Below are 144179 nucleotides of genomic sequence, written 5' to 3'. Positions count from 1 at the left end.
TATGTCTAGGTGAACCTCCTTGGAGTCCCCGTGCACATTGTTGGGGGTCAAATCATGCCATGCGTCTTCCATGTCCACATCGGCGGGTAGGTCCCAGCTCGGCACAGTCCTAGTCAGCTTGACGTAGCCAGTGTCGCCGCCCATGTACCTTCGAGGGGTAGTAATAGTGAGCATGCACCCGTACATCGGCCTCGTGCCAATGTCAGCGTCAGCGGCGTCGCCCCTGACGCACACTACAGGGACGGGGCGACGGCCTGTGCGGGCCTCGCCGGTGCCCACGATCAAGAGGAAGACGTTGCCGTCCTCCTCCGAGACTAGTAGGCGGCAGTGATCCTCCAGCGACTCTGGCACGGTGAACAGGTAGCATGTCTCGTACTTGATGTTCTTCGCCGCGGGCCAGTAGTGATAGACGGCCGCCTGCATGAGGTGATGCACAAGGTCCGCCGGCAAGCCCCAAAACGGGAGCGGGACTCATAGCAGTAGATGAAGGGATCCTCGGAGGCATCGACCAGGCCGTCCATGAAAGGGGAGTGGCTGTAGAGGATGGTGCGCCAGTTGAATTTATGAGCAAGTTACTATGAGATTTAGTTTGAATAAGAACAAACTAAATCATGACGGCTATAACAGAGATTAAACTAATCATGTGGACTAGGATAGTAGATGAACAGATCGAATCTAGGACACAGACTAGAAACATGAATTCTACCACGATTTCGAACCAGAAGGACAAAAACACATACGGTGCAATGGGAGCAACATTGTTGGCGTTGAGGTTGTCGCCCATGTCGTTGAGGAAGAGGTTGCCGAGGTCGGGGATGAAGTCGTCGTCGGTGAAGTCGTCGCTCCCAGCAGTCGCGAGAGTGTGCTCCCCAAATTTCAACAGCACCCTCCGAATGGAGCGCATGAGGGAGTGGCTGTAGGGGACGTTGCGGCCGCCGAATGGAGCGCAGGAGTAGCCCACGAAGAAGTAGATGGTGCTCCTCCCTAGTCTCTACAATGCAAGAGACAAACCTTTATAACAATGAGCCCGTCCATTGCAACGGATCCAAAGTAGAATAATACATATTCACAAATTTGAAAGAAAACAGTTTAGTTTTGATATACATATCACTAAAATATCTTATGTTTCACTCCAAATATATTATTTGGGCTGTTTTGATGAAGTAAGGGAGGAATGTGGTTGGTTTCTAGATACTAAGGGGTTTTGTGTAAACTGGAGAAGCGAAGTGGGAATTGTTGCAAAAGGCCACAACTTACATCACAACCGTTAGATGCAGATCTAATGGTCAGAAATGGCGGATGGCAGACACACCATCATCACCAACTGAGTCTTTTATAGGAGTAGGAGTAGAGAAAAAATTGAGTTGGTGATGATGGTGTGCCTGCCATCTTATAATATAGACTGTCCGATCTATATCTGACGGATAGAAAGCAAACAATGACAATTTTACAAAAGATACCCGCACCTCTCTCCACATTTATAGATAAGGCCTTTCCTCGTTCATCCTTATCTCCCACAACCTCATTGCTGAGCAATTAAAAAGGGAAGTCTCTGGAACAATCTGGCATGGTGGCCGCTGCGGGCGCCGTCCATCCCCATGCCTTCGCCCAGTCCGACCACCAGTCACCACCACGCCCCACTCCTCCTCACCTTATCTATCATCTTTCTCGAGATATCATTTTTTCGATCAAATGGTCGACATACCATTTTCTGATAAAATTCTCAAGAAACCATTAGTTTTTACACATGGGATTACTCCTGCATGGGTCAATCACAACAGGTGTTTTGTAAAAAAATGCATCTTGATGTTCCGTGCAATGCACGGGCATCTTGCTAATTTTTCTGCATATAATTCCAAACACCACGTAGACACAGTCTTTGACCATTTTACAACTATGTTAGTATCATTGTTAGTGGTCAGCCGGTGCAAGTTATAGCCCTGGGTGTTTTAACCTTTTTTAGTAATGATATCTGGCGATTGTTCGCCACGAGCTCAATCCTGGCAAATCCCACGTAACCTTCAGATTTCCATCCGACGGTGGCCTATTTTTAAGCCATAGTATTTGACAAAAACGCCACCCTTACACACGTATTGTATCTGCGTCGCGGGCGTTTGCAACTGCCATGTCTCCTAGCGAATGTTTGCTGGTGATTGGAGTTAGAACTGATGGCGGTTCGTAGTCGTTCCATGCCCAGGCATTGAACTTTGTAACTATGTAGTAGGTACCGTAGGGAGTACCATCACTGTGATCACTCAAGCAAGTTGTCTGGCATCGATATGACCCTACGCTGCTGGTATGTGTCTCGTATGTCAAGCGGTGTACTGTAGTCATCATCACCTGTCCACTTCCCGCAACACATATTCGCTTCTCAATCTTTGTTCGCACATAATCTCATCCAATTTTCCATCCCCGCTAAGGCGTCTCCCCCTCGTTCGAAACCCAAGCACTAACAATGGCAGAACCGAGCAGCGTCCTCCGAAAGAGTGGCTGGAATTCCCTCCCCATAGAGGTAATCAAGCTCATTGTTTCACGTGTGGACAATCTCAGTACCATGCCGCTCGCCACATGCTCGTCGAGGCTGTGCCATTTACTCAAAGCCCTTAGGCCAGAGCTTTTTAAGACAGCTCCTTGCTTGTTGATGCCGCCTGATCTTCAAAAACGGCGTGTCACGCAGCATAACGATCATATGGTGGCGAGCATCAACCCCCTTTACTGTGATCCGATCCCCATCACCCTCAACTACATTAACGGTATGTACTATGTTGGCATGAACAAGTCTTGGATGGTGCTCGTCGACGGTCACGGCAGCTGGATGCTCGTGGAGGTCTACACCCGACGAATGATCCCCTTCCTTCGATTAAAACTACACTACTTTGGCACTGCGGCCAAGAATACTCGGAATCTTATAGTAGCCAACATGATACGAAGTTTGATTCGCTCAAGGATGTAATCTGCCAAGTGCCCACAAGATCTGTGAATTATAAAGACTTCAGGCTAATTTCGTTCTTCAACCGCGGTCTCGCCTATCTGATAGGTCACTTCGGTAAGTGGCTAAATCTGCACGTCCATCGCGGGATCATACATCCTCCAGGGTTCTCTGATGCCATTGAACACAAGGGCTTCATTTACGCTGTCGACTCCTTCTATGGCTGGACGTATTGCTGGCCTACTCCAGTCATCGCTACAAACGGCTATTACAGTCGTATGTTACTTTCCTATGATATCATGATGGCTTGCTTATATTACTGTCAACATTTACTGAAAAAATATTCCTGCTCATAACATGCTATTCTTAAGATTGACTACATTAAGAGCCCTTTCTCATTTCACTCCAATTTGATATGATGTTGTAGGCCACTTGGTGTCCCTACCCTTCCTAATCCCAGAACCTTTCAAAGAAAAGTGGCATGGCAGTTGCAGGTGGTTCCTGGCTCGATTAGACGACGGCGAACGATTGATGATCGTTCACACGTACCAGACGTGTTGTTTTGTGGAATACAATCACAATCATTGCAAGGTCTTTGAGCAAGATCCCAGCTTCTCCGGGCCTTCAGGATTTTTTGCCTCGAGGCTGGTAATTAGCCTTGGTACACGCTCTATGTTTCTCGGACTGAATTATCTGATTAACCAGCAGATAACCGACGGCAAGGATCATGATGGCAGTGAAGTTTCATTCATCAGGCAAAACAGTGTGTACACAGCATACCATGCGTCTCTGCATGCACCATACCCTGATATGAGCCGCCACACTCTGCAGCCCAAAGTAGGAGAGAGGGTCGCAAGTATTGCTACGTCTTGAGCTTGCGTTGGTTTTCCCCGAAGAGGAAGGGATGATGCAGCAGAGTAGCATAAGTATTTCCCTCAGTTTTTCAGAACCAAGGTATCAATCCAGTAGGAGCCCACGCTCAAGTCCCTCCTACCTGCACAAAGCGATAGCTACTCGCAACCAACGCGATTAGGGGTTGTCAATCCCTTCATGGTCACTTACGAGAGTGAGATCTGATAGATATAATATTTTTGGTATTTTTGGTATAAAGATGCAAAGTAAAAAGTAAAAGCAAAGTAAAAGGCAAAGCAAGATTAAAGTGATGGAGATTGATATGATGAGAATAGACCCGGGGGCCATAGGTTTCACTAGTGGCTTCTCTCAAGAGCATAAGTATTCTACGGTGGGTGAACAAATTACTGTTGAGCAATTGACAGAATTGAGCATAGTTATGAGAATATCTAGGCATGATCATGTATATAGGCATCACGTCCGTGAAAAGTAGATCGAAACGATTCTGCATCTACTACTATTACTCCACTCATCGACCGCTATCCAGCATGCATCTAGAGTATTAAGTTAAAAACAGAGTAACGCCTTAAGCAAGATGACATGATGTAGAGAGATAAATTCATGCAATATGAAATAAACCCCATCTTGTTATCCTCAATGGCAACGATGCAATACGTGCCTTGCTGCCCCTTCTGTCACTGGGTAAGGACACCGCAAGATCGAACCCAAAGCTAAGCACTTCTCCCATGGCAAGAACTACCAATCTAGTTGGCCAAACCAAACGATAATTCGAAGAGACTTGCAAAGATAACCAATCATACATAAAAGAATTCAGAGAAGATTCAAATATTATTCATAGATAGACTTGATCATAAACCAACAATTCATCGGTCTCAACAAACACACCGCAAAAAGAAGATTACATCAAATAGATCTCCACAAGAGAGGGGGAGAACTTTGTATTGAGATTCAAAGAGAGAGAAGAAGCCATCTAGCTACTAACTATGGACCCAAAGGTCTAAGGTAAACTACTCACACTTCATCGGAGGGGCTAGGATGATGTAGAAGCCCTCCGTGATGACGGCCCTCTTCCGGCGGAGCTCCGGAACAGGCTCCAAGATGGGATCTCGTGGATACAGAAAGTTGCGGTGGTGGAATTAGGTTTTTGGCTCCTGTTCTGATCGTTTGGGGGTACGTGTGTATATATAGGAGGAAGAAGTACGCCGGAGGAGCAACGAGGGGCTCATGAGGCAGGGGGGCGCGCCCTAGGGGGGCGCCCCCCACCCTCGTGACCGCCTCTTTTGTTCCTTGGAGCAGGGTCCAAGTCTCCTGGACCATATTCGATGAGAAAATCACGTTCCCGAAGATTTTATTCCGTTTGGACTCCGTTTGATATTTCGTTTCTTCGAAACACTGAAATAGGCAAAAAACAGCAATTCTGGGCTGGGCCTCCGGTTAATAGGTTAGTCCCAAAAATAATATAGAAGTGGAAAATAAAGCCCAATATAGTCCAAAACAGTAGATAATATAGCATGGAGCAATCAAAAATTATAGATACGTTGGACACATATCAGGCATCCCCAAGCTTAATTCCTGCTCGTCCTCGAGTAGGTAAATGATAAAAAGAGAATTTTTGATGCGGAGTGCTACTTGGCGTAATTTCAATGTAAATCTTCTTAATTGTGGTATGAATAATCAGATTAGAAAGATTCAAGACAAAAGTTTATATTGACATAAAAATAATAATACTTCAAGCATACTAATAAAGCAATTATGTCTTCTCAAAATAACATGGCCAAAGAAAGTTATCCCTACAAAATCATATAGTCTGGCTATGCTCCATCTTCGCCACAGAAAGTATTCAAATCATGCACAACCCCGATGACAAGCCAAGCAATTGTTTCATACTCTAACTTTTTCAAAACTTTTTCAATCTTCACGCAATACATGAGCGTGAGCCATGGATATAGCACTATAGGTGGAATAGAATGGTGGTTGTGGAGAAGACAAAAAGGAGAAGATGGTCTCATATCAACTAGGCGTATCAACGGGCTATGGAGATGCCCATCAATAGATATCAATGTGAGTGAGTAGGGATTGCCATGCAACGGATGCACTAGAGCTATAAATGTATGAAATCTCAAGAAAAGAAACTAGTGGGTGTGCATCCAACTTGCTTGCTCACGAAGACCTAGGGAAATTTTGAGGAATCCCATCATTGGAATATACAATCCAAGTTCTATAATGTAAAATTCCCACTAGTATATGAAAGTGACAACATATGAGACTCTCTATATGAAGAACATGGTGCTACTTTGAAGCACAATATATGAGACTCGCTATATCATGGTGCTACTTTGAAGCACAAGTGTGGAAAAAGGATAGTAGCATTGCCCCTTTTATTTATTTTCTTTTTTTGGCCTTCTTTTATTTCTTTGGCCTTTCTCTTTGTTTATATATTGGGACAATGCTCTATTGAATGATGATCATCACACTTTTATTTATTTACAACTCAATGATTACAACTCGATTCTAAAACAAAGTATGACTCTATATGGATGCCTCCGACGGTGTACCGGGATATGCAATGAATCAAGAGTGACAAGTATGAATAAATTATGAACGGTGGCTTTGCCACAAATACTATGTCAACTACATGATCATGCTAAGCAATATGACAATGATGAATGTGTCATGATGAACTAGGTGGTGGAAAGTTGCATGGCAATATATCTCGGAATGGCTATGGAAATGCCATAATAGGTATGTATGGTGGCTATTTTGAGGAAGGTATACGGTAGGTGTATGATACCGGCGAAAGGTGCGCGGTATTAGAGAGGCTAGCAAAGGTGGAAGGGTGAGAGTGCGTATAATCCATGGACTCAACATTAGTCATAAAGAACTCATATACTTATTGCAAAAATCTAGAAGTTATCAAAGCAAAGTATTACGTGCATGCTCCTAGGGGGATAGATTGGTAGGAAAAGACCATCGCTCGTCCCCGACCACCACTCATAAGGAAGGCAATCAATAAATAAATCATGCTCCGACTTCGTTACATAACGGTTCACCATACGTGCATGCTACGGGAATCACAAACTCTAACACAAGTATTATTTAAATTCACAACTACTCAACTAGCATGCCTTTAATATTATCACCTCCATATCTCAAAACAATTATCATGCTTCAATCTTTTCTTAGTATTCAACACAGTCAAAAGAAAGTTTCACAAATCTTGAATACCAAGCATATTATTATTAAGCAAATTACCATGCTATTAAGAGACTCTCAAAATAATTTAAGTGAAGCATGAGAGATCAATAGTTTCTTTAAAACGAATCACCACCGTTCTCTAAAAGATCTAAGTGAAGCACATAGAGAAAAATTATCTAGCTCAAAAGATATAAGTCAAGCACATAGAGCAAAACTACTTAGCTCAAAAGATATAAGTGAAGCACATAGAGTATTCTATCAAATTTTAATTCATGTATGGCTCTCTCAAAAGGTGTGTACATCAAGGATGATTGTGTCATACTAAGGCACAAATACACAAATAATACAAGAAGCTCAAAGCAAAACACATATCATGTTGGTGAATAAAAATATAGCTCCAAGTAAATTACCGATGGAAGTGGACGAAAGAGGGGATGCCTTCCGGGGCATCCCCAAGCTTTGAATTTTTGGTGTACTTGGATTATCTTGGGGGTGCCATGGGCATCCCCAAGCTTAGTCTCTTGCCACTCCTTGTTCCATGATCCATCAAAAGAATTCACCCAAAACTTGAAAACTTCACAACACAAAACTCAAAATAGAAAACTCGTGAGCTCCGTTAGCGAAAGAAAACAAAAGAGCACTTCAAGGTACTGTAATGAACTCATTATTTATTTATATTGGTGTTAAACCTAATGTATTCCAACTTCTCTATGGATTATAAACCATTTTACTAGCCATAGATTCATCAAAATAAGCAAACAACACACGAAAAACAGAATCTGTCAAAAACAGAACAGTCTATAGTAATCTGTAGCTAGAGAAAGATCTGGAACCCCAAAAATTCTAAAATAAGTTTCTGGACGTGATGCATTTATGTATTAACCATCCGCAAAAAGAATTAACTAAATATCACTCTTAAAATAAAAATGACAGCAGTTCTCGTGAGCGCTAAAGTTTCTGTTTTTTACAGCAAGTTCAACAAGACTTTCCCCAAGTCTTCCCAACGGTTCTACTTGGCACAAACACTAATTAAACACAAAAAACACAACCAAAACAGAGTCTAAATAATTTATTTATTACTAAGAAGGAGCAAAAATCAAGGAATAAAAATAAAATTGGGTTGCCTCCCAACAAGCGCTATCGTTTAACGCCCCTAGCTAGGCATAAAAGCGAGGATAGATCTAGGTATTGCCATCTTGATTCTTAATTCTTTTAGTGATGTTATGCTCGAATCTGGGAGGTTCCTTACGTTTCCCTTCATATTCAGAGATCTTGAGATCTAAAGAATCCAACCTCTTATTGCAAAGAGTAATTAACATATTCATGCGGTGAAGATTTCCGCTAACGCTCTTAAGAGGTTCAAGAGATTTTTGTAAAATCTTAGTTACTTCGCAAATTTTCTCGAAAACTTGCATTTCCTCTTGGGTATGATGGGGCCCCTTTTGTTGAGGTAAAGTTCCTACTATACCTTCCATAATTTCATGCGCGATACTGGGATCAATTTCAATAAAATTGCCTTTGGCAACACAATCCAAAAGTTGTCTATGAGATATATTAAGCCCAACATAAAAATTGCGAAGCAAAATTCTGAAATTTATTTCTAGGGTGCATTTACGATAAGATTCCATTATTCTAAACCAAGCATCCTTCAAGTTATCTCCTTGCTTTTGTTTGAAGTGAAGGACTTCAAACTCGGGAGACATAGGAGTAGAAAGAAGACTAGCCATGACGACAAGCAAACAAACTAGCACACAAGCAAACAAGAGGCAAATAGAGAGGGAGGATAGAGAGAGAGAGGGCGAATAAAACGGCAAGGGTGAATTGGGGGGAGAGGAAAACGAGAGGCAAATGGCAAATAATGTAATGCGAGAGATAGGGATTGTGATGGGTACTTGGTATGGTGACTTTTTGCATAGACTCCCCGGCAACGGCGCCAGAAATCCTTCTTGCTACGTCTTGAGCTTGTGTTGGTTTTCCCCGAAGAGGAAGGGATGATGCAGCAGAGTAGCATAAGTATTTCCCTCAGTTTTTGAGAACCAAGGTATCAATCCAGTAGGAGGCTGTAACGCCCTCGATGCGGCTATATCTCCCACGTGTCGAAGCACGACTTAGAGGCATAACCACATTGAAAGCAATGTTGCAAGTGAGGTAATCTTCACACAACCCATGTAATACATAAGGGAAAAAGATACATAGTTGGCTTACAATCGCCACTTCACACAATACATGAATAAAGCATTACATCAACCAGATACAATCAAGGTCCGACTACGGAACCAAAATAAAAGAAGAACCCCAAATGCGACAAAGGTCCCTGATCGACCCCAACTGGGCTCCACTACTGATCAACTAGAACGAAACAACACAAAGGACAAGATCTTCATCGAGCTCCTCCTTGAGCTTAGTTGTGTCAACTGCACGGACTCATTGGCACCTGCAAACTGGTTTTGGAAGTATCTGTGAGTCACGGGGACTCAGCAATCTCGCACCCTCGCGATCAAGACTATTTAAGCTTATGGGTAAGGTAAAGGTATGAGGTGGAGCTGGAGCAAGCGACTAGCATATATGGTGGCTAACATACGCAAAAGAGAGCGAGAAGAGAAGGCAAAAGCACGGTCGATGAACTATGATCAAGAAGTGATCCTAAAACAACCTACGTCAAGCATAACTCCAACAACCGTGTTCACTCTCCGGACTCCACCGGAAAGAGACCATCACGGTTACACACGCGGTTATTGTATTTTATTTAAGGTCAACTTCAGGTTTTCTACAACCAGACATTAACAAATTCCCATCTGCCCATAACCGCGGGCACGGCTTTCGAAAGTTCAAAACCCTGCAAGGGTGTCCCAACTTAGCCCATGACAAGCTCTCACGGTCAACAAAGGATATTCCTTCTAGCGGGAAGACCCGATCAGACTCGGAATCCTGGTTACAAGACATTTCAACAAGGTAAAACTAAACCAGCAACACCGCCCGAACGTGCCGACAAATCCCGATAGGAGCTGCAGATATCTCTTTCTCAGGGCACACTAAGATTGTCTTAGGTACGGGTAGGCCAGCCCCGAGTTGCCCCTGGTGGCCACCGGCAGCTGACAGGTTGGACCAACACTCAGAGGAGCACTGGCCCGGGGGGGTTAAAAATAAAGATGACCCTTGAGTCTGCAGAACCCAAGGGAAAGAAAAGGCTAGGTGGCAAATGGTAAAACCAAGGTTGGGCATTGCTGGAGGAGTTTTATTCAAGGCGAACTGTCAAGGGGTTCCCATTATCACCCAACCGTGTAAGGAACGCAAAATCCGGGAACATAACACCGATATGACAGAAACTAGGGCGGCAAGAGTGGACCAAAACACTAGGCATAAGGCCGAGCCTTCCACCCTTTACCAAGTATATAGATGCATTAATTAAATAAGATATATTGTGATATCCCAACAAGTAAACATGTTCCAACAAGGAACAACATCTCCATGTTCCAACAAGGAACAAACTTCAATCTTCACCTGCAACTAACAACGCTATAAGAGGGGCTGAGCAAAGCGGTAACATAGCCAAACAACGGTTTGCTAGGACAAGGTGGGTTAGAGGCTTGGTTCAACAATATGGGAGGCATGATAAGCAAGTGGTAGGTATCGCAGCATAGGCATAGCAAAAGAGCGAGCAACTAGCAAGCAAAGATAGACGTGATTTCGAGGGTATGGTCATCTTGCCTGAAATCCCGCAAGGAAGAAGAACGAGTCCATGAGGAAGACAAACGAACATAGACGAACGGGTGCTCACAAACGCGACGTTATCGAATCCAACCCGAAGAAGCAAACACCGGAAAGAAGCACACAACATAGTAAACAACCACCACATAGACATGGCATGATGCACAACCAAGTATGATGCATGTCCGGTTTAAAGAGGGCATGGCATGGCAAAATGCACAAACAAAACTACAAATTAAGTGGAGCTCAATATGCAACTCGTTGCATATTGACGGAACACCACATCACTTATTTAGTTCTCTCTCGTTTAGGTACCCAACAATATTAAATGTTGTTAAACATGGCAAGAGATGAGGCATAACAAAACTACACCATCTAAACAATTTAAATGGGGCCGGATATAACAAATAACGAATCCGGTAAATCCCCATATGCATTTAGCAATTTGGTGCAACAACAATTTAAACATTTTCGATGTTATTATCATGATGCGGATGGCATGTTCAAGTTTATATGCAAAATTTATGAAAAAGTTGGCATGATAAGATGTGAGGCATTTGTCATCGTGGCGGAAAGAAAGGGGTGCCACGACAACGATACCGAAAACAGTGCAACGGCAACGTCTCGGTTCCGGTAACTCGATTGAGATACCGAAGCGAAGGAGAAGTGTGCGGATGCATGCAAAAGATGGTGGGGCACTCCCGGATACCGGGTGTCCCATGAGTCGGCGATGGTGACAAGGCAAAAGAGGGGCAACGTGCACCGACAATTTGAGCACGGAGCAAGCACGAGCAACTCATACATCACACATGCATTCGTTCACGGACGTCGTCTCGAGGTTATACCTTCGAAGCGTGCGTTATCGGAGGGGTTCATGTTCGATGCGGTGTAGGGGAAGTAGACATTCTCAAGAGGTTCGGTAGTGGAAGTAGGGGTACATGACGACAGTAGAGGTACTCGTGATCTTGTCGGCGGTAGTCGTTCACGTTCTTAGTTGCACAATTTTCCGTAGATGTTCAGGATCATGGCGAGGGACTTGACGTCCATGGAGGCTTTGAGGGTCGACGGTAGTTGTTCTCGTATCATCGTGGAAGTAGTCGTACTCGGCGATAGTGGTACTTGGCGTTTCTTTCGGTACTTGTTCGAGCATCCAAAGTCTTCGGCGCTACGGTAGTCGTACACACATTCGAAGAGAAGCTCGGCGTATCCATGTACTTGGCGTTTTTCTTGCGTAGAGGTACTTTGCAGCTTCGACGACGGTCATACACGTTTTCGTAGATGCACTTGACTGATCCGAGGGATCTGAGTGTCGCGGTACTTGGCGATGTTCCCTGTTCAGTGGTCGTTGGACTTGGCGTCCCGGCCTGTAGTCGTTCGGGCATCGTGGAAGAAACTTGACGCTCCCGGGGTCTCGATCTCGACAAGAGAAGGCAGTGGGGTAACGTCCTTGCCGGAAGCAGCTTGTGCAGGGGAACCATGGCGAGGCTGAAGGTGAGGTTACAGTAGGCCTTGGGCGTGAACTCCGATGACGGGACGACGAGGAATGACGATATCCCGAACGGAGGAGGTCGGGGATGACGAGCTCGAAGCGGCGCTGGAGCATGGTGACATGGCGGTCGGATAAAGCAGGGAGGCGCGATGGAGGGACCGGCTGGTGGCGGAACTTGCCGGGCGACGGAGGCGCGGCACTGGTGAAGGGAGGCCATGGCAGATGGAGCGGGAGGCGTTGGACGCGGCCACACATGCGGTTCGCAAGGCACGCGGGAGCAGGAGGCGAGGCAAGGTGAAACAGAGGACAGGGAGGCCGGAGGAGCTGTCCTGGGGCGGCGGATATGCAGCGAGAAAGGCCGCGGCAACTGGAGGAGAAGGACGAGGGAATCGGGCTCGAGGCCATGGCGAAGAGGAGGCGAGCTCCTGGCGCTAGCTGCGGGGTGTTGTGCGGGTGTGTGTGTGCGCGGCGGCGCTGGCTAGGGAAAGACGCGGCCATGGCAGGGCGGCGCACGGGAGAATCACAAAAGGAGATGGGAGCAGAGGAAGATCGAGCAGGAGGTGGCTGCGCTGCGGGAGGGAAAGGGGAGATGGAATCGAGCGCAGGGCTCCTGGCGGCGCTGGGGAGATGCGAGGGATATGAGGGTCGGGCCAGGGAGAGGTTTAGGGTTAGGAAAGGAGTGGGGGTAGATGGGCCTGCTGGGCCTCGAGGAAGCAGGCCGGCCCGGCTGCTGGCTCCCTCTCCCTCTAAATTCTTTCCTTTATAAATTATTGTTTATATAAATAAACAACCAACAAAGGGGAAAATCCAGGGGGTTTTGGTTAGAGATATGAGATATATAACTATATATCTGGAACCCTGGATTTATGTAAGGTTTGAATAAATTGCTCAGGTATTTTTAGAAGGTAGAAAAATAATTAGAGTTTGAATTATTCTCAAACTTCAATCATTTTTTAACCTGACCAAAACAACTTCAAATGGGATGAAGTCTGACAGAGAGGGTGTAGGAAAGAGGCAAGATTTATAGGGAAAAGATGAACATTAATGGAGGAGGAATAAGGTCGCTTGCAAAGACATGAAAGAAGAAGGAAGTGAGAGGGAAGGAGAAGGTGATGAAGCAAGATTCATGCATGGAACATGCAACAACTTAATATGTATGAAAAAACACACAATGCACATGATGACATGATGAAATGCAACATGATGCAATGACGAATGCAAAGAACCAAACAAATCACACGATGAAACCCGAAATCCATGGAAGGTATCTGAAGCTCCGGTCTTGGGGCGTTACAACACTCCACCACTACGAGAGGATCTCCCCCCCAGATCTAGGATGGCACCGGAGGGAAAAAGAAGAGGAAGAGAAGAGGTAAAACTAAGTTGCTTCTTTGACCAACGAGTGAGACCGAAGAACCTTCAAAAGGTTGAGCAAAATTAAAGAAAGAAAGCAACGGAGAAGAACAAAGTTGAAAGCACTCCGTTAAGAAAGAGGAACAAGGAAGAATAAATTCGAACAGCACTCTGGTTGAGAAGGGATGCAAGACTTGATAAGGCGAAAAGACTTGAGCAGAATGGCACCACACTCCGGTTAAACAAGATAGAGAAGGAAAAAGAGTGATATAATTTGGACAGCACTTTGACTGTAAATGGAAGAAATTGAACATGATCTTGACAAGATGAGGGGATACTTGATGAAAACAACAATACGCTGCCTCTGGAACTATTGAAAGAATGGCACAATGGGTAAGAACGATTTCAGGCGGCACTCCGGTTGAGAAGGGAGGCAAAAAACTTGACAGGATGGGAAGAACTCGAAAAGCGGGCACGACACTCCGGTTAAAAGGATAAGGATGAAAAGAACACGATCCTGACAAAACAAGAAGATGGGTTGAAGAGAGCAACATCACAACACCTCCGGATGAAGGAATAAAAGGTAGATCGTCGGAACAAAAGGACGGAGAATAAAACACCATCTTCTAACTCAAATGAGCTTGAAAAGCATCTTGAAGAGAAAGGTCGAACGAAATTGTTGAAAAACCAACAACGAAAGAATAAACTTGAAATGGGCTTAAGAATACATCTCAAATTATGAGGAGTCAACCTGCCACTCACGGGAAAAAGAATTGGATTGATAAGGACAAGGAGACGAGAAACTATATCACCGGGAGGATAAATGAAGAACTTGGGTCATTTATGAGCACCATAAATAGCAACAATCCTTAGGGAAGGCTTTAGGTGAAACATGACACAAGATAGCTCCAACAAATTGGTTGATGGATTTAAAATACCTCATTCTTAACAACATGTGAATCATGGAACATGAACTCAAATTATCAAGAATGACATAATACCACCTCCGATGATACGCTAGAAAGAATTGCACTCCGGATTGCAAAATGAAGAAAACTTGAGCTCCTCTGAAAAGAAAGTTGATGAATGCTTCGAGAATGGATTAAGTCCTTTATGGACCACCATGTAGGGCCTTCATGAAGAACTCGGGTAAACAAAAGGATAACAAAAAGAAAGAGAAGTTGGAAACACAAGGTGAAACCTTGTAATGATTTAGATGGATCTCCGTGGTGATATAATTGCGAGAGGTAGGAACTCCGGGAAAAAGATAAGATGAACAATTGAGATCAAGAATTTTGATGAACCTCCGGAATAGGGAATTAATCATTTGGATGAAACAAGAATAAGAATTACATTATGCTTATCCTTCACCAATTAAATTGATGACAATCAACGGATTTGGCATACTACTTATTCTCGAAGAAAAGATTAAGATCGATGTCGCGCCAACTTGGGAAGGTATTGAACGAACCACCGGAAGGGTTGAAACAACGAATAAATTGATATGATAAAGAAGGAAGAGAAAACTCTTGAACGAGCCATCGTAAGAATTGGGAAACGAACGAAGTAAAAGGGAAGAATCACCGGTAAGAATTAGCAAATAACAAAGATGCTTGAGAGAATTTAGATCCATGAGAACGAAGAGATTACGAGCTGATTAGAGAATCCTTGATTTAAGCACCGGTATGATTTGGAGAATGAGAGCTAAAAGCTGAGAATGAATACTTCTGAGGTGATGGGCTCCGGATGATCAAACTGAAAAGACTCTTGAATTGCTCCGGATAGGTGAAAAGAATACTCACAATCAAAACAATTATGAGAGGATGGCGGTAAGCTAGCATCACGAATCTTGAAGAGAATGGAGCAAGATTGAGAGAAAAATCTTCTTCGGTCTTCGAATGTAGAGAAAGACGACGAGAAACACCACCATGAATTATTTAGACACTCCGGAATGAAGAATGGAAAGGTTGAGCCAACGATGAAAAGAAATGAAAGATCTTCGAGAAAGGCATTTGAGTGATGACAATTCATTCTTACGTCAAACTTTGAAATGAATTTGAGACTAACTCCGAGAGAATAAGAAGAGTCAGGTAAGATTCTGGGAAAAGACCTGTGGGTTAGGGCCCACTCAAAAGATACACCGTTGAAAAGATTACTTGAAAGAGAGATTGCACCATTTGAATTAAAAGGCTTAAATGATATAACATCCTCAAAAGAGTTTGAATGAAAGCAGAGTGGTAACATGAATCTTCGAAATATCTTGAGCACTCGGAACAATTCAATAGCGAGAAGTGAATGATTAAGAATTGCACCGGCATGAGAAAGCATTTGAAACAAGGAAAAAGGATATGATCAACACCAAATCTTAATTTGAATCCACCGGAGAAGAAAAGAATGAAGAATGATGAACTAGTAGAACATCTTCATGAGAAACACCGGGTAAAAACATGAAGGAAAAAGAATGGAGAGACTTCTCATGAATAAAAGGATACTTGATTAGGAAATCCGAGTCCTTGAGGAAAAAGGGTGGGTGGGCGGGAAAACAAAGGCAACTTGGAGATGGATGAAACAAACACCGTTGAGAAGAACTGATACTTGATCTTGCGGTTGTTGAAATGATCGGCTTCACTTGAAGAGAGACAAACCGGTTGAACAAGATTGGCATGACATTCTCGATTATCAAGAAGGATTAGTATTTGTATAGAAGTATGAGAACACCACTTAGGAAAGGTATGGAATCAACATTTGACTTCGAAGCAACTCGAATACCACAACTCAAAACAAAACAAAAGGATTGGCTTGCAGAATAAGCCGGAACAAACATATGATAGAGATTTCGTCCGAAGTTTTCGTGGTGGGGCCTACACGGGCTCGATCGTACAGCACCATCATGTACAAGGCAGTGCACATGACATACGAAGCATCCCCGAGTCGGCATAGCCAAGGACTCTTTAAGACACAACGAGACCACTGTAAAACCGACCGTGGATAGGCGGACCACTAGACGTCGAACCCCAATTTCATATCATACATCTGTCGGAAAGATATCCGAAGAGCTACTTGAATTCCCACTTATAAACTCCCGAAACTTTCCGGTTATGCAATTAGGTGTTGGGGATACAGGGGAAGCATAATATCTCACCCAAACTAACAAATCCTACATCCAGTTGTATCCATCCTTCAACACATAACCAAGAAACCTTCGGAAATCATCTACCTCAACCTGCGAAAAGCATCCGTTATACGAGTTATGGCAATACTCCCGAACTCCCGCCCCAATACTGGGTGGCGTCAAGGTTATCTCACCAACAACTACATAAAAAAGATTTTTGATGTCGGCGAAACTAAACTCAGGTATTCCAGAACTGCAACGATAAAATTGTGACGACAACACCTCAGAGCTCAACTCCCCGGGACACTGCCACAACCCCTAAATGTCAGGAGGCACCAAGAACAATGTTCTTGTCACAAGTCGATCGGAACGATTCCAAGATACCCGCGTGATCCAAAATTTTTTTAGTGAAATTTGAGAAGAGAAGAGACAAAACTCTACGTCAGGATGCCTTACCAGAGCAACGAAGGGACTGGGGAGTAAAAAGAATTCCTAAACTCTCCGATATATAATTCCTAAATGACTCAAAACATTTTTCTAGACTCAACAACGGCTGCTAAAAACGATCAAGCTGTGGGGGCTCCTAAGGTCGGGGAAGGCTCTGATACCAACTTGTAACGCCCTCGATGCGGCTATATCTCCCACGTGTCGAAGCACGACTTAGAGGCATAACCGCATTGAAAGCAATGTTGCAAGTGAGGTAATCTTCACACAACCCATGTAATACATAAGGGAAAAAGATACATAGTTGGCTTACAATCGCCACTTCACACAATACATGAATAAAGCATTACATCAACCAGATACAATCAAGGTCCGACTACGGAACCAAAATAAAAGAAGAACCCCAAATGCGACAAAGGTCCCTGATCAACCCCAACTGGGCTCCACTACTGATCAACTAGAACGAAACAACACAAAGGACAAGATCTTCATCGAGCTCCTCCTTGAGCTTAGTTGCGTCAACTGCACGGACTCATTGGCACCTGCAAACTGGTTTTGGAAGTATCTGTGAGTCACGGGGACTCAACAATCTCGCACCCTCGCGATCAAGACTATTTAAGCTTATGGGTAAGGTAAAGGGATGAGGTGGAGCTGCAGCAAGCGACTAGCATATATGGTGGCTAACATACGCAAAAGAGAGCGAGAAGAGAAGGCAAAAGCACGGTCGATGATCTATGATCAAGAAGTGATCCTAAAACAACCTACGTCAAGCATAACTCCAACAACCGTGTTCACTCTCCGGACTCCACCGGAAAGAGACCATCACGGTTACACACGCGGTTGATGTATTTTATTTAAGGTCAACTTCAGGTTTTCTACAACCGGACATTAACAAATTCCCATCTGCCCATAACCGCGGGCACGGCTTTCGAAAGTTCAAAACTCTGCAGGGGTGTCCCAACTTAGCCCATGACAAGCTCTCACGGTCAACGAAGGATATTCCTTCTAGCGGGAAGACCCGATCAGACTCGGAATCCTGGTTACAAGACATTTCGACAAGGTAAAACTAAACCAACAACACCGCCCGAATGTGCCGACAAATCCCGATAGGAGCTGCACATATCTCTTTCTCAGGGCACACTCAGATTGTCTTAGGTACGGGTAGGCCAGCCCAGAGTTGCCCCTGGTGGCCACCGGCAGCTGACAGGTTGGACCAACACTCAGAGGAGCATTGGCCCCGGGGGGTTAAAAATAAAGATGACCCTTGAGTCTGCAGAACCCAAGGGAAAGAAAAAGCTAGGTGGCAAATGGTAAAACCAAGGTTGGGCATTGCTGGAGGAGTTTTATTCAAGGCGAACTGTCAAAGGGTTCCCATTATCACCCAACCGCGTAAGGAACGCAAAATCTAGGAACATAACACTGATATGACAGAAACTAGGGCGGCAAGAGTGGAACAAAACACCAGGCATAAGGCCGAGCCTTCCACCCTTTACCAAGTATATAGATGCATTAATTAAATAAGATATATTGTGATATCCCAACAAGTAAACATGTTCCAACAAGGAACAACATCTCCATGTTCCAACAAGGAACAAACTTCAATCTTCACCTGCAACTAACAACGCTATAAGAGGGGCTGAGCAAAGCGGTAACATAGCCAAACAATGGTTTGCTAGGACAAGGTGGGTTATAGGCTTGGTTCAACAATATGGGAGGCATGATAAGCAAGTGGTAGGTATCGCAGCATAGGCATAGCAAAAGAGCGAGCAACTAGCAAGCAAAGATAGAAGTGATTTTGAGGGTATGGTCATCTTGACTGAAATCCCGCAAGGAAGAAGAACGAGTCCATGAGGAAGACAAACGAACATAGACGAACGGGTCCTCACAAACGTGACGTTATCGAATCCAACCCGAAGAAGCAAACACCGGAAAGAAGCACACAACATAGTAAACAACCACCACATAGACATGGCATGATGCACAACCAAGTATGATGCATGTCCAGTTTAAAAAGGGCATGTCATGGCAAAATGCACAAACAAAACTACAAGTTAAGTGGAGCTCAATATGCAACTCGTTGCATATTGACGGAACACCACATCAATTATTTAGTTCTCTCTCGTTTATGTACCCAACAATATTAAATGTTGTTAAACATGGCAAGAGATGAGGCATAACAAAACTACACCATCTAAACAATTTAAATGGGGCCGGATATAACAAATAACGGATCCGGTAAATCCCCATATGCATTTAGCAATTTGGTGCAACAACAATTTTAAACATTTTCGATGTTATTATCATGATGCGAATGGCATGTTCAAGTTTATATGCAAAATTTATGAAAAAGTTGGCATGATAAGATATGAGGCATTTGTTATCGTGGCGGAAAGAAAGGGGTGCCACGGCAACGATACCGAAAACGGTGCAACGGCAACGTCCCGGTTCCGGTAACTCGATTGAGATACCGAAGCGAAGGAGAAGTGTGCGGGTGTGTGCAAAAGATGGCGGGGTTCGGTAGTGGAAGTAGGGGTACATGACGACAGTAGAGGTACTCGTGATCTTGGCGGCGGTAGTCGTTCATGTTCTTAGTTGCACAATTTTCCGTAGATGTTTGGGATCACGGCGAGGGACTTGACGTCCACGGAGGCTTTGAGGGTCGACGGTAGTTGTTCTCGTATCATCGTGGAAGTAGTCGTACTCGGCGATAGTGATACTTGGCGTTTCGTTCAGTACTTGTTCGAGCATCCAAGGTCTTCGGCGCTACGATAGTCGTACACACATTCGGAGGGAAGCTTGGCGTATCCATGTACTTGGCGTTTTTCTTGCGTAGAGGTACTTTGCAGCTTCGACGACGGTCATACACGTTTTCGTAGATGCACTTGACTGATTCGAGGGATCTGAGTGTCGCGGTACTTGGCGATGTTCCCTGTTCAGTGGTCGTTGGACTTGGCGTCCCGGCCTGTAGTCGTTCGGGCATCGTGGAAGAAACTTGACGCTCCCGGGGTCTCCGTCTCGACAAGAGAAGGCAGCGGGGTAACGTCCTTGCCGGAAGCAGCTTGTGCAGGGGAACCATGGCGAGGCCGAAGGTGAGGTTGCAGCAGGCCTTGGGCGTGAACTCCGACGACAGGACAACGAGGAATGACGATATCCCGAACGGAGGAGGTCGGGGACGACGAGCTCGAAGCGGCGCTGGAGCATGGTGACATGGCGGTCGGACGAAGCAGGGAGGCGCGATGGAGGGATCGGCTGGTGGCGGAGCTCGCCGGGCGACGGAGGCATGGCACTGGCGAAGGGAGGCCATGGCAGATGGAGTGGGAGGCGTTGGACGCGGCCACACATGCGGTTCGCGAGGCACGCGGGAGCAGGAGGCGAGGCAAGGCGAAACAGAGGACGGGGAGGCCGGAGAAGCTGTCCTGGGGCGGCGGATATGCAGCGAGAAAGGCTGTGGCGACAGGAGGAGAAGGACGAGGGAATCGGGCTCGAGGCCATGGCGAAGAGGAGGCGAGCTCCTGGCGCTAGCTGCGGGGTGTTGTGCGGGTGTGTGTGTGTGCGCGGCGGCGCTGGCTGGGGGAAGACGCGGCCATGGCAGGGCGGCGCACGGGAGAATCGCAGCAAGGAGAAGGGAGCAGAGGAAGATCGAGCAGGAGGTGGCTGCGCTGCGGGAGGGAAAGTGGAGATGGAATCGAGCGCAGGGCTCCTGGCGGCGCTGGGGAGATGCGAGAGGGATGAGGGTCGGGCCAGGGAGAGGTTTAGGGTTAGGAAAGGAGTGGGGGTAGATGGGCCTGCTGGGCCTCGAGGAAGCAGGCCGGCCTGGCTGCTGGCTCCCTCTCCCTCTAAATTCTTTCCTTTATAAATTATTGTTTATATAAATAAACAACCAACAAAGGGGAAAATCCAGGGGTTTTTGGTTAGAGATATGAGATATATAACTATATATCTGGAACCATGGATTTATGTAAGGTTTGAATAAATTGCTCAGGCATTTTTAGAAGGTAGAAAAATAATTAGAGTTTGAATTATTCTCAAACTTCAATCATTTTTTAACCTGACCAAAACAACTTCAAATGGGATGAAGTCTGACAGAGAGGGTGTAGGAAAGAGGCAAGATTTATAGGGAAAAGATGAACATTAATGGAGGAGGAATAAGGTCGCTTGCAAAGACATGAAAGAAGAAGGAAGTGAGAGGGAAGGAGAAGGTGATGAAGCAAGATTCATGCATGGAACATGCAACAACTTAATATGTATGAAAAAACACACAATGCACATGATGACATGATGAAATGCAACATGATGCAATGACGAATGCAAAGAACCAAACAAATCACACGACGAAACCCGGAATCCATGGAAGGTATCTGAAGCTCCGGTCTTGGGGCGTTACAGAGCCCACGCTCAAGTCCCTCGTAGCTGCACAAAGCGATAGCTACTCACAACCAACGCGATTAGGGGTTGTCAATCCCTTCACGGTCACTTACGAGAGTGAGATCTGATAGATATAATATTTTTGGTATTTTTGGTATAAAGATGCAAAGTAAAAAGTAAAAGCAAAGTAAAAAAGCAAAGCAAGATTAAAGTGATGGAGATTGATATGATGAGAATAGACCCGGGGGGCATAGGTTTCACTAGTGGCTTCTCTCAAGAGCATAAGTATTCTACGGTGGGTGAACAAATTACTGTTGAGCAATTGATAGAATTGAGCATAGTTATGAGAATATCTAGTCATGATCATGTATATAGGCATCACGTCCGTGACAAGTAGATCGAAACGATTCTGCATCTACTACTCTTACTCCACTCATCGACCGCTATCCAGCATGCATCTAGAGTATTAAGTTAAAAACAGAGTAACGCCTTAAGCAAGATGACATGATGTAGAGAGATAAATTCATGCAATGTGAAATAAACCCCATCTTGTTATCTTCGATGGCAACGATGCAATACGTGCCTTGTTGCCCCTTCTGTCACTGGGTAAGGACACCGCAAGATCGAACCCAAAGCTAAGCACTTCTCCCATGGCAAGAACTAACAATCTAGTTGCCAAACCAAACGGATAATTCGAAGAGACTTGCAAAGATAACCAATCATACATAAAATAATTCAGAGAAGATTCAAATATTATTCATAGATAGATTTGATCATAAACCCACAATTCATCGGTCTCAACAAACACACTGCAAAAAGAAGATTACATCAAATAGATATCCACAAGAGAGGGGGAGAACTTTGTATTGAGATTCAAAGAGAGAGAAAAAGCCATCTAGCTGCTAACTATGGACCCGAAGGTCTGAGGTAAACTACTCACACTTCATCGGAGGGGCTAGGATGATGTAGAAGCCCTCCGTGATGACAGCCCTCTTCCGGCGGAGCTCCGGAACAGGCCCCAAGATGGGATCTCGTGGATACAGAAAGTTGCGACGGTGGAATTAGGTTTTTGGCTCCTGTTCTGATTGTTTGGGGGTACGTGTGTATATATAGGAGGAAGAAGTACGCCGGAGGAGCAACGAGGGGCCCACGAGGCAGGGGGTGCACCCTAGGGGGGGCGCCCCACCCTCGTGACCGCCTCTTTTGTTCCTTGGAGCAGGGTCCAAGTCTCCTAGATCACGTTCGGTGAGAAAATCACGTTCCCGAAGATTTTATTCCGTTTGGACTCTGTTTGATATTCCGTTTCTTCGAAACACTGAAATAGGCAAAAAACAGCAATTCTGGGCTGGGCCTCCGGTTAATAGGGTAGTCCCAAAAATAATATAAAAGTGGAAAATAAAGCCCAATATAGTCCAAAACAGTAGATAATATAGCATGGAGCAATCAAAAATTATAGATACATTGGAGACGTATCAAGTATCAGACTTCGACCTGCTGGCTGGAGTTTCCCCCGTCAGGCACCCATCTGGTTCAATCCGTCAGCCAATCTCTACAGCTTAGTCTCTACTCCTAATGACTAAGTTGGCAGGATTGCGTCCACGGTTTATTTTCGTCCGGTTTATTTCGTCTGGTTTATTTTTGTTTGGTTTAATTTGGTCTCTCCTTCCATCATCATATCCTCACGTTGATTTTTTTCACCCTCCCAATAAAAACTTTCTTAACATGTACAAACTTTCCCAATAAAAACTTTCTTAACATTTACAAACTTTCCTAACCAGACACCGTCACAAACGGGCAGGTACAGAAATCACATTACAAACATTAAAACCCTATTTGCATGAAAATCAATTCAAAATCCTAACTTTCCTAACGCATCGATTCTTACCTTTCCTATGTACCTCATTGGTGCCCCATCGATGCCCCCTCCCACCAAATGTAAGTTCTTTCATCCCCTCGCACGATCCCCTCGAACCACCGTCAAAGTAAGGAAACACCCAGCGCCTTTGTTCCAAATCATGCCATTTTAGTCAACGCCAAGCTGCTCATGGCCGGGGACGCCGTCGTCTTCATGCGCCGCGCCGACGGGGAGCTACTCGCCGGGCGCGCCCAGGTACCCCGCCGTCTCCCAGCAGGCGTCCGAGGGCGCCGAGCGCCGGCCACGCAACGCGCGCGCGGGTCCCGCCCGAGGAGGTGGACGAGGCCGTGCGGCTCGCGGCAGAGGGCACGCTCTTCACCGTCACCTACTACCCGTGCCAGGGCGCCGGGGAGTTCGTCGTGCCCAAGCAGGAGGTGGAGGACGCGCTGATCGGCGCCTGGGCACCCGGCGTGCAGGTGCGCATGAAGTTCCTCGACGCCGAGGAGCGCCGCTCCGAGTGGAACAACGGCGCCGTCAAGGCCGTCGAGTCGTCGACCCCTCCATCTGGCGCATGCTCGAGGTACATCTTGCGTCCATACATCCATCTCTCCAGTCAATCCATCCAATCATTGCGATAATTGTCTGGTTGATCGATGGAGTCCACCTCTGTTTGGTTCAGGCATGCTTGCTTCAATTTGTTTGCTCTGCCATTCAGTATGGAGTAGCCCTAGATGTTCACCATGCTAGCGACTCGCCCGTCAAACCGCAGAGATCCCTCGCATGGAGTAGCCCTAGATGTTCTAGGCCACCACCACCAATCCGGCGAGCCTACGCTGCGACCGTTCATGGCGCCTGGGGGCAATGAACTGGCATTGCGGTCATGGAGGGGAGGCTCAGGAGCAGGGCGACGCTGGCTGGTAGAGGAATTCGAAGGAGCCAGGCCGCCCTGGCGATCACCTTGACTGCTGCGTCGTGCACCAACTAACGGCAGTGTCCGCGGTGGTGAGGAAGCATACACGGCGAGGCTAATATAAGGTATACCTTGGAGGACGCAACCCCCTGTCGTCAACACGTCATGGCCCGAATCGCCTGGAGGCCGCAACCCCTGCCTGTGCTCCAGATTCACAGTGTGTCCTGACGAACGAGGCGGCAATCTTTGAATTGAATAATTGATCGTTCATCCCGTTCTACCGCTGATTCGCTCGGCGCCACCTCTGTGGTACTCTTGACTGCTTTCACATATCCCCACAAGGTATAGTACGTGGTATCTCACCCCATGTCATGTAATTGCATTCTGAAGCAATTAGTACATAGGAGTCAACCCATAGGACAAGGAGGACCCGGTTATAGATTTTTTTAAGGGAGGGTGTGCCGTGTACGGGAGCATATCTGTTAGTTTGTATCCTATGTTTAACAATTTCGGAAATTTTTGTAGTATAAAAATCTCAATAGTGAGGATACATTGCTGAACGTGATGTGATGTATATGATTTAGTTTATCATTAGTTGTTCTTCTTGCCACTACCCACTAAATTTCAGATCTGCCTTCAACTTCTAATGGTAAATATTCAATTAATTTTAGTCGGCTCAAAAGGCTTCAAGCTTCTTTGTCCATTATTTCCTGTTCAACTTTAAGAAACCTTTCAGTTTGTTTTGTTTCACTTACTTTACTATTCCTTCTTGATAAACTCACCAGGTACTGTATATCTCTCTCCCTGGTCACAGTGGGATGGCTAATAATTTCATGCACAACACCACAATAGCAGATATTCGAAGATTTGGAATTGTTTGGCTGTTTTCTTTCTATGAAAGATAAGCATGAATGCAGCGATGGCAAACCTAAACATCGTTGCCAATTTTCTCTTTCACAAAATAGGATGAATGTCACGGCAGCAGCTGCAAACTCCAAGAACGTTATTGTCATGGGGGGCACCAGTTTCAATTGTGTCTTCTTGCAAGCTCCTTGTCAATGAGAGGCACAAGGTCAGTCTGTACTCTGTAGATACATTTGTGATGCAGTGATTCTTCTCTTATGCTAACTAATACATTGATTATGTCCTATGATTCTCTAGGAGCACTAAGAAATTATATGTTTTCTTAAGGGTCACATCACACGAGGAAACTCTCACCCACAGCCATGAAATTTCCAATTGAATCAAATGCAAATTATACATAGTGCTCTTCCAAGCCACAGTTCAACCCCCACTTCTTGCCGCTCGCCTTCAGCCCCAGCAAGACGATTAAATATTTTACCTCAATCCATATATCAGATCTCGTGCTCAAGAAGACGATGGTGAAGAGCATGATAATGATCCAAATGTATGTTAACAATTGGTCCAGTTTAGAAATCTAAACAGGAAAGCTGAGGGGCCATTTAGTTTATACCCAGGCCCACCTCGCCAGAGATGGTGCGTGCAGATATTTTGGCGAACGATTCCCCTGCCCCTGTTTCGCCTGTCCGTGGACGCAGAATGAAAGCAGCGACCAGTTTTTTTTGGCATGACTCCTATAATTGGGTTTCAATCCAAACAGTACCCAGTCAATGCCGAACTTCTTACTCAATATGACTCCTCAGGTTTCATTTGTTGGGGAGGCAGACAGAAACAACGATAACTAATATTTTTTATTTTCACTCACAATAATATTGTCATCAGATACAATTGTTATCAGGTTAGTGTTTTGTGAGCTTTCATCATGTCCCTTTATGGAACTTTTAAATGTTGATTATCATTTATCACTGCTGCTACTTTATGCAGAGTATTGATGTTTGTACTGAAGGAAGTCCAAAAGTCTTATCAATGCAGGCAAGACACTTGATATGACAAATTTCAAGTGGAAACGAACAAATATTATGCTTGTTCATCGCTTGATGTCTACCCTGACTATTCTTTCATTTGAAACTCGCTAATAACAAGTTTTTACTCTGCTGTTAAAACTGATGTTGCTAATTCGGTTCATAAAATTATTGTCGTTATAATTTGGCGATGTAATACTTTGCCATAAGCCAATATCAAATTATGAAGCATTGCTATAACTTCCAACGTGGTGCTAGAGCATTATATATGAATGTACTTAGTTAAAGGCCATCCAAAGATACACATTTGCAAGGAAACTGCACAATGTCAATACGAATATGAAAGATAATTGGATAAATAACTTTGAAATCTGATCTTTTTCTGATGATAACACAACTTTCGCTGATTTCCATAATGAACAGAGAATAGAAAAAGTGTTGTTGCGGCCATGACTTGAATAACAAACCAAATTCACAAGGTCGGTACTGGACTATTGGTAATATATATTCTTTTGGCAGGGATTTAGAAATACTTCACATCTCTTTTTAGTGGATTTTGTGATAGGAGTGAGAGTTGAGAGTGAGCGGGTTGGAGGCTGTGGTTGATTTGTTCAGTTACAAATGTGAGCGGAATATTTTCCCTACTTAAGAAAAAGTGGCAAATTGGATAAGGCAGTCATATTTTTTTGATCAGGTCATACAATATATTTTTTAGGATAGAAGGGTAAATGCATTAGTTTGTTGTTTTAATAGTTAATAACAGACGCGGTGGCGTATTAGTTGCATCCCCAACAACAGCCATCATATTTTTGTTTTGTGGTAATGCATGACATTCAACTATATGTTACAACATGGCAATGCCTCATGAGACATCGAATTTGCCTTCTTGGCTTGGGGTCGTCATGGGCGGCGCACGCCTCCTCCGCCTTGATGGTCGTGGCGGATCGGCACGAACACGGGAGGAGGGGATCATGACGGAGAGCAAGCGGTTGGTGGGGGCACTCCTCCTTGGTGGTCCGTGGGGAAGTATGGTATGAAGGGAAGAGGGCGCCAGGACGAAAGTGAGGTGAGTCTCATCCGGTTATAAAGTAGAGGGCTCCAGCGAGAAATATTAGGCTATGGTGGGAAACTGAGCTGGAAGGAGAGAGGGTCCGACATGAGGGAAGGGTGCCTCATGGTGTGGGGTTTTGTGTTGTGTTGGGACCGCGTGTTGGAAATAACATGGCGGATAGTTCGGACAACGACATTGCTCCCCATATATGAGATGGATTTGGGGCAGCCTGTACTAAACCCGGGCAAACGTCGGGCCGGGCCGGGTTTCAGGCCGGGCTTGTAAAAGCCCGACCTTCATTTCTCAAGCCCGAGCCCAGCCCGAAGCCTGAAATACTCCCTGTTTTCAAGCCCAAGCCCGGCCCAAAATCAAGCCCGAAGCTCGAAAGCCCGGCCCGAATGCTGTTTTTTAGTACGCGCACGTGCAAGCCCGGCCCGAAGCCCGAAAGCCCGGCCTGAAATACAGAAAAATTGAAGCTCGAGCCCGGCCCGAATTATCTTTCGGGATGCAAAACAAAGCCCGAGCCTGGCCTGAATGTCAAGCCCGACCTGGCCCGGCCCGGGTTTTTCGGGCCGGGTCGTCGGGCCGGGCTGCCCATGCCCGGGTTTAGCCCGGACTGTCCAGTCGGTTGAGTTTTGAGACCGTTGGGCGCCCGTTTGAAGTCCAAACATGCCCGAACGTACGAGGAAGAAATGAGCTTCGACCATAGAGGTGATCTTAATCATTTATTTGATTCATTTATATACATTATAGCCCGTAGCAACGCACGGGCATTCTACTAGTAAATAGTAACGTCTAACTGAGCCAGTTAGTTAGATGCATACACTTGGTGTAGTAGGAACTTTATTTAGTTTGATGCATACACTTGTTCTTTTTTGGTAGCCCTTTTGTAATGATGGCTAATGTTTGGTTTGGAAGAGAGAACTGCGTATTTACTCTTCTGTCCTGCTTACTGCTTCTGTTGCACCCCCAGCCCTGGTTGTTGCTGCTGCTGTTTTCAATTTACAATCAGTAGTATATTTTATCTGTTGGTTGAATAAATGTGTTGTTAGAATGACAAACACAATGTTTTGGAAGTCGTTGCATGGTCTGATCCTTTAGTGCCCTGTACCATACGTAGCGCATACTATTTTTCGTATGGAACACATTTTCCACTTGTTGATAACATGCAACCCACTGATGAAGGCCCAATAGAGGAGCCCATAATTAACTGGAAGGGAGGCTCTCACATGAATCCGGCCCAGGTACATGCTCATGTTCCCCTAAACATAAATAAATAAATAAAGCTAAATGCTCATGCATCAGTTCTTTAAATTCACGATTTAACAAGAGGATATTTTTCTATGATAGTGTCGTTACATTCAGTCAATATTATTCTTAGGCAAAGATAGCGACCAGTCTTCTTTCTCCCACCATTTTCTTCGTACAACTAGCGGACCCATGCAAATCGTAGTCAACGTCGTAAATAGTTCCGGTACATTTTTATTTTTCAATAAGAATGTCCAACCCAGCCCAGCACATTGGCGACAACACTTTATCCTCCGCCTTGGTGTGCTCGCCGCGGCACCGCTGTCCGGCCGTGTCAACATAGTGAATTGGGAGAGGACTGTAGTTGTGAGTATGACAGTACGGACCCACCAGGTCCACTCCTGAACACAAGCAAGCGCCTCTTTTACTACTCAGATGCACCCCTCGTTTTTACTCTAATCCACCTTGCTGATATCTGGGACCCACATCATTTTCAATGTATAGTCAATTAACGACAAAATTGCACGACTTTTTTAGTAGTAATTCAGAGGAGCAGGCTATAGATTGGGTTGTGCGGTCTCTGCGGCCCGTCTAACAACATGACTAGCCCAACAGTTTTTTCTTTGGGAAAATAGGTAGCCCAATATTTCTTTTTGAAGAATACCCAAGCTAGGCATATTTGTTTTCTCTGACTTACTGGGCTGCAAATCATTCAAGATGAGGAGGGATGCATTCCGGCCTGGCCAAAGAGTATGTTCAGTGTCTGTTAAAAGTAATATCAAAGGGGTTGAAAATTCCAAAAAATATAGCAAATGGGTAATTAGTTTCTTTTTTGTTTTGTTCTTCACTGATATTTTATATTTCATTGGATTTAACATGACATAGTACTAATTTATTTTTAAATTTGTTTTAGTATGGCTACTAATTTTTGGATTAAGAATATTTTGTTCCCCAGCAAAAATTTGTTAATTTTCAAAAAAAATCACATATTTAGTTCAATTTTTTAACCCTGGTACTGACCAGAAGATGGGCAGCAATTCTAAAAATGGAAAATAAATTCCATATGAATTAGAAAATGAGTAAAAATTATAAAAATAATAGAAAACGGGTTGTACACGCCGCAAATTTTGAGGCTGACTTATTTACGCAAGGCTTTGTCAGTGAACACATGATTCTAGCAGCAGTGACTGTTGGATGTCCATCGAACGGCCGGCATGCTTCTTCAATTTCTGATCTTCCTGCTCCAGCTGCCTACACTAGTGTCAGCGGGACTGCCTGCTCCCACCTCTTGTGGCCCGCTGTGATGCCGCGCAGGATTCACCGGCCCACCCTACTCCCTCCGCTAGCCTGGCCGCACGCACTAAACTGCCTCCTTATTACGCGAAAAAATGATTCCTCCCAGTGACATCTGGGGAGCACCAGTTGGGAGGCTGACCTGTCGGCCTACTAAGTTGACGCGTATGCAGGGCTTGTCAACTTAGTCAACAAACGATTCTAGAAGCAGTGACCGTTGGATTTGAATCGAACGGTCATGCTGCTTCTTCAATCACTGCTCTTCTTGCACCAGCCGCCCAAACCAGCGCCGGTGAAACCGCCTGCTCCTACCGCTCGTGGCCGGCTGTGCTGCCGCGGAAGCCTCACCGCCCCTACTACTCCCACCGTTGGCCAGGCCCTGCGGCGACGGCAGCCTCACACCGCAGCTGAACCAGTGAACCCTCGTACTCCTCTCTGCATGGGCATCCACTGCCGCATCTTCCCCGGCTTCGCTTCGTCCCCTTCCTAGGCCTCACCGTCGTCCACCGCCCTGGTTCTCTCAGCGCGGCGTGGTCAACGTGGTCAAGGAAGGACTTCCATCGGAAGAGTACTGTACGTGGAGAGGCTGACAGGTGGGTCCACGGCCACAGCAAGGAAGTGCCTCCTTATTACGCGGAAAATAGTGATTCCTCCACCTGACATTGGGGACCCACCGGACGGGATACCGTATTTCACGAAAAAAACGTTTCCCCCCTGACTGCTGGGACCCATCATCTACATCTTCGCACGGAAGGAAGTGCGTCCATATTATGGGCAAAAAAATGATTCACTCCCTGATTGCTGGGACCCACCAGCTACATCTTCGCACGCAAGGAAATGCCTGACAGTCAGGACCCACCCGGTTGAAGCGTATGTAGCGTTGTCATTCTGGTTGCGAATGTGTACGTACATACTGGACGATGTAGAGGCGCACACGTGTGGTAGTAGAGGCGCGCACGTAGCATGTACACGTACGTACAGTAGCCAGGGTGCAAGAAAGTAAATATGGCCACGTACGTAGATACCGACAGGGTCTCGAACGCCTACTTGCGCATACGTATGGCCAGGGCTCGTGTACATGGCTGGGTCGGAATAGAGAAACTGCATCGTCGTCGTCTTCATGGGGAGCCAACCGGCTGGGTCGGAACGGAATGCGTCGTCGTGTTCATCGGGGGCTAACCGGCTTGGACGGAACATGCGATGGAAAAGAGGCCTAGCGTACCGCAGAACGGAGGAAACGACCTTGTGTTCGACCGGCTGTCAGGACCCCGACTCGATGTCACATCGATCTAGCTGGTAACACCTCATATCACTTTGCGGCCTCACGCACGGTATCCCCACGGGTGTCGACTTACCTTTTCCCGGGACCGTTTGCGCCTTTTGGCTCACGTATATGATAGTGTCGCTAGCATCCATATGATAAAGAGCCCGGGCTGACATGATTAGTCGTAAACCCAAAGTGGCACAGACTTACAGGGACAGGCATCCATGACCCAGCTTCGAACGTGTCGGTCATCAGCAAGTGGGTCCGGGCTGTAGCACTGGGCTAGCAGGACTCCGGTAAACCGGGCTGTAGCGGGCTAACAGGACTCCGGTACTCAAAGCGTGACATTTCCCTGAAGGGACAGACACAGGAACGAAGAAGGACACATGCCGGCCAGCCTAAGTGTTCCAGAGCAGTAGCAAGCTACCATGGATCAGCGGTAACACTAGGAGACATTTCCCGGTAAGAGAGGCTACTAAAGATAAACAACTAGATGGTCAGATCCCACACATACCAAGCATTTCAATCATACACACAATATGCTCGATATGTGCAAATACAACGAAGCATCACAACATGACTCTACGACACAAGTACTTTATTTAAGGCTCAGGGAGCCATACATATCATACACAAAGGTACGGGTCTCACGACCCCACATACAAGTCATACAATCATACAAACCAGCAGCGGAAGTAACTTGTCTGAGTACAGACAACTAATAAAATAAAAGAGGCTTGGAAAGCCTAGCTATACTACGTGGTCCATCACAAGCTCAGGGTCACCACCTGGGTCTTTAGCCTACTCGTTGATGTCAACGTCTACATAGAACCCATCAGAAGGGGTTGCAGCGTCTTCTGTAAAAATGTAGATTATAGCAACATGAGTACAAAGGTACTCAGCAAGACTTACATCAGATCCTACATACATGTATAGTATCAAGAAGGGTTGGTGGAGTTATTGCAGCAAGCCAGCTTTGACTCTTGGCTAGGCTATCCTACGATACTACAACTTGAAAAGGTTTTGCGCACACGAGTCCACTACTCACCACTTCAATACACTACCGAGGATCCACCTCCGTCTTCCTACGGAAGAGCCATCCTCGGCACTCACACTTATCTTGAGGCTTTTAGTAGTTTCCATTTACTTGTCTATGAACTGTATAGGCAACCAAGTAGTCCTTTACCGCGGACGCGGCTATTCGAATAGATCATGTTAACCCTGCAGGGGTGTACTTCTTCATACACGCTCTCACCACTTACCGTCGTTTACACGACATGTACTCGGCAACCTTCAAGCGGAAGCCCAACGTGGGTGTCGGCCACGACCTACCTAATCACCTAAGCCTCTAGTCCAGGTTTATCGCCTATTCAGGTTCCATCCGCAGGGAGTCCGGCCGAGGTTTCCCATACGGCCCCGAACGATGTGAACAGGGTTCCCGAGATACCTAACGGGTATTCGGTACACCGTGCCACGTACCTACCGCATCACAGCCCACCCCTACGGTCAGCGCTGTCCACGGCCTCCAGTAGGCTACAAACACCAGAAACTACTTGCAACTCCTGGACGGAGAACTAGGGTGAATAAGAAGCCGAGAGGGTCCATTGGTTTCGGGCCCAATGCATGGTAGTAGCTGATTCTTAAATCACACATACAGATCTTAGTGCTTAAGGTCGGCTTCAATGAAACAACCCACCATGTACTCCTACATGGCCTCTCATCGATACCTTTACCAAATCGTGTTCACCACACCACTCTCATTACCGACATAAACATTTCACTCTAGCCCATCACCCAGATGAACCAGACCTGACACGACTCTAAGCATAGCAGGCATAGCAAGGTAGGAACAACACATACATATGGCTCAATCAACTCCTACACATGCTAGTGGGTTTCATCTAGTTACTGTGGCAATGACAGGTCATGCAGAGGAAATGGGTTCAACTACCGTAGCACACAGCAGTTTGAAACGCGTTGTCTTAATGCAGTAAAAGAGAGCAGGAGCGAGAACATGGGATTGTATCGATATGATCAAATGGTTGGTTGCTTGCCTGATGGTTCGATGCACTGATACGGTTCTTCGTTAGGGTAATCACGGTACTCCTCGGAGACAGAACCTGTCGCAAAGGACATCGATACACAAGCATCACCAAACAATGTGCAACAATATGATGCATGCATGAAACATGGCAATATGAGTGTGTTGGGCTAATGCAACTAGAACCAGAAGGGTTTGAACAAATTTGAATCAAAGATTCAATTTTCAAACTCAAACATGGCCTTTTAAAAGTGCTTTTCTTTGTTCTGCTTAAAACATCAATTTAACTTGTTTGATCATGCATGAAAATAGTACAGATGGGTAGATTGGATTTTTCTGATCATTTTTCATATATAATTTGTCCAATTTGGAGTTACAGAATAAAAGTTATGAATTTTTGAAGTTTAAATAATATTCTGGAATTTCCTGATTTAAATTAAATCCAGAAATATAATTATTGTGCCAGCATGACGTCAGCATGACGTCAGTGGTCAACTGCGGCTGGCTGAGGTCAAACCTGACGTGTGGGGCCCACACGTCAGTGACAGGGGGGGTTAAACAGGATTAAATTAATCCTAATTAGGGATTAGTGGCGCTGGGGCCCACTGTCAGTGTCAGGGGGGGTTGACTAACAGTAGTTAGCGCTAATCTAACCACCTGGCCGACAGGGCCCACGCGTCAGTGACCCTGGGAGGTCAAACCCCAGGTCGGACAAGTCAAACCCCACCGGCGACTTGACGCCGGCGAGGTCCGAGACGGCGGCGAAAGTGCTTTTTGCCATTCCGGCAACCAAATGGACGGCGGAAGGCATCTACGTGTTGCTGAGGTTGAGCCGCGACTATTGGTGGTGGTGGTTGGGCTCGGGGTGGCCGGAGTTGACGGCGGCGAGCTCGGCTGCGGCGGCCGGAGTTCGGGTGCGGTCGGAATCGGCGTTGCAGGGCGTTAGAAGAGGTGTTGGTGCGTGCTACGTGCTCCTGGTGAGGTGTGGAGCACGATGGTGTGCTCGGTTGGGCGCTACGGCGACCGTGGCCACGACGGCGACATCGCCGGCGGCGTGGAGCTCTCGGTCAAGGTGGGGCTAGGGCCTAGAGGTCGAAAGAGACCAGGGGAGAAGGGGGAAACGATCCGGGGGCTCACCGCGGTTGCAGTGGGCGTCGAAGCGGGCTCGGGGACGCGCCGGAGACGACGAATTCGACGGCGACGATGATCGGAGCCCGAAGAGGGAAACGGCGACGTGGCGGCGATGCAGGGCTTCCGGGGAGCTGTGGAGCGGTGGGGAGGAAGAGGGGGTCGTGGCGGAGCTTCTGAGCTAGTCGGGGGAGCGAGGGGTGGCCGGAGACGACTGCTGTGGCGAACGGCGGCGACGGTGGTGTTCGGCCGTGTGAGAGAGAGAGCGAGGGAGAGGAGAGGAGAGCCGGGGGAGAGTGAGAGAGAGCAGGGGGAGAGGCGTGGCGTCGTCCAGGGCATCGAGCGAGGAGGGGAGGGCAGGCAAGCAGGCGAGCAGGTGGCGTGGCGCGGTGGCGCGCGCGCGCGCCGGCCACACTCCCCTCCCTCTGTCGGGACGAAGACGACAGAGGAGGGAGGTGGGCTGGGCCGGCTGCTGGCTGGGCCAGCCAGCTGGCTGGGCCGCATAGTGGAGGAGCCCAGGTAAGCTCCTCCTGTTATATAATTTTCTGTTTTTTTAATTTCTGACATTTGTTTTGATTTAAATAATATATTAAATCATTTATTTAACTTATGCCAATTTTTGCAGGAGCTATTTATATTATTCCAGAGCTCTTTTATAATTGGCATAATATTTGGGCATATATTAATATATATAATTAATATATTTCCAATGCAAATATTTATGCATTTATTCCAAATGCCCAAAATAAATGTCCATGAGCCACTAAAAATATTGGTTTGATTTTTATCTCTGTCCAATATTTTCAGAGAGCAACATGAGCATTTTCTTGGACCCTTTTGGAGAAATTTTTATTTGGGTCATTTTCAAAATGGTTCTGAGGGTTTCACAGATCCCCATTTCAAGTTTCTGATGAAAGAGTAAACATGATGCAACACTCTAATGCATGACTAGCTAGGGTGTGACACCGGCCACGATGGAAACGGGATCCTATTCATCGGGAGGGGTCTGGCGTACCACAAAATGGAGGAAATAGACCTCCTACGGTCGAAATGGGGTCCTATTGATCGGGAGGGGTGTGGCGTACCGCAAAACGGAGGAAACAGACTTGTGTTGGAGCACTACGGTCGAAACGGGGGTCCTGTTCATGAGGAGGGTTGTGGCGTACCGCAAAACGGGACTACACGGGATACTGTTCATCTCCACCGTTGACCTCCTCCCGCCTCCACGGGCTACTGCTCATCCACCGTTGACCTCCTCTAGCCTCCACCTACGACTGTTCATCCACGTGCTCTTGTTCATCCAGCCTCCACCGGCTACTGTTCAACCAACCCTCTCCACGGGGTCCTGTTCAACCACCCCTCCATGGGCTACTGTTCATCCAGCCCTCCACCAGCTACTGTTCAACCAGCCCTCCACCGGCTACTGTTCAACCAGCCCTCCACAGGGTCCTGTTCATCCAGCCATCCATGGGGTCATGTTCATCCATCGGCTCGATTGATTGGGGCACTGTTCATCTAGCGGCAATGGCCTCTACTCCCACGGGGTCCTGTTCATGCAACCCTCCACCGGGAATTATTCATCCAAACCCCCCAACAACACTCACTGTTCATCCAGAGGCAGCATCGATCGGCTTCAGTTAGCAGCAATAGCGAAGGAATCACTCGGCTTCAATTAACAACAAGGGATCGATCGATCGCTCAGGTTCAGTGTAAGGCGTAGCCTGCAGTGCAATCCCTCGAGTTTAGTTAGAGCCCAACGCCTCGCTTGGGTTCAGTTAGAGCCCAACGCCTCTCACCCACGCGCGTACGTGTACGAGAGAAACGCGCATCGCTCGGCCCTCGACCACCCACCGTAACCGGGAACTCCCCGATATTTTCCGCGCCCTCGCTTCTACCATGATTTTTTCCATCATGGACGGCCCAAAGAATGTCATGCAGCTGCGTCTCCGGCCTGCCCAGGACGAAAAGCCCATTTTCTGTCATGATTTTTTGTCATAGAAGTAGGACCCCACCACATCTATGATGATACTGGGTTTTGTCACAATTATTGTCATAGAAGTGTCATAAGTATGACAGAAAAAATTTCTTTCAGCCCAAAATGTCACGGATGTGTCTTTTTTTGTAGTGTCGTCAATCACTTTGACGAACAGCTGGCAGTGAGGTTAATTTGATCAGCAAGGGAGAATCTTTTTTGTTTATGTTATGGTGGTATATAGTACGCGTGAAGAGGTGGGAGGGGACTAGCATATATACTATATGTACGCGTCTGTGAACAAGTACACCTCACTAAGTGTCAGGACTTTTTGGTTTCCGAGGCACGTGCCACATCAATTGTGAAATTGGCTATTCAAACATCACACAACACCTCTTTGGGCCACAGGCATGCACGCGGTGGTTATCCTAGCTAGGACACTCACGTGTGACGTTTCCATCTGTGGGCCCATGAGGCCATCGTCGATGCATGCATGCATCACTTTGACCTACATCAGGAGAGGTTAATTAATTTCACCATCAATGAGGATTCTTTTGGGTTGTACATATTACGGCAGGAGCATATAGTACGTGGTGAAGAGGGGGGAAGGGGACCATCATATGTAGTACGCTTCATGAACCTCGCTCTGTGTGGGTGCATGGTTTATGGTTTTTGAGGCATGTGGCACATCAAATTGTGCATTTTGGGTATTCAACATATATATGTTTGGCCCACATGCAAAGCAGTGGTGGTTGTCCTCTCGCACCCGCTTAAGCGGTTATCAGCGATATCGATGCTTTCCATCCGTGGGCCCGCTTGGTCCATCACTATTTTTTTCCTGACAACAAGAGAGGTTAGTCTTTGACTTAGGAGGGGATTATTATTTTTGCTTGTAATACGGTATATATATATAGGTCATGCTCTGGGATGACATGCATGATATAGTTTGAGCACACACACATGCATGTGTATGCATGAATCCCTCCCATCGAGTTGAACAACGACACGTCATGAACCTATCTCGCTCTGTGTGGGGAGCTAGTTGATACGTCCATTTTGCATCATGCTTTTATATCGATATTTATTGCATTATGGGCTGTTATTACACATTATGTCACAATACATATGCCTTTTCTCTCTTATTTTAAAAGGTTTACATGAAGAGGGAGAATGCTGGCAGCTGGAATTCTAGGCTGGAAAATGAGCAAATACTAGAGACCTATTCTGCACAACTCCAAAAGTCCTGAAACTCCACGAAAGTCAGTTTTGGAATATATAAAAAATATTGCACGAAGGAAGCACCACAGGGGGGACACCCACCGTCCATGAGGGTGGAGGGCGCACCCTACCCCCCTGGGCGCGCCCCCTGCCTCATGGGCCACCTGGAAGCCCCCCGATGCCCATCTTCTGGTATAAGGTGTCTTTCGCCCTGTAAAAAATCATAAGAAAGTTTCCAGGACGAAGCGCCGCCATCTCGAGGTGGAACCTTGGTGGAACCAATCTAGGGCTCCGACAAAGCTATTTTACCGGTCCACCCACATATCAAATTATCGAAGTACCGAACGTGAATCATATGAACGTGATGAAAACTAGCTTGATGATAATTCTAATGTGTCCTCGGGAGCGTTTTCCTTTATATAAGAGTTTGTCCAGGCTTGTCCTTTGCTACAAAAAGGATTGGGCCATCTTGCTGCACCTTATTTACTTTTATTACTTGTTACCCGTTACGAATTACCTTATCACAAAACTATCTGTTACCGATAATTTCAGTGCTTGCAGAGAATACCTTACTGAAAACTGCTTATCATTTCCTTCTGCTCCTCATTGGGTTCGACACTCTTACTTATCTAAAGGATTACGATAGATCCCCTATACTTTTGGGTCATCAAGACTCTTTTCTGGCGTTGTTGCCGGGGAGTGAAGCGCCTTTGGTAGGTGGAATTTGGGAAGGAAAAATTTATATAGTGTGCTGAAATTTACTGTCACTTGCTACTATGGAAAATAATCCTTTGAGGGGCTTGTTCAGGGTATCTTCACCCCGGCCAGTAGAGCAAAGAGTTGCTCCTCAACCTACTGAACCTACTGAAAATGTTTACTTTGAAATTCCTTCGGGTATGATAAAGAAACTGCTAGCTAATCCTTTTACAGGAGATGGAACATTACATCCCGATATGCACCTAATCTATGTGGATGAAGTTCGTGGATTATTTAAGCTTGCAGGTATGCCCGAGGATGTTATCAAGAATAAGGTCTTCCCTTTAACTTCGAAGGGAAAGGCATTGACATGGTTTAGGCTATGTGATGATATTGGATCATGGAACTACAACCGATTGAAATTGGAATTTCATCAGAAGTTTTATCCTATGCATCTGGTTCATCGTGATCGTAATTATATATATAATTGTTGGCCTCTTGAAGGAGAAAGTATCGCTCAAGCTTGGGGGAGGCTTAAGTCAATGTTATATTCATGCACCAATCATGAGCTCTCAATAGAAATTATTATTCAAAATTTTTATGCTCAGCTTTCTCGCAATAATAGCTCCATGCTCGATACTTCTTGTACTGGCTCTTTTATGATGAAGACTATTGAATTCAAATTGGATTTATTGGAAAGAATTAAATGCAACTCTGAAGATTGGGAACTCGACGAAGGTAAGGAGTCAGGTATAACACCTAAGTTTGATTGTGTTAAATCTTTTATGGATACCGATGCTTTTCGTGAATTTAGCATTAAATATGGACTTGACTCTGAGATAGTACCTTCTTTCTGTGAATCATTTGCTACTCATGTTGATCTCCCTAAGGAGAAGTGGTTTAAATATCATCCTCCCATTGAAGTAAAAGTAGTTGAACCTATTAAAGTTGAAGAAAAGACTATCACTTATAATGTTGATCCTATTGTTCTTACCGCTTATATTCAGAAACCACCTTTCCCTGTTAGAATAAAGGATCATGATAAAGCTTCAACTGTGGTTCGTAAGAGTAACGCTAGAACACCTACACACCCTGAGCAAATTAAAGTTGAACATAGTATTGCTATGGCTAAAGATCTCTTGGTCGATAATATTGATGGGCATGTTATTTACTTTTGTGATGAAGCTGCTAGAATTGCTAGACCCGATACTAAAGATAAACATAGACCTGTTGTACGTATGCATGTTGTTTTTGTTAAAATAGGAGATCATTGCTATTATGGCTTTTGTGACATGGGTTCTAGTGCGACTGCGTTATCTCACTCCATATACAAAGAAATTATGCATGATATTGCGCCTGCTAAGATAGAAGATATTGATGTTACTATTAAGCTTGCCAATAGAGATACTATTTCACCAGTTGGCATTGTTAGAGATGTTGAAGTCTTGTGTGGGAAAGTTAAATATCCTGTTATTATTAGTGCTAACCTTTCAGAGCGGGAAGAAGAGAAATTATTTAAAAATCTGAAGAAGCACCATGCTGCTATTGGATATACTCTTGATGATCTTAAGGGCATTAGTCCCACTCTATGCAAGCACAAAATAAAATTGGAGAAGTGCGGCCGTACATCGAGTAAGATCTCGGTACATTGTTTCACAACTTCTAATTCCTTTGAACTTCTCTTATTCCTGGATATTTGATGCGGTCGATATGTCGCCATATTCTCGCATGGAGCGGTGATCCAAAAGGATTCCATCGAAGAGTATGAGCTTCTGGCAAAACAAGGAGCCAAATTTCCCGGTTTCATCTCTTGGTTCAAAAAATGGTAATTTCCATTAGACCCTTTCTTTTCTTTGGCTAATTTGCGACTAATGCAACAATCCTTTCATATTAAACTTGTAGGCTAATTCAGAGATTATGGATGCCGAATTGAGACAAGTAGCTAATGGTTTTGACTATAAGGTCCGTTCATTTGACAAATACGACATCAACAGGTATCGCTTTTGTACCTATGGCAAAGAGCTATCTATGGCCGACTGAAAGTCTACAAATTGTTGTGTCTCTGCTATCGGCGAAGGAGGTATCGAGTATTATGGAAGAGTTGAAGCAATTTATGAACTTGAATTCAATGGTGAAAACCCACCAAACGTCGTAGTCTTCAGATGTTATTGGTTCCAGCCGAGGGAGACTAGAAGGACTCATGAACATATAGGGCTAGTCGAAATCAAACAAAGCACCCATTTGGATGTTCCCCATGTCTATATTACGGCTCAACAGGCAACCCAAGTTTTCTATCTACCGTGGGCCTGTCAAAGTGATCCAAATCTCAGTGGTTGGGACGTCGTTTATGAAGTGCCGCCACGTGTTAGACCACCTCCCCCCAATGAAAAGGATTATGAACCTCACATTAACCAAGACACATATGACGAAGGAGAATTCTTCCAAGAAACACGTATGTCCAAAAAACGTTTCAAGAACCGCTCTACTCCACCCCAGAACATTGAAGTAGACAACGATAGTGAATCCGACTTCACCCCTGAGTCGGAACAAGAAGAGCCGGAAGAAGAAGAAGTTACTGCTGCAGATGACCTGTCAATGCTTGAACGATTACGTAAAGGTGGCCTTCCACATGATGATGCATTTATTAATGATGATGATGAGCATGTCATTACCGATAGTGATGATGATGATGCTTTTATTAATGATTATGAAGAGCACGTCATTACCGATAGTGATTATTAGGTATTCAAATTTTTACGTTGTACTTGATTTATATAGTTATTTCCAAGATTGTATGATTTATATAGTTGGTATTTATAATTTTCTTACTTTGTATGATTGTTTCTTATACATAGTGCCATGGTCTTGATGTCCGTCCCGGTCGGCCCTCGCCCACTTTATGATTCGGATGTGGTAAATTCTCTTTCATAACTATTTGTTGCATTTCGCATTTATGACAATTATGGCCATCAAGTTGACATAGAGATATTTTAATCTAGGAGGTATGTGAACGGAATTTGAAACGGACCCTCTTGTTGAGAAGTTAAATTTAGTTGAAAAAGAAAATGAGTATTTGAAAGAAAAAATTAAAACAATTGAAGAAGAGAAGATGACATTGGAGTTGTATGTTGCCGATGTCATCGATGATCACAAGATGAAGATGAATGCAATGCGCTTGAAGATGGATGCAATACGCCTGAAGCTTAAGAAGATTAGAAAATATGACATTGATAATGAGGCTTGGTATCATTATGCCGTTGGATCAGTTGTTACCTTAGTTGCGATCTTCATCACATTTGTTGTGATTAGGGTAAGTTTTCTCTAGTGTTTTGCTTTACAAATGGATACTTAGCTTATTTTCCTCCTAAATGGCATAATTACCTAAGTTAGATAAAAAATGAGCTATACTTAGCTTATTCAGTTCATTTATAACATACTTAGCATACTTAGGTAAAAAATGGCATGATAATCTTTGTTAGCTCCAAAATGATATAGACTTAGCTTATTTTCCTTGAAAATGACATAATAACCTTACTAAGCTCCAAAATGACCTATTTACCTACCTTAGCTCTAAAATGACCTACACTTAGCATTTTTACCTAGCTTAGCAATAAAATGACATTTTACCTACCTTAGTTAGAAGAATAAGAAGATAAAGAAGAGGAGAGGAGAAAAAGAAAGAGAAGAAAAAATCATCTTCTTATTCTTCTAACTAGTCTTCTTCTTCTTCTTCTAACTTTCATCTTTCCCAATTTGCAGATTTGCTTTACATGAGGAAGCTTGGATTCATGGAGTGTACTATTCTTGTGGTTCTTCCTTGTTGTTTATGAAAACTTGTTTGGATATGTATGTCTATATGGATATGTGGTTGGAAACTTGTTTCTGGTAATGTATATATGGATATGCTGGACTTTGTTGAACTATGTTGTTGGATTGGATGAAATATGTTGTTGGCCATGCTGTTGGATATGTTGGATATGTATGCATGTATATCTGTGTTTGAAACCATGTCTAATTAATGGGATTTAAATAAAAATAGGGGATATATAGCCTCTTTGTCGTCCGCTAGCAGACGGCAAAGAGGACACGTGGCAGTCACCTGTGCAAACTGGGAACACTGGCTGCCTATTTGGTCATTTTGCCGTCTGCTGGCGGACGGGAAAGTGACCAGCTATGGCGTCCGCCAGAAGATGACAATGATTCAAACCTCTTGGACATCTGGTGGCAGACACCACATCTGGACACGTGGCAGCTTCCCAGTGCTGCCTAGCTGGGATCTTTGACACTTTGTCGTCCGCTGGCAGACGGCAAAGAGCGCCATTAACCCCCTAACGGCTCTCACACCACCGCACTGCCGTCAGCTGTCTTTGCCGTCTGCTGGCCTCAGATGGCGGACGGCGTAATCCTTTGTCGTCCGTGTGTAAGAAGCGGATGGCAAAGAAGGCCTTTGCTGGCAGGCGTTCATCCGGACAGTTTGCCGTCCACTAGCGGATGGCAAAGAAGTTTGCCGTCCGTGATCTATGCCTTTGCCGTCCGCCATGGCGGACGGCAAAGAAGCTGATTCTAGTAGTGTCTATGCCAGCACAAAATAAAATTGGAGAAAGATGCTAAACCGGTTGTTGATCACCAATGACGGTTAAATCCTAAGATGAAAGAAGTGGTAAGAAATGAAATACTAAAGCTTCTGGAGGCAGGTATAATTTATCATGTTGCTGATAGTTAGTGGGTAAGTCCTGTCCATTGTGTCCCTAAGAAGGGAGGTATTACTGTTGTTCCTAATGATAAAGATGAATTGATCCCACAAAGGATTGTTACAGGTTATAGAATGGTAATTGATTTTCGCAAATTAAATAAAGCTACTAGAAAGGATCATTACCCTTTACCTTTTATTGATCAAATGCTAGAAAGATTATCCAAACATACACATTTTTGCTTTCTAGACGGTTATTCTGGTTTCTCTCAAATACCTGTGTCGAAAGAGGATCAAGAAAAGACCACTTTTACTTGCGCTTTTGGTACCTTTGCTTATAGACATATGCCTTTTGGTTTATGTAATGCACCTGCTACCTTTCAAAGATGTATGACTGCTATATTCTCTGACTTTTGTGAAAAGATTGTTGAGGTTTTCATGGATGATTTCTCCGTGTATGGAACTTCTTTTGATGATTTCTTAAGCAACCTTGATTGATTTTTGCAGAGATGTGAAGAAACTAATCTTGTCTTGAATTGGGAGAAGTGCCACTTTATGGTTAATGAAATTATTGTCTTGGGGCATAAAATTTCTGAAAGAGGTATTGAAGTTGATAAAGCTAAAGTTGATGCTATTGAAAAGATGTCGTGTCCTAAGGACATTAAAGGTATAAGAAGTTTCCTTGGTCCTGATGGTTTTCATAGGAGGTTCATTAAAGACTTCTCAAAAATTTCTAGGCCTCTGACTAATCTCTTACAAAAGATGTTCCTTTTGTCTTTGATGATGATTGTGTAGAAGCATTTGAAATACTTAAGAAAGCCTTGATTTCTGCACCTATTGTTCAGCCACCTGATTGGAGTTTACCCTTTGAAATTATGTGTGATGCTAGTGATTATGTTGTAGGTGTTGTTCTGGGAGAAAGAGTTGATAAGAAATTAAATGTTATCCAATATGCTAGTAAAACTCTAGACAGTGCCAAGAGAAATTATGCTACTACTCAAAAAGAAATTTTAGCAATTGTATTTGCTTGTGATAAGTTCAGACCTGATATTGTTGAATCCAAAGTAATTGTTCACACTGATCATGTTTCTATTAAATATCTTATGGAAAAGAAAGATGCTAAACCTAGACTTATTAGATGGGCTCTCTTGATACAAGAATTTGGTTTGCATATTATTGATAGAAAGGGAGCTGAGAACCCCGTTGCAGACAACTTGTCTAGGTTAGAGAATGTTCTTGATGACCCACCACCTATAGATGATAGCTTTCCTGATGGCAATTAGCTGTCATAAATGCTTCTCGTACTGCTCCATGGTATGCTGATTATGCTAATTACATTGTTGCTAAATTTATACCACCAAGTTTCACGTACCAGCAAAAGAAAAAGTTTTTCTATGATTTAAGACATTACTTCTGGGATGACCCACATCTGTATAAAGAAGGAGTAGATGGTGTTATTAGATGTTGTGTACCTGAGCATGAACAGGAACAGATCTTACGCAAGTGTCACTCCGAGGCTTATGGAGGACACCACGCTGGAGATAGAACTGCACATAAGGTATTGAAATCCGGTTTTTATTGGCCTACTCTTTTCAAAGATGCCCGTAAGTTTGTCTTGTCTTGTGATGAATGTCAAAGAATTGGTAATATTAGTAGATGTCAAGAAATGCCTATGAACTATTCACTTGTTATTGAACCATTTGATGTTTAGGGCTTTGATTACATGGGACCATTTCCTTCCTCTAATGGGTATACACATATTTTAGTTGCTGTTGATTACGTTACTAAGTGGGTAGAAGCTATTCCAACTAGTAGTGCTGATCATAACACCTCTATTAAGATGCTTAAAGAAGTTATTTTTCCGAGGTTTGGAGTCCCTAGATACTTAATGACTGATGGTGGTTCACATTTTATTCATGGTGCTTTTCGTAAAATGCTTGCTAAGTATGATGTTAATCAAAGAATTGCATCTCCATACCACCCACAGTCTAGTGGTCAAGTAGAACTGAGTAATAGAGAGATTAAATTAATTTTGCAAAAGACTGTTAATAGATCTAGAAAAAATTGGTCCAAGAAACTTGATGATGCATTATGGGCCTATAGAACTGCATATAAAAATCCTATGGGTATGTCTCCGTATAAAATGGTTTATGGAAAAGCATGTCACTTACCTCTCGAACTAGAACATATGGCATATTGGGCCATTAAAGAGCTCAATTATGATTTCAAACTTGCCGGTGAGAAGAGGCTATTTGACATTAGCTCACTTGATGAGTGGAGAATCCAGGCCTATGAGAATGCCAAACTGTTTAAAGAAAAAGTTAAAAGATGACATGACAAAAGGATACAAAAGCATGAGTTTAATGTAGGTGATTACGTTCTGTTATACAACTCTCGTTTAAGATTTTTTACAGGAAAACTCCTCTCCAAATGGGAAGGTCCTTACGTTATCGAGGAGGTCTATCCTTCCGGTGCCATAAAAATCAACAACTTCGAAGGCACAAATCTGAAGGTGGTGAACGGTCAAAGAATCAAACATTATATCTCAGGTAATCCCATAAATTTTGAAACCAATGTTATTAATACCGTAACCCCAGAGGAGTACATAAGGGACACTTTCCAGAATGTTTCAGACTCCGAAAAGGAACAGGTATGTGGTACGGTAAGTAAACCGACTCCAAAATAGTTCTAATAGCATTTTTTTCTCCGTTTCGGAATATTTAAGAAAAATAGGAAAATAAGAAGTATTCCGAAAAGGACACAAGGCGTCCACGAGGGTGGAGGGCGCGCCCTACCCCCCTAGGCGCGCCTCCTACCTCGTGGGCACCTCGTGTGCCCTCCGAACTCTGTTTTCTTGCACGATACTTCTTTTGGTCGGTAAAAATTCATTATATAATCTCCCGAAGATTTTTACCACCGTACCACGCAAATATCTCATGTTTTTGTTCCTTGCTGTTTTCTTCCAGAGTTTTCAAGGCCAGGAATCATGTCGTCCCCCTCCTCCATCAACGCGGGTGACGATGCTTGGCTAATGATGATAGATATGAAGAGAGAAGAACTTTGGGAGATAAACAAGGGTGATAGGATCAAGAGGGACACAAAGGATTAAGGTCTAGCAGCAGAAGAAGAAGACATCCTTCAACCTTACTATAACCATCTTACCCCTACTGAAGTAGAAGCTTTCAAGATGATTGAAATAGTTCGGTTGCAAAACAAGTATCCCAGTCGTGAAAATATTTTGTTGCAAGAATACATCACCGCACTCAAGGGCATCATTCGCAAATTGGATAATCTTCTACGCTCGATGTGTGACACGACTTCATCAACAACTCCATCATCATCACCTCCGAAGAAGGAGACATAAATACATGGGTATGGGCACTCCCCTTGGCAACTGCCAAGTGTAACACCCACGATGCTGCTATATCTCCCACGTGTCGAAGCACGACTTAGAGGCATAACCGCATGGTAGGAATGTCGCAAGAGGGATAATATTTACACATCCCATGTACTGAATAAGAAAGGGATAAAGAGACGGCTTACAATCGCCACTTCACACAATACATAAATATATCATACATCATCTAGAATACAATCAAGGTCCGACTATGGAACCAAAATAAAGAAAGACAACCCCAAATGCTAGATCCCCGATCGCCCCAACTAGGCTCCTCTACCGATCATCCGGAAAAGACACATAGTAACAGCCCGAATCCTCGTCGAACTCCTACTTGAGTTCGGTAGCGTCCCCTGCACTAGCATCATCGGCACCTGCATCTGTTTGGAAGTATCTGTGAGTCACGGGGACTCAGCAATCTCACACCCTCACGATTAAGACTATTTAAGCTTAAAGGTAGGAAAAGGGGTAGTGAGGTGGAGCTGCAGCAAGCACTAGCATATATGGTGGCTAACTTACGCAAAAGAGAGCGAGAAGAAAAGAACAGCACGGTCGAGAAGCTAATAGTGATCAAGAAGTGATCTTGAAGCTATTTACATTCAAGCATAACAAGAGACCGTGTTCTCTTCCCAAACTCCGCCGAAAAGAGACGATCACAGCTACACACGTGGTTGATTCATTTTAATTAAGTTAAGTGTTAAGTTCTCTACAACCGTACATTAACAAATTCCCATCTGCCCATAACCACGGGCACGGCTTTTGAAAGTTCAAAACCCGGTAGGGGGTGTCCCAACTTAGCCCATCACAAGCTCTCACGGTCAACGAAGGATATTCCATCTCCCGGGAAGACCCGATCAGTCTCGGAATCCCGGTTACAAGACATTTCGACAATGTTAAAACAAGAGCAGCAAAGCCGCCCGAATGTGCTGACAAATCCCGATAGGAGCTGCACATATCTCATTTTCAGGGCACACCGGATTGTCCAAACTTCCGGTAGGCCAGCCCAGAGTTGCCCCTGGTGGCCACCGGCGGCTGACAAGTTGGACCAACACTCAGAGGAGCACTGGCCCGAGGGTTTAAAATAACTATGACCCTTGAGTCCACGGAACCCAAGGGCAAAAGGCTTAGGTGGCAAATGGTAAAACCAAGGTTGGGCCTTGCTGGAGGAGTTTTATTTAAAGAAAACTGTCAAGGGGTTCCCATAACACCCAACCGCGTAAGGAACGCAAAATCAAGGAACATAACACCGGTATGGCAGAAACTAGGGCGGAAAGAGTGGAACAAAACACCAGGCATAAGGCCGAGCCTTCCACCCTTTACCAAGTATATAGATGCATTAAACTAAACAAGATATAATAATGATATCCCAACAACAACCATGTTCCAACAAGGAACAGACTTCATCTTCACCTGCCACTAGCAACACTATAAGAGGGGCTGAGCAAAGCGGTAACATAGCCAAACAACGGTTTGCTAGGAAAGGTTGGTTAGAGGCTTGACATGGCAATATGGGAGGCATGATATAGCAATTGTTAGGTATCACGACATAGCAATAGAGCGAACAACTAGCAAGCAAAGATAGAAGTGATCTCGAGGGTATGGTCATCTTGCTTGCAAAGTTGTCCGAGTTGACGAAAGCTTGATCCTTGTTAGCGTACTCAACGGGTTCCTCGATCACGTACTCGTCTCCCGGCTCTACCCAAAGCAAGAACACAAGCAAAGGGACAACAATCAACCACGGTGCAATGCACAAGCAACATGATGCAAAACATGGCATGACATGCAGGATGTGATATGCAATGCATATGCGTGCTCCGGAAGGGAAAGATTGAACAAGGCATCAACTTGGCAAGCCAAGTGTGTCGCTGGAAAGATGAGATGATTTCGGTCGAAATCGATATAAAGATCACCGCACGGTTTGCAAATGGCAAGCAAAACAAGAATGGCACAAACTGCTAAAACAACAACATGGCCACTTAGATGCAAAGTACAAATATGCTACATCACCCAAACATGTGAACAAAAGACATGGCAGTCATGTACAGGAGATGCTCTACAAAACATAAACACTCAGCTAAAGCTAAAAACCACTAGAGCATGACTAAAACAGCATGGCAATAATGCAATAGCTAACAGTTTTGCAAACTTAGTGAAAATGCTAGACATAGCAGAAACAGATTCAACATGGCATCTTTACCAACTTGATTAACTCACTACAAGGCATGTCATGGCATGGAACAAAATCTAGCATGAAGTAGACATGAAAATGACGCTATCCATGTGCAAAGCAACCTCATGGCATGTTTGAATTAAATCACACAAAATAGACAAAACAACATCATGATGCAAAATGACATGTTTATGAACTTTCTCAAATGCAAAACTAATGGCACCACTGGATTCATTGGATTTTTCTACCCCAAAAACATATATAATATGTGGGGGTTATTGTAGGAAAAACATCACAAGTGCATCAAGTAAAAATCTGCCTAAAAGGGAAATATGACAGAATTCGAAAACTGCCTGATCTATACTGTCCAGATTTGGACTTGCCCGAAAAGGAAAGAGGGCCCTTTCCACAAATGGAAAGCGCGGGGTAATGAACAAAACACACAAAAAAGGAGGGAGCTGTGTGGTCTATGCGGGTGTGTGTAAGCCAGTGGGGCCGAGACATCAGTGCCACAAGAAAAATTAAAAGGCCAACGATAAACATGTGGAGGCTGGGATTCGAACCCTGCACTCCTAGGTGGAACAACTAGACCACAACCACTACGCTGCTATTGCTGTTGTTACATGAAGCAGTCGCTGGGCCTCTTGACCTAACAATAGGCGCGGGCTGGCTGGTCCTGCCGGCGGCATAGGAGAACGGCACTGCTGCCAGCGAGCACGACGGCGACCATCGAAGCAGAGGGTCACCGGCGGGGCTGCGGAATTCGAAGGCGGGGCCAGGGTCTGCACGTGGAGCGGTTGTGGAAGGCGCGTGCTTGTGGTACCCGAGCACGAGCTCGTGCTTGCCTCGGGCGCGGTACAGAACAAGGAGCAAGCAACGCGAGTAGGCAGGGTGCGCGTGCGGGGGCATATGCATGCGGGGTTATGGGCGCGGCGTGCGAGCGTGTGCGAGCATGTGGGAACAGGGGAGAGCGCGAGTGCGCATGTGCACGTGCAGCAACAAAACATGCGTAACGAAACTTCAGAGATCGCCGGAGCCCTGCGAGCGCGGCGAAGACATGGATCGGGCGAGTGCTACGGGGTTCTACATGCCATGAAAAGAAATGGAGCGGGAGATGCGTTACCCAGCTCACCCTAGGACACAGAGAGGTTGATGCATACGTGCCGGAGGCGACCAGAGCAAGCTCTGAACTTGCCGAAGATGCTGTCCGAGAAGAAGAGGAAGAAGAGGACGACGGGGAGGTAGATCCTGAGGCCGTAGCGGTGCAGGCGCTTCGAGGTAGGAGATGGAGAGGTACTTGGAGTTCCTCTCCACGGTGGCCGAGGGGGTCGGAAGCGCGTCGACGAGCTACTCCGAGCTCGAGCTCAAGCTCGGACAGAGCATGGTGGGCAGGGTGATGTCGTGGCGTGGCTAGCCTTACCTGGCGGGGCGATTGAAGGAGAGGAGGGGGATCGGTCGAGGCGAGACCCTAGGGCACCGGGGACAACTTTATAGGGGGTCTAGGGAGCTTCTCCGGCCGTCAAATCGACCGTACGTCGACGTGGCACGTCGGGATGAGTGCCGTACAGAGGAGGACGACTCTCTGTCGTTGGAGGCTTGGTGGGCTGAGATTAACAGGCAAGTGGCCAGGTGGGCTGCGGGTGGAAGAGGCCTCGGTTGGGCTGAGGCTGCTGCTGCTGCTCTTCTCTTTTTCCTCAAACAGGAAATGAAACAGAAAAGCACAGGGGAAAAGGAGAGGAGTTTGAGAATGATGAAAATATGCTCAAGCTCCTGGAATTGTGCTCTATTTAATAAAATTGGTTGTACTTTTTTAAAGGAAGTAAAATAATTCAAGTTTGAATTAAATCCAAACTTGAACCATTTTAAACCCTAACCAAAACAACTTAGATAAGGTTGAGATTCAACAGAGAGGTTTAGGACATGATGACTGAATTGTGAGGAAGTGTTGAACATTAATGGAGGAGGACAAGATGGCACTTGCCAAATAGAAGAAAGAGAAGGAGGGGATGGGTGATGCAAGGGGAGATCATGCATGAAACACACAATGCACATGATGAGCATGATGAAAGGCAACATGAACAAAATGCAAAACAAAAGACAAAAAAAACAACCACGAATGAAATATCATAACACATAGCCGGAAATGGCAAGAGTTGGAGTTACAAATGTGGAAAGTTACATCCGGGGCATTACAACACTCCACCACTACAAGAGGATCTCGTCCCGAGATCTAGGACTGAAAGAACTCTGGATATTCGGAACGGAGGTGGCCCTCATGTTTCCAGGTGGCTTCTCGGTCGGAATGGTGTGACCACTTCACTTTCAGGAATTTGATAGACTTATTGCGAGTCTTGCGCTCGGTTTCTTCAAGAATAGCAACAGGGTGCTCATGATAAGACAGGTCTTCTTGGAGATCAATCTCTTCGAATTTGATGGTGCGGTCAGGAGTCTTGAAGCACTTGCGAAGCTGTGACACGTGAAACACGTCGTGCACATTTGCCAAGTTCGACGGAAGCTCAAGTTGATAGGCGAGATCGCCTCTTTTACCAATGATCTTGAAAGGACCCACGTATCTAGGGGCAAGCTTCCCTTTGATACCGAAGCGACGAGTACCTTTCATTGGAGAGACGCGGAGGTAGACATGTTCTCCGATCTCGAAAGCCAAGTCACGATGCTTGCTATCATAGTAACTCTTCTGGCGCGATTGCGCGGATTTAAGATTTACACGAATGACTTTACACATTTCTTCAGCCTCTGTGATTAAGTCATTGCCAAGAAGTTGGCGTTCACCAGCCTCTGACCAATTAAGAGAAGTATGACACTTTCTGCCATAGAGAATCTCGAATGGGGCCTTGCTCGAACTCGCTTGGAAGCTATTGTTGTAGGAGAACTCAGCATATGGAAGACAATCTTCCCACTTCATACCGAAGGAAATGACACAAGCCGTGAGCATATCTTCAAGGATTTGATTGACTCGCTCGACTTGTCCACTAGTTTGATGATGAAAGGCTATGTTGAAGCGAATGTTGGTGCCCATGGCCTTCTGGAAGGAGTCCCAGAACTTAGAAGTGAAGATGCTTCCATGATATGAAGATATCAACTACGGAATGCCGTGCAAAGAGACAATCCTGGAGGTGTATAGCTCTGCCAACTAAGCTGCTGTGATAGATTCTTTGATAGGAAGAAAATGAGCCACTTTTGTAAGCTTGTCGATGACGACAAAGATAGCATCATTTCCATGCTTGGACTTGGGAAATCCAGTCACGAAGTCCATATCAATATGGTCAAACTTCCATTCTAGAATAGCAAGAGGTTGGAGGAGACCAGCTAGCCGTTGGTGTTCTACTTTCACCCTTCTGCAGACATCACATTCATTCACGAGCTGAGCAATTTCTCGCTTCATTCGCGTCCACCAATACGACTGCTTGAGGTCATGGTACATCTTCGTACTTCCAGGATGAATGGATAGAAGGGAATTGTGAGCCTCGTTCATGATGATTTTACGTAGATCACCCTTAGGAACCACAATTCGATCCTTGAAGAATAGAGTATCTTTGTCATCAAGGCGATAGCACTTGTACTTGGGTTTGCTCTTGAATGGCATCAAGAAGTTGTGCCTCATGAATTTGATCTTCCAAAGTAGGAGAGACTTGTAGGTTGGCAAGAAAGCCTTGAGGAACAACTTGGAGATTCAATTTTCGGAAAGCTTCACAAAGGTCTGGTTGGAAGGGCTTGAGAATTAAGCTGTTGCAGTAAGCCTTCCTGCTCAAAGCATCTGCAATGACATCGGCCTTGCCTGGAGTATATTCAATACTCAGATTGTACTCTTGAATCATTTTGACCCAACGAGTCTGCCTGAGGTTGAGGTTGGGTTGAGTGAAGATGTACTTGACGCTCTTATGATCAGTGAAGATGTCCACTTTCCTTCCAACAAGAGATGTCTCCATGTTAATAGAGCATGGACAACTACCGCCAACTCAAGGTCATGAGTGGGGTAGTTCCTTTCGTTGGGATTCAATTGGCGAGAGGTATAAGCCACAACTTTCTTCTCTTGCATTAACACATCACCGAGACCTTGCAGGGAAGCATCACAGAAAACTTCGAATGGTTTGGATTCATCAGGAGGAGTCAAAACATGAGCTGTGATTAACTTCTCTTTTAGTGTGTTGAAAGCGATGTCACATTCAGGCATCCAGACATTCTTGACGTGCTTCTGGAGGAGGTTGGAAAGAGGCTTTGCAATCTTAGATAAATTCTCAATGAATCTTCGACAATAGCTTGCAAGCCCAAGAAAGCTGCAGAGTTGTTTCACATTCTGAGGCGGTTCCCAATTCACAATTGCAGACACCTTCTCAGGATTAACAGCTATGCCCTTGGCGGAGATGATATGGCCAAGGTAGAGAACCTCATCAAGCCAAAACTCACACTTTGAAAACTTCGCATAGAACTGATGTTCTCTGAGTTTGTCGAGTACCAATCTCAAATGCTTGGCATGATCCTACTTGTTCTTGGAAAAGACCAAAATATCATCGAGGTACACTAGGACAAAATCATTTGTGTAAGGGTTGAAGATGAAGTTCATCATGCGAGAGAACATTGGAGGAGCGTTGACAAGGCCGAAAGACATGACAGTATATTCATAAGAACCATAGCTTGTTCTGAATCCTGTCTTGGGAATATCTTGTTCACGAATGTGAATCTGATGATAACCCATACGGAGGTCAAGCTTGGAGAATACTTGAGCACCTTTAAGTTGCTTGAAAAGCTCATTGATGTTGGGAAGTGGGTACTTGTTCTTTATTGTCTTCTTGTTCAATGGCCGATAGTCGACACAAAGTCGGTCTGTGCCATCCTTCTTCTGGACAAAAAGAACACCACAACCCCATGGAGATGAACTTGGTCTGATCAGACCCAGGCGCTCTTGTTCATCGAGCTATTTCTTGAATTCCTTCAATTCTTTTGGTCCAAGCTTGCAAGGACGTTTGCAAACAGGTTCCGTGCCAAGCTCAAGATCGATGACCAATTCAACTGGTCGGTGAGGAGGCATTTCCGGATGCTCTTCTGAAAAGACGTCTTGATATTTACAAATGACTGGAATCTGAGAGATGGCATTCAACTCGCCCTTCTCATTGAGAGAAAACAATCGAATGGTATCATCACGAGTGGCATAGATGATCACATCCTTAGACGAGTGTGTCAATTGAATCTGCCTGGCAGCACAATCAAGATGAGCCTTGTGCTTAGAAAGCCAGTCCATGCCGAGAATTAGATCAATATCCGAGTTACCCAGAACAATTGGAGAAGACAGAAACTTATAGTCGCCCATCTTGATAGAAACATCCAGAACCATGTAGCTTGCATACAAGCATTTACCCGGTGAAACAACTGATAACGGTCTAGGCAAATCTTGGAACGACAGTTCATGCTTAGATGCAAATGGTCTTGAGATGAAACTAAGCGATGCACCAGTGTCAAAAAGAAATTTTGCAGGAAAATCATTAACAGGAAGATTACCCATGATCACTTCTGAAGAGTCCTCTGCCTGAGTTGCGTTCATCATGTTGACCTTTGCAAACTTGGAATTATGCTTGACCACTGCATTGCTGGCAGATCTCATAGGAGGAGGAGGCGGAAGACGCCTTTGGTTGAAGCATTTTTTTGCATAGTGCCCTTTCTGCTGACACTTGTTGCAAGTAACCTCTGAGAGCGGACGGTGATAAGGAGCACTTGACCTTGGAGCATGAGACGGAGCTTTGTTCTGATAGCCTGGGTTGGGTGGGTGGGAAGATCCATTGCCACCTTTACTCTTTTGCTGATAAGGCTGACGGAACGGAGGAGGAGGAGGCAACCAAAACTTCTGTTGCTTAGCTGCCACTTGAGTTGAAGAAGAAGATGGAGCTGCATCCCTGACTCTCTTCTTAGATGCATCACACTTGAACTGAGCAACTTCTTGCTTTAGTGCCATGTTGTAGAATTCATCATACTTGGTCGGCTCAAAAAGCACGAGAGCTAATTGCAGATCTTCCCTGAGGCCACCTCTGAATTGATAAATCATGCTCTTTTCATCAGGGACACCTTGTTTAGCGAAGCGAGCGAGCCTCTGAAACAGTATGTTGTATTGGTAAACAGACATGCTGCCTTGCTTGAAATTGTGGAACTCCTCGCGCTTACTCTCAGCAACACTTTGTGGAATGTGGTGAGCTTTGAAGTCTCAGTGGAAATCATCCCAGGTAATCACACGACCTCCTCTGGAATCTTTGTATTGTTGATACCACTCAATAGCTTGATCCTTGAGTTGAAACGAAGCAAACTTGACAAAGTCCTCGGGCCTGACATTGCTACACTCAAAATGTTTGCAGATATCCATGAGCCAGTCGTCGGCGTATGTGGCCTCGACACAGCTACTAAAGGACTTCGGCTAGTTTGCGAAGAACTGATTGAGGGTAGCAAACTGAGGCTGATTGTTGCCTTGGCCTTGATTTCCTTGGTTGCCTTGCCCATTGTTACGCTCTTGCAAGAGTTGCAAAAGCATATGAGTGTTGGCGTTGGTGGCGGCCATGACAGCTTGCCATGCCTCCGGAGGTGGAGGTGGTGGTGGAGGTTCCGGATTCTGACGCGTTGGAGGAGCCATCCTGAAGAGGTTGACATCCGTTAGCATCTTGAAAGACATATATTCAAGATGAATCAATGGATCGAAATTGTAACATATAGCCTTAACATTCGAACAAGAATGAGCGACTGAATTCCAAAGTAAATCATCACACTTCCATTAAGGTTGAGAAGCCACTTAGATAGAGATAGATGAATAAAGCAACAAGGTATGGATATGAACAAATAATTGGTAAGGATTACCCAATCACAAACCAAATATCTGCAGGGAGAAATACTAGAGCTACATGAATTCCCACCTATGAAACTCCCGAAACTTTCTGGTTATGCAATTAGGTGTTGGGGATACAGGGGAAGCATAATATCTCACCCAAAACTAGCAAATCCTACATCCAGTTGTATCCATCCTTCAACACATAAACAAGAAACCTTCGGAAATCATGTACCTCAACCTTCGAAAAGCATCCGTTATACGAGTTATGTCAATACTCCCGAACTCCCGCCCCACTACTAGGTGGCGTCGAGGTTATCTCACCAACAACTGCATAAAGGAGATTTTCGATGTCGGCGAACTCAGGTATTCCAGAACTGCAACGATAAAATTGTGAGGACAACACCTCGGGGCTCAACTCCCCAGGACACTGCCACAACCCCTAAATGTCAGGAGGCACCAAGAACAATGTTCTCGTCACAAAACCATCGGAACGATTCCAATATACCCACGTGATCCTAATTTTTTTCATGAAATTTGAGGAGAGAAGAGTCAAAACTCTACGTCAGGAGGCCTCACCAGAGCGATGAAGGGACTGAGGAGTAAAAAGAATCCTACTCTCCGATATATATAATCCTATAAGACTCAAAACATTTTCTTCTAGACTCAACAACGATAGCGATTCGATCAAGCAGGGGACTCCTAAGTTGGGGAAGGCTCTGATTACCAACTTGTAACACCCACGATGCGGCTATATCTCCCACGGTCGAAGCATAACTTAGAGGCATAACCGCATGGTAGGCATGTCGCAAGAGGGGTAATCTTTACACATCCCATGTACTGAATAAGAAAGGGATAAAGAGACGGCTTACAATCGCCACTTCACACAATACATAAATATATCATACATCATCCAGAATACAATCAAGGTCCGACTACGGAACCAAAATAAAGAAAGACAACCCCAAATGCTAGATCCCCAATCGCCCCAACTGGGCTCCTGTACTGATCATCCGGAAAAGACACATAGTAACGGCCTGAATCCTCGTCGAACTCCCACTTGAGTTCGGTAGTGACGGTGTCCTGGACTAGGGGGTACTCACCATGTCATCTCCTGGTCAGTTAGATTAGGCCGAGGACCCCCATGGCCGTATACTCATGGGCCAGTTCGGACAGCTGCCGCATACATGGAAGATTCAACAAGACTTGGTGATCAAGACAAAGAGTCCTCCCCACCGGCGTATTCGGCTAGGACTCTTGTTATCCTAAGCCTCTGGTGTATTATATAAATCGAGGCCACGCTAATCGATAGATCATATACAATCAATCATACCATAGGCTAGCTTCTAGGGTTTAGCCTCTACGATCTCATGGTAGATCAACTCTTGTAATACTCATATCATCAAGAACAATCAAGCAGGACGTAGGGTATTACCTCCATCAAGAGGGCCCGAACCTGGGTAAACATCGCGTCCCCTGCCTCCTGTTACCATCCGCCTTAGACGCACAGTTCGGGACCCCCTACCCGAGATCCGCCGGTTTTGACACCGACATTGTTGTTTCATTGAGAGTTTCGCTGTGTGATCGGCAAAAGGATCGATGGCTCATCTGCAGATTAACTGCGACATCGACATCTTCGTCACTGGCTCGACTGGTTACCTTGGCTTGACTGAGGACTGTGCCCCGCCTCCGATCGTCATGTTCGGACGAGGGCCTTCATCAACTCCAACTCCGATCTCTATCAAGATCATGGAGGAATCATCCATGGAGCCTGAGGGCTTAACGTCAACATTGCCCTCGGGCGACCGTGTTGTTTTTCTGGACAGCGAACGCGTATCCGCCGCCACCGCCTCCTCGAGTGTCGTTTTAACGATCGCTAAACTGGACGAGTTTATGGCGTGGTCTCCAGATCTCAGCTCGGAAGTCCTTTGGAAGATCCAACCGGTCATCGTCTGCGGAATCCCCATATCTACCACCCCTCAAAATTTCAGCTCGATCGGACCGTCCAAACTCCGGGAACCTTCCGATTAGTGCATCACTTTTCAGATCTGTTTCCTGCGCGAACACAGATCCGACCTGAATTCATGTTTCTTTATGAACGTGATATTTAACAACCTTTTTAAAAGGAATTTTCTTTGAAGGTATTGTGCATTGTTTTTGACACGCGCCCATAAAATGTTAATCCTCCTCTGAGGTAATCTTCGCCATCATGCTGGGGTCAAACTAGTCCGGCAATATAGCTCCACCATTCCCGACCTGCGCTAGACATATCGTCGCTTTTTAAGCCGAGCTCAACTTCTTCGGATCCTCACCTCGGCAAGCCGAATAAGAGTTCGGGATCGTCAAGGATAAATCATCACCAACATTGCCACCCCACGGATTACACAGAGCAGGCACACCGACATCACCGCACGGTCACTTCATCAAACCAGCATTGGCCGTGTCACAAGTTACGACCTGGGTCGGCATGGCCGCACTGTTGCTTCTTCGAGCCAATGTCCATCACGCTGAACTACTTCAACACCTCAGCTAACATGCTACAACTACTCCTCACCGGCCTGTCCGTCACCTTGGCTAGACCGGGGACTTGGCTATTTCTTCATCAACATACTCCGGTGACTTCGACGTCACCAGCCGGCCAGCTTCGTCATGTTAGCTGGACCGAGGGCTTCGCCTCAGCAAGCCAACCTTTGCCAGCATCACCAGGCCATCGCTTTATCACCCATCAGGCAATGGGTGTGCGGATCAATTCCCGATTTTGGGAGTCGCTTTTCTTCGCAATGCTACAACAAATAAAGCAGGTGCTATTAGTCCTAACAATTTTTTTTGCTTGTTGGGTTTATTTTTCTTAAGGAATTATTACTCTGGTTTGTTCCGTCATCTGTACATAGGTCTATCAAATGGTGGCCACATTAAAAACGGTCGCGTGGTGGTTCGGCAGTTTCCATACATTGTTTGGCGAACGCTGCATTCGGAGCCCGGACCGCCCTGCAAATTCAGGCTTTGTCACGCCTTCACTGTGTCACGCTGACGCCCTGCATCGACATTGGCTTCGGCGCCAGGGCACATTTCTTTAAATAAATTATTTTTGCTAAAGCAATTATGCAAGGATTATATATATATTATTATTTCCTGGACCGCACTGTTTTATGTGTGCAGGTAATCGATTTTGACTACGTTAGGTGGTCACTACACCGGAGTGTTGAACTCCTTGCTCTGACACCTCGGGCCTGGGGGTTGGGACCTCGGCCATGCCGAGGATTGCGAACCTTGTCGGATCTGTCACATATCAATGGGTTTCTTCATCCCGCCACAAGCCCGAATCGCGTCATCAACACCGAGCACATTAACCAGCTAAGTTGCTTTCATGCTCAAAAACTTTCAGTTTTAAATTTTGTTCGGTTCGACCAATCATTATACTTTTCGGCACAAAGTTGTTTGTGACAAAGTTCCTTGTTAAAACTTTGTTTGTGACGCGCATATTCAAATACCCCGTTTATTTAGGGGCTCCCTTGATGGAGCTTTTCCTCTTGCATATGATTATACTTGTACGACTTCGTTCCTTGTTCGTGGATTATGCCACAATATGCACCATATTGACCTAAGCGATTTGCAAGCTGGGTTGCCTCGCTCCTGTGTTTACCCCTATGTTCCCGATTGTTCGGCTAGGGAGTAAAGGGAGCACCTCTATGATTGTCACGACTGGGTCATCCGAGCTCTGACCTCAGACTGGGTGAAGCCAAAAGCTAGCGCTCTTATTGTTTTCAATCATGGTCGGCACACAACGGAACTCATGAGTACGAAAAATCTATTGCACAAGTCTCATAGTAATAATGAGCACCGAAGAAAGGTATCAGTGGGGGTATTATTTTCTTTGAATATGCTTCTTACATTTCGTTAGTAATATAGCATAAGTTCCTTGAGCGCGCTTTGTCTGTTACAGCCTTATGGCCTGATTGCCTGGTCATCGGAAACACCGTCGATACTCTCGACAGGTGGAGTACATGACACTTTTCGGCCCTTAGCCAAAGAGGGAGAAGCCGATGGTCGGTTAAGACGCGTTTAAAGTTCGGGTGAACACATATATGATATAAGTACTTCGGTACATACAATCATTATACATAAAATTCTTTTACCCAAGTCACTTGGAGGCTCTTAAAATTTATATGAGCTATTTTATAGTAAATGTGTTTTCTTCTTGGTCGTTGCAAAGTCTTTTTCTACCGCTCCTTTTTTACTCGAGTTTATGGTCAATAGCCGGATAGCCTGTGTTCTCTCTAAAAGCCGCTTGAGTTTAGTTTGCTAAACTGACCTTGGAGAAGTACTCCGCCTTTGGGATAAAGAGCATGAAGCCGTAGGCTGACCTGCATGAAGTCTTGAGATCCGATGTGTCATGTTAAAGCACGACAGAAGCACAATATTTTTTTCCAATTTCCGGATTGGCACCGAACACTTGATCTTGTTCGGATGTCAAGTTTTACTGACGTTTTTTGGTTTTCCAAGCTTATGGCACTTTTAAACTATTTGTGTGTTTTCAGCACAAGTCTCGCAGTGCAACGCCGGACACCTTTAGAGATTCGGCAAAAACATTCTCGGATATTGCTATATATGCATCGGTTTCGAATTGTGTCTTCGGTCAATAGTTGGGTTGCCCGGCTCCTGCGCTTGCCTCCTACGTTCCGCTTTGTTCGGCTAGGTGTGCAAAGGGAGAACCACTTCGATTGTGCTTCCAGCTCACATGGTTAAGCACCTCAGTGGAGAAAGCCAAAAACTGACTGTCACAATAAGCATAAACTGGTCAGCGATCCGATGACTGTGTTAAATGGCGGGCCATTCATAACATTGGCCGAAGTGTTTACGGCTTGACCTCGACTGTCGCCGAACACTATCAGGGGCTATTAACTGGCCTCCCAAACTAAATCCTCAATATTTTGCTCTTACATTAGGGTGGAGGTTTCATGATCATGCTTAGCATGACAACCCAAAGAAAGGAACCGATAGCGGGACTATTTTCTTGGGAAGACATTTCTTATGTTAAACAGTAATATAACATATCTCTCTGTGTACCTTTGTTTATAAAACCGTATGGCCAGATTGCCTTGTTTGTCGTAAATCTTTGCCCTCATAAAGGCTTTATAAAGTAGGACAAACACTCCTCGGCTACTGGCCGAGGAGGTGGAAGCAGATGGTCGGTCACCAAAGTTTTGTACAATGCAGATCCAAGCATTAATGAAGTAAAGTACTTGGATACATAGAGTCATTACACATAATTTGTGATTTTACTATGGATATTGATCCTTAATTCGGCCACCCTTGCCCGCATTAAGGCTCGGGGGCTACTGGGCTTTGCGCTAATTATTTATAAATATTAAAGGGGCACATCGATCCCCTGATCTGGTGTTGCCACTCGACCAGAGTCTCGGGGGCTACTGCATTGCCTATTCAATGCAGAAAATTCAAAGGGCTCAGTGTTTGACTTGATCGAACTATGGGAAAGCGCGTCTTCAGACAACAATAAGTACCATCTGGACCTATTTGGCATCAAGCTAATATATCACGGTGACTTCTCATGACCCTCTCTCAGGGGGCCGCTCGCCGATCACTATTATCTCTAATTATTACACTTCGTTTTTTATTCCTATGTATGCTGTCGAGCTAGGAGTTGATCCTCAGGCCGATTTCGCGCATCGACCTGAGTCTCAGGGGCTACTGGGAACATCAGTTTTATGCTTGCCTTCAGGTGCATCTCGGGTTTTAGACTGATACACACCTTGAGGGCTACTGGATATACATCGGCAGAGAATAAACTGCACCAGTTAAAAATATTCACAAAAAATCAGCCCGCGGTCGGGGTGGTCCACCACCTTGGAAGCAGTCCGGCATAAAGCTCGGGCGCTAGCGGCTAGCTCCATAGAGGGCATTTCCGGCATTAAGCTCGGCTAAACTCCTTCAACTTTTTTGGACTAAGATGATCTATGACATCTTGGATATAGTCCGGCGTTGGAGCTTGGACACAGTCCAGCATTGGAGCACGAATACATTTCGCCATTGGAGCTCGGAAGCAGTCCGACATTGGTGCTCGGCTGCAAAAGATACCTCGAATGCAATCCGGCGTTAGAGCTCGGACGCAAGAAGACACTGCCTCCCGGGAACAACTTCAAACCCGAGGTGTGACATAAAAATAACAAGGCATTGATAAAGGCCGGAAACTTAAAGGGGCTCCCCGGATACCCGACGTGTAAACTCGTCGAATGCATTTTGGCGATCCTCAAGATCGAAGATGAGAAGATTTGTTGAACCAGTTTTCAAGACCGACAATCGAAGGTGAAGAACAGTTCGGAAGAATCGAGGAGCGTCCCTAACTTGAAGACCGGTTCAGGGGGCTACTAACGGTTTCCTGGACTAGGGGGTACTCACCACGTCATCCCCCGATCTGTTAGATTGGGACGAGGACCCCCATGGTCGTATACTCATGGGCCAGTTCGGACAGCTACCGCATACATGGAAGATTCCACAAGACTTGGTGATCAAGACAAGGACTCCTCCCCACCGGCGTATTCGGCTAGGACTCTTGTTATCCTAGGCCTCTAGTGCATTATATAAACCGAGGCCAGGCTAGTCGATAGATCATATACAAACAATCATACCATAGGCTAGCTTCTAGGGTTTAGCCTCTACGATCTCGTGGTAGATCAACTCTTGTAATACTCATATCATCAAGAACAATCAAGCAGGACGTAGGGTATTACCTCCATCAAGAGGGCCCGAACCTCGGTAAACATCGCGTCCCGTGCCTCCAATTACCATCCGCCTTAGACGCATAGTTCGGGACCCCCTACCCGAGATCCGCCAGTTTTGACACCGACAGGTAGCGTCACCTGCACTAGCATCATCGGCACCTGCATCTGTTTGGAAGTATCTGTGAGTCACAGGGACTCCGCAATCTCACACCCTCGTGATCAAGACTATTTAAGCTTAAAGGTAGGAAAAGGGGTAGTGAGGTGGAGCTGCAGCAAGCACTAGCATATATGGTGGCTAACTTACGCAAAAGAGAGCGAGAAGAGAAGCAAAGCACGGTCGAGAAGCTAATAGTGATCAAGAAGTGATCCTGAAGCTACTTACGTTCAAGCATAACACGAGACCGTGTTCTCTTCCCGGACTCCGCCGAAAAGAGACCATCACGGCTACACACGCGGTTGATTCATTTTAATTAAGTTAAGTGTCAAGTTCTCTACAACCGGACATTAACAAATTCCCATCTGCCCATAACCACGGGCACGGCTTTCGAAAGTTCAAAACCCTGCATGGGGTGTCCCAACTCAGCCCATCACAAGCTCTCATGGTCAACGAAAGATATTCCTTCTCCCGGGAAGACCCGATCAGTCTCGGAATCCCGGTTACAAGACATTTCTACAATGGTAAAAAAAGACCAGCAAAGTCACCCGAATGTGCCGACAAATCCCAATAGGAGCTGCACATATCTCGTTCTCAAGGCACACCGGATTGTCCAAACTTTTGGTAGGCCAGCCCAGAGTTGCCCCTGGTGGCCACCGGCGGCTGACAAGTTGGACCAACACCCAGAGGAGCACTGGCCCGGGGGTTTAAAATAAAGATGACCCTTGAGTCCACGGAACCCAAGGGAAAAAGGGTTAGGTTGCAAATGGTAAAACCAAGGTTGGGCCTTGCTGGAGGAGTTTTATTCAAAGCGAACTATCAAGGGGTTCCCATAACACCCAAGCGCGTAAGGAGCACAAAATCAAGGAACATAGCACCGTTATGACGAAAACTAGGGCGGCAAGAGTGGAACAAAACACCAGGCATAAGGCCGAGCCTTCCAACCTTTATCAAGTATATAGATGCATTAAAGTAAACAAGATATAATAATGATATCCCAACAACAACCATGTTCCAACAAGGAACAAACTTCATCTTCACCTGCAACTAGCAACGCTATAAGAGGGGATGAGCAAAGCGGTAACATAGCCAAACAACGGTTTGCTAGGAAAGGTGGGTTAGAGGCTTGACATGGCAATATGGGAGGCATGATATAGCAAGTGGTAGGTATCGCGGCATAGCAATAGAGCGAACAACTAGCAAGCAAAGATAGAAGTGATCTCGAGGGTATGGTCATCTTGCCTGCAAAGTTCTCCGAGTTAACGAAAGCTTGATCCTCGTTAGCATACTCAATGGGTTCCTCGATCACGTACTCGTCTCCTGGCTCTACCCAAAGTAAGAACACAAGCAAAGGGACAACAATCAACCACGGTGCAATGCACAAGCAACATGATGCAAAACATGGCATGACATGCGGGATGTGATATGCAATGCATATGCGTGCTCCAGAAGGGAAAGATTGAACAAGGCATCAACTTGGCAAGCCAAGTGTGCCGCTGGAAAGATGAGATGATTTCGGTCGAAATCGATATAAAGATCACCGCACGGTTTGCAAATGGCAAGCAAAACAATAATGGCAGAAACTGCTAAAACAGCAACATGGCCAGTTGGATGCAAAGTATAAATATGCTACATCACCCAAACATGTGAACAAAAGACATGTTAGTCATGTACAGGATATGCTCTACAAAACATGAACACTGAGCTAAAGCTAAAAACCACTAGAGCATGACTAAAACAACATGGCAATAATGCAATAGCTAACAGTTTTGCAGACTTAATGAAAATGCTAGACATAGCAGAAACAGATTCAACATGGCATCTTTACCAGCTTGATTAGCTCACTACAAGGCATGTCATGGCGTGGAAGAAAATCTAGCATGAAGTAGACATGAAAATGACGCTATCCATGTGCAAAGCAACCTCATGGCATGTTTGAATTAAATCACACAAAAATGACAAAACAACATCATGATGTAAAATGACATGTTTATGAACTTTCTCAAATGCAAAAACTAATGCTACCACTGGATTCATTGGATTTTTCTACCCCAAAAACATATATAATATGTGGGGGTTACTGTAGGAAAAACATCACAAGTGCATCAAGTAAAAATCTACCTAAAAGGGAAATATGACAGAATTGGAAAACCGCCTGATTTGTACTGTCCAGATTTGGACTTGCCCGAAAAGGAAAGAGGGCCCTTTCCACAAATGGAAAGTGCGGGGTACTGAACAAAACACACACAAAAAGGAGGGAGCTGTGTGGTCTATGCGGGTGTGTGTAAGCCAGAGGGGCCGAGACGTCAGTGCCACAAGAAAAATTAAAAGGCCCACGATAAACATGTGGTACTGAACAAAACACACACAAAAAGGAGGGAGCTGTGTGGTCTATGCGGGTGTGTGTAAGCCAGTGGGGCCGAGATGTCAGTGCCACAAGAAAAATTAAAAGGCCGACGATAAACATGTGGAGGCTGGGATTCGAACCCTGCGCTCCTAGGTGGAACAGCAAGACCATAACCACTACGCTGCTGCTGCTATTGTTACATGAAGCAGTCACTGGGCCTCTTGACCTAATGATAGGCGGGGGCTGGCTGGTCCTGCCGGCGGCAGAGGAGAACGGTGCCGCTGCCAGCGAGCACGACGGCGACCACCGGAGCAGAGGGTCACCGGCGGGGCTGCGGAATTCGAAGGCGGGGCCAGGGTGTGCACGCGAAGCGGCTGTGGAAGGCCCGTGCTTGCGGTACCCGAGCACGAGCTCATGCTTGCCTCGGGCGCAGTACAGAACGGCGAGCGAGCGACGCGAGGAGGCAGGGTGCGTGCGCGGGGGCAGATGCATGCAGGGCTAGGGGCGCGGCGAGCGAGCGTGTGCGAGCATGTGGGAACAGGGGAGAGCGCGAGTGCGCGTGTGCACGTGCAGCAGCAAAACATGCACAACTAAACTTCAAAGATCACCGGAGCACTGCGAGCGTGGCGAAGACATGGATTGGGCGAGTGCTACGAGGTTCTACATGCCATGAAAAGAAATGGAGCGGGAGATGCGTTACCTAGCTCACCCTAGGACACGGAGAGGTTGACGGATATGCGCCGGAGGCGACCGGAGCGAGCTTTGAACTTGGCTAAGATACTATCCGGGAAGAAGAGGTAGAAGAGGACGACGGGGAGGTAGATCCAGAGGCCGTGGCGGCGCGGGCGCTTCGAGGTAGGCGACGGAGAGGTACTTGGAGTTCCTCTCCATGGTGGCCGAGGGGGTCGGAAGCGCGGCGACGAGCTACTCCGAGCTCGAGCTCAAGCTCGGCCGGAGCATGGTGGGCAGGGCGACAGCGTGGCGTGGCTAGCCTTACCTGGCGGCGGTGATGGAAGGAGAGGAGGGGGGTCGGTCGAGGCGAGACCCTAGGGCACCGGGGACAACTTTATCGGGGGTCTAGGGAGCTTATCCGGCCGTCAAATCGATTGGACGTCGACGTGGCGCGTCTGGATGAGCGTCGTACAGAGGAGGACGACTCTCTATCGTTGGAGGCTTGGTGGGCTGAGATGAACAGGCAAGTGGCCAGGTGGGCTGCAGCTGGAAGAGGCCTTGGCTGGGCTGAGGCTGCTGGTTGCTGCTGCTGCTACTCTTCTCTTTTTCCTCAAACAGGAAATGAGACAGAAAAGCACAGGGGGGAAGGAGAGGAGTTTGAGAATGATGAAAATATGCTCAAGCTCCTAGAATTGTGCTCTATTTAATAAAATTGGTTTGGATTTTTTTAAAGGAAGTAAAATAATTCAAGTTTGAATTAAATCCAAACTTGAACCATTTTAAATCCTAACCAAAACAACTTAGATAAGGTTGAGATTCAGCAGAGAGGTTTAGGACATGATGACTGAATTGTGAGGAAGTGTTGAACATTAATGGAGGACGACAAGATGGCACTTTCCAAATAGAAGAAAGAGAAGGAGGGGAGGGGTGATGCAAGGGGTGATCATGCATGAAACACACAATGCACATGATGAGCATGATGAAATGCAACATGAACAGAATGCAAAACAAAAGACAAAAAAACCAACCACAAATGAAATATCATAACACATAGCTGGAAATGGCAAGAGTTGGAGTTACAAATGTGGAAATTTACATCCGGGGTGTTACACCAAGCTTGGGGGAGGTGCCTCGGTATCGTATTACCATCACACTTCTATCTTTACCGTTTTTCTTAGTTCGATCCTTTTGGTTATATCTTGATCTATTAGAATAAAATTTAGTATGATCTAGCTTTGAGTTTTTGTGTTGATCCTTGTATATGTAATAAACATTAGTTTTGATTCAAGGGCTTGGTTATCTTGCTATGATCTTGAGGGAATAAAAGAAAAAAAAGGGGAAGAAAGAATAAAAAGAAATAAAGAGATCATATTGATCTTATGGAGAGTAATGACTTCACATATAAAGAGTATGATGAATAAAAGTTGTTGAGAGCTGACAAACATAGTTTGGTCATCGTTGCAATTAATAGGAAGTAATAAAGAAAGAGAGGTGTTCACATATAAATATACTATCTTGGACATCTTTCATGATTGTGAGCACTCATTAAAATATGACATGCTAAAAAGTAGATAGTAGACAAGGAAGACAACGTAATGGGTTATGTTTTCTTATATCTGAAATAAATTATATTGTCATGGATCACCCAACATGTTGAGCTTGCCTTTCCCCCTCATGCTAGCCAAATTCTTTGCACCAAGTAGAGATACTACTTGTGCTTCCAAATATCCTTAAACCCAGTTTTGCCATGAGAGTCCACCATATCTACCTATGGATTGAATAATATCCTTCAAGTAAGTTGTCATTGTTGCAAGCACTAAAAATTGCTCTCTAAATATGTATGATCTATTAGTGTGGAGAAAATAAGCTTTATACGAGCTTGTGATATGGAAGAAATAAAAGCGACAGACTACATAACAAAGGTCCCTATCGCAAGTGGCAATATAAAGTGACGTTCTTTTGCACTAAGATTTTGTGCATCCAACCATAAAAGCACATGACAACCTCTGCTTCCCTCTGCGAAGGGCCTATCTTTTATTTTTGTCTTATACCTTATACAAGAGTCATGGTGATCTTCACCTTTCCTTTTTGCACTTTATCCTTTGGCAAGCACTATGTGTTGGAAAGATCCTGATATATATATATATATATATATATATATATATATATATATATATATATATATACAATTGGATGTGAGTTATCATAAACTATTATTGTTGACATTACCCTCGAGGTAAAAGGTTGGGAGGCAAAACTATAAGCCCCTATCTTTCTCTGTATCCGATTAAAACTTCATACCCATAAGTATTGCGTGAGTGTTAGCAATTGTGAAAGACTAAATGATAGTTCAGTATGTGGACTTGCTGAAAAGCTCTTATATTGACTCTTTCCGATGCTATGATAAATTGCAATTGCTTCAATGATTAAGATTATAGTTTGCTAGTTTTTCAACGAAGTTTCTGATTCATACTTTACATTGTGAATAGATTGTTACTTTAGCATAAGAAATCATATGACTATATAGGTTGCTATTTTAAGAATGATCATGATGCCCTCATGTCCGTATTTTATTTTATCGACACCTCTATCTCTAAACATGTGGACATATTTCTCGATATCAGCTTCCGCTTGAGGACAAGCGAGGTCTAAGCTTGGGGGAGTTGATACGGCCATTTTGCATCATGCTTTTATATTGATATTTACTACATTATGGGTTGTTATTACACATTATGTCACAATACTTATGCCTTTTCTCTCTTATTTTACAAGGTTTACATGAAGAGGGAGAATGCCGGCAGCTGGAATTCTGGGTTGGAAAAGGAGCAAATATTAGAGACATATTCTGCACAACTCCAAAAATCCTGAAACTCCATGAAATTCAGTTTTCGAATATATAAAAAATATTGGGCGAAGGAAGCACCAGAGGGGGGCCACCCACCGTCCATGAGGGTGGAGGGCGCGCCCTACCCCCTGGGCGCGCCCCCTGCCTCATGGGCCACCTGGAAGCCCCCCGATGCCCATCTTCTGGTATAAGGTGTCTTTTGCCCTGGAAAAACTCATAAGAAAGTTTTCAGGACGAAGTGCCGCCGTCTGGAGGCGGAACCTTGGTGGAACCAATCTAGGGCTCCGGCGGAGCTATTCTGCTGGGGAAACATCCCTCCGGGAGGGGGAAATCGTCACCATCCTCATCACCATCGATCCTCTCATCAGGAGGGGGTCAATCTCCATCAACATATTCACCAGCACCATCTCCTCTCAAACCCTAGTTTATCTCTTGTATCCGATCTTTGTCTCCAAACCTTAGATTGGTACCTGTGGGTTGCTAGTAGTGTTGATTACTCCTTGTAGTTGATGCTAGTTGGTTTATTCGGTGGAAGATTATATGTTTAGATCCTTTATGCATATTAATACCCCTCTGATTATGAACATGAATATGTTTGTGAGTAGTTACGTTTGTTCCTGAGGACATGGGAGAAATCTTGTCATAAGTAGTCATGTGAATTTGGTATTCGTTCAATATTTTGATGAGATGTATGTTGTCTTTCCTCTAGTGGTGTTATGTGAACGTCAACTACATGACACTTCACCATTTTTTGGGCCTAGGGGAAGGCATTGGGAAGTAATAAGTAGATGATGGGTTGCTAGAGTGACAGAAGCTTAAACCCTAGTTTATGCGTTGCTTCGTAAGGGGCTGATTTGGATCCATATGTTTCATTCTATGGTTAGGTTTATCTTAATACTTCTTTCGTAGTTGTGGATGCTTGCGAGGGAGGTTAATCATAAGTGGGATGCTTGTCCAAGGAAGGGCAGTACCCAAGAACCGGTCCACCCACATATCAAATTATCAAAGTAACAAACGCGAATCATATGAGCATGATGAAAACTAGCTTGACGATAATTCCCATGTGTCCTCGGGAGCACTTTCCTTTTTATAAGAGTTTGTCCAGGCTCGTCCTTTCTACAAAAAGGATTGGGCCACCTTGCTGCACCTTGTTTACTTTTGTTACTTGTGACCCGTTATGAATTACCTTATCACAAAACTATCTATTACCGATAATTTCAGTGCTTGCAGAGAATACCTTACTAAAACCGCTTGTCGTTTCCTTCTGCTCCTCGTTGGGTTTGACACTCTTACTTATCGAAAGGACTATGATAGATCCCCTATACTTGTGGGTCATCACTAGTGTACAATTTTTGAAGCACGCGCTACATCAATGTTGTGAAATGGTATTCAAACTTGAATGCATGCATCACCTCCATACATATGCATGTAGTGGTTTCCTTCAAATGGTACACTCCCTTGCGTGGTTATCAGCGACAAGACTATATATTCGCGGGCCTGCATGGACATCCATGATCACCTTGACCAACAACAAGATAGGTTACCATGGCGGATTCTTCATTTGGTTCGTGTTATCATAGTATAGGTCATGGTGAGATTCAGACCTTAAGTTTGAGCTCATATACTATGCACGCATGCATGCATGAATCCCCGTCATTGGCTTGAAGTGTGGTGTAACATACATATGCATTGTCAACCTAACCCTCACTCAGTGTGAGGATTTCTAGTTCGAAATCATGGCGCCACATCAAAATTGTTCCATTGTTACTCAAAAACACACCTCTCCATACATATGTTTGGGCCACACACATGCAGTGGTTGTCTTCGGGAACTAGCTACTTGCGTGATTATTGGAGAGCTAGCCCATCTCCTAGGTCGCATGGACGGCCATCACTTTGACCAACAACAAGAGAGAGGTTCTATGACCAAGGTGGATTATTCTTCGTCCGTTTTACGATCCATCTTGGTGAGATATGGCTCTTTGGCCCGCTGACTGAAAGTGTGTGTGTGGGGGGGGGGGGTTGCTACTTTGCACTTAGCTAGGTGAACCTCGGTTGGGGGGCATGCATTCATAGCTTAGGATCACGAGGGGGGCCTGCTAGCGACTTCACAATTTTCTAGGTGAACCTGTGTCGGATTTCGGGTTCTAACAAAACCCTTAAGGTTCGAACTCTAGGGTGCGCACGAAAATCTCTCCTTCCCCCTAGCTCACTCACTCACCACGATCTCAGAGCTCAGCGCGTTGAACTCGCGGAAGAAGGGACACAAGAGTTTATACTGGTTCGGGCCATCGATGTGGTGTAATACCCTACTCTAGTGTGGTGTGGTGGATTGCCTTGTAGGCTGAGGATGAACAAGTACAAGGGAAGAACTACCTCCTGAGGAGAGGTGTTCTTGAGTTCGGTGAGCTTGTGTGGTTGAGGATGATCTGAATGATCCTTCCCCCTCCCATGGTGGAGGCTAGTCCTATTTATAGAGGCCCTGGTCCTCTTCCCAAATATTAGGCGGGAAGGGATCCCACAGTGGCCAATTTGAAGGGGGACAGCTAGTACAAGCTATCCTGACAAAAGCTGGTCTGTGCCCGCCAAAGGCTCTGGTGGTGACGCCATCATGGGCTCCGTGATGACCTTCGTCCTGCTGGTCTTGGTCTCGTTGCACCGATATAAAAACCTTTGCCTGATGCCTCAGAACTCCTCGCCTGCGCCTGCTACTTTAGCACCAAAGAGGCAACTGGTGCTCTGCGCCCGCTGGCACCCGCCTGGCCTTGGTCGTCATGGATCACGTCACAAGAGCCTCATGAGGTGCCCCTCGCCTTGATATCTCTGCTCCTCGCGAGCCAGCCTGGTGAGGCTGCCCCTGAGGAGGTCTTGTGTTGTCCACCTCGCAAGGCTTGGCCCCTCGCGGGGGTCTTGAGTGTTTGCTAGTGAAGATGGGCCGTACCAGGCCGCTAGAGGAGCTACACCATGGGCCGCAGGCAGGCAAGTCTAGGGACCCCCGTTCCCAGAACACTAACAGTAGCCCCTGGGCCCAAGGCGCGCTCGGACTTGGCTTCGAGACAAAGCCAAGGGGCGAGTGCGGAGCGCTGTAGGCCCCAACCGCCTACGACCTTGATTGACATGTGGCGACTGACGGGACATGGGTGTCTCCGTTTCCCCATGCCGCCTCGGCAACTACCTGACTTGATGAGTCCCTGGTGCATGCAGAAAAGCCATCATTACCTGCGATCATGGGGGTCATCGGTTTGCCTTCTCCCGCTATAAATGGGGAGGGGGTGGAGCCCCCATCACCCATCTCTTCCTCCGTTCCGCTTTCTTCTTCTTTCTTGCTTCACTGCTTTGCTGCATCATCCACGGAGCCAACACAGAGGTTTTCCGCCGCCGAGAAGGGAAAAGCCCCCCGTGAAGAGCTTGGGCCTCTCCCGCCGAAGAAGAGGTGTAACACCCCATATGTATTCCAACTCTTGCCATTTCCGGCACTAAGTTATGTAATTTCCTCGTTGTCGGGTTTTTGTCTTCGTGTTGCTTTTATCTTTTTCATGCATCTCATTTCATGTCATCATGTGCATTGCATTTGCATACGTGTTCGTCTCATGCATCCGAGCTTTTTCCCCATTGTCCATTTTGCATTCCGGCGCTCCAATGTCCTCTGGTGTCCCTTTCTACCTATTTTCGTGTGTGGGTGTTAAACGTTTTTGGATTGGGCCGACACTTGTCACGTGGCCTTGGTTTACAACTGGTAGACCGCCTGTCAAGTTTCGTGCCATTTGGACTTCGTTCGATACTCCAACGGTTAACCGCAGGACCGAAAAGGCCTCGTGTGTGTTGCAGCCCAACACCCCTCCAAAGTGCCCAAAACCCACCTAAACCTCCTCCATCACCTAGGCCGTTCGATCACGATCACGTGGCCGCAAACCATGCTCAATTTGGAGCCTCCTAGCTCCCTCTACCTCTATATATAGGCCTCTCCCCGAAATTTTCAGATCTTTTCCCCCGAAACCCTAGTCTCCTTCATCTCCAGCCGCCGGACATGTCTGAAGCCTAGCCGGACATCGTCCGCCGCCGCCCCGCGCCAATTACGCGCTGCCACCTGTCCCCGCGGGTGCCCACTTCGCCGCCGACCGCCCGAGGCCCGCTCGGCCCGCTGCGGGCCCTCGGAGCCCATCCCGCGTCACCGCCGCCTGCCGCCTTCATCCCCGGCGCCGCGCCTGCCCCGCCGCCCCTATCCAGCCGGCGACCTCCGCAAGACCGGCTCCTTCACCGTGTCATTCCCTCATCGACCTCGCCGCCCGGAGCCCCGGCGAGCTCCTCCACCGCACAGCGGCGGCCTCTTCTTCCGGTGGCTCCGGCGAGCCCAACTCCGGCCGTCCCCATCATCAAGTCCGGCCACCGCGGTCATTAACTCCGCCGAGCACCTCGGGCTCCACGAGCTACAGTAACCGCCATATTTGAGATCCAGATCCAATTCCCTCGGTTGACTTTTGCCCGAAACCCTAATATTTTGTGCATACTTCGACATGCCATAACTCTGCATCCGTAGCTCCGATTCGTGCGTGTAGCATATTGAAATGTTCGCCTTGTCGAGTACTCCATTTCATCTCATTGCATCATGTTCATTCGAGCTCATCTTGATGCCCTAAGTGCAGTTGGAAGAGGGCTATGTGATGTTAGTTTCAGTTTATTATCAGCAAATGCACTTTTGTCATTTTTGCCATGATTAATGTGTGCATGCTATGATCTTGAGCTCTACATGAGTTTTGAAGTATGCCATGTCATCTTTACAGGGGTGTATGCCATGTATTTTTGTGATCTTTGTGGTAACTAGCACAAGCATGCAAAGTAGCCCTCTCAATGTTGCTGATTTCAGGGACTTAGAAATATTCTAAGTCTCTGCCCTGTCATTATTTTTATGCCATATGTTCATGTTGCTACCTAGTGATCCGTGCCTCTTTTGAGCATGATCAGTAACGATGTTGTGTAGATATTGTGGTGCTCTATCCATCCATGTCTTTGTTTGCATTTATGGAGCACCCTAGCTTAAGTCAATCGAGCTCTACTTTTGCTATAAGATGTTCATGACAGATTGTTAACATGTTTAGCAATTTTGCCGAGGTTGTTGTAGTTGATCCGTGCATGCTATGTTGTTGTTCTTGCCATGTCTAGCTTCTATGCCATGTCTACTTGCTGGGTGTATGCCTAGTTTGTCATGCGTTGCTTTTAGGTGAGTGCATCGAGCTCGTAAACATGCCTACTTGATATCTGTTTTGCCATGTTCCAGTTTTCTCTAAGTCTGAATCTGTTAACGATAATTGCTACGTTCACATGATTGCCATTGTATTTTCTGATCCCTTTTGGCTTATGGTCAGTAAGGGACTTTTGTTGTATGCTTTGAGTAGCTTCATGCCATGCCTTGCTTTGCCATGATATGTTCCTGTAGCATGTTGTTACCTTGCTCTAAACTTTGCTTCCTGATGTTAAATTCCTGACTTGATGTTAATTTCACTAAGTCTGTAACCTGTAATATTTTGCACTTTTGTCATGCTTGTTTGAACCTTCTATTGAGTGAATTAGCCATAGCTCATTGTTCATATTTTGTCAAGCATCTTGAGTGGATCCCTGCCGTGTATTTTGTTGTTATGTTAGAGTGCTGTAGCATGTTGTTCTTGATGCATTTAGATGGCCTCGTGCTGTTAATCGTAGATCGGTGCCATATTTGTTTTGCTTGCCATTTCCAAACCGTGCATCCGATTCTGGTGATCTTTATATTGATTTCGACCGAAATCAACTCATCTTTCCAGTGGAACTCTTGGTTTTACATGTTGAGTCCAGGTTCAATCTTTTCTTTCCAAATCATGCATATGCATCGCATATCGCATCCCGCATTTCATGACATGTTTTGCATCATGTTGTTTGTGCATTGCACGTGGTTGATTGTTGTCTCCCTTTGCTTGTTGTTCTTGCTTGGGTAGAGCCGGGAGACGAGTACGTGATCGAGGAGCCCGTTGAGTACGCTTACGAGGATCAAGCTAACATCAACTCGGAGAACTTTGCGGGCAAGATGACCATACCCTTGAAATCACTTCTATCTTTGCTTGCTAGATGCTCGCTCTTTTGCTATGCCTATGCTACAATACCTACCACTTGCTTATCATGCCTCCCATATTGCCATGTCAAACCTCTAACCCACCTTGTCCTAGCAAACCGCTGTTTGGCTATGTTACCGCTTTGCTCAGCCCCTCTTATAGCGTTGCTAGTTGCAGGTGAAGATTGGAGTTTGTTCCTTGTTGGAACTTGTTTATTGTTGGGATATCATTACTATATCTTGTCTATTTTTAATGCACCTATATACTTGGTAAAGGGTGGAAGGCTCGGCCTTATGCCTGGTGTTTTGTTCCACTCTTGCCGCCCTAGTTTCCGTCATACCGGTGTTATGTTCCTTGATTTTGCGTTCCTTACACGGTTGGGTTATAATGGGAACCCCTTGACAGTTCGCCTTGAATAAAACTCCTCCATCAATGCCCAACCTTGGTTTTACCATTCGCCACCTAGCATCTTTTCCCTTGGGTTTCCGGAGCCCAAGGGTCATCTTTATTTAAACCCCCCTGGGCCAGTGCTCCTCTGAGTGTTGGTCCAAACTGAGCTGCCTGCAGGGCCTCCTCGGGGAAACTTGAGGGTTGGTTTTACTCGTAGCTAGTCTCATCTGAGTGTGCCCTGAGAATGAGATATGTGCAGCTCCTATCGGGATTTGTCGGCACATTCGGGCGACTTTGCTGGACTTGTTTTACCATTGTCGAGATGTCTTGTAACTGGGACGCCGAGTCTGATCGGATTGTCTTGGGAGAAGGAATATCCTTCATTGAGCGTGAGAGCTTGTGATGGGCTAAGTTGGGACTCCCCTGCAGGGTTTGATCTTTCGAAAGCCGTGCCCGCGGTTATGGGCAGATGGGAATTTGTTAATGTCCGGTTGTAGATAACCTTAAACTTAACTTAATTAAAATGAATCAACTAAGTGTGTGGCTGTGATGGTCTCTTTTCGGTGGAGTCCGGGAAGAGAACACGGTCTCGAGTTATGCTTGACATAGGTTGTTCGAGGATCACTTCTTGATCATAGTTCATCGATCGTGCCTTTGCCTCCTCTTCTCGCTCTGATTTGTGTTTGTTAGCCACCATATATGCTAGTCGCTTGCTGCAGCTCCACCTCATACCTTTTACCCTTCCTATAAGCTTAAATAGTCTTGATCGCGAGGGTGTGAGATTGCTAAGTCCCCATGACTCACAGTTTACTTCCAAAGACCAGATGCAGGGACCGATGATACCGCTCCAGGTGATTCGACTGAGCTCAAGTGGGAGTTCGATGAGGACTCAGGACGATACTACGTTTCCTTTCCAGACGATCAGTAGTGGTGCCCAGTTGGGGCGATTGAGGACTTTGTCGCATTTGGGGTTGTTATTTATTTTGGTTCCGTAGTCGGACCTTGAGTGTATTTGGATGAAATTAATGATATTTATGCTATTTGTGTGGCGTGGCGAGTGTAAGCCAACTATGTATCTTTTCCCTTATTTATTACATGGGTTGTTGTGAAGATTACCTCACTTGCGACATTGCTTTCAATGCGGTTATGCCTCTAAGTCGTGCTTCGACACGTGGGAGATATAGCTGCATCGAGGGCGTTACAAGAGGCCTGCCCGCCCTCGCGATGTTGTCCTAAGGCCGGAGGTGTTGAGGCCTTGGCACAGTCTCTCCCCGGCTATCTGCTGCCCTTGTATACCCAGGAAGCAGACTCCGAAGGAGCAGGCAGGGACCGACGCCTCTCGCGCCACGGCCGTAGTGCCCGTGCAGTGGTGGCGCGTTCCGCCGCCCCGTAGACCCACGCCGAGGGCTCCTCGCGTGAACTCATGGTGTGGGCGGCGATGCCACCGCGTACATGGATCCGGTTCCCGTCGCTCTTCTCCGCTGAAATGCTGCCGAGGGGTCCCCTCGATCTATGGCTGCAGCACATTGAGGGCGATGCCCCGGCGACGGGGGTGGAGGTTGAGGTCGTCTCCCCGGGCAAGATATTCATGACCCATGGATGGGGTGAGGTCGCCCGGGTTTGCCGTGCTGAGGGCGCCCTCGCCATCCACTTCGAATACGATGGCGCCTGCATGATGTTCTTCAAGTCTTTGACGAGGAAGGCCGCCGCCTGGAGTGCTGCCCTGGAGGGGGTCACCGGGACGGCACAACGGCAGGATCCGGGCCTGCCGCTGGTCTAGCTAGCAGTTCCTCTAGTAGCAGTGCTGGTGCTTGGGAGTCCAGCGACTCTCCCGACCCCTACGAGACTCCGGAGACGAGCGATGACATCTATGTGCCCCCGAGCTCTTGCCGTGCCCGGAGCGCGGCTGTGGCGTCTGCCCGCCCCCGTCGTTGATCTGGATGGGGTTGGCGTCGGCCTCCCATGGCCCACTATTGATGATGGCATCGGTGGCATTGACGCTTGTAGATAGGGCTCCTAGAAACCTTCTTCTTTTGTTCCCTACGATCAATCTGTAGTGCCCTTCGGTTAATATTGTCCTTATTATGAAGATGTACAACTTCATGTCCTGCTTCGGCTCAGTCCCCCCTTTTCAACCTCGCGGTAGCTTGGTTCTCTATGCCGACAGGTCCCGATCCCTAGGCAGGCTACAGCCATCGCTGGTATGCCAGGTCGTGATGTCGTGGTCAAGGCCAGGAGGTGATCGGCCCGAGGTCAAGTAAGAGCTCCTCAGGCGCGATGCTCAAGAGGTCCCCTTTAGCGCGCAGGCAGCTACCTAAGGATGGGAAAGGAAGGCAGCGTCACCGTAGCAATGCTGCAAGAGATGGGAATCCTATGCCGTAGCGCTTGGCTGGCCCGAGTGCGAAACTTAGCTTAGCGGTCCAGAGTCGATTCCTTGTTGTCACATCCCTAGCTAGTCACTTCTTGTCCTTGCATTAATCATCTTGCATCATGTTTAAATTTATGAAAGTTGAATTGGGGAAAGTGGAAAGCCTCAGAAATCATTTCTAAAAATGATCAACATTAAAAATTGCTTCAAATAAACCCAAGAAAATGTTCCTGTTCATATCTGAAAATATTGGCAAGAGGTAAAATTCAAACCAATATTTTTGGAATCTCAGAAATAATTATTTTGGGACTTTGAATTAAATCAGTAAATATTTGGATTGGATTTATATTTACTATATATTAACTATAAGTCCAGAAATTCTGAAACTCCATGTGTGACTTTGGTTTTGTCCTTTTGATCCACATGCGAATTTTCATAAGCTTATAAATTGATCTGGTATTTAAATCAAATCAAAACAGACAATAGAAAATTAGAAAACAGAAACAAATTCACAGAGAGAGAAGAGAGAGAACTTACCTGTCCTACATGCAACCCACCTGGCCTGGCACTGCTTGCCCAACCCACCAGGCCCTCCACCGTCTTCAACCTCCTGCTAGTGGGCAGGAGGGCGTGTGCCCGCCATGCGCGCCACCTCCTGCTTGTTTGTCCTTCCCGACCCCTCTGGACGACGCCACGCGCCACCCCGGGCCCCTCTCACTCCTCCCTCCATGCTCATTCCCTCCCCTGTCCCTCTCGCGTGCACCACCGAGCGTTGCCGTCGCCGCCGCTTGCTGCCACTGCGACCACCACCGTCCCCTTGCCCAGTGGTCGTGCCTCCGAGATCCGCCAGACTCCAGCTACCTCTCCGCCGACCCACGCAAGCTCGAACAACTCCAAGAGGACGTCATGACCTTCTTCTCCGTCTACGGCCGCCGGATGCCGTCGTTCGATTCGCCGGCCACAAGTCTTCCCAGAGCCCACTAACCACCTCTGAAGTTTCTCCATGAGCCCATGCCCCTTCCCACTCTCTCTCCGCGCTCCCCTGCGTCCTCAAATCACCGTAGCCATAGGAGCTGATAGCTCCTCACCGCCGGCCATGTCGCCACCACGGCTATGACCGTGAAAGCACACGTCCAAGCTCACCACTGCGCTCACTGCACCCCCACAAGTCTAACGCGCCCACCCGCGCCTCCTACCATGCCCTATAACCTCGTCCCAGCAAATCCCGTGCTCTGGCCACTGCAGCCGAGCTCGCCACCATCGACTCTGTCCACCCCTGCCCGAACCACGACCACCAATGGAGGCGTCTCACTCACCCCTTTCAAATGCGCCCTCCCGCGCATCGAATGGAGGCCCATAGAGCAAACCCGACGCAGGCACCGCCGTGGTTTGTGGTCACCGGTGGTTAAATGCCGGCAGCTGACGTGGCACCATTAACTTAGGTGCTAATCTTATTTAGTTAGTGCCTGTGTCGATGACATGTGGGACCCTGAGCCCAATTAGGTTAGTCTAAATTCCTGTTTAGATTAGTGTTAATCTTGTGGCCCCACATGTCAGCTTTGACTTTGGCCAAGTCATCATTGACCGGTCCCACTTGTTATCCACCCAAACCAGCCTGAGACACTGACGTATGGGTCCCACTGGTCAGGTTTGACCTGTACCGTCTCTTTTGACCGCTGACGTCACAGTGATGCAATGCTGACGCAGTAATGTATTTTCTGGGTTTATTCTTATTCAGGAAATTCCAGAAAATGCTATAAACTTCAAAAATTCATAGTAATTCAACCGTAACTCCAAATCAAACAAATTATATATGAAAAATGATCATAAAAATCTAATCTATCCATCTGTACTGGTTTCATGCATGTTTAAACAACTTAACCTTGCTGTTTAGATCAAAACATGATAATGCACTTTATAAGTTCTTAGTTTGAATTTGAATTTGAACCTTTGGTTCAAATCAACTCAAACCCTTCTATTCTTAGCTACATTAGCTCAAATCACAGCATATTGCCATGTCACATTCATGCATCATATTGTTGCATTGCATTGATCGTGTTCCTTCTATGTTGCCGGTATTTGTCCCCTCTCAGTAGACGAGGTTCCGACGATGAGTTCGATGACACCGATGAAGAGCTATACTATCTTCAGAAGTGCCAGGCAAGCAAAACCCCCTTGTTCATTCCGATACAATCCCACTCTCTCACTCCTTCTCTCTTTTATTGCATTAGGACAACAACGATTCAACTATTACATGTTGCGGTAGTTGAACCCCTTTTCCTCTACATGACCTGTCATTGCCACAGTAAATAGATGAAACCCACTAGCATGAGTAGGAGTTGTTTGAGCCCTAATGTGCCTACTCATTCATGCTTGTTTGTCATGCCTGCTACTGCTTAGAGTTGAGTTAGGTCTGATTCATCAGGGATGAATTGGAATGGTGATGAACATGTCCTACTGTGTGAGAGCTAAGTGTGTGAACACGATTTGGTAAAGATAGCGGGGAGAGGCCATGTAGGAGTACATGGTGGGTTGTCTCATTGAAACCGTCCTCATGAACTGAGTTCTGTGTTTGTGATCCATGAACAGCTACTACCACACATTGGGATTCTTAATTGACTCTCTCGACTTATTAACCGCCCCTGTCCTCTGTCCAGGAGTTGCAACTAGTTTCTGGTGTTTGTAGAATATGTGTTGGAGGCCGTGCATAGCGCTGACCCTAGGGGTGGGCTATGATGCGGTAGATACACCATGGCATGGTGTATTGGACGCCCGTTTGGTGTCTCGGGAACCCTGCACACATCGTTTGGGGCTGTGAGCGAAACCCCGGCCGGATCTCCTCGCAAATGGAACCTGAATAGGTGATAAACCTGGACTAGAGACTTGTGTGGTTAGTCAGGTCGTGGCCGACTCCCTTGCCAGGCTTCCGCTTGAAGGTTGCCGAGATACACGACGTGTACATGGTGGTAAGTGGCGAGAGCGTGTGTGAAGAAGTACACCCCTGCAGGGTTATAAATGATCCATTCGAATAGCCGTGTCCGTGGTAAAGGACTTCTAGGTTGCCTATATAGTTCATAGACAAGTGAAAGTGGATACTCTAAAATGCGCAAGATAAGCGTGAGTGCTATGGATGGTGTTCTCGTAGGGAGACGGGAGTGGATCCATAGTGGTGTATTGATATGGTGAATATGTGGACTTGTGTGCGCCACCTCAAAAGAGTTACTTGCAGTTGTAGTTTAGGATAGCCACCGACTCAAAGCTGGCTTGCTGCATTTAAACTCCACCACCACCACCCCTTTGTTGATACCGATGCATATGTAGTTAGTTCTGATGTAAGTCTTGCTAGGTACATTTGTACTCACATTTGCTTAATTTATGTTTTTGCAGAGAGACTTCAGTCTCACTAGTAGTTTCCGCGTGGATTTCGACGTTTAGCTTGTTAGCTCAGCTACGATCTTGTGCCCTCAGCGGATCTTGTAGATAGTCAGGTTTCTCAGCCTTTTCCATTTGTAGTTGTCTGTACTCAGACAAGTTAAGCTTCCGCATGTGCTTGTTGCTTGTATGCTCTGTATGTGGGGTCATCAGACCCATGTTTGTAATATCTGGCTCTTTGGAGCCTAATGAATAAATACTTTGAGTCATAGAGCTATGTTGTCATGCCACGTTGTATTTGCACATATCGAGCATATTGTGTGTATGTTATTGAAATGCTTGGTATGTGTGGGATCCGACAACCTAGTTGTCTATCCTTCGTAGCCTCTCTTATGGGGAAATGTAGTCTGGTGCTTCCACTGAGCCATGGTGGTCTTCTACAGCCCGGTTTACCGGAGTCCTGCTAGCCCAGCTACTACTGCTCCAGAACACCTAGACTGTTCGGCATGTGACACACTTCGTTCCTATGTCTGTCCCTTCGGGGAAATGTCACTCGATGACATCCGGAGTCCTGTTAGCCTGCTACAGCCCGGGTTCCCGGAGTCCTATTAGCCTAGTTGCTACAGCCCGGATTCACACGCTGATGACCGACACGTTCGATGTTGGATCATGTATGCCTGTCCCCGTAAGTTAGTGCCACTTTGGGTTCACGACTAGTCATGTCGGCCCGGGTTCTTCGTCATATGGATGCTAGTGACACTATCATATACGTGAGCCAAAAGACACAAATGGTCCCGGGCCAGGTAAGGTGGCACCCGTGGGAATATCGTGCGTGAGGCAACAAAGTGATATGATGTGTTACATGCTAGATCGGTGTGAGTTAGGACCGGGGTCCTGACAGCTTTGGTATTAGAGCCTGACTGCATGTAGGATTACCAAGCCAAACCGGTTGAAGTTGAGTCTAGAAATTCTTTAGTTATGTAAGGGAATTGATTGTGGATGGGAACGTAAGGCTCTTTTTACTACTTTACCTTATGCCCTTCTGATCTGAGTCATCTTCTTCTCTTCTACGGGGATTAAGAACTAGGCTTCTCTTCTTTCTATCAGGTTCACGTGTTACTAATCCGTAGACTCTTATAGGATTATTGGTTCCAAGCCTCGGTTCAGTTTCTACTACTTCAGTATGTTGATAGTTGATCTCGGAACCTTGATATTGTGATTCTAAGTGGTTATGCCACCATTTTGCAGGATGTCTCAAATATTTTTGAGCATTTACAGCCGTTATGCTGTCCGAGTCATCCAAGGTTTCTAAGTAGTCTGATGCATTTGCAAATCCCTTCTTTCCATTCCCGATGTCCCTTTGGGCCAGTTCAACCACACTAATCGGTGAGTTGAGGTACTCTATTGCCTCGACATATCTGTTGGAGCTATTATTATGACCCTAGGTGTCTTAGGGAGTCACCTAGTAATCTAGCAATGCTTTGTATCCCCAGTGTGATGATTCTGGCCACCATTCTCGGAAGCATCTCGTGATGTTATTAGTTAGTAGGTATCATTTTCCTGGGTTCTTGAACCCAAGATTCACTCTACTTACCTCATGTTGAGAGTGTTGCTCGTACCTTTAGGATATTAGTAACCTTGTGATAATCCTCGAGGTCCGTGGTATTTCCTTATTCCAAATACCATGAACTACTTATGGCAGAAGTTCTTTGAACCAAAATATCACAACAAGAGTGCTCTCGATGAGTTCTCCATTCTACATTATGACTCTGCGAGTTCTATCTTTCTGCATGGGTTATCCGGAAGAAATATGTTGAACTCGTTCGACATGCTAATCTATGCATCCACAACTCACAAAACCATATGTTCCTCTGAGTTGTTCCTTTGTAGTTGTATTCCGATCCTTGTCTATCAGTGGATAGTCAAGTTTACGTGTGCATTCATGTTTCCCAGTGCACATTATTCTCATGGTCCGTCAAGCCATTCTATTCCGGAATGACTTGGAGAAACAAACTCCAGTACCTTATACATTCCCTGGATTGGGTCAAAGTAGTTGTATTCCACAGATAAGAATGCCAATCTAGCTTCTGTTCTGTTCTACCTGGAGTATTACCGTCTTATGTCAAGAATGTCATGATAATTGCACCAACTCTTGTGAATTCTTGATGCAGTGATACTTCTCGCCATCATCATTCACTCCTCGGTTCCGTGTTGTTGCAACCGGAATACCGACAAGTGAACCGTGATGTGTGAAATCAATACTCCTAGCAACTAGTTGCTTGGTAGTAAATGGACAATATTCTCATTCTTAGTGTGTTGGTTATTGAGTCATCATTCTAAGATAGATTGTGCTACCTAGTCCTTACTTCCGGTGCACTTTTCGATCAATGAGTTAGGATAGTGCCAACCCTTGCTTATTTGATCATATCGTCTTGCCTGAGAAGCAAGATTGTTCTCGAGCTTAGTGACATACCGGTGGTTCATGATTTTTCGAATATCTTCTCGGAAGTATTACCTGGTTGTTACTGGAGCGTTAGGTTGAGTTCGTGATCAAGTTGGTTTTCTTATAAATCACCCCTTCTCCAAGAATCGGTGTTGGATATCCCTGAGCTAGTTGGTTGATCTAGACAACAACTTGGAGAGTTGGAAGGTAAAAGCTTTACTTAACTTAGTTCATCTCTAAGGGATATCCTCTCTGTGTGTGTGTGTGTGTGTGTGTGTTTAACAAAGATGATATCTTCATCAGTTGGTCCTCATGATCAGTTGTTGGACCTATTGTCTTACCCAATCTTTGATTTGAGTATGGGCTATCATCAAATCAAATCAGAACCAATGATGTTCATAATGTTGTCTTACTCGTGGTTGATCCCTCGAGCATACACCATTACATCCTGGTCTGACCAATGCTATCGCCTTGTTCACATAATGGTGGAATTCCAGTGATATGGAAATTCCGATGAATTGTTGTTGAGCCCATCAGCAGCATTTTATCTCCTCCATGATTCATGTTGAACATTAAGCTAGTGTTGGAAACTTTGTAAGCAATGCCTTCATGTTCTGTTCATGAAGCTCATGCTTGGATGGAAGAAGTGACTTCCTCGAATTCACGTGCATTTGATGTAAGTTGCTGCTGTGAATTAGAGAAAGCCAGTTTTTGCTTCCTCTGGAATCATCCCAAGTCAATTATGCATGTGTGGATGTATCCTATGGTTTGGTAGATTAATTACCTCCACTCCATATGTATTCCCTAGCACACCAAGCCACTGATTGATTTGTTCGAGGAAAAGGAGTTGCTTTGCGAATACTAGTTCATGCACAAGACTCCGACATCCTCGATGATGGTTCCCCATCTGAACTCGGTAGTGTTTTATTATAAGACTACTATGTGGTCATGCTTGTCTTGGATAGCATGTTCACATGTTTGTAGCAGAACCAGCTCATGTGTTTGGAGCTTGCTATCATAGGTCATTTCCCAAGAATCTCGCAACGTCATCTCGTCGATTTGTGTTGCAACTTTTCTTTTCAGACATGTTGAGTCTGAAGTATATGTTACCAACCAGATCTGAATCCCAGGCGGATATGATGGTTGGAACATTCCCAACATCTGCATTTTGTCCCCAGCTTGCACCCGCCATTGTGCCATTTTACTATGATCCGCCTACTCAGTAATTGTTGTTCAGGATCATCTTCAAAAGTGGTCCTACCGTGGGTCCCATCCATTTCCGATGATAAGCAAAAAAATCATCCCTTGCGTTGACTTCAACAAGGTAGTCCACATCATCCATTCTAGTCCGGGTATGCCATCCCTTCATACTCTGCCAAATGATTGTTGTGATTTGCCCTAGGCTGGTATAAAGAGTTTCAATGATCTCTGAATCAAAAGTAATTCTTTTTGCCACTTAAGGGAATACTTCTACGAGTCACCTTCCTCTAAGATGTCTCGTTATGGTATCATGGCAACTCAACTCCTTGCTACGTTGACAATCGTTCACCACCTTCTTAAGCGTGAAATTGTTGTCTACCTAGTGAACCTTCGTCATCTGTTACACTCCATCCCTCTGGATGTATGTTTCAGGTCTCAGCTCGAGAGATGTTTCAATGTATCATTCCATGAGTTGATCATCGGTTGTTCGATCTTCGAGAAGATCAATCCTTCTAGAGTTTTTCCTTTTCCTCTCGTTGTCATGTGGGTTGGAGTTCTCAGAGCAAAGACGTCAATGTCAATTGGAGTCAATGAATCAACAACTTCGGGAAGGCAGTTAGATCATGAAGATTGTGTTAAGCCTTGCATCCCCTTTGTCTTCTCACCTCACGTCCTGAATCTCGGGACAAGATTCTTGTTTAGTGGGGGTGAGTTGTCACATCCCTAGCTAGTCACTGCTTGTCCTTGCATCAATCATCTTGCATCATGTTTAAATTTATGAAAGTTGAATTGGGGAAAGTGGAAAGCCTCAGAAATCATTTCTAAAAATGATCAACATTAAAAATTTCTTCAAGTAAACCCAAGAAAATTGTCATATTTTAGGTTCCGGCAGACCCTTGAGGTTCGAACACTCGGGTGCGCACGGAGATCTCTCCCCTACTGATCTACGTCCAATCTCCTCGCGTGATCTAAGCTGGAAACAACGAACAACACAAGGGACACGAGATTTATACTGGTTCGGGCCACTGTTGTGGTGTAATACCCTACTCCAGTGTGTGGTGTGGTGGATTGCCTCGGGGGCTGATGATGAATAGTACAAGGGAAGAACAGCCTCGCGAGAGGTGTACTTGAGCTGGTGCGATGAACTGCTTGGCTGAGTTAAGTCGCCTCTCTCTCTCTCTGCTAGGGTTCTATCAGATCTCTAGCCGTCTCTCTTTTATCCCCCCTGGTTGTCTCCTTCCTTCTGTGGTGGCTAGCTCTATTTATAGGGGCCCTGGGACTCTCCCCAAATAATGAGAGGGAAGGGCGCCAACAATTGGCCATTTTGAAGGGGAACATCTAGTACAAGTTATCCTGACCAAAGGTGGTCTTCGGCTGCCAAAAGCTCTGGTGATGACGCCGTCTTGGGCTCCACGGTGACCTCCATCCTGCCGCTCTGCTGGTCTTGGTCTCGTTGTATCGGAACGGTAACCTTTGCCCGATGCCTTGGCTTGTGCTTGCCCCCTTTGCACCAAAGGGGAAACAAGGAGACTACATAGGCCGGCACCCGCCTGGTCTCGATCGTCATGGCTTGCGTCACGGGCTCCTCACGAAGTACCCCTGCCTTGATCTCTCCGCCTCCTCGCGAGCCTGCCTGATGAGGCTGCCTGTGAGGAAGCTTTCTATCATCCGCCCCGCGAGGCTTGGCCCCTCGCGAGGGTCTTGAGCTTGAGCTGATGAATATGGGCCGCGCTGGGCCCCCCACTTGGGCCACGCCGCAGGCAGGCAAGTCTGGGGACCCCCGTTCCCAGAACACCGACAGTAGCCCCCAGGCCCAAGGCGCGCCCGGGCTTGGCCTAGCAGGGAAGCGAAGGGGCAAGCGTGAAGCACCGCGGGCCCCAACAGCCTGCGGCCTTGGGCGACGCGTGGTGATTGATTGGACGTGGGCGTATGCGCTTCCCCACAATGCCTCGGCAACCGCATGACTTGACAAGTCCCTGCATGCAGAGAAACCGGTCATGATTACCTGCGATCGTGGTGCTCGGCGGTTGGCCTCCTCCGGCTATAAGTACAGGGCTACGCGAGCCCCTTTAGTCCATCCCTTCCTGCCGCACCTTTCCTTCTCCTTCCCCGCTCTTGCTTCTCCTTACGCCAATGGCACCAATCCACCGGTTCTCTGCAGAAGAGAAGGGAAAGGCCCCCCGAGAGGGTCCTGACCCACTTTCGCCGAAGAAGCGGCTGGTCCTCTGCCATCGAGATGAGGGTGCTCAGCAGGAGGCATCGAGGCCCTGGTATGAGCGGTCGCCGCCTGGGTTTCCGCTACCCTTGCACGCCCGCATCGTGGGTCCTTGGGGAGAAGGTGTCGAGCAACATCGATGATGCCGTCGTCGACGCCGGCGAGTCACGCTGCTGCGCGTCATTCCTCCTGGAGTCCACGCCGAGCGCTCCTCTCGCGAGCTCGTGCTCCACACCACCATGCCTCCAAGCTCTTGGATTCGCCTTCCTCCTTCCTTCGCCTTCGAGATGCCGCCGAGCGGGGCTCTGGAGCTCTGGCTGCAACACGCTGACTGCAGTACCCTTGCGACCGGAGCGGAGGTCGCTCCGGGCAAGGTCTTCATGACCCGGGGCTGGGGCGAAATCGCCCGGGTCTGCCGGACGGTAGGTTCCCTCGTGATTCATCTTGAACACAACGGCGCCTCCCTAATAGTCTTCAACGTCTTCGATGCTGAAGGGCGCTGGCTGGAATGCTGCCCCAGGGAGAGCGGCAGGGGCGACGAACTAACGAAGACCTGGCCTGCCCATCGGCCCTCCAGCAGCTCCTCAGGCAGCAGCGAAGGAGCTGGGGAATTCTATGGCTCCCCCGAGCTCCTCGCGACTCCGGAGACGAGCGACGACAGCTACGAGCCCCCGAGCTCGCGTCGTGCTCAGAGCGGGGCAGCTGCGTCCAGCCGCCGACGCCACTGATCTGCATGGGGTTGGCGTCGACGTTGGGCAGCCCACTGTTGATGATGGCATCCCTTGCGGCGGTGCGGGCGATTAGCGTTCCTTAGGATTAGTACTCTTGTTCCCTACGAGGAATCGAAGCAACACCCCGCGGGGGCATGTAAGGCGTCTGCCATGTCTTTTATGAATATTATATCCTTAATATGAATCAATGTGAGGTGCTTGTCCTGTCTCGGCTCGGCTCCCCCTTTCTATCCTCACGAGGACTTGGCGCTCTACGCTGACAGGTCCCAGTCCCCAGACCGGCTTCAACCGTCGCTGGTATGCCAGGTCGCAGTGCCGTGGTCAAGGCCAGGAGGTGAGCGGCCTGAGGTCCGGTAAGAGCCCCCGAGTCGTGATGCTCGGGAGGTCCCCTTTAGCGCTCAAGCAGCCCTCACTGGGCGAGAAAGGAAGGCAACATCGCCGTGATAGAGCCGCATTGGGCGAGGGTTTTTGCACTGCGTTGGTTCAACTCCTGTAAGGGCGTGACTTATCTCTTGAGTCTGGTGTAGTTCCTCGACGAAGCGCCTAGCCCGAGCGGTGGCCGCTGAGGTGCTGCTGGGTTAGGTCCTCGCGAGCTTCTTCCCACTCCCCCGCACTTTCCTTAATGCTCTATGTCCTTAGGTCCCGGCCCTCGAGCGAGCTCAGCCGCTGCTGGTATGATAGGTCACGATGCCATGGGTCAAGGCCAGGGGGTGAGGGCTAGAGAGCCAGTAGGAGCCCATGAGTCGCGATGCTCAGGCGCCCCCCTTTTAACATGCAAGCGGTCCGTGCCAGAGAGAGGGAGAGACAGCTCACGATGTCCCTGGCGTTGCTCCTGGAGTAGGTCCTGCACACCAATCATGAAGAGAAACAAGGCATGTCGTTACGGTTGCCAGCCAACCTTTGTCACTCCGGGGAAGTGATTGGGGCACTGAGGGCCTGGTGAGGTGGCGCCTAGCGGGGCTGCCGCGGCCAGAGCTCGACCACTCAGATTTATCAGCGTTGCAGGGACGGACCCATGCGCAGATGTCGTGCCAGAGCGAGCGGCTCCATAGGCAGGCGTCAATCGAGTAGGCGATTAGGTCGCGTATGTTAAGCACGCAGGAGGAAATTCATTTTAAGTAGATGCAGGAAAAGCAAATGCCATTGGGCCAGGCCCGAGCAACTCGGGGATGATGCAGCCCAAGGGGCGCCCCCAACAAGGTAAGTAAAGAGCGTAAGCAAAACGGATACATGCCGCAGGGACGGACCCACGCGACCTGGGAATGATGCGGCCTTGTGGGCGCTCCCAGCTAAAAACGGAACTTAGAAAGATGTCACCTGGTGCCATTGAAGATGAAGTGATGTTGAAGAAGCGGGCGATGCGCGATGAGGACGCCGACCCTCACGAGCCCCCAGGCCCAAGAGCCTCGGGAGGCTCCGGGGGCACTGGTGGGTTTCCGAGGGCCTTCTCCATCTCCGCCAGGACCGCACGATGTCTGGCCTCCTGAGCCTCCAGAATGCTCCTCAGTAGGCATTGATGAGCGGCGACCTCGTCAGCAGGCCGAAAGGCATGCGAACGTAGCTGTGTGCAGGACCCTCACAACGCCCCACGCATGAAGGCCAGAGGCGCTCCTGAGACGCGGCTCGGTTGAGCCCTGGCACGTCGACGCAGACGCGCAGCACACCATCCTCGCATGGATGTGGGGCCACGGCGGGCAAGCCGTTGCTGCCGCGCATGACTCTCGACTCTTGTAGCTCCTGGGTGTTCCTTGCGATGAACTCCTGAGGGTTTGGTCTTTCTTGCCTTGTACCTTCCTGAGGGAAACGTGCCTGGAAGCACCCCTCCAAGTGGTGCCCGAGCGCCTCCCTCGCGACCTCGGCAAGGTCGGTGGCTCTCCAAGAAAGAGCCCCCGAGCCCTGCCTGAGGAGGGCACCGGGCGCGCCTTCCTATGCGAGAGAGGGTGGCGCTCCCTGATTGGGCGCAGATCCTGATGCAACACCTTCGGAGGCGCCTGCCTCCTTATGGCTTGGGCCAGGCGAAACCTTCTTCTTCTTAAGGGTCGCCTCGGGAAGTCTTCTGTTTCTGTGGTCCGGGTCTTCGATTGCTGCGGCTTGGAACGCGCTCTCAAGTGAACACATTGCGTCCCTTTCTTCACAGGGTACGGTGATGACTCCGCCGCTTCCCGGCATCTTGAGGACATTGTACCCATGGTGAGTCACTGCCATGAACTTGTCCAGGGTTGGGTACCCGATAATGGCATTGTATGGCAGACGGATGTGGGCGACGTCGAAATCGATGAGCTCGGTGCGGTAGTTGTTGCGCTGCCCGAAGGTGACTGGAAGGCGAACCTGCCCTATCGGAACAGTGGAACCATCAGTGACTCCTGAGAAGGGCTTGGTTGGCTGAAGCTAATCGTACGGCACTTGGAGGTTGTCGAACATCTCGACGGACAAGACGTTGAGTCCTGCTCCGCCATCAATGAGGGTCCTGGTGACCTACACGTTGCTGATGACTAGGGAACAAAGCATAGGGAGGACTCCGGCCGTTGCCGCGCACTTTAGCTGATCCGCTGAGCTGAACGTGATAGCGCACGTAGACCACCTGAGAGGGCGCGTGGCCTCAAGCTTGGGGAGGACTGCATTCACCTCGCGAGCAAACTACTTGAAGATGCGCTGTGAGGATGGGGCCTACGCGCCACCCAAGATGCAAGCGATTGTGCGCGGCTCCTGGAAGCCCCCAGCCCCCTCGTCTTGATGTTGGTCTTCGTTCCTCCTTGGCGGTGGCAGCAGAGGAGGAAGGCATGCTTTGCCGTGCGGGCGACCCTCACGAGGCTGATCTCTCCAGCCTCCCTCGCGAGGCTGGTCCTGCCAGCGATCCTCGCGAGGTCGGTCTCGCCACCCTTGGCGAGGGCCACGGTCTTCCCATCGTCCTCCACCTCTTCCTCCTCCTCGGCCATAGCCCCTGTCATTGTGCTCGGAGCAACGGCCGACACGTCCATCCCTCACGGCCCTGAGCTCTTGACATTCGTTGGTGTTGTGGGTGTGGAGGTCGTGGTACACGCAATACTGGCTGCCCTTGGATGACTTAGGCTAATCCCTGCCTCGCTTGGTGTCTGGTTCCGCTGCAAGCATGACAGCCCCCTTGCGCTTCACGTCCTTGGCCTTGGGCTTCTTCTCTTCTGGGTTGGCAGCCGGGAGTCCGAGGAGGGAAAGGCGCCCTTCTTCAGCCCTGGCGCACTTGGTCGCCAAGTTGAACAGCTCCAGGGATGTGCACAGGTCTTCATGGATTGCTAGCTCCTCCTTCATCTTGATGTCACGTACTCCATCGGAGAAGGCCGAGATGATGGCTTCTTCAGTCACCTTGGGGATCTTGAGGCGAGCATTGTTGAAGCACTTGATGTATTTCTGCAGGGTTTCCCCTTGCTGCTGCTTGATGCGGCACAGATCGCTCACGACCGGGGGCCGGACGCGAGTGCCCTGGAAGTTGGCGATGAAGCGAGTGCGCATCTCGTCCTAGGAGGAGATTGTGCCAGGAGCCAGGTTCAGGAGCCAGGTGCGGGCCCCGTCCTTGAGCGCCATGGGGAACCAGTTCGCCATGACCCTTTCGTCTCCGTTGGCGGCTTCGATGCATAGCTCATAGAGCTGCAGGACCTCCGCAGGGTCCGCCGTGCCATCGTAGCGAGGGGGCAGGTCAGGCTTGAACTTGCCTGGCCATGCGACGATGCGTAGCTCAGGGGTGAGGGCACGGCAGCCTGTTGTGGCCATCGGTGCCTTTTGCTGGTACTGGGCTTGCTCCTGGGGATTACCGCGCGCCGCCGCTTGGAGCAGCGCGGGGTCTTGGCATGGAGGTGCAGGGACGCGATCTTGGCGCGCCGGCACTGGGAGCGCGCGAGCACCTTCTTGGGGACGAGGGATCTCTTGGCAGCTCCTTTCTTGCTGCGCAGGTGCCGGGTGCGGAGGGTCTCACCCTGGGGCTGCGCGCCTTGGAGCCAGGGCGCCTCCTTGGGGAGGAGGTGGTGGAGGCACCTCCTGATCCTTGCCTCCTGCGCAGAACGGAGGGCGAGGTAGCGAGAAGGACGGCAAGGGGAGCCCCCTGCGGCGCTGACGAACTCGGTGATGCGGGCGAGCCAGTCTTCGTAGAGGTCGTCGACGGGGTGGTAGTGCAAGAGCTCTCTTGCCAGGAGCAGCGCGGTGTGCGCGTCCGTGGGGGCGCGATGGGCGTGGGATGATGAAGCGGCTGGAGTCAGCGACGATGTGGCGGTGCGGCCCTCCCGCCGCACCAAAGGATGGTGGGACGAGGCCTGCTGCTCGTTCCCTGCCGGGCCGGTGGCGGCGTTGGCGGTAGGCGACGGGGAACGACGAGGGCGTCCGCCGACGGGCGCCATCTGGGCGACGCGGGTGGCGAGAGCAGCCCGGTGCTCGGCGCGAGCCCGACGAGCGTGAGCCATGGACACGACGGAAGATCACACGCGAACAGCGGAAGAAACATTCCGGCGCACCCCTACCTGACACGCCAAATGTCGGATTTCGCGTTCCGGTAGACCCTTGAGGTTCGAACACTAGGGTGCGCGCGGAGATCTCTCCCCTACCGATCTACGTCCAATCTCCTCGCATGATCTAAGCTGGAAACAACGAACAACACAAGGGACACGAGATTTATACTGGTTCGGGCCACCGTTGTGGTGTAATACCCTACTCCAGTGTGTGGTGTGGTGGATTGCCTCGGGGGCTGATGATGAACAGTACAAGGGAAGAACAGCCTAGCGAGAGGTGTTCTTGAGCTAGTGCGATGAACTGCTTGGTGAGTTCAGTCGCCTCTATCTCTCTCTCTCTCTCTGCTAGGGTTCTATCAGATCTCTAGCCGTCTCTCTTTTATCCCCACTGGTTGTCTCCTTCCTTCTGTGGTGGCTAGCTCTATTTATAGGGGCCCTGGGCCTCTCCCCAAATAATGAGCGGGAAGGGCGCCAACCATTGGCAATTTTGAAGGGGAACATCTAGTACAAGTTATCCCGACCAAAGGTGGTCTTTGGCTGCCAAAAGCTCTGGTGATGACGCCGTCTTGGGCTCCACGGTGACCTCCGTCCTGCCACTCTGCCGGTCTTGGTCTCGTTGTACCGGAATGGTAACCTTTGCCCGATGCCTTGGCCTGTGCTTGCCCCCTTTGCACCAAAGGGGAAACAAGGACACTACGCAGGCCGGCGCCCGCCTGGTCTCGATCGTCATGGCTTGCGTCACGGGCTCCTCGCGAGGTACCCCTGCCTTGATCTCTCCGCCTCCTCGCGAGCCTGCCTGATGAGGCCGCCTCTGAGGAAGCTTTCTGTCGTCCGCCCCACGAGGCTTGGCCCCTCGCGAGGGTCTTGAGCTTGAGCTGATGAAGATGGGCCACGCTGGGCCCCCCACTTGGGCCACGCCGCAGGCCGCAGGCAGGCAAGTCTGGGGACCCCCGTTCCCAGAACGCCGACAAAAATGTTCCTGTTCATATCTGAAAATATTGGCAAGAGGTAAAATTCAAACCAATATTTTTGGAATCTTACAAATACTTATTTTGGGACTTTGAATTAAATCAGTAAATATTTGGATTGGATTTATATTTACTATATATTAACTATCAGTCCAGAAATTCTGAAACTCCATGTGTGACTTCGGTTTTGTCCTTTTGATCCACATGCAAATTTTCAGAAGCTTATAAATTGATTTGGTATTTAAATCAAATCAAAACAGACAACAGAAAATTAGAAAACAGAAACAAATTAGCAGAGAGAGAAGAGAGAGAACTTACCTGGCCTACTTGCAGCTCACCTGGCTTGGCACTGCTGGCCCAGCCCACCAGGCCCTCCATCGTCTTCAACCTCCTGCCAGTGGGCAGGAGGGCGTGTGCCCCGCCGTGCGTGCACACGCGCGCGCCACCTCCTGCTTGGTTGGCCTCCCTGACCCCTCTGGACGATGCCACGCGCCACCCCGTGCCCCTCTCACTCCTCCCTCCGTGGTCATTCCCTCCCCTGTCCCTCTCGCGCGCACCACCTAGTGTTGCCGTCGCCGCCGCTTGCTGCCACCGCGACCACCACCGTCCCCTTGCCCCGTGGTCATGCCCCCGAGCTCCGCCAGACTCCAGCTACCTCACCGCCGACCCACGCAAGCTCGGACGACTCCAAGACGACCCCGTGACCTTCTTCTCCGTCTACGGCCGCCAGATGCCGTCATTCGATTCGCCGACCACAAGTGTTCCCCGAGCCCACTGACCACCTCTACAGTTTCTCCGTGAGCCCCTGCCCCTTCCCCTCTCTCTCCCGCACTCCCCCGCGTCCTCAAACCACCATAGCCATTGGATCCCATAGCTCCTCGCCGCCGGCCATGTCGCCACCACGGCTACGATCGTGAAACCACACGTCCAAGCTCAGCACTGCGCTCACTGCACCCCCACGAGTCTAACGCGCCCACCTGCGCCTCCTACCATGCCCTATAGCCTCGTCCCGACCAATCCCATGCTCCGGCCGCCGCAGCCGAGCTCGCCGCCACCGACTCCGTCCAACCCCACTCGAACCACGGCCGCCAACGGAGGCATCTCACTCCCCCCTTTCGAACGCGCCCTCCCGCGCATCGAATGGAGGCCCATAGAGCAAACCCAACGTGGGCACTGCCGCGGTCTGTGGTCGCTGGCGGTTAAACGCCGGCAGCTGACATGGCACCATTAACTTAGGTGCTAATCTTGTTTAGTTAGTGCCTGTGTCAATGACATGTGGGACCCTGAGCCTAATTAGGTTAGTCTAAATTCCTGTTTAGATTAGTGTTAATCTTGTGGCCCCACGTGTCAGCTTTGACTTTGGCCAAGTCATCGTTGACGAGTCCCACTTGTCATCCACCCAAACCAGCCTGAGACACTGACGTATGGGTCCCACTGGTCAGGTTTGACCTGTAACGTCTCTGTTGACCGCTGACGTCACAGTGACGCAATGGTGACACATTAATGTATTTTCTGGGTTTATTCTTATTCAGGAAATTCCATAAAATGCTATAAACTTCAAAAATTCATAGCAATTCAACCGTAACTCCAAATCAAACAAATTATATATGAAAAATGATCAGAAAAATCTAATATATCCATATGTATTGGTTTCATGCATGTTTAAACAACTTAACCTTGCTTTTTAGATCAAAACATGATAATGCACTTTATAAGTTCTTAGTTTGAATATATGAACCCCTTTTCCTCTGCATGACCTGTCATTGCCACAATAAATATATGAAACCCACTAGCATGAGTAGGAGTTGTTTGAGACCTGATGTGCCTACTCATTCATGCTTTTTTGTCATGCCTGCTACTGCTTAGAGTTGAGTCAGGTCTGATTCATCGGGGATGAATTGGAATGGTGATGAACATGTCCTACTGTGTGTGAGCTAAGTGTGTGAACACGATTTGGTAAAGGTAGCGGTGAGAGGCCATGTAGGAGTACATGGTGGGTTGTCTCATTGAAACCGTCCTCGGGAACAAAGTTCTATGTTTGTGATCCATGAACAACTACTACCACACATTGGGATCCTTAATTGACTCTCTCGACTTATTAACCGCCCCTGTCCTCTGTTCAGGAGTTGCAACTAGTTTCTGGTGTTTGTAGGATATGTGTTGGAGGCCGTGCATAGCGCTGACCTTAGGGGTGGGCTATGATGCGGTAGATACACCGTGGCATGGTGTACTGGACACCCGTTTGGTGTCTCAGGAACTCTGCAGACATCGTTTGGGGCTGTGAGTGAAACCCCGTCCGGATCTCCTCGCGGATGGAACATGAATAGGCGATAAACCTGGACTAGAGACTTGTGTGGTTAGTCAGGTCGTGGGCGACTCCCTCGCGAGGCTTCCGCTCGAAGGTTGCCGAGATACACGACGTGTACATGGTGGTAAGTGGCGAGAGCGTGTGTGAAGAAATACACCCCTGCAGGGTTATAAATGGTCTATTCGAATAGCCGTGTCCGCGGTAAAGGACTTCTGGGTTGCTTGTACAGTTCGTAGACAAGTGAAAGTGGATACTCTAAAATGCACAAGATAAGCGTGAGTGTTATGGATGGCGTTCTCGTAGGGACACGGGAGCGGATCCATAGTGGTGTATTGATATGGTGAATATGTGGACTCGTGTGCGCCACCTCAAAAGAGTTACTTGCAGTTGTAGTTTAGGATAGCCACCGAGTCAAAGATGGCTTGCTGCAGTTAAACTCCACCCCCCCTTTGTTGATACCGATGCATATGCAGTTAGTTTTGATGTAAATCTTGTTGGGTACATTCATACTCACGTTTTCTTAATTTATGTTTTTGCAGAGAGACTTCAATCTTGCTAGTAGTTTCCGCGTGGACTTTGACGTGTAGCTTGTTACCTCAGCTACGATCTTGTGCCCTCGGCGGATCTTGTAGATAGTCAGGTTTCTCAGCCTTTTCCATTTGTAGTTGTCTGTACTCAGACAAGTTTAGATTCCACATGTGCTTGTTGCTTGTATGCGCTGTATGTGGTGTCATCAGACCCATATTTGTAATATCTGGCTCTCCGGAGGCTAATGAATAAATACTTTGGGTCATAGAGTTATGTTGTGATGCCATGTTGTATGTGCAGATATCGAGCATATTGTGTGTATGTTATTGAAATGCTTGGTATGTGTGGGATCCGACAACCTAGTTGTCTATCCTCGGTACCCTCTCTTATGGGGAAATGTAGTCTGGTGCTTCCACTGAGCCATGGTGGTCTGCTACAGCCCGGTTTACCCGAGTCATGGTAGCCCAGTTACTACTGCTCCGGAACACCTAGACTGGCCGGCATGTGATACACTTCGTTCCTGTGTCTGTCCCTTTGGGGAAATGTCACGTGATGACATCCAGAGTCCTGTTAACCTGCTACAGCCCGGGTTCCCAGAGTCCAGTTAGCCCAGTTGCTACAACCCGGATTCACACGCTGATGACTGACACGTTCGATGTTGGATCATGTATGCCTGTCCCCGTAAGTTAGTGCCACTCTGGGTTCATGACTAGTCATGTCGGCCCGGGTTCTTCGACATATGTATTCTAGTGACACTATCATATATGGGAGCCAAAAGATGCAAACGGTCCCGGGCCAGGTAGGGTGGCACCCGTGGGAATACCATGCGTGAGGCCGCAAAGTAATATGATGTGTTACATGCTAGATCGGTGTGACTTAGGATCAGGGTCATGACACTTGTGCTGCGCCAGGCTCGTGCATCAATGGCCATAGTGTAGCCGGGTTAGGTCTGTGCGAGCTTTCCTTTCTTTACCACGCTCTTTTGTGTGCTCTATGTCCTTGGGTCCCGGCCCTCGAGCGAGCTCAGCCGCCGCTAGTATGCCAGGTCGCGATGCCGTGGTCAAGGCCAGGGGATGAGGGCTGGAGAGCTATTAAGGGCTCTTGAGGCGCGATGCTCAGGTGCCCCCCTTTAATGTGCAGGCGAATTGCATGGGAAAAGAAGGAGCCCACGGTACCGCCCGCTGTCATCCTCGGGAGGTTCCTGCAGGTTAGCTGGAGAGAGAGCATAGCCCATGGTCGCGTTGTTACCCAGCTGCTGATTGCTCCACAAGAAGAAGAAGGCACTGAGGACCTGATGAGGTGACGTGTGTGGAGCGGGCCGCAAGCCAGAGCTTGATCTCTCAGATTTATCAGCATTGTAGGGACGGACCCGAGCACAAGCGTCATGCCAATATGTGGAGTTTTTGCCATGGGGTAAACAGGAGATTGGTCAGCAACGCGGGATGCCGCAAGATGTAATCAAACAAGCGATAGTAGTAAGAGAACCACGCAAGGAGATAAGCTAGTTCAAATAGATGTAAAAACAATACATGCCACTAGGATGGGCCCGAGCGGCCTGGGGATGATGCAGCCCAAGGGGCGCCCCCAGCAGTGTAAGATAAAGATGCAGAAAGATACATGCCGCAGGGGCAAGCCCGTGCAACCTAGGAACGATGCAGCCCGAGGGGCGCTCCCAGCTGAGTAAACCAGAAAATGTTACCTGGTACCATTGTCGAAGGAGTGTTGAAGTAGATGAAGGAGCACGCTGAAGGAGCTGCTCCTCACGAGCCGCTAGGGCCCTGAGCCTTGGGAGCCTTTGGGGGCTCGGGTGGTTCCTTGAGGACGGTCGCCATCTCCGCCCAGACTGCATGATGCCTAGCCTCCTGAGCCACCAGGATGCTTCGTAGATGACGCTGGTAGGTGACAGCAACATTCGGCAAGCCAAACGGCATACGAACATAGCTGTGAGGTGGGCCCTCACACCGGCCAGTGTGCGAAGGCCAGAAGAGCTCCTGAGATGCGGCCGTATTGAGCCCTGGAATGTGGACGCAGATGCGCAGCCTGCCGTCCTCGCTAGGATGGGGAGCTGCGCCGGGTGGTGGGCAGCGGTCGCCGCACATGGTCCTTGCTTCTTGAAGCTCCTGGGTGGCCGTGATGATGAACTCGTGAGCACCGGGCGCTCCTTGTCCAGTGCCCTCTTGAGGGAAATGTGCAGCAAAGCACGCCTCCACGTGGTGCCCGAGTGCCTCCCTCGTGATGTTGGCTAGGTCTGAGCCCCTCCAGAAGAGAGCCCTCGAGCCTCGCCCAAGGAAGGCGTCGGGCGCGCCTTCCTATGCAAGGGAGGGAGGCGCCCAAGGTGCGAGCGCTGATCCTGAGGTGGCGCTGCTAGAGACACTGCTCTCCTGGTGCCCTGTATGGAGTAGTTGCTTCTTCTTCTTGGGGATGGCCTTAGGAGGGTACAGGGTGTCCTCGCTGTTGGGGTCTTCGATTGCTGCGGCTTGGAAGGCGCGCTCCAGGGAGCACGCCGCATCTCTTTCTTCGCAGGGGACTGTGATGATTCCACCGCTTCCTGGCATCTTGAGGATGTTGTAGCCGTGGTGGGTCACTGCCATGAACTTGGCCAATGTTGGATACCCAAGGATGGCGTTGTACGGCAGAAGGATGTGGGCAACATCGAAGTCGATGAGCTCGGTGCGGTAGTTGTCGCGCTGGTCGAAGGTGGCAGGGAGTTGGACCTGCCCTATCGGGGTGGTGGAGCCGTCAGTCACTCCTGAGAAGGGTTTGGTAGGCTGTAGATGATCGTAGGGCACTTGAAGGCTGTCGAACATCTCGACGGACAAGACATTGAGCCCCGTGACGCTGTTGATGAGGGTCTTAGTGACTTGTACGTTGATGATGACGGGTGAACAGAGCATCGGGAGCATGCCAGCGGTTGCCGCGCACTTGAGCTGGTCCGTCGAGCTGAAGGTGATGGCGTAGTTGGACCACCTGAGCGGGCGAGTGTCCCCGAGCCTAGGGAGGGCCGCATTCACCTCGCGAGCAAACTGCTTGAAGATGCACTGGGAAGCTGGGGCCTGAGCACCGCCCAAGATGCAGGCGATAGCGCATGACTCCTGGAAGGCCCCAGCCCCCTCGTCCTGATGATGGTCATCGTTCCTTCTTGTTGGTGGCGGCAGCGGAGGGAGCCTAGGATTGCCCTGAGGACGGTCCTCACGAGGCTGGTCCCTCCAGGCACCCTCACGAGACTGCTCCTCCCAGTGGTCCTCACGAGGCTGGTCGCACCACTCCTGGCGGGGGCCGCGGTCGTCCTAGCGTCCTCCACTTTGTCCTCCTCCTCGGCCGTAGCCCCGGTCGTTGCGCTCGGGGCGTCGGCCAAAGCATTCATCTTGGATGGCCCTCAGCTCTTGACAATCGTTGGTGTTGTGGCTATGTACATTGTGGAAGGCGCAGAACGGACGGTTGCTCTTGGACGACTCGGGTTGGTCCTGGCCACACTTCGTGTCTGACTCCGCCGCGAGCACGGCTACTACCATGCGCTTCACGTCACTAGCCTTGGCTTTCTTCTCTTCTAGGTCGGCAGCAGGGAGCTCGAGGAGGGAGAGGCACCCTTCCTCAACTCTTGCGCATTTGGTCGCCATGTTGAACATCTCCAGAGCCGTGCATAGCTCCTCGTGGATGGCGAGCTCCTCCTTCATCTTGACGTCGCGGACGCCATCGGAAAATGGTGAGATGATGGCCTCGTCTGTCACCTTGGGGATCTTGAGGTGAATGCTGTTGAAGCGCTGGATGTACTTCTGCAGGGTCTCTCCCAGCTACTGCTTGATGCGGCACAAGTCACCCACGGCCAGAGGGCGATCGCGAGTGCCCTGGAAGTTGGCGATGGAGCGGTCGCGCATCTCACCCTAGGAAGAGATTGACCCCGAGGGCAAGTTCAGGAGCCATGATCGAGCACCGTCCCTTGAGGGCCATGGGGAACCAGTTCGCCATGACTTTCTCGTCGTCGTTGGCCGCCTCGATGCTCAGCTTGTAGAGCTGCAAGTGTCGGCGTCCTGGGCACGGGGGTCCTAGACTTGCCTGCCTGCAGCCCACAGCATGGCTCCATCAGCGGCCCTGTACGACCCATCTTCACCAGCAAACACTCAAGACCCTCGCGAGGAGCCAAGCCTCGCGAGGGGGACGATGCAAGACCTCCTCAGGAGCTGCCTCACCAGGTTAGCTCGCGAGGGGCGGAGATCAAGGCAAGGAACACCTCATGAGGTTTGTGTGATGCAAGCCATGACGACTAGAGCCAGGCGGGCGCCAGCGTGCGAAGTGTCCTCGTTTCCTCTTTGGTGCTAAAGAGGTAAGTGCAGGCGAGGAGTCCCAAGGCATCCGGCAAAGGTTTCCATATCGGTGCAACAAGACCAAGACCAGCAGGACAGCAGGACGGAGGTCACCGTGGAGCCCAAGACGACGTCACCACCAGAGCCTTTGGCAGGCAAAGACTACTTTTGTCAGGATAGCTTGTACTAGTTGTCCCCCTTCAAATTGGCCGTTGTGGGATCCCTTCCCGCCTAATATTTGGGAAGAGGATCCTGGCCTCTATATATAGAACTAGCCACCACCACAGAAAGGGAGATCGGCTCATCTAGAGAGAGACCATCCATAACCACACAAGCTCACCAAGCTCACCAAGCACAAGACCACCTCTCCTCAGGAGGTTGTTCTTCCCTTGTAATTGTTCATCCTCAGCCCAAGAGGCAATCCACCACACCACTCTGGAGTAGGGTATTACACCACATCGGTGGCCCAAACCAGTATAAACTCTTGTGTCTCTTGTTCTTTGGGTTCGTCGGGCTAGGCCGTGAGATCATAATGTGTACGACCTAGAGAGGGGGAGAGATCTTTGTGCGCAACCCAGTGTTCGAACCTCAAGGGTTTTGCCGGAACCCGAAATCCAACATTTGGCGCGCCAGGTAGGGGTGCTCTAAAGCTTTGCCCCCCTGACGGCCTTGCTTCTCCGACCGGCTCTCATGATGCCACCACTTCTCCGACTGGATCAACGGGCGCCCTCCACAGCGCCGTGGGGCTCCGGGCCTTCACCACCGCCTTATGGCGGGTGCGATGGACGCACGAGTTCAAGCCGGAGATGCCGCCCCATTACGATGGTGCGGCGGATCTGGCAGCCTTCCTTCTAGCGTACGAGGAGGCAGTCCTGGAGGCCGGGGGCGACGGTAAAGTCATGGCCAACTGGCTTCCACTGGCCCTCGCTGGCATGCCGCGTGCCTGGCTCCTCCATCTACCAGAATCTTCTGTGGCCTCCTGGAAGAAGCTGCGCAACCTCTTCATCGCATGCTTCGGGGACCAGCGCCCCCCATTGTCGCGGCTCTCCTTGGTGGCTCACAGGCACCGCCCTCGGACCGTCACACCAAGCCATTCTTCTGCCAGATCGGTGCCGCCTCCACGTGGCAGGGGGCTCCCCCAGGTTGGGTGGCGCCCAAAGCCGACCTGACCTTCGACTCAGGGGATCACCCAGTCACCATCGTCGGTTTGGGCGTGCTCCCGATGCTTTGCATACCTACCATCTGCAGCGTAGCCGTCACCAAGACCCTCATCAACGGTGGCGCCGGCCTCAACATGCTCTCCGTGGAGGCTTTTAGTCTCCTTCACATACCGCTGGAGCGGCTCCGCCCCAGCAAGCCCTTCTCCGGAGTCGGCAGTGGCTCCTCCAACCCCCTGGGGCAGATCCATCTCCCTGTGACCTTCGGCACACACGACAACTACCGCACCGAGCTAATCGACTTCGACGTCGCCCGCATCGGCTTGCTGTACAACTCCATCCTCGGGTACCCGGCGCTGGCCAAGTTCATGCCAGCTACCCATCTTGCCTACAACCTCATGAAGATGCCAGGAAGCAAGGGAGTCCTCACCATGGCCGGAGACGCCAAGGAAGCCTTGGCGGCCCTCAAACTCGCCTTCAGGGCCACGGTGGCAGCTTGCCCGGCCGGCAAGGTCGTGCCAAGGACCAAGGGCGTTCCGCTGACCAAGAAGAAGTAGTTATTCACTCAAGGTCAAGCCAAGACGAAGCAGATACCGGTCGACGCAGACGGGGCCTCTGGCGCCACCTTTACTATAGGCACCAACCTCGCCCCAGATCAAGAAAGGGAGTTGGTGGACTTTTTGCAGGCGAACAAGGAAGTATTCGCCTGGGAACCCAAGCAGCTGGTTGGGGTTTCGAGAAGAGTGATCGAGCATCATCTGAAGGTATGCCCCAACGTGCGCCCTGTAAAGCAGAGGGCGAGGCGACAGTACACGGAGAAGTAGTCCTTCATCGTTCAGGAAACCTGCAAGCTGGAGGCAGCGGGTGTCATTCGCGAGGTCCGGTACCCAGAGTGGCTGGCAAACCCAGTCGTTGTGCCGAAGAAAGGAGGGAAGGAGCGCATGTGTGTCGACTTCACCAACCTCAATAAGGCTTGCCCTCAAGACCCATTCCCGCTGCCGCGCATTGGCCAGATTGTCGATTCCACCGCCGAGTGTGATCTGCTATGTTTTTTGGATGCATTCTCAGGCTACCACCAGATCAAGATGGCGGCGGAAGATGTGGAGAAAACGGCTTTCCTGACCCCATGCGGGGTGTACTGCTACACTTGCATGCCATTCAGACTGTGCAATGCGGGAGCAACCTTCCAGCGACTGTTACACATCGCCTTGGGGCGGCAGATCGGGAGAAACGCTGAGGCCTACATCGACCACATTGTGGTGAAGTCTTGGGAGGCAAAAACTTTGATTCAGGACCTGGAGGAAACCTTCGCGAGCCTGCACCAGGTGGACTTGCGGCTCAACCCGGAGAAGTGTGTGTTTGGTGTTCCTTCTGGCAAGCTGTTGGGCTTCCTCATATCCCACAGGGGGATCGAGGCCAACCCGGAGAAGGTCAAGGCAATGGAAGACATGAGCCCACCACAGAACCTCAAGGAGATACAGAAGCTTGCAAGTTGCGTGACTTCGCTGAGGTGCTTCATCTCCAAGTTGGGGGAGCGTGCCTTGCCGTTCTTCAAGCTGATGCAGAAGAAGGGCCCGTTTAAGTGGACCCCCGAGGCCGACCTGGCATTTCAAGACCTCAAGAGATACTTGACCAGCCCGCCGGTGATGGTGGCGCCTCGTCCTCACGAGGCCTTAGTACTCTACTTGTCTGCCACATCCCACTCTGCCGGCACGGTGCTGATGGCCCTTAGAGAGGCGCCCCAGGTCAAGGGCCAGCCAAGTGGAGCCGCCAAGCCAGATGAGGCAGCACAACATGAAGGCAATGCTGCTGAGACAGCGGCTGCCCTGGCTAGTCATCAAGCCCCGGAAGCAGGGGACCCACAGGGAACTCCTCAGCCCCCGGGAGCTAAAAAAACCCGTCAGCTCTCCCGCCCTCATCACGCACCCAGTGTACTTCGTCAGCACGGTGCTACGAGATGCGAGAGCGCGATAACCCATGCCTCAGAAGCTCTTGCTCACGCTCCTGGTGGCCTCGCGCAAGCTGCGCCACTACTTCCAGGGTCACCTCATCAAGGTTGTCTCAGCTTGCCCGTTGGAGAGAGTGCTCAGAAGCCCCAATGTTGTGGGAAGGGTCGCCGAATGGAACATCGAGTTGCAGGCATTTGACCTGGAGTTTAGCACAACCAGGGTCATCAAGGTGGCTGCACTCGCCGACTTTGTGGCAGAATGGACCGACACTCCGAAGCTTGAAGCAGGCGAGAACCGATCCCTCTCGCCAGGGAGTGAAGCGTCAGATGGCTGGGTCATGTACTTGGATGGCATGTTCGCATGCCAGGGCACGGGGGTTGGAGCCATGCTCATCTCGCCCACTCAGGACAAACTTTACTATGTCGTGCAGCTCTGCTTCCAGTGGGGCGAGAAGGTCTCCAACAACATCGCAGAGTACGAGGGTCTCATCGCTGGCCTCAAGGTTGTGGTGGCCCTGGGGGTGAAATGCCTCACCATCAAGGGATACCCGTAGCTCCTCATCAACTTCTCCAACAAGGTGTACGAGCGAAAGGATGAGCACATGGAGGCATACCTTGAAGAGGTACGCAAAATGGAGAAGCAGTTCCTGGGCCTGGACCTACAGCATGTGCCTCGTGGCACCAACCAAGAGGCCGACGACATTGGCAAAAGAGCATCCAAGCGGCTACCCCAAGAGCCTGGCATCTTCGAGGAGCGGCTCTTCAAGCCTTCGGCAGCACCTCCGCCTGCGGAGCCGGCGCCACCTCAGGAGGAGCTCCCCCAGCCACCAGCCTCGGGAGCCCCCGCCTGCGGCCCGACCTCAGGAGCACGCCTCCTCTTAGCGCTCGAGCCTCAGGAGGGGTGTTGGATCGAGGAGTTCAGGATGTACCTGACACGTGGCACGTTGCCGGAGAAGGAGGAAGATGCGGAGCGTGTGGCCCAGCCTCGGGAGCCCCCTCCTGCGGCCCGACCTCAGGAGCACGCCTCCTCTTAGCGCTCGAGCCTCAGGAGGGGTGTTGGATCGAGGAGTTCAGGACGTACCTGACACGTGGCACGTTGCCGGAGAAGGAGGAAGATGCGGAGCGTGTGGCCCGGCAGGCTACGGCGTACTGCATCCAGGACGGTGAGATATATAGGAAGCGGCCAAATGATGTTTCTCTATGATGCATTTCCAGGGAACAGGGGAATGAGTTCCTGGCTGACATACATGGCGGAGACTGCGGGCACCACTCGTCGTCGCGCACCCTGGTCGGCAAGGCTTTCTGCAGCGGGTTCTACTTGGCCCAGAGCTGGTGAAATCCTGTGGGGCCTGCCAATTCCACGCCAATCAGATCCATCAGCCGGCTCAGGGCCTCCAGACTATCCCACTCTCATGGTCGTTCGCGGTCTGGGGGCTGGATATCCTGGGCCCATTCCCTCGAGTGCCTGTAGGTTACCGCTACCTCTACATCGCCATCGACAATTTCACCAAGTGGGAAGAAGTGGAAGCCGTCCGCACCATCCCAGCTGGGTCAGCAGTCAAGTTCATCAAGGGCCTCGTAAGCCGATTTTGTCGGATGTGGGGTTTCGGCAAACCCTTAAGGTTCAAACACTGGGGTGCGCGCGAAGTCTTTTCCTCCCACCGATCTATGCCCTAGCTCGCTAAGATCTCGCGAACGAACTTGACAAACTCGAAACACAGAAAGACACAAGATTTATACTGGTTCAGGCCACCATTGTGGTGTAATACCCTACTCCAGTGTGGCGGTGGTGGATTGCCTCTAGAGCTGATGATGAACAATACAAGGGGAAGAACAACCTCCTGAGGTTGAGGTGTTCTTGTGCTTGGTGCACTTGTGTGGTTGGGGATGATCTTGATGATCCATCCACTCTTGTCCGTCTCTCCTCTGCTCGTGGTGGTGGCTAGTTCTACTTATATAGGCCCTGGTCCTCTTCCCAAATATTGAGCGGGAAGGGAGCCAACAACGGCAGGCAAATTTGAAGGGGGGCAGCCAGTACAAGCTATCCTGACAAAGGTGGTCTCCGCCTGCGAAAGGCTCTGGTGGTGACGCCGTCTTGGGCTCCATGGTGACCTCCGTCTTGCCGTCCTTCTGGTCTTGGTCTTCTTGCACCGATGTGGCAACCTTTGCCTGATGCCTCGGTACTCCTCGCCTGCGCTGGCCTCCTTAGCACCAAAGAGGAAACAAGGATGATACGCGCGCTGGCGCCCGCCTGGTGTCGATCATCATGGCTCACGTCATGAGAGCCTCGTGAGGTTTGCCTCGCCTTGATATCACCGCCCTCACGAGCCTGCCTAACTAGGCCACTCTAGAGGAGGTCTTGTGTCGTCCGCCTCGTGAGGCTTGTCCCCTCGCGAGGGTCTTGGATGCCTTGTCGATGAAGATGGGTCGTACGGCCTGCTGGCTTAGCCACACCACGGGCCGCAGGAAGGCAAGTCTGGGGACCCCCGTTCCTAGAACGCCGACAGTAGCCCCCGGGCCCAAGGTGCGCTCGGTCTTGGCTTCGCGGCGTAGCCAAGGGTCAAGTACGGAGCACCGCGGGCCCCCAAAAGCCTGCAGCCTCGGTTGACACGTGACAGTTGATTGGACGTGGGCGTCTCCGCTTCCCCATGCTGCCTCGGCAACTGCTCGACCTAACAAAAGGCTGGCGCAGGCAGCACTTGCCTTCATTGCTTCTTCTTCGCCTTGATCCAGATCCCCTTCCTTGCTCTCCACCACCGCTATCTCCAGATCCGCTCCAATCTCATCCCGTAGCTGCGATCCATGGCGCCGCACAAGGCCAAGGCTTCCTCAGTGCCGGCTTGGTATGAGCCGGCCCTTGAGACGCCCTCCGTCACGGAGAAGAGCCTCGCCTCCGTGCGCCTGCTGACGGCGGGCGAAAGTAATGAGTGGGGGAGACCGAGCTCCGGCTTGCCTCCGACGTGCCGGAGCCCGAGGAAAGCACCTTCTTCCCCTTCTTCTCGAGCAGTGTCGCCATCGGGTTGGTCCCTCCCTTCTCTAATTTCTTTTATGAAGTCCTCGACCACTACGGGCTGCAGGCGTTGCATCTCCATCCCAACTCTGTCTTCCTCCTGTCCATCTTTGCCTACTACTGTGAGGCATACCTGGGCGTGATGCCATCCGTGGCGCTCCTGCGCCATTTCTTCTTCCTCTGTGTCAGTGAGGGTCACATCTCCGGATGCGCTAACTTCGTCGCATCCGACAAGGCCAACTCGATCTCGAGCACCGGGAAGAGGGCCGACAACATTCGATCCAAATGGGTCATGATGGACGCCAAGTGCGCCGATCCTCGTCTGGTGCTGCCTACGGTGGCGCCCTCTCTCCACGGGGGGTGGCCCGGGGCGGAGCTTGCTGATGAGCGGGCATCGTCTGTGTTGGAGCAGATGGTGACCGACCTAAAGCCGGGCAACGCGAGGGCGGTGAAGGTTACGGGGGTCATGCTTCTGAGGGAGTTCTTGACATTGCGAGTAGCCCCACTCCAGGCGCGTGCACGCCCCCTGCGGGGGCTTGAAGAAGAGGGAAATAAGACCCGCCTAAGGCCGGGGGCCTTGTTTGACAATGAATTGGCCGCTGCTCTGCACCTCATAGTTGGGGATAACCAGGAGTACCCACCAAGCACCTTCGTCCCCCTATTCCAATGCAGGTCGACCTTTGACGCGCGTGGGTTGGTGCCGCCAGCGCTCCTGGGAGCCCCCGCAGCACCGAAACCGGTGGAGGTGTCTTCTGACGAACCCCGCGGGGAGGGGGAAGAGGAGGAGGACCCAAGAAGACTCTGGAAGAGGTGGGGGAGACTTCCCCTCTGAGCAAGGCCGAGATCCTCCGCGCCCTTCCTGACGATGCCGAGGCCGACGCTTGCCAAAGGGAGAGGGATCAGCCCCCCATCCCGACAAGGGGTAGGTCGTTGTTGGTGCCTCGCGATGCCGCCTCCGTCCCGATGATGTCAGGCTTCAGGCTTCCTAAGCGGAAGTATGTCGCGGTGGATCAGTAAGTGTCTCAAGCTTCACCTTGTCCCTGTTTGTACTCATCATTTCCTGATGCTGGCCCTTGGTTGATCAGGCCGACGTCTTCTGCGAAGAATAGGAAGGAGGATGTGGCGTTCGTGCCTCCTTCCTCAGAGAAAGGGGGTAGCAGTGCTCGCATCTCCCCAGCCCGGTCGTCCTCGCGGGGCCAAGAGGAGCATTGCCACATGGAACCAGCCCCCATGGCCCGGCTAGCTCCAGAAGTGTCGGCGCCTGGCACGGCCGATGAGGTTCCATCTGCTCCTGAAGTCGCGGTTTCCCAGGCCCTGGTGACGATGTCGCCTCCCCCCACTATTGCACCTCCACTCCTAGGTTCTTCTGCTCCTGCTGATACTCTGGAACATGCTCTCTCATAGATGACCCGGCTGCAGGCGGATCTCCTGGGCGCAGACCCACGCCTTGTGGTCGGGCGTCTGGAGCTGGCCTCAGACCGGCTCCATTCCGACTTGGCGGTTCGCGCGGCACTGGGCTAGGCTACTGCGGCTTCTGAGAAGGAGAAGTAGAGTGCCGCCAATGCCGCAGCCAATCGCGAGATGGCGTTGAAAGACGACGAGGCTGCCCGCGACCGCTGCCAGGTGCTGGAGGACGAGCTGCAGGGCCTGCGCGCCAAGCACGCCGAAGAAGCACGCTGCCGCCAAGCGATGGAGGAGGAAATGAAGGCCTGGGAGGACGCCATCAAGAACCGTGATGCTGAACTGGCGGAGTTGGGGCCGACGCAGGCCACCGAGCGCAACCGGTTGGAAGAGCTGGAGTGGGAGGCGAAGGCGAGGGAGGCCGATCTCGACGCCAAGGCGCGAGTCCTGACCGAAGACCGTGCGGCCTTTGCCGATCTCGAGAAGAGGTCTAGCAAGGCACTGAAGACGCTCTACGAGCACGGCCTGGAGAAGTCGCTGGCCGCCGACGAGGACGGCCCCGCCCGGCTGCTTCCTCTCTTGGTGCAGGCGCTCGAGGAAGTCGTTGATGGCGTCGGTCCTATGGCAGAGGCGGAAGCTCGTGTCCTGTCTTCAGCTGCATTGACTCACGTCTTCAGCCACCTACACCTTTGCGACCCCAACGCTTGCCTTGACGAGCTGCTGGAGCCTGTGGCTGAAGACCAATACGAGGCTGCCGCCGCAGCCGTGCAAGGTCAGGTGGAGGCCTTGCTGAAAAAGTTCTGCGGCTTTGTCTCCGCTCCTCTGTTTGGTGATGTCGCCGATCCTGCGGCTGGTGGTGAAGGTGAAGACAACGTCGCTCACAAGGTAGCTCCTTCCGTGGGTGATGGCGGCTTCCAGGGGTGACCTGCGTCTACCCTCCTGTTTCATTCCTGCAACATGCATTAGGCCTCGGGGAGGCGTTTAGACTTTTCATTTGATATCGTGAAGACAATGTGTGAGGACAATGTGTTTGTAATATTTTCTTCGAAATTTTGCGATTTCCTTCCTATTTGTTCTGCGTCGGCAGAGCCCGGCCCCGCGCATACCTCAACCACCATTGGGCCGACCGGAGACTAGGACGGACCAAGGAGTGATGGGCTACGTGACCAGTTAGGCTCCTGAGTCATGATGCTCAGGAGTCCCCCTTGATGCGCAAACAGCTTATAGGAGAGTTCGCGAGGATAGAATGATGTTCTACGTCGGCAGGGCCCGGCCCGCGCATACCTCAACCGCCATTCGGTCGACCAGAGACCATGACGGACCAAGGAGTGAGGGGCTACGTGACCAGTTAGGCTTCTGAGTCGCAATGCTCAGGAGTCCCCCTTGACGCGCAAACAATTTCCATACCTACCCTCGCTGAGGTCTCGGGAGGGGCGCGCGACGCCCAGGTCCGGGAGACCTGGCTGGGTGGCGTGCGCTTGGGTGTGGCCCGAGCGCAGCCCCTGTGCCCAGCCCCCTCGCGCAGCTCTCGCGAGGGGAGGCGTTGCGGTGAGGCCGGATGCTGAGCTCTGGGCTCCCAGAGGTTGGTACGACCGTGGGGCCGTCCTCAGTTGTTTATCACCAGCGCGGAGCATAGTGCTTCCGCTTGTGCATGGGCATAGCCGCTCCTCGGCAGTGTAGACGTCCAGCACGGAGCATGGTGCTTCCACTTGTGGGTGGGATGGGGGGCCCCCTCCGGGAGGAGCCCCCGGGGCGTGTACAGCCCCGCCCTGACACGTGGCTTGCACGGCAGGGCTGCGAGGTGTATCTGGGCACTCGTGAGCCAGCGCGGGACTCACGAGGCCCTACCTCAAGGCGGGTTGCGCCTGGTCTTGAGCCTTGGTGGATGTGTGTTCCTGCAAGGCGGTTAGGTGCAAGCACTCTATGTCCTCAGGTCCCGGCCCTTGAGCCAGCTCAGCCACCGCTGGTATGCCAGGTCGCGATGCCGTGGTCAAGGCTAGGGGGTGAGGGCTGGAGAGCCAGTAAGAGCTCCTGAGTCGCGATGCTCAGGAGCCCCCCTTTTAACGCGCAAGCGAATTGCACGGGGTGAATGTCCCCGCAGCGGGTGGCAATCGAGCAAGCGATAACCTTAGGCAGGTTAAGCAGGGAAGGCAAATCAACTTGGGTAAATGCAGGAAGATACATGCCACTGGGTCAGGCCCGAGCGGCTTGGGGATGATGCGGCCCGAGGGGCGCCCCCAGCAAGGTAAGTTAAAGACATGAGCCAAAGGGATACATGCCGCAGGGACGGACCCACGCAGCCTGGGAATAATGCAGCCCAAGGGGCGCTCCTGGCTTAAACGAGCTTGGAAGATGTCACCTGGTTCTGTAGGGGGGTCCGTATGGTTTGTGAGTGTAGATGGCACCAGTACCGTTCTTGTACCATCCTGAGCCAGTGCCGTACGCATCGCTGCACCTGCTTCAGAACGTGTGGTGACGACTCTATCCAGAGGGTGCTGATTCAGAGTATCGGGTGTATCGCGAGCATCTGGCTGGTGCATTGTATGAGTATTATGCTGAGGTCACTCTACACCACAGTTTCCCATCCGGCGCTTACACTCGTTCAACTAAGGGTGGTCTTGCTTCTATGCCATCTTAGGCGGTTGAGTTTGCTACTATCAAGTCTCTTGTAGACTTGCGGTACAACGAGGTTCGCATGCACACCCACCCTGGTCTTTTCTACTACCCATCTCTGCACGAGAATGGGTGTATCTATTTTCCTTTGATTAATCCGGCGTGCGATCGTCCCACTAGCCACCTTTCTCGCTACATCACTTCTAGTTATCTCCTTAATTACGAGTTAGATCGGGAGCTTACACGCGCTCGCGCAGCTCTCGCAGCTGCTCGTATGAGGAACCCTCTGCCTGTTGTCATCTATACTTCTGCAACAGTTCCTTGCGCCTCTGTTCCACCGGCGACCTCGCAGGGTACTGTTAACCCTCTAACGGTGAACCCTCGCAGCGCCCTGCTGCATGGTCTTCTCTTGTCGCTACTCCTGCCGCTCCTATGCTTAGATCCCATCCCCCACCTGCCCCTGAGGGAGAGCCCTTGAGGCAGCACCAGCACACCTTCTTCCCCCAGAGGTCTCTACTATCAGTTCAGGATCTAGGTCTGGCTCAGGAGACGAGCCTGCAGCAGCACCATCCGAGCAGTAGATCGTTAGTGTATCGCTGTAGTCATGAGCATGATGTATGGATGTAATCGCACTTGTCATGATGCTAGTTTCATGTACGAGGGTAGCAGACCCGTTGTGATGTTTACTTTCATGTTGGGACTATGTATAATTATGTTGGACTCTTTTATTCGACTTAGTTTTCCTTCGCCGTTTTCTTCCGGGATTTGTCATTGGATTTTTTCCCCATTTTGGAATTTTTCTCATCATGGTTGCTATGTATTGGGAAAACGAAAAATAGGATGACGCGTGGAGGCAGTAGCAGTCAAGTTGGTGAGGATGTCCCTGTCTGTCGCTCCACAAGACAGGCAGGACATTCCCCTGAGCCATACCAGCCACCTCCGCCTCCACCGCCACAACCGCGTTCCACCGAGAAAATCCTGCGAATGTTTGAAGAAAGAAGGAGCAACGATCTGCTGGAAATACTGAAAAGTGTACAAGTTATGGTTGGGCAGAATGGAAACTAGAATGGCCATCATTCCAGGCTGTCAGATTTTTAGCGAACCAAGCCTCCCAATTTTAGCCACGCTACTGATCCTTTGGACGCCGATGACTGGCTAAGGACTATTGAGAGGAAATTGGAAATTGCTTGCACTGAAGAAGGAGACAAGGTTCCCTTCTCAACGCATTATCTCGAAGGAGCTGCCGCTATATGTTGGGATAATGCCAAAACAATATGGCCTGCAGACGAGGAAATTACTTGGACAAAATTCAAGGATCATTTCCGCAAGTATCATATTCCCACCGGAGTCATGAAGATCAAGCAACGCGAATTTCTCGCTCTCACTCAAGGCAGCATGACCGTCAACGAGTACCTGAATAAATTCAACCATCTGGCCCACTAATCTCTCCATGATGTGGCCACAGAAGAGCAGAAGATTGATCGTTTTCTTGGAGGCCTGAATCAGCATCTCAGGTGCACTCTCAGCATGTTTGATTTCCCAGACTGCCTGACTCTGGTGAACAAGGCTCTCATCGCAGAAAAGGAACACAAGCTCCTGCACGACAACAAGCCAGCTGCTAATGACCACAAGCGCAAATTCGAGCCAAAGAAGGATATGCAACTAGTGCAAAAGGCTCGTACTTGGCAGCAGACTTAGGTGGAGTACAAACCCAATTGGCAGCAGAATGTCAACCACACTACTACACAAGTCAAAAATGTCGTGACCAGCCCGGTGCGCGACGATTGTTAGCGCAACAATTCATGCTTCAGTTGTGGCCAAACCGGACATTGCGCTCGACAGTGTCCCAAGAACACTAAACACGTAGCTCCATTTCAGCCGCAAGTCAACTGCATGGAGCCGTATTCTGCCCCGGATATGATCCAAGGGAAAATTCATCACATCTCCGCAGACGAAGCCCAAGAGGACCCGGAAGTCGTCATTGGTATGTTTCTTGTTAATGACATACCTGCCGTAATTTTATTTGACTCTAGGGCTTACCACTCTTTTATTTCGCGGAGTTTTGCTTCCCAAAACAATTTTCCTTGCTCGATTTTGGGAAAGCACATGCTGGTACAATCCCCGGGATCCCTACTCAGAAGCAATCTCATCTGCCGAAATTTGGAGATTGATATCAAGGGAGTCAAGTTTCCAACATCATTGATAATCATCGATTCCAACAAATTGGATGTCATTCTGGGCATGGATTGGTCAAACGAGCTTGGAAGCCCTTCACTCTGCATCGGTCGTGGTTCTAGGACTGACAATAGAATAGGGGGTAGGAATGTAGAGGCAAGATCCTAGCTATGGAGGAGTTGTACACGCGAGTTTTACGAGTTCAGGCCCTTCTCGGAGGAAGTAACAGCCCTACGTCTCGGAGCCCGGAGGCAGTCGACTGGATATATGCGTGTGAATTACAGAAGGTGCGAACCCTTGTCCTAGAGGAGGGGGGTGGCTTATATAGAGTGCGCCAGGACCCCAGCTCCTCTTTGTTACACAGGGTTCAATGTTCATAAAGGAGGAGCGTTACTGGTAAAGTCCGAAGTAAAGTGCTATAAATGTTCATAAAGCTATGACTTAAACCCCGACCGTTGCGGAGTGAAGGGCTTCACATCTTCTGGTGGTCGATTGATTGTTAGCATGGTCAAGTGTCTTCAAGGTGGTCGAGTGAACACATCTTCATGGTTGAGTGGATGATGGTTTTTCTTCAACTGCTTCTGGTTCTTTGTAGAGATGTCCTTGGGGAGGGTATGTTGGACAAATCCATGACCCTACCCTAGGTACATAGCTTCATCATTAGCCCCCGAATGAATCAGGGTTTGAGTGGGGAAGGAGTTGGGAACACTTCCGACTCATTCTTTGTGCTATGAGTATACCTTGTTCTGGAACAATGAACTGAGGAGACGACGTCAATTCCTTTTTCAGTCGCCTTGGTCCATTCTTGGTTTTTTGTCGAGTGAAATTTCACGGTAGAATTCCGAATGATAATGTGGAGGATGTTTTTGGTCTGACCAGTTGCTCTGCTCTCCGCGGATTTCGCGGGATTCGAATTTCGGGAAGCGCGCCAGACGGGCGAGGCCATGGTAATCGGGACGGATTAGGTAGGTCTCCTCGATCTCCGTGCCACCTTTTTCGCCATGTACTACGCGCGCGGCTGTTGCGGGATTTGTTTAGATCGCCTGGGCCTACCAGTCAGTCACTCGGGGAATGACCTTATAAAAGGCACCGGGCCGGGTCTCTGCGCTGTGTGCTCCCATTCTCTTTTCTTCTTCCTCCGACCTCTCCGCCACGCTTGCTTCTGCTCTCGTCGCCCGACCCTCGCTCGAACTCGATTCGTCACCATGGGGAAAGAGAAGATGGTGGCGCTGGAGCGCGTGAAGAAGGCGACCGTGAAGGCGAAGGGCAAGCGGACCAGCCAAGGCGGATCCTCGTCGAGATCCGGCCTACCGCTGGGCTGGATCCAGGGCGACTGGATCCGCTCGACGATCAACCAGGACGACCTCGACGGCCTGGTGGAGGGGGGACTGATCCCCCACAAATCGGCGCGGCTCCCGGGGAACGAGACCGAGCCGCGGCCAAGGGAGGGTGAGTGCGTTCTCCTCGCCACCCATGTCGATCGCGGATTTTCTCTGCCTCCCCATCCTTTCTTCTGGGGCTTTTTGAACTTCTTTGGGGCTCAACTCCACCACTTCACTCCAAACACTATAGTCTATCTGGCCGCTTTTGTGTCAATGTGTGAAAATTTCTTGGGCTGTCGACCGCACTGGGGCCTCTTCAAACATATCTTCACCTGTCGCTCCCAGTCGGTCAAAAGGGCCAATCCGAGTGATGAGAGGACGCACGTGATCCAGATGTGCGGGGGCCTGGGGATCCAGATGAGGAACAAGAGCACCTTCCCGGTGATGATCCTTCCTGACTCGGTCCGCGGCTGGCAGTCGACTTGGTTTTACTGCAAGGATCAGCCGACCCCGGGTCAGTCGACCGGACTTCCTCCCTTTTCACTGGCTCGAGTGGAGAAGCCCTCCTCCTTGAAGGTGCTTCCCGAAGAGAAGGCGCAGGTCAAGGTGTTGGTCGGGCAGGTCGTCCAACTCGTTCGCGACGGGGTGACTGGGATGGACCTGCTGGAGGTCTTTATCGGTCGATGCATCCAACCGCTCCAGGCCCGTGATCATCTGATGTGAATGTACTCTGGACTCGAGGACTCCACTCGGATTCACCCAGAGGACGTCAGTGAGGACATCTTGGAGAAGTGGCTGATGGGAATCACCAGCAACAAAGACAACCCCCGGGGGTCTAGGAGGGTGATTCCATTCGACCACTCGCGCCAGCCAGAGCAGGTATGATTCTTTTTTCTCAAATACCTTTCCGATTCACTGTGTGACACCTTGTTGATGGTCGACTGTACTCCTTTTGCTCGTTGTTCTTTCAGGATCTCATTGACATGTACTCGATGCCCAACGGAATGCAGGATCAAGATGTCGAGGAGGGAGCGAGTGGGAGCGAGAGCGGTGAGTGGCACTCGGATGCAGAGGAGGACGAAGAGAGCGATGACTCGAGCGATGACGAAGAAGTCGACTCGCCTCCTCGCAGAGAGAGGAGATCCAAGCACGCACACGACCCGGCGAGCACCCCGGACCTGGCGACCGCGCCGACTGGGCAGTCTTCGAAGCGCCCCCGGACGTCTTCTCCAGCGCCGATTGAGAAGGCGCCAAAGCAGCCCAAGGTTGTGCCACCTCCAGCTCCAAAAGCACCGAAGGCCACCTCCTCCAAACTGCCCAAGGCTTTGCCCAGGATCAAAGTGATCGTTCCTACCATCTCCGGGTAATCATCTGACTTGTTCTTTTCATCGACTCGGGCAACAGAACGTAACCGACTGAGTACGGACACATGCAGTGCTGCTACATCGGGAACCTCTTCCCTCCAGTATCGAGACGAGGAGATGGAAGACGCGGTTACCTCTAACCCAGGTAGAAACTTTTATGATCTTGTTCTTGATTCCTTGGTCGATTGCCTTCTTGCAGCTCCACCCAACGTCATCGTCATCGATCTTCCAGATGACGATGAAGATGTGGCTCTTAAGCCCAGGAAGAGCAAGAAGGTAGCATCTGGCAAGATGTCTCAGCAAGGGCCAATGACAACACCACCCGTCCGTCAACCTGAAGACGCGGGCAGGGCCTCTGTAACCTTCTCTGCACCCTTGTCGAGTGAACACCCCGTACCGTCGACTGCACCGGTGATTCCTTTAGTCGTCCAACTCCACGCCACTGAGCTCCAAGCTGCCACACCTGGGTCGTCTGCTCTCTTCTTCACCAGCTACCCCGTCCCAGACAACCAGTCAGAAGCGGCTGCGGAAGCCATCCGACAGGCTGACGTGATGATGGAACGGATGAAGACGGTGCATGAGAATAGCCAGACTGCCTACGACGCCAGCGCTGCTCTCCGGGACAATGTCCAGGTAAGTAGACTTTTCAACTACTCTTGTTCTATCAGGATATGCTACCCAAAAAAAATTCTTCTACACAATCTCCTGTTGTTTGCGTTGAATCAGTGCACCCACTGGGTGTTTTATTGTCTTTGGTAGTTGCGTTCTTCCACTCGGTCTGGGCGAGTAGGATCTGAACCGGTGGGGGCATGCTAAGTGCACCCACTGGGTGTAGTCCCCGAGACCGTGGTCGACTGCTGGCAGTCGACTGGGTCTGAGTTCTACCTTCCTTTCTTTTCTTCTACTCGACTCGGGCAAACCGGTCGAGTAGGATATGAACCGGTGGGGGCACGCCAAGTGCACCCACTGGGTGTAGTCCTCGAGACCGCAGTCGACTGCTGGCAGTCGACTGGGGTCTAAACAGCTTTTTTTGACTTGATCCGGGCGGACCGGTCGAGTTGGGTTTTAATCAGCGGGGGCACGCCAAGTGCACCCGCTGGGTGTAGTCCCCGAGACTACAGTCGACTGTGTGCAGTCGGCTGGGGTCTCAAGTGACTTCTTTAGGTTTTATTCACTCGGAAGTAAACAACCTTTGATCTTGTTGACTGACCCGTCTTTTGCCTTCTACAGAAGTCTTGTACTCTTATTTCCAAGTTTGCTGAACTTGAGGAGAAGCCGAGGCAACTCAACCTCGAGTTGGAATTGGCCCAGCAGAATCTGAAGAAAGCTTAAGACGAAGCTGTTGGTATGGAAGGTAATTGCGTGTCGACTGTCTTTCAATATATTTCTTCGATCTCTTGTTTGATTCGATTGCTTCTTTTGCAGAAAAAATGAAGTTGGCTCTGGAGAAGAAGGACTTGGACCTCGCCTCCGCGCAAAAAGTAGCCCAACATAAAACTGCTCTCGCAGACCAGAAGTTGGCTTCAGTCGGAATGCTGGAAGGGAAGGTGAACAGGCTGGAATCTTGCCTCAATGAATCTAACCGTGAAGTGACTAGTTTGAAGAAGGACAAAGTTGCCCTGAATGTAAAGCTGGAGTCCGCGATCCGCAAGAGGAATGACACGGAAGCTTATCTGAGGACTCTTGCCAAGAAGCTCTATCTCACGCTGGAAGGTATTTCTTTTAAACCGACTGTGTTGATGCTTGCGAACGGATCCTGCTCGGTCGACTCACTAATTTTTGGCTACAGAATTCTGCCAAGACTTTGACGAGGAAACTAGAAAGGTCGAGACGGGTCTGGACCCTATCGCTTCTCCAGTTTGCGACGAAACTGCAATGAACATGCTCCGATTGGAGTCCCATATCGCCAGCGCCACAAGCTACCTCGTGCGCCTGAAGGAGGTACTCTCCCGAATCGAATCATCGCTTTGGCCAAGGGCGACGCTTCAAAATGACCTGGAATCCATGATGGCTCGACTGAACGAGATCCCTGACCAAGTGCAAGAATGGAAGAAGTCCTCTGCCCGGTGTGGTGCTGATGTGGCACTGTCCTTGGTGCGAGTCCACTGCAAGGAGGCTCGTGATGACAATCTGGTTGCGATCAATGTCGCTAACACCAAAAAGCATGGCTTCTAGTCCTTCATGGAAACTTTCATCGCTGCTGCTACTCGGATCGCGGATGGGATCGACCTGGACGAATTTGTCGAGCCTTCCAGCCCTCCTCCCGCCGAGTGAACAAACTTATGAGACTTGAATCTGCTTTAAATTTGCCTCGGAATGCCGAGTGGTTGTTGTAATGTTAAACTCCTTCGGGCTTGATGCTCGAATACTTTTGGTTTGCTGCTTGGAACTTTAGGATTTATCCGAATTTGGTTTATCTCCAAATACGCTTGTGTTTTGCCTTCGAATGGACTTTGTTCACTGCTCGGAATAGCCTTTGCGCTGGAGATCCAGCTCTGAAGTGGTGGCTCCAGTCAACCTGCGCTTCGTTGTCCTTGCGGATAGGGATGGAACGCACATTGTACTTGTGGCGTAGCTTCGAAGGAGAAGGTTGCAGTCGACCTGCACCTCACCGTCCTTGCGGATAGAGATGGAACGCATGTTATATTTGTGTCGTAGCTCCGAAGGAGAAGGTTGCAGTCGACCTACACCTCTTCATCTTTGCGGATAGGGATGGAGCGCATGTTGTATTTGTGCCGTAGCTCCGAAGGAGAAGGTCGAAGTCGACCTGCACCTCGTCGTCCTTGCGGATAGGGATGGAGCGCATGTTGTACTTGTGCTGTAGCTCTGAAGGAGAAGGTTCCAGTCGACATGCACCTCATCGTCCTTGCGCACGTCGTACTTGTGTCGTAGCTCCGAAGGAGAAGGCTGCAGTCGACCTGCACCTCGTCGTCCTTGCGGATAGGGATGGAGCGCACGTTGTACTTGTGGCGTAGCTCCGAAGGAGAAGGTTGGAGTCGACATGCACCTCGTCATCCTTGCGGATAGGGATGGAGCGTACGTTGTACTTGTGGCGTAGCTCCGAACCTCCGAGTGGGAGGGTCGCTCCCCACTCGGTAGGATTTTACAAACTTAGGCGAGTACTGGACTGCACTAAGCCTTCGAGTGGGAGAGCTTAGGCGAGTACTAGACTGCAGATAAGCCCCCGAGTGGGAGGGTTGCTATCCACTCGGTACGATTTTTTAAACTTAGGCGAGTACTGGGCTACAGCTAAGCCTCTGAATGGGAGGGCTTAGGTGACTATCAGACTGCAGCTAAGCCCCCGAGTGGGAGGGTTGCTCTCCACTCGGTAGGATTTTTTAAACTTAGGCGAGTACTGGACTGCAGCTAAGCCCCTGAGTGGGAGGATTGCTCTCCACTCGGTGGGATTTTTTCAAACTTAGGCGAGTACTGGGCTGCAGCTAAGCCTCCGAGTGGGAGGGCTTAGGTGAGTACTAGACTACAGCTAAGCCCCTGAGTAGGAGGGTTGCTCTCCACTCGGTAGGATTTTTTAAACTTAGGCGGGTACTGGACTGCAGCTAAGCCCCCGAGTGGGAGAGCCTAGGCGAGTACCAGACTGCAGCTAAGCCCCCGAGTGGGAGGGTTGCTCTCCACTCGGTAGGATTTTTTAAACTTAGGCGAGTACTGGACTACAGCTAAGCCCCCAAGTGGGAGGATTGCTCTCCACTCGGTGGGATTTTTTTCAAACTTAGGCGAGTACTGGACTGTAACTAAGCCCCTGAGTGGGAGGATTGCTCTCCACTCGGTGGGATTTTTTCAAACTTAGGCGAGTACCGGACTGCAGCTAAGTCTCCAAGTGAGCGAACTTAGGCGAATACTGGACTGCAGCTAAGCCCCCAAGTGGGAGGATTGCTCTCCACTCGGTGGGATTTTTTCAAACTTAGGCGAGTACCGGACTGCAGTTAAGTCTCCAAGTGAGAGAACTTAGGCGAGTACTGGACTACAGCTAAGCCCCCGAGTGGGAGGATTGCTCTCCATTCGGTAGGATTTTTTCAAACTTAGGCGAGTACCGGACTGCAGCTAAGTCTTCGAGTGAGAGAACTTAGGCGAGTACTAGACTGCAGCTAAGCCCCTGAGTGGGAGGATTGCTCACCACTCGGTAGGATTTTCTTTCGAACTTAGGCGAAACGGATTCGCGGCTAAGCCCACCCACTGGGGGATTTTAGAGGTAAATAAAAGCAACAACAATCATGCGAGAAGACTGAAAAGCTCTTTTCTTTGACGAACAAATTACAAAGGTACTTCTTATTACATTTTATTCGAATGAGTTCTTAAGTATAAAAGGGGCGGAGCAGCTCCGCGTTCCAAGCCCGTGGCTCATCTTTCTGATGCTCAACACTATGAAGATGGTATGCTCCATTGTGGAGGACTTTGGTGATGATGAAGGGGCCTTCCCAAGCCGGGGCGAGCTTGTGCGGTTTCTGTTGATCCACTCGAAGAACCAGGTCTCCTTCTTGAAAGGCTCGACCCCTCACATTTCTGGCATGGAATCGACGCAAGTCTTGCTGATAAATGGTCGACCGGATCAAGGCCATCTCTCTTTCCTCCTCTAAGAGATCGACTGAATCTTGCCGGGCCTGCTCTGCTTCCTTCTTGGAGAAGAGCTCGACTCGGGGTGCGTTGTGGAGCAGGTCACTTGGCAGAACAGCTTCGGCTCCATAGACCAAGAAGAAAGGAGTTCGTTTGATCGACCGATTAGGAGTTGTCCTTAAACCCCACAGAACTGATGGAAGTTCATCAACCCAAGCGTCTGCTGCGTGTTTGAGATCACGCATCAGTCGGGGTTTCAGTCCTTTGAGAATTATTCCATTGGCTCTTTCTGCTTGTCTGTTCGACTACGGGTGAGCGATTGAAGCATAGTCGACTCGTGTGCCTTGAGAAGCGCAGAAAGCTCTAAACTCATCAGAATCGAAGTTCGACCCGTTGTCCATGATGATGCTCTGTGGAACTCCATATCTAAATGTCAATTCTCTGATAAAACTGACAGCGGTGCTGGCCTCAAGGTTCTTGATAGGTTTAGCTTTGATCCATTTGGTAAACTTGTCGACTGCAACGAGCACATGAGTGAAGCCGCTCCTACTAGTTCTCAGTGGTCCAACCATATCCAGTCCCCAAACAGCAAAGGGCCAAACGAGGGGGGTGGTCTTCAGGGCTGACGCTGGCTTGTGAGACATGTCGGAGTAAAACTGGCAGCCTTCACATATGTTGACTATATCTTTCGCCATTTTATTTGCTCATGGCCAATAGAATCCAGCTCGGTATGCTTTAGCCACGATGGCCCGAGAGGACACATGGTGACCACAGGTCCCCGAGTGGATGTCATTGAGGATCATTCGACCTTCTTCTGGTGTTACGCATTTCTGACCGACTCTAGTCACGCTTTCCCTGAACAGTTGTCCTCTTATCACAGTAAAGGCCTTGGATCGACGGACGATCTATCGAGCCTCTTCCTTGTCCTCTGGGAGTTCTTTCCTGAGGATGTACGCAATGTACGGCACTGTCCAGTCGGGAGTAATGGCCAGAACCTCCATGATCAGGTCGACCACGGCTGGGACCTCGACTTCAGTCAGGTCTGTGGCGCTCTTAGGCTGCGGGGGCTCTTCAGTAAAAGGATCTTCCTGAACTGTCGGCATGTGAATATGCTCCAAAAACACATTGTTGGGAATGTCTTCTCTCTTGGAACCTATCTTTGCCAAGTCATCGGCTTCTTGATTTTTCAGTCGGGGTATGCGATGGAGCTCTAACCCCTCAAACTTCTTTTCCAGCTTCCTCACCGCGTTGCAGTAACCAGTCATGGCTGAGCTTCTGACGTCCCACTCCTTCATCACTTGATTGACTACCAAATCTGAGTCGCTGTAGACCATGAGGCGACAGACGCCGAGTGAGATGGCCATGCACAACCCATACAGGAGTGCTTCATATTCTGCTTCATTGCTGGAGGAATCAAAGTGAATCTGGAGGACATATCTGAGCTTGTCTCCTCGGGGGGATACCAGTACTACCCCAGCACCAGAACCATTCAGCATTTTGGATCCGTCAAAGAACATGGTCCAGTGCTCCGAGTGAACTTGAGTCGGCAGTTGCTATTTGATCCACTCGGTGAGGAAATCTGCTATTGCTTGGGACTTGATAGCTTTCTTTGCCTCAAACTTGATATCTAAGGGGAGGAGTTCAATCACTCATTTTGCCACTCGACCAGTTGCATCTCTATTGTGCAGAATCTCTGACAATGGAGCGTCGCTGGCATCTGTAATAGAGTGATCAGAGAAATAGTGTGCAACCTTCTTCGTGGTCATGTAAATCCCATAGACGAGCTTCTGGTAGTGCGGATATCTCTGCTTTGACGGAGTCGGGACTTCAGAAATATAATAAACTGGCGCTGAACTTTATAAGCTTTTCCTTCTTATTCCCGCTCGACCGTAAGTACTGTACTGACGACTTGTCTAGTGGCTGCTATATAAAGCAGTAAAGGCTCTTTGCTGATTGCAGCAGCAAGCACCGGCTGGGTGGAAAGCAGGGCTTTTAGCTCTGCAAATGCTGCATCAGCTTCTGGGGTCCACTCGAACTTATATGATTTCTTCATCAGTCGGTAAAGAGGCAGCGCCTTTTCATCGAGGCGAGAAATGAATCGACTTAGGGCGGCCAAGCAACCAGTAAGATTCTGGACATCATGCACACGCATAGGGCGTTTCATTCGGAGTATAGCACCCACTTTCTCTGGGTTAGCATCGATCCCTCGTTTGGAAACTAGGAAACCGAGTAATTTTCCGCTCGGAACTCCAAACGTGAACTTTGATGGTTTGAGCTTGATATCATACCTTCTGAGGCTGGCAAACGTTTCAGCAAGGTCAGTCAGTAGGTCGGAACCTTTACGTGACTTGACCACAATGTCATCCATGTATGCTTCCACATTCCGACTGATCTGAGTGAGCAGGCACTTCTGAATCATCCGCATGAATGTGGCTCCAGCGTTCTTCAAACCGAATGGCATTGTGACATAACAGAAGCACCCAAACGGGGTGATGAAAGCTGTCTTTATCTCGTCGGGTCCGTACAGACGGATCTGGTGGTACCCGGAGTAGGCGTCCAAAAAGGACAAATGCTTGCACCCCGCAGTCGAGTCGACTATCTGGTCGATGCGAGGGAGAGGAAAGTGATCTTTCAGGCAGGCTCGATTGATATGCTTGAAGTCAATGCACATGCAAAGTGAGTCATCCTTCTTTGGGACCATGACAACATTGGCTAACCACTCGGAGTGGTAAATCTCTCGGATAAACTCAGCTGCCAAAAGCCGAGCCACCTCTTCACCGATTGCCTTTCTCTTCTATACGACGGACCATCGAAGATGTTCTTGGACTGCTTTCACTTTTGGGTCGACTCGCAAACGATGCTCAGCTAGTCCCCTGGGAACACCCGGCATGTCAGAAGGCTTCCATGCAAAGATGTCCCAGTTCTCACGGAGGAACTGGATGAGCGCTTCTTCCTATTTGGAGTCGAGTGTGGTTGAAATGTGAGTCGGAGCAGCATTGGGGCCTGTCGGCTGAATGTGAATCGACTTCGTTTCACCAGACGACTGGAATGCTGAATCTGTGGCTGGCTTCTTGGCTCGCAACAAATCACGCGGATCTGCATTTTTCTGGTATTCTTGCAATTCTACCACGGCCATCTGAGCATCGGTGATCTTTGAACCCTTCTGGAAGCACTCTTCTGCCTTCTTCCGATTACCAGAGATAGTGATCACCCCTTTGGGACCAGGCATCTTCAATTTGAGGTACATGTAACATGGTCGAGCCATAAAATGTGCATAAGCTAGTCTGCCCAGAATGGCATGATAGACACTCTGGAAATCCACAACTTCAAATGTCAACTTTTCTTTGCGGTAATTCTTGGAATCACCGAAAACTACGTCGAGAGCAATCTGACCGAGGGATGCAGCCTTCTTGCCTGGAATGACCCCATGGAAACTCATATTGTTTTCACTGAGTCTGGACATCGGAATGCCCATTCCCTTCAATGTCTCTGCATACAGTATGTTCAGGCCACTGCCACCGTCCATCAGGACTTTTTTCAGTCGAGTGCCTTCGACCACCAGGTCGACCACCAGTGCTTGCCTCCCAGGGGTGGATATGTGTGCTGGATGATCAGACTGGTCGAATGTAATGGCAGTCTATGACCACCTCAAATAATTGGATGTCACCGGAGCGACCATGTTCACTTCTCTGTTGATGACTTTCAATTGACTTTTGCTCTCAACGTCAGCAAAAATCATCAGAGTGGAATTCACGTGAGTACAAGAGTAAGATGAGAAGCTATTCAAATGGTTGCAAACAAGTAATGATCAAGAAGTGATCCTAAACTACTTACGTTCAAACATAACCCAACCGTGTTCTCTTCTCTAACTCACCTGAAAAGAGACAGTCACGGTTACACACACGGTTGGTGTATTTTAATCCGAATCTGGTGTCAAGTTCTCTACAACCGGATATTAAAAACTCCCATCTGCCACATAACCGCAGGCACGGCTCTCGAAAGTTTAAACCCTGCAGGGGTGTCCCAACTTAGCCCATGACAAGCTCATGATCCACGGAGACAATCCTCCATCTCGGGATCCTCCGATCAGACTCGGAATCCTGGTGCACAAGACATTTCGACCATGGTAAAACAAAACCAGCAAGACCTCCCGGCGTGCCGACACCCTAATAGTAGCCGCGTGTATCTCGTCTCAGGCCACGACTGGATGAGCAGTCCGTACAACTAAAACCAGTCCTCGAGTTTGCCCGTGGCGGCGCTGCAAGGGGCTCTAGTTTGGACCAACACTCACGAGGAGCACTAGCCCAGGGGGTTGATTAATTAAGTCCTCGGGTTCTAGTCGGTCCCTATGCAAGTTTTAGTTGTTATTAGGAAAATGGTAAAACCAATGTTGGGCCTTGCTGGAAGAGTTTTATTCAAACCGAACTATCAAGAGGGGCCCATAAACTCTCATCATGTTGGGGACGCGAAATCAAGGAACATAACACCGGTATGACGGAAACTAGGGCGGCAAGAGTGGAACAAAATACCAGGCAAAAGGCCAAGCCTTCCACCCTTTACCAAGTATATAGATGCATTAATTAAATAAGAGATATTGTGATATCCCATGATATCCATGTCCCAACATGGAACAACCTGCAACTAGAAACGCTATAAGAGGGGCTGAGCAAAGCGGTAACATAGCCAAACAACGGTTTGCTAGGATGGTGGAAAAGGTTAGAGGCTATCATGGCAATTTGGGAGGCTGGATAAACAAGTGGTAGGTAGCACGACATGGCGATAGCACCGAGACAACTAGCATAGCAAAGATAGTAGTCAGATCCAAGGTGACAGTTATCTTTCCTGAAATCCTGCTAGGAAGAAGATTGAGTCCATGAAGTAGACAAACCAACGTAGTCAAACGGATCCTCACAATCGCAATGTTACCGGAACTATCGAGAAGAATCAACACCGGAAAGAAGTAAACAACATGGTAAACACACAAGCATAAACATGACATGATGCACAACCAAGTATGATGCATGTACATTTTAATGAGGCATGGCATGGCAAAGTGCAACAAACAATACTACAAATTAAGTGGAGCTCAATATGCAACGAGTTGCATATTGAGGAAACACCACATTCAATTATTTAGTTCACTCCCGTTTATGTATATGACAAGATTAAATGTTGGTTAACATGGCAAGAGGTGAAGCGTAAGTGAACTAACTATTTAGGAAAGTTTAAATGAGGCCGAAAATAACAAACAACAATTCCGAAAAACCCCATATGCATATTTAGCAAATTAATGCAAACAACAATTTTAAGCTTTTTAAATGATGTTATCACGATGCAGATGACACATACAAGTTTTATGCAATTTATGAAAATGTTGACATGAGCATGTTATGAAGCATTTGGTCACCATGACAGAACGAAAGGGGTGCCACGGCAACTACAACGGAAATGATGCCACGCCAACATTCCGATGATCCGACAACTCGTCGAGATGTCGGTGAAAAGAAAGTGTGGATGTACGGAAGATGCAAAAGATGGTGGGGTGATCCCGGTTACCGAGTTCCCATGGGTCGACGGCATGACAAACAACGAGGGACGTGCAATGACAACTCAGACACGGTGCAAACACGAGCATCTCATACGTCACACATGCATTTATTCACGGGCGGTCGTCTCGGGGTTGTACCTTCGAAGCGTGCACTTCTGTAACAGATCGAGTCAGTGCAAAGTAGAGGAAGTAGACGTTCTCGGGACGGTCGTAGAGGAAGTAGTGGTACACGGCGACGGTAGTGGAAGTAGTGGTTCACGTTTCGTAGGCGTACCCACTCCATAGATGACCGGGGTCCCAGCAAGGAACTTGACGTCCACGGGGTCGACGGTAGAGGTACACACATTGTTGGGGTACTTGTCGGTCTGGCTTGGCGTAGATGTACATGGTAAACGTAGTGGTACTAAGCGTCGGTCATCGAAGGACTTGTCAAAACCCACAGAGCCAGTGTGCTTGTTCGGGCGTCGGTCTTGCCGTTTGGGGTACTTGGCAAAAAATCCCGTAGACGATGCTTGACGGTCCACGTACGGGTCTTGGCGACATTCTTGCCCATCCAAAACGAAACAAGACATAAGGGCCTCTGGTGGGCAGCGGGAGAGCAGCGACAGAAGATGTCGAGCCATAGCTGCTCATGCCCAACAATGAAACAACAAAATCGGCCACGACTTGGTGCTGGTGTAGAGCATCAGGAGGCAGGGCGTTGCAGGAGAACGGGGCCGGAGATGGGGGGCGGTAGCAGCGGAGCGAAGCAGAAATGACAGAGCTCGGGGTTCGTGGTGCAGGGGAGCATGAGAGGCACCATGGACGCAGAGGAGACAAGGTGCACAACGGCAAGGCGAAACAGGCCCGAGGTCGAGGTCGCCAAGGGAGGGAGGCAGCAGGGGTGCGGCGATGCTGATGGCCTCGCAGGCTATGGCGGGCGACGGGCGCAGTCTAGAAGGAGTAGGGCCGACCGAAGCTGTTAGTTGCAGCGGCGAACATGTGGTCGGGCGTGACCGAGAGAACCGAGGGCTTCGCGTGCAAGGAGGACGCGGCAAATGGCAGTGCGGTGACCGGAGGGGTCGCGGGCGAGGAGCTACTATCCTGTGTGTGTGCGTTGTGCGACGGGACGCGAGGAGGCACTGCCTCGGGCGATGAGGTAGCTCGAGGAGGACCTTGGGCAGGGAGGTGCGCAGCCGGAGGGAGGCGGAGCTAGAGGACGAGCAGGGAAGGGTGAGGCTGGCGGGTGCCCTGGATGTTGGGCGCGTGTGTGTAGTGCGTGGAGCGCACAGGGAGAGAAGGACATCGAGCAGGAGGTGGCGGACGGCATCCATGGCCATGGCGGCTGTGGGCGACGAAGCAGCAGAAGCGCGGGCACCGGGCCATGGCGACGGGGAGACGAGGCTTGGGACGACGCAGAGGCGCGGGGGTTGAGGGGATCGGGCGCAGACGTGATGATCTTCTCCTCTCTACATGTGGCAGCGCAGGAGGAGGACGAAGAGGAGAGGGTGGAGATGGGGATCGGGCAGGGGAGAGGGTTAGGGTTAGATAGGGGGCGGGTGGGCCTTGGCTTGACCTTGGGCCAGCCGGCCTGAGGCTGCAGCTGGGCTCTCTTCCCTCCCCGCTTAATTCTTCTCTCTATTTCACAAAACCAGAAACTTGGTAGAAATGCTGAGAGAGATTGGAGTGGAGTTTGGGCATGAAGTTAATTTTCTTGGACTCACAAAAATGAGCTTGATCCAAGAAAAATGGAAATGAACATGTGGGTGAAGTTTGAATCAAACTCATTTGAATTTAATTCAAATGAGTGTGAGAAGGAAGTGGGTATTCGGTAGGTCCAAAAATGTTGAGAATTTGGGAGGAGCCTCAATAAATGGAGAAAGAATTATGGAGAAAGTTTGGAGAACAACCATGAAGCAAAAAGGCATGAGAATTAAATTGCAAGTGGGTTGCGGTTAATTCCAAACTAATGGAATATTTATTTTAGCTCCCTAAATATTGAGAGGATATGTTATAAAGAGAAATCACCATGTGAATTCCCTCAATTTAAATGGACCAAAGACCCATAGAATTTATTTAGTTGAGTTTTTTAAAAAGGGGTTGCATGATGACATGATGCAATGCAAATGATGTGATGATGAAATGCAACAAGCAAAATAAATCACATGGCAACATCGAAATAACATGGAAGGCGTCTGGAGCGTCGGTCTTGGGTCATTACAACTCTCCTCCACTTACAAGAGATCTCTCCCCGAGATCTAGGGATGGCACCGGAGAGAAGCGAAAGAGGAATATGTAAAACGAAGTTGCTTCGTTGACAAACGAGTGAAACCAACAAACCTTGAGAGGTTGAACAAATTGAAAGAAAGAAGACAATTGAGATGAATGAAGTTGGAAACACTTCGTTAGCAAAGAGGGAACGAAAAAACACCATGAAAAACTTGGAGGTTGCAAAGATATGAATGCCGAGCACGATGGACAAGAAAGAATTTGGAACCACTCCGGTTAAACAAGATAGACAAAGAGTATGAGCAAAATAATTCGGACAACACTCTGATTGAAAATGGAAGGATTAGAACATGAACTTGATAAGATGTGATACTCAATGATAGTAGTAACACAATGCCTCCGGAACAAATGAAGAATAGAATGATAAGAATGGAGAAGAGAAAACCATCATCTCTCACAACTAAACTTGAAAGAGCATTCGTCCAAATGAGGCTTGAGCGGATTTGTTGCAAAATCAACAACGAAAAGAAAAAGATCTTGTTGTGAGCTTATGGAAAGCATCTCAAAATTATGAGGTGACAAACGGCCACTAACAAAAACCATTGATTTGATTGAGAGCACCAAAGAGATGAAAAACTTCTTTCATCGAGAGGATAAGGGAATACTTGGATCATTGATGAACACCATGATACCAACATTCCCAATGGAAGGCTTTAGGTGAATTTTTACCAAGATAACTCCAACAAGGAGATTGATGGGTTGAAAAGATCTACTGGACGAAGAGAAAAAATGATGGGTTTAAATACCTCATTCGTGACAACTTGTGAATCATGAAACACGGAAGGAAATTGTCAAGAATGACATACACCGCCTCAAAAGGTAAGGGAGCAAGAATTGCACTTTGGAATGCAAGATGAAGCATGCTTGAACTCCTCAAAACAAGACATGTGTTGAGCACCATGTTTATTTTAGAGTATAGCTTGGCGGATCTTAACTTCGAGAGAAATCTTAAAGAACAATTGAAGAATGAAAGGAATCCTTGACGAACCACCATGTAGAGCCTCCATGAAGAACTCCAGTAATAAAAGGATGACAGAAAGAAAGAGAAGTTGAAAATACAAGGTGAAGCCTTGCAATGATTTAGATGGAGCTTCGTGATGAGATAATTAAGAGAGCTTAGAACTTCGAAAAGAAAATATGAATCATCTCGAACCGAGAATGTGATATGATGAACAACTCCGGAAACAAAGACGAATCACTTGTAATCGAGAATTTACTCATCATGAACAATCTCCAAAAGAAAAGAATTGAATCACCTCGAGGAAATAAGAATAAGATTTACTGTATGCTTATCCTTCATCAAATTAAATTGATGACAAGCAATGGATTTGGCATACTACTTATTCTCATTAAAAAGGATCAAGGAGAGATATAGCACAAACTTGGGAAGGTCTTCCACGAACCACCGGTAGGATTTGGGATGGACGAATGAATTGATACAATAACAATGGAAGAGGAATGTTAGACGAACCACCATAAGGATTAAAAAGAATGAACAAAGAAAAGGAACGCATCACTAGGAAGAATTGGAAAATGAATGAATATACTTGAGAGAATTTAGATACAAGAGAATAAAGAGACCTTGAGGTGAGTGGGGAATACTTGAATGATGCACCGGAGGCATTGGAAAATGAATGAAGAGACATCAATTTAAAATCGAGAAATCTTCTAAAATAATGGCCTTCGGATGACCGAGAAAGGAAAGCAACCCCTGAAATGCATCGGATGGGTGAAAAGAATTCTCACGATCAAAAACAATTATGAGAGGATGGCATCAAGCTTGAACTACACATCTTTGGAAGAACGGGTAAGGATTTAAGAGGAACTCTCCTTAGGTCTTCAATGTTGAGAATGCCGACGGGGAACAATACCAAACTGTTGAGATACTCCGGAACAATCAAGGATATTAATGTTGAACCAAAGATGAAAAGAGTTTGAAAGCAATCTCGGAGAAGGCAATTGACTGATGAAAATTCATTCTTACATCAAACTTTGAAAAGAATAGGAGAATAACTCCAGAAAAATAGAAGAGTCTGGTAAGATCCTAGGAAAAGACCTACGGGTTAGGGCCCACTCAATAGAGAACTCCGTTGAACAACTTTTAAAGAGAGATTGCACCGGTTGAATTAAATGGCTTGAATGGATTAAGAATGGAAATGTGAATCTTCTGAGATATCTTCAACACTTCGGAGCAAATGAATAGCGAGAAGTGAACGATTAAGAGGTGCACTGGCATGAGAAAGATTTTGTATGGAAGGAAAGGGATATGATCAACACCGACAACTTGAATTGAATCCATCGGAAAAGAATACGAGAATGAAGAATGATGAACTTGAAGCTCGTGAGAATCTTCATGAGGGATCACCGGATAAGAACATTGAAGGAAAAGAATGAAGAGACTTCACATCCATAAGATGGATACTTGATTAAGAAATCTAAGTCTTTGAAGAAAAGGGTGGGAGGGCGGAAAAACAAAGGCAACTTGGGGACGGATGAAACAAACACCATTGCAAAGAACTGATAATTGATCTAGCAGAAATTGAAAGGATATGATTAACACACCGGTTGAAAAGGATTGACATGACAGTCTCGATGATCAAGAAGGGTTAGTACTCCCATAGAAATATGAGAACACCGCTTTGGAAAAGGTATGTAATCAACACTTGACATTGAAGCAACTCGAATACCACAACTCAAAACAAAACAAAGGATTGGATTGGAAAATAAGCTGGAACAAATGCATGGCCCTCATGCATTTTTTTGGAAGGATAAACCTAGGTAACTACTTCAATTCCCACCTATTAACTCCCGAAACTTTCTGGTTATGCAATCTGGTGTTGGGGATACAGGTAGGCATAAATATCTCACACAACTAACAAATCCTACACTCCAACTGTATCCGTCCGTCAACACATAACCAAGAAAACCTCGGAAATCATGTACCTCAGACCTTCGAAAACATCCGATATACTAGATGTGGCAATACATCTGATCGCTCTCTCTAGTACTGGGTGTCGTCAAACTACTCTCACCACAAAGAGTATAGAAGCGTTTTTTATGTCGGCGAACTCTGGTATTCTGGAACTGAAATGATAAGCACTATGATAAAAACACCTTGGAGCTCAACTCCCCGGGACACTGCCACAACCCCTAAATGTCAGGAGGCACCAAGACAGAATTCCCATCACAATGATATCGCAACGATCCAACAATACCCGCGTGATCCTAAAAAATTTAAGTGAAAAAGAGGAGAGTGAAGTCAAAACACCTACGTCAGGAGTCCTCACCAGAGCGACGAATGGGATAAGGAGCAAAAAGAATTACTACTCTCCGATATATAACTAGACTCAAAATAGTTTTTTGCTTCTAGACTCAATAATGGCAGCAGTTCGATCAATCAAGGGGCTCCTACGGTCGGTCTGGCTCTGATACCAATTTGTAGCGCCCAAAATGCGATTCTATCCCAATCACGTGATGAACTCATTATTGGGGCACAACCGCATTTCGAGCGCTTAGCAAGGTGGATATCATTACAACATACCATGTACTGAATAGATGAAAATACAAGATAAAGGCTTACACTCGCCACAAGCTACAACATGAATACAACAGTTCATCAATACATAGCAATCATCATACAGAAGAGCAGGATCCGACTACGGATGAAATCAAACAAAAATGAACGACATCCACCCTGCTAATCCTAGGCACCCGACGCGGAACCTATCCCTTGATCGAAGCAGAAGAACTCCAAAACAAGCAAGCATCGCTCTCACATCAGACCATCGCATTACCTGTACCTGCAACTGTTGTTGTAGTAATCTATGAGCCACGAGGACTCAACAATCCCATTACCATGGGTATCAAGACTAGCAAAGCTTAATGGGTATGGAATGGATAAGTGGTGAGGTTGCAGCAGTGGCTAAGCAATGTATGGTGGCTAACTCACGAGTATAAGAGTAAGATGAGAAACTACGCAAAGGGTCGCAAACTAGTAATGATCAAGAAGTGATCCTGAACTACTTATGTTCAAACATAACCCAACCGTGTTCTGTTCTCGAACTCACCTGAAAAGAGACAGTCATGGTTACACACGTGGTTGGTGTATTTTAATTTGAATCTGGTGTCAAGTTCTCTACAACCATACATTAAAAACTCCCATATGCCACATAACCACGGGCACGGCTCTCAAAAGTTTAAACTCTGCAGGGGTGTCCCAACTTATCACATGACAAGCTCACGATCTGCGGAGACAATCCTCCATCTAGGGACCCTCCGTTCAGACTCGGAATCCCGGTGCACAAGACATTCGACAATGGTAAAACAAAACCAACAAGACCTCCCGGCATGTCGACACCCTGATAGTAGCCGCGCGTATCTCGTCTCAGGCCACGACCGGATGAGCAGTCTATACAACTAAAACCAGTCCTCGAGATTCCCCGTGGTGGCATTGCAAGGGCTCTAGTTTGGACCAACACTCATGAGGAGCACTGACCTGGGGGGTTGATTAATTAAATCCTCGGGTGCTAGCCTATCCCTATGCAAGTTTTAGTTGTTATTAGGCAAATGGTAAAACCAATGTTGGGCCTTGCTGGAAGAGTTTTATTCAAAACGAACTGTCAAGAGGGGCCCATAAACCCTCATCGTGTTAGGGACGTAAAATCAAGGAACATAACACCGGTATGACGGAAACTAGGGCGGCAAGAGTGGAAAAAACACCAGGCAAAAGGCCGAGCCTTACACCCTTTACCAAGTATATAGATGCATTAATTAAATGAGAGATATTGTGATATCCCATGATATCCATGTCTCAACATGGAACAACCTGCAACTAGAAACGCTATAAGAGGGGTTGAGCAAAGCGGTAACATAGCCAAACAAAAGTTTGCTAGGATGGTGGAAAAGGTTAGAGGCTATCATCGCAATTTGGAAGGCTTTATAAACAAGTGGTAGGTAGCGCGACATGGCGATAGCACCGAGACAACTAGCATAGCAAAGATAGTAGTGAGATCCAAGGTGACAGTCATCTTGCCTGAAATCCCGCTAGGAAGAAGATTGAGTCCATGAAGTAGACGGCATCCATGGCCATGGCGGATGCGGGCGACGAAGCAGCAGAAGCGCGGGCACTAGGCCATGGTGACGGGGAGACGAGGCTTGGGCGACGCATAGGTGTGAGGGTTGAGGGGGTCGGCCACGGACGCGATGATCTGCTCCTCTCTGCGTGTGGTGGCGCAGGAGGAGGACGAAGAGGAGAGGGTGGAGATGGGGATCGGGAAGGGGAGAGGGTTAGGGTTAGATAGGGGGTAGGCCTTTGCTTGACCTTGGGCCAGCCGGCCTAAGGCTACAGCTGGGCTCTCTTCTCTCCCCGCTTAATTCTTCTCTCTATTTCAAAGAAACAGAAACTTGGAAGAAATGCTGAGAGAGATTGGAGTGGAGTTTGGGCATGAAGTTAATTTTATCAGACTCACAAAAATGAGCTTGATCCAAGTAAAATGGAAATGAACATGTGGGTGAAGTTTGAATCAAACTCATTTGAATTTAATTCAAATGAGTGTGAGAAGGAAGTGGGTATTCGGTAGGTCCAAAAATGTTGAGAATTTGGGAGGAGCCTCGATAAATGGAGAAAGAATTATGGAGAAAGTTTGGAGAACAACCATGAAGCAAAAAGGCATGAGAATTAAATTGCAAGTGGGTTGCGGTTAATTCCGAACTAATGGAATATTTATTTTAGCTCCCTAAATATCGAGAGGATATGTTATAAAGAGAAATCACCATGTGAATTCCCTCAATTTAAATGGATCAAAGACCCATACAATTTATTTAGTTGAGTTTTTTTAAAGGGGTTGCATGATGACATGATGCAATGCAAATGATGCGATGATGAAATGCTACAAGCAAACTAAATCACATGGCGACAACGAAATAACATGGAAGGCGTCTGGAGCATCGTTCTCGGGTCGTTACACAAAAATGGTGATTTATTTTCTTATACTAACAGAGCTTACGAGATTTTTTGTTGAAGTTTTGTGTTGTGAAGTTTTCAAGTTTTGGGTAAGGATTTGATGGACTATGGAATAAGGAGTGGCAAGAGCCTAAGCTTGGGTGTCGGTGTCAAAACCGGCGGATCTCGGGTAGGGGGTCCCGAACTGTGCGTCTAGGCCGGATGGTAACAGGAGGCAGGGGACACGAAGTTTTACCCAGGTTCGGGCCCTCTTGATGGAGGTAAAACCTTACGTCCTGCTTGATTAATATTGATGATATGGGTAGTACAAGAGTAGATCTACCACGATATCAGAGAGGCTAAACCCTAGAAGCTAGCCTATGGTATGATTGTTGTCCTATATGTTGTCCTACGGACTAAAACCCTCTGGTTTATATAGACACCGGAGAGGGTTAGGGTTACACAAAGTCGGTTACAATAGTAGGAGATCTACATATCCGTATCGCCAAGCTTGCCTTCCACGCCAAGGAAAGTCCCTTCCGGACACGGGATGAAGTCTTCAATCTTGTATCTTCATAGTCCAGGAGTCCGGCTAAAGGTATAGTCCGACTATCCGAACACCCCCTAATCCAGGACTCCCTCAGTAGCCCCCGAACCAGGCTTCAATGACGATTAGTCCGGCGCGCAGATTGTCTTCGGCATTGCAAGGCGGGTTCTCCTCCAAATTCCATGTACCTGTTGAATAAAGTCTGGTTTCTTGTAAATGTTGTGCTCCTCGGCTCCTACGCCCAATAATGGTCGTCTCCCATGTGTCAAACGAATATGAAAAGTCTGAGTGTTTTTACATCCACACCCTTAGCCGCGTAAATGAGCCTCCCATTTAAGTGGACGAGGATTTAGATCCAAACCACACCTTCTCCCCTTCGCGAGTGTTCATCAGAGCGCATCTGACAAAGGTCCATACCACCATGGCCAGCCGTCGCAACTCCTCCTCTCGCCCTTCCAGCCCTCAGCCTGGATATTGGGAGAGATGCTCCATCCCGCATAGCGAGCTAGTGACGCTCCAGACCAAGGGATTTCTCCCCCCCGGCCTATATGGTCCCGGTTCGAGCCGGTCTTGCCATCTATAATGGCGGAGAGCAAGCGGAGAGTGCCCCTAATCCCTCCAAAGGAGAGCGGGTGTGCCTCATCCCTTATTTAATAAGGGGGCTCGGATTTCCAATCCATCCATTTCTCCGGGGGCTCCTGGAGTTCTATGGCCTCCAGCTACACAATCTCACGCCTGCCTTCGTATTGCATATCGCGGGCTTCGTAGCCCTCTGTTAGTTGTTCTTGGGTGTTGAGGCTCATTTCGGGCTGTGGAAAGAGCTATTCTGCCTCGTGCCCCGTTCTAAGAAGGGGTCAATATATCAAGTGGGCGGAGCCGAAGTGTGGCGCATCGCCGGGACAGGATATCTATCCGGAACCCCAAAGAAGGCATCCGAGGACTGGCCTTCGGAATGGTTTTACATAGAGGACGTCCCGCTGCCGGATCCTGTCCGGCTCGGCCTCCCTGAGTTCGACAGTGCCCCACTAAAGAAGCGCCTAAGTTAGCGTCCATGGAGCCCTTAGAGGGAAAGTGACAAGGACATTATTTACCTGATGGGCCAGATAAGATTGCTAGCTCATTCCGGACTGACCATAATTGGGGTCATGGCCGCATGCATCATGCGAGGGGTGCAGCCACTACAGTATAGAGGCCACCCCATGTGGGACTTCAACGGGGAGGACGACGCCACCCGCTATGGCCGTAAGGGGCCGGATTCGGCTGCGGCTCTAATAAAGACCTTGTCCGCTTTGTACAAGGGAGAAGTGGAGGATTTTCTCTGCGTCGACCCGAAGGGTGGATTTTCTATGTACAATCCTCCAAGCTGGGTAAGTGGTCGCATCTTGCCCATCCGTTGTATATCCCCATCGTTAAATATTCAGTCTAGCGACTTCAACAGAGGAACTGCACCAGGCTGTTAAAGAAATAAACAGCCCTCCTCCACAACCCAAGGACCCAGGACGGTCCCTCGACCCGGCCTCTCAAGAGGATCCAGACGTATCTATGGAGCTGATTGATGGAGTGTTCCATCAATTGAGCAAGGATAACGCCTTGGTGGACATTACGGCCGATTACCCAGGGCTAATCCCGGCCTCCCAGGTAACTGAGATCGAAGTCCCAGTACCCCGAATAGGGGTCCGCCCTCTCGTGTTTTCAGTTTCCTGATTACAACTGAACTTTGCAGGGGAGGTTTTTGAGACGGGAGGCCGAACCTGCGGCGACAAGCCAACGAGGGGCTGCAGGGCCCCGTGGGCAGAAAAGAGGTGCAGTCCGGATCGAGACATCAGCGCAAAGGTATGGCGCGCCCCCTTATCATAGGTGTTATACCTTTAATGCATGTTAACACTCGTGCTCTCTTCAGGACAAAGAGACCTCGCTGGACTATATCCGGAGAGGCTGCCAATCGCGCCTCCACCAGCCAGGCTCCAAAGCCTAGTCCGGAGGCAGAGGAGAACACAAGGCGCACATCGGACGCTCCTCCGACGGAGGACGTGGACAGGTTGTCTGCCACCAACTCTGAGGTGGAGAGCGCCATGAACCACAGGCGTCGCCGGACAATTCTTCGCGACGCTTGTTTCTCCCGAGAGGCATTAGATGCCTTTAATTCGGGAGATGCGTACCTCCGTGTCGCTCAAAATGGTCTAGCCAGAGCCACGGAGCAATATGTAAAAGACATACGGGTAAGAATTTTTTTGGTAATTATATATATATACCAGTAGCCCCCGAGACTTGAAACAGTTAGAATAACTGATTTAAGGATCATTTTTATGCAAGTTCTTACAGAAAAGAATTCCCTATTGTCCAAGGAGCTGGAAGAGTGCAAAGCCCAACTTGAGGCCGCACTAGCCGCGGCAGGGGAGCCCAAGGAGACCCCCTCTGGTAATATACACTTCGAAAGATAAGTATTTTGCGAAGCACGGCATGGGTGCGAATCTGACAAATGAAATTTCATATGGTGCCAGATTGAATCCAGAAAGGCAACACCTCCTACGCCAGTTAAAGGCTGGTGAGAAGGTGCTGACAAAGGTGAGGTGGGAGAAGAACGATCTCCAAGATGCCAACACCAAGCTGGGCGTCGAGCTGAAAGATGTTCGTGCCCAGCTGTCAGACTCCGTTAAGGAGAATCAGCGGCTTCGGCACGGCATATTTAGTAAGTGCTTGAACGAACCTTTGAAAGAAAGTTCGGCAGGGAAGTCGACTAACAGAGCAATGTCTGTAGGTGTGCTAACAGGTCATCCTGCAACTGCTCGATCGAGTTCTTCCCGAGCTCTCGCAACTGCTCGATCGAGTTCGGCAGGCGATGCAAGGCGCCGCCCAGGCCCTGTGGCCATCCATCTCCATGCCCGAAGGTCTTGGAGAGCTTGCGGAGAAACTAAAGGGAGCACGGCGGCACTTCCGATTGTGGAAGATATCGGCCTGCCGTCAAGGCGCTAGGGAGGCCTGGGCTATGGTGAAGACGCTGTACACAAAGGCTGACCCCAACCACATGGCCGAGGTCGGTCCTGTGGGGCCCGATGGGAAGGAGATCCCTGTAAGCTTAGTATACGGCCAAGTAGAATTGGCCGCAAAGTATTCCCAGCAGGACTGTAAATTAGACAGCCTGTTAGATGGTATTGAAGAGGAATACAATCAGTCAGAATGACTATGTAATTAGTTGACATTTATAATGCCTTCTAGACAGATTGTAGATCGTTTGTCATGGCCGACCTTTTCGCTTCAGCCTCGGGACCTGACGGTCCGGAGTGTGTCCGAATTCCCATGCGGTTATATAAGAACCGAGGAATGCATGGAGACCAGGTGTAGGGGTCATTAGTGCATGAACAGACAAGTGCCCGACTAGTTATGTTATATTACAAGGTTAGTAAGAAACATCTTCCAGGGAGAATAGTTCCGTTAGGGGTTCCTTTCCCTGGACAGAGGAAGGAGACGAACACAGAGTCCGGCGCTAGGCATAGAATCTTCGGAGACGGGCTGCGTTCCATGGGTTTGGCTCGAGTCGGTTATCCGATGCATCTCGCAGACGGTACACTCCACCAGTCAGGACTTGGTCAATTATGAACGGACCTTCCCACTTGGGCTTGAGTTTGTCCTTTTTCTTGTCCGGCAGGCGTAGAACTAATTTGCCAACGTTGTAATTTTTGGCCCGTACTTCTCTGCTTTGGTATCTTCGAGCATGTTGTTGATAGAATGCGGAACGGGCGTTTGCCATGTCGCGCTCCTCCTCCAATGCGTCCAAACTATCCTGCCGATCAAGCTCGGCTTCTCTTTCTTCGTACATGCGCACTCGAGGTGAGTCATGAATTATGTCGCAAGGCAAAACTGCCTCCGCGCCGTACACCATAAAGAATGGTGTGTATCCAGTGGTGCGATTCGGCGTGGTCCGCAGCCCCCAGAGTACGGAGTCGAGCTCCTATACCCAGTGCGTGTTAGATTCCTTGAGGGACCGCACTAATCTGGGTTTGATGCCGCTCATGATAAGACCATTTGCACGTTCGACCTGGCTGTTAGTTTGTGGGTGATAGACGGAAGCATAATCGAGCTTGATGCCCATGTTTTTGCACTAGAGTTTTACCTCGTCGGCCGTGAAGTTCGTGCCGTTATCAGTGATGATGTTGTGGGGGACGCCGTAATGGTGTACAACCCCGGATATAAAGTCTATCACCGGTCTGGATTCGGCCGTCTTAACAGGCTTGGATTCTATCCATTTGGTGAACTTATCCACCATGACCAGTAAGTATTTTTGCTTGTGGGTTCCGCCTTTAAGGGGTCCAACCATGTTAAGCCCCCAGACCGCTAAGGGCCAAGTAATGGGAATAGTTTGGAGGGTGGTGGGTGGCATATGGCTTTGGTTTGCGAAGAGCTGGCAACCGGTGCATCGTTGGACTAAGTCCTGAGCATCTGCCCGGGCCGTCGGCCAATAAAAGCCTGTACGGAGGGCCTTGCTTACAAGGGACCGAGCTGCAGCGTGATGACCGCCGAGTCCGGCATGAATTTCAGCCAGGAGGTTCCGCTCTTCCTCTTCGGAGATGCACCTTTGAAGGACTCCGGTAGTGCTTTTCTTATAAAGCTCTCCCTCGTGGACTCTGTAGGCTTTGGATCACCGCACTATGCAGCGTGCCTCATTTTGGTCCTCGGGGAGTTCCTACCTAGTAAGGTAGGCGAGGAATGGTTCTGTCCACGGGGCGATGATGGCCATTATTACATGGGCTGAAGGTGTTATTTCATTGGCAGAGCCTCCGATTGTGTCAGAATGTTTGGTGTCGGGCAGTGTGGTTGGGTCCAGGCTGTTATTGTTCAGCTCCCCATCCCATACTACGGATGGCTTGAACAGCCTTTCCAAGAAGATGTTGGGGGGACTACATCGCATTTTGCGCCGATGCGTGCCAGGACATCTGCCGCCTGATTATTTTCCCGGGCTATATGGTGAAATTCAAGCCCTTCGAACCGAGCTGGCATTTTTAGGACGGCGTTGCGGTAAGCTGCCATTTTTGGATCCTTGGCATCGAAGTCTCCATGTATTTAGGATATTGCGAGGTTTGAGTCCCCGCGCACCTCTAGACGTTGAATGCCCATGGATACTGCCATCCGGAGACCATGTAAAAGGGCCTCATATTTGGCTGCATTGTTGGAGTCTGTGTACATAATCTGGAGTACGTATTGAACTGTGTCTCCTGTGGGGGACGTCAAAATGATGCCAGCCCCTAGTCCATCCAACATCTTGGAGCCGTCGAAATGCATGATCCAATTTGAATATGTGCCGTACTCTTTAGGGAGTTCGGCCTCCGTCCATTCTGCGACGAAGTCGACCAAAACTTGCAACTTGATGGCTCGCCGTGGCTTATAAGTTATGTCGAACGGGAGGAGCTCAATGGCCCATTTTGCAATCCGGCCCGTTGCGTCACGGTTGTTTATAATATCGTTAAGTGGTACTTCCGAGGCTACTGTTATTGAACACTCTTGAAAGTAGTGTCATAGCTTCCGGGATGCCATGAATACCGCGTACGCAATCTTTGGATAATGCGGGTATCGTGATTTGCACGGAGTGAGGACAGTGGACACATAATAGACCGGCTTTTGAAGGGGGAGTTTGTGTCTGTCCGTTTCTCGTTCGACAACGAGCACTGCGCTTACAACCTGATGTGTTGCTGCAATGTACAATAGCATTGGTTCGCCAATATTTGGCGCGGCCAGGACTGGGTTTGTTGCCAATATGGCTTTTATTTCGTCGAGTCCGGCCGTGGATGCATCCGTCCATTCGAAGTGTTCGATGCGCCGAAGGAGGCGGTAAATCCGAAGCCTCACCCCATCTGAGGCTCAAAGGCCGAGGAATTTCCGAACTTGAAAATTTGGATTCCTGGATGTTGTCCAATGAATCCAGTCCATCGCCTGACTCTAAGTTCAGGTCTTGAGTGATATCCTCCCCAACGTGGGTATCCGGCTTGGAGGGATCGGGAATCCGGACGTAGCTAGTCCTTAAGATAGATGAGGGGTCGCCGCACCGTCCCTCTACCATGGCAACATGATGAGTGACTTGGGGAGAGTTAATCTCTCTCAGATCAGGCTTGGGCCCAATCTGGTCGTAATCCATAGCGACTCCCAGGGCGGCGATGCGATCCAAGAGATCGTTTAAGGAGGAGAGCTCCATTGGATCTAACTGCTCGGCGAGTTCCGAGCTGACATGAAGATTGTTTTCGATGGCTCGAGAGGTCATCGTCGGCGCAGAAGCCAAACAGGCGGTCATAAGAAAACCACCTAGCCGGAGGGTTTGGCCGACAGCCAAAGCTCCCTTAGCAATGGTGTCGTCTTTAAAGACGGGGCAAGGCATCCTTCCTGATGGCGACAACACAGTGGAACTCTCAATGAAAGCACCAATGTCGGTGTCAAAAACCGGCAGATCTCGGGTAGGGGGTCCCGAACTGTGCGTCTAGGCCGGATGGTAACAGGAGGCAGGGGACACGAAGTTTTACCCAGGTTCGGGCCCTCTTGATGGAGGTAAAACCCTACGTCCTGCTTGATTAATATTGATGATATGGGTAGTACAAGAGTAGATCTACCACGAGATCAGAGAGGCTAAACCCTAGAAGCTAGCCTATGGTATGATTGTTGTTCTGTATGTTGTCCTACGGACTAAAACCCTTCGGTTTATATAGACACTGGAGAGGGTTAGGGTTACACAAAGTCGGTTACAATGGTAGGAGATCTACATATCCATATCGCCAAGCTTGCCTTCCACGCCAAGGAAAGTCCCTTTCGGACACGGGATGAAGTCTTCAATCTTGTATCTTCATAGTCCAGGAGTCCGGCTGAAGGTATAGTCCGGCTATCCGAACACCCCCTAATCCAGGACTCCCTCATTGGGGATGCCCAAGGCACCCCAAGGTAATATTCAAGGAGGCTAAAGGGCCTAAGCTTGGGGATGCCCCAGCAAGGCATCCCCTCTTTCATCTTCGTCTATCGGTAACTTTACTTGAGGCTATATTTTCATTCACCACATGATATGTGTTCTGCTTGGAGCGTCTTGTATGATTTGAGTCTTTGCTTTTTAGTTTTCCACAATCATCCTTGTTGTACACACCTTTTAGGAGAGACACACATGAATCATGATTTATTAGAATACTCTATGTGCTTCACTTGTATCTTTTGAGCTAGGCAAAATTGCTCTAGTGTTTCACTTATATCTTTTTAGAGCACGACGGTGGTTTTATTTTATAGAAATTGATGAACTCTCGTACTTAACTTATATTATTTTGAGAGTCTTTAGAACAGCATGGTAATTTGCTTTGGTTATAAAATTAGTCCTAATATGATAGGCATCCAAAAGGGATATAATAAAAACTTTCATATAGAGTGCATTGAATACTATGAGAAGTTTGATTCCTTATGATTGTTTTGAGATATGAATATGGTGATATTAGAGTCATGCTAGTGAGTAGTTGTGAATTTGATAAATACTTGTGTTAAAGTTTGTGAGTCTCGTAGCATGCACGTATGGTGAACCTTTATGTGATGAAGTCGAAGCATGATTTATTTATTGATTGTCTTCCTTATGAGTGGCGGTCGAGGACGAGCGATGGTCTTTTCCTACCAATCTATCCCCCTAGGAGCATGCGCGTAGTACTTTGTTTTGATGACTAATAGATTTTTGCAATAAGTATGTGAGTTCTTTATGACTAATGTTGAGTCCATGGATTATACGCACTCTCACCTTTCCGCCATTGCTAGCCTCTCTAGTACCGCGCAACTTTCGCAGGTACCATAAACCCACCACATATCCTTCCTCAAAACAGCCACCATACCTACCCATTATGGCATTTCCATATCCATTCTGAGATATATTGTCATGCAACTTTCCACCATTCCGTTTATTATGACATGTTCCATCATTGTCATATTGCTTTGCATGATCATGTAGTTGACATCGTATTTTTGAAAAAAACACCGTTCGTCATTTTTTTATACATATGGCTCTTGATTCATTGCACATCCTGGTACACCACCGGAGGCATTCACATAGATTCATATTTTGTTCCAAGTATCGAGTTGTAATTTTTGAGTTGTAAGTAAATAAAAGTGTGATGATCTTCATTATTAGAGCATTGTTCCATGCGAGGAAAGGATGATGGAGACTATGATTCCACCACAAGTCGGGATGAGACTCCGGACAAAAATAAAAAAATAGGCCAAAAATGAGAGAAAAGAGAGAAGGGACAATGTTACTATCCTTTTACCACACTTGTGCTTCAAAGTAGCACCATGATCTTCATGATAGAGAGTCTTATATGATATCACTTTCATATACTAGTGCGAGTTTTCATTATAGAACTTGGCTTGTATATTCCAATCATGGGCATCCTCAAAATGCCCTATGTTTTCGTGAGCAAGCAAGTTGGATGCACACTCACTCAGTTTTCTTTTTTTGAGTTCAATAAACTTATAGCTCTAGTGCATCTGTTGCACGGCAATCCCTGCTCACTCACATTGATATCTATTAATGGGCATCTCCATAGCCCGTTGATAGGCCTAGTTGATGTCAGACTATCTCCTTCTTTTTGTCTTCTCCACAACCATCGTCTATTCCACCTATAGTGCTATGTCCATGGCTCACGCTCATGTATTTCGTGAAAGTTGAAAAAGTTTGAGAACATCAAAAGTATGAAACAATCGCTTGGCTTGTCATCGGGGTTGTGCATGATTTAAATATTTTGTGTGCTAAAGATGGAGCATAGCGAGACTATATGATTTTGTAGGGATAAGCTTTCTTTGGCCATGTTATTTCGAGAAGACATAATTATTTTGTTAGTATGCTTGAAGTATTATTGTTTTATGTCAATATTAAACTTTTGTTTCGAATCTTATGGATCTGAACATTCATGCCACAATAAAGAGGATTACATGGATAAATATGTTAGGTAGTATTCCACATCAAAAATTCTGTTTTTATCATTTACCTACTCGAGGACGAGCAGGAATTAAGCTTGGGGACGCATGATACGTCTCCAACGTATCTATAATTTCTTATTGTTCCATGCTATTATATTATCTGTTTTGGATGTTTTTGTTGGGGAACGCGGTATTTCAAAAAAAATCCTATGATCAAAGAAGATCTATCTAGGAGATGCATAGCAACGAGAGGGGAGAGTGTGTCCACGTACCCTCGTTGACCGAAAGCGGAAGCGTTTAGTAACGTGGTTGATGTAGTCAAACATCTTCGCGATCGAACCGATCCTAGCACCGAACGTACGGCACCTCCATGTTCAGCACACGTTTAGCACGATGACGTCCCTCGAGCTCTTGATCCAGTTGAGGATGAGGGAGAGTTTCGTCAGCACGATGGCGTGTTGACGGTGATGATGAAGTTACCGGCGCAGGGCTTCACCTAAGCACTACGACAATATGATCGAGGTGTGTAACTGTGGAGGAGGGCACCGCACACGGCTAAGAGAAGACCTCATGTGCCTTTGGGGTGCCCCCTCCCATGTATATAAAGGAGGGGGAAGAGGAGGCCGGCCCAAGGGGGGCACGCCATAGAGGGGAGTCCTACTTGGACTCCCGGTCCAAGTAGGATTCATCCCCCCCCCTTCCTATTCCAACTAGGAGAAGGAGGGAAGGAAGAAGAGGAGAGAAGGAAGGAGGGGGGCGCCGCCCCCACCCCTTGTCCAATTCGGATTGGCAAAGGGGGCGTGCGCCACCTCCTGGCCGGCCCTCTCTCTTTTCCACTAAGGCCCATGGTGGCCCATTAACTTCCCGAGGGGGTTCCGGTAACCCCCGGTACTCCGAAACTCATCCGATTCAACCCAAACCATTCCGGTGTCCGAATGTAACATTGCAATATATGAATCTTTACCTCTCGGCCATTTAGAGACTCCTCGTCATGTCCTTGATCTCATCCGGGACTCCAAACAAACTTCGGTCATTCAATCACATAACTCATAATACAAATCGTCATCGAACGTTAAGTGTGCAGACCCTACGGGTTCGAGAACTATGTAGACATGACCAAGACACATCTCCGATCAATAACCAATGGCGGAACCTGGATGCTCATATTGGCTCCTACATATTCTTCGAAGATCTTTTATTGGTCAAACTATTGGGGAACGAAGTAATTTCAAAAAAAAATCCTACGCACACACAGGATCATGGTGATGCATAGCAATGAGAGGGAAGAGTGTTGTCCATGTACCCTCGTAGACCGAAAGCGGAAGCGTTATCACAACGCGGTTGATGTAGTCGTACGTCTTGACGATCCGACCGATCAAGTACCGAATGTACAGCACCTTCGAGTTCAGCACACGTTCAGCTCGATGACGTCCCACGAACTCCGATCCAGTAGAGCTTCGAGGGAGAGTTCTTCAGCACGACGGCGTGATGACGGTGATGATGATGCTATCGACGCAGGGCTTCGCTTAAGCACCACTACGATATGATCGAGGTGGATTGTGGTGGAGGGGTGGCACCGCAGACGGCTAGGAGAGATCAACAGATCAACTTGTGTGTCCAGAGGTGCCCCCTTTCCCTCATATATAAAGGAGCGAGGGAGAGGCCGGCCCTAGAGGGGGCGCGCCAAGTGTGGGGAGTCCTACTAGGACTCCCAAGTCCTAGTAGGATTCCCCTTTCCTTTTCGGAGTAGGAGAGAAGGAAAGAGGGGGAGAGGGAAAAGGAAAAGGGGGCTGCACCCCTTGTCCAATTTGGACCAGAGGGGGGGGCGCGTGTCTCCTTCCTTTTGGCCTCTCTCCTCTATTCCCGTATGGCCCAATAAGGCCCAATACTTCTCCCGGTGAATTCCCATAACTCCCTGGTACTCCGAAAATACCCGAATCACTCGAAACCTTTCCGATGTCCGAATATAATCGTCCAATATATCAATCTTTACATCTCGAGCATTTCGAGACTCTTCGTCATGTCCCCAATCTCATCCGGGACTCCGAACTACCTTCAGTACATCAAATCACATAAACTCATAATACAATCGTCACCGAAACTTTAAGCGTGCGGACCCTACGGGTTCGAGAACTATGTAGACATGACCGAGACATGTCT

This window comes from Triticum aestivum, chromosome 5A (genome assembly GCF_018294505.1).
Source record: "Triticum aestivum cultivar Chinese Spring chromosome 5A, IWGSC CS RefSeq v2.1, whole genome shotgun sequence".
Lineage (NCBI taxonomy): Eukaryota > Viridiplantae > Streptophyta > Magnoliopsida > Poales > Poaceae > Triticum > Triticum aestivum.
Note: the sequence above shows the minus strand (reverse complement) of the source record.